The 144,179-nt window shown below is 32.7% G+C and overlaps 7 protein-coding genes and 1 pseudogene across 14 annotated transcripts in view; all 8 read left to right on the forward strand.

Moving 5' to 3' along the window:
• LOC109798022 (glycosyltransferase BC10) overlaps positions 1 to 3,434 on the forward strand; it is a 7,616-nt gene extending 4,182 nt beyond the window's left edge. Inside the window, exon 2 of the mRNA XM_020358211.3 lies at positions 2,455 to 3,434. Coding sequence (XP_020213800.1) covers positions 2,455 to 3,096 — 642 coding nt within the window. The 3' untranslated portion in view covers positions 3,097 to 3,434. The remainder of the gene's footprint in view (positions 1 to 2,454) is intronic.
• Positions 3,435 to 15,602: 12,168 nt separating this feature from the next.
• LOC109796253 (protein SAR DEFICIENT 1) lies at positions 15,603 to 21,418 on the forward strand. The gene is made up of 7 exons (XM_020355937.3): positions 15,603 to 15,783; positions 15,984 to 16,059; positions 16,368 to 16,923; positions 19,497 to 19,657; positions 19,762 to 19,959; positions 20,068 to 20,167; positions 20,527 to 21,418. Exons 1-7 carry the CDS (start codon positions 15,692 to 15,694, stop codon positions 20,808 to 20,810), a joined length of 1,467 nt encoding a protein of 488 aa, XP_020211526.1. The 5' UTR covers positions 15,603 to 15,691; the 3' UTR covers positions 20,811 to 21,418.
• A 10,447-nt stretch (positions 21,419 to 31,865) lies between these two features.
• On the forward strand, positions 31,866 to 36,090 carry LOC145956958 (uncharacterized). The gene is made up of 5 exons (XM_083073020.1): positions 31,866 to 34,467; positions 34,547 to 34,852; positions 34,938 to 35,025; positions 35,132 to 35,893; positions 35,978 to 36,090. The coding sequence occupies exons 1-4, from the start codon at positions 32,180 to 32,182 to the stop codon at positions 35,888 to 35,890; spliced, it is 3,441 nt and encodes a 1,146-aa protein (XP_082929146.1). The 5' UTR covers positions 31,866 to 32,179; the 3' UTR covers positions 35,891 to 35,893; positions 35,978 to 36,090.
• Positions 36,091 to 40,076: 3,986 nt separating this feature from the next.
• Positions 40,077 to 44,056, forward strand: LOC145956959 (uncharacterized). 2 transcript variants are annotated; one of them, XM_083073024.1, is made up of 5 exons: positions 40,077 to 40,178; positions 40,267 to 40,359; positions 40,478 to 40,582; positions 40,669 to 41,070; positions 42,813 to 44,056. In XM_083073024.1, the coding sequence occupies exons 2-5, from the start codon at positions 40,309 to 40,311 to the stop codon at positions 42,894 to 42,896; spliced, it is 642 nt and encodes a 213-aa protein (XP_082929150.1). In that variant the 5' UTR covers positions 40,077 to 40,178; positions 40,267 to 40,308; the 3' UTR covers positions 42,897 to 44,056. The 2 variants fall into 2 exon arrangements, with proteins under 2 accessions (XP_082929150.1, XP_082929153.1); XM_083073027.1 differs by lacking the exon at positions 40,077 to 40,178 and having other exon boundaries at positions 42,813 to 42,879; positions 43,249 to 44,056.
• A 1,955-nt stretch (positions 44,057 to 46,011) lies between these two features.
• Positions 46,012 to 67,855, forward strand: LOC109796647 (TMV resistance protein N). 5 transcript variants are annotated; one of them, XR_003803916.2, is made up of 7 exons: positions 46,017 to 46,601; positions 57,794 to 58,901; positions 59,018 to 59,308; positions 59,409 to 60,206; positions 60,550 to 61,216; positions 63,434 to 63,481; positions 67,717 to 67,855. XR_003803916.2 is itself a non-coding variant. In XM_029270846.2 (5 exons), coding segments are annotated over exons 1-5 (2,658 nt in total). In that variant the 5' UTR covers positions 46,012 to 46,098; the 3' UTR covers positions 60,552 to 60,686. The 5 variants fall into 5 exon arrangements, 2 of the variants coding, with proteins under 2 accessions (XP_029126679.1, XP_020211972.1); XR_002239665.3 differs by lacking the exon at positions 67,717 to 67,855 and adding an exon at positions 64,150 to 64,531; XR_002239666.3 differs by lacking the exons at positions 63,434 to 63,481; positions 67,717 to 67,855 and adding an exon at positions 62,022 to 62,498.
• LOC109796648 (LEAF RUST 10 DISEASE-RESISTANCE LOCUS RECEPTOR-LIKE PROTEIN KINASE-like 2.5) lies at positions 67,189 to 77,331 on the forward strand. Of its 2 annotated transcripts, none has more exons than XM_020356385.3 (3): positions 67,189 to 68,308; positions 71,736 to 71,771; positions 75,829 to 77,331. In XM_020356385.3, the coding sequence occupies exons 1-3, from the start codon at positions 67,621 to 67,623 to the stop codon at positions 76,926 to 76,928; spliced, it is 1,824 nt and encodes a 607-aa protein (XP_020211974.1). In that variant the 5' UTR covers positions 67,189 to 67,620; the 3' UTR covers positions 76,929 to 77,331. The 2 variants fall into 2 exon arrangements, with proteins under 2 accessions (XP_020211974.1, XP_020211973.1); XM_020356384.3 differs by having other exon boundaries at positions 67,198 to 68,308; positions 75,817 to 77,331.
• A 140-nt stretch (positions 77,332 to 77,471) lies between these two features.
• Positions 77,472 to 91,182, forward strand: LOC109792136 (PR5-like receptor kinase pseudogene; annotated as a pseudogene). Its single transcript, XR_014433402.1, has 3 exons — positions 77,472 to 80,389; positions 83,850 to 84,293; positions 89,103 to 91,182. The product of XR_014433402.1 is annotated as a PR5-like receptor kinase pseudogene (transcript).
• Positions 91,183 to 133,418: 42,236 nt separating this feature from the next.
• LOC145956969 (LEAF RUST 10 DISEASE-RESISTANCE LOCUS RECEPTOR-LIKE PROTEIN KINASE-like 2.4) lies at positions 133,419 to 138,930 on the forward strand. Its single transcript, XM_083073069.1, has 3 exons — positions 133,419 to 134,229; positions 137,139 to 137,165; positions 137,741 to 138,930. The coding sequence occupies exons 1-3, from the start codon at positions 133,560 to 133,562 to the stop codon at positions 138,838 to 138,840; spliced, it is 1,797 nt and encodes a 598-aa protein (XP_082929195.1). The 5' UTR covers positions 133,419 to 133,559; the 3' UTR covers positions 138,841 to 138,930.
• Positions 138,931 to 144,179: the final 5,249 nt, after the last annotated feature.

A 144,179-nucleotide genomic window follows, 5' to 3' on the forward strand; every position in this document is an offset into this window, starting at 1 on the left:
AAATTATAAAAGGAAAAAAATGTTATAGGACATTTGATTTTAAGACACTTCTTCTAACACTATTTTTAACATTGTTTTTATCGGTAGTTGAAATTTTTAAAAATCATAAATTTTAATGTATTCAGCTAATAATAGAAAAAATCTTAGTCAGAGTGTTCGAGAAAGTATAGCATTTATTTTTTTTCTTCTACCAATCCATCTACAAGGTGGAATAGAGAAACTGTTCATATTTTTACAGTTTTATTTTTTGGGTAAAACACAAAGAAGCTTATGATGTTAGAGACGATCGAGTGTCCCCTTAATGTGCCTTACTAATGGTTGTCATCACGATGATTTCCCTAGCGTTCATGTGTTATGACTTATGTCAATGCCGCTACTATAACGATTTTAATTTCACATTCTATTCTCAACTTTCTAGGTCTGAAGAAGAAATTCAGTATCGGTATTTCTTCACACATAGGATTATCTTGAAAATATTGTTGGTAGGCATCTATTAGTGTACTTAATCTATCAATCTAAGCACGTCCTGTTATAAAATATATTACTTCACAAGCACGTCCTGCTAACTGTGAAACACCGCTATCAGCATGAACCTGAACCACTAGTAGGCACTTTGTTATGTGGTTATGTGTAATTAAGTTTCTACCATTGAAAGTTGCACACATTGTTATGAATTTTCTTAACTGTGTAATTAAGGTCACTAGTAGCCTTAGTGACCTTATTGATCTGGGGTTATATATGTTCACATGTCAGCAAAAGAAGATTGCTTGTGAGAAGAGTTTAGACTAGAGAACAACAATTCAGACCCCAGCTAAAAGGCTGCAAAAGATTAACCCCAATACCTTTAATTAAGATCTTTTGATGTCATACCATATATATATATATATATTAGAATGAGACAGCTTATGCTTTTTTCATTTCAAATTAACTGCAATATGCCGATATTTTAGTTAATTATAGTAATATTTATTATTTAACAATTCCATGAGTTTCTTTCTGGTTAACTGCATGAGACAAAGAGGATTTGAATTCCTCCCTCTCCCGATTAGAGTTTCTATGCTTAATGTTTTTTCTTCTTCTTTTTCTTGCAGTGGATACATATAATCTATATCAATATTATACTGAATCTAATGAATGTCCATTTGTTTTGCTTTTTTTGGTTGCTTCCGGAAGCTGTCAATGCAAACTGGTCATACTTTTCTTAGATTCCACTCCTTTTGCACTACCAAGAAAATTCTATTCTTCATTTCTAAAACTCACTTTTTAAGCCATCAAACTTTTCATAATTCCTTTCTTCACGTACTTTGTCTCCCGCATGCAAAAACGAATCTGAAGACAAAATAATAAAATGTATCTTTTTACTATTTCAATTATGTTTATATACAGGAAACATATATTAACTTCAAAAACTTTAGAGCATATAGATACAATATATATTCAAATTATACACTATAATATGAGTATGCAGTTGTAAGACCAAGATTTTACTTTACGTATGAGCCGTGTTTAGTAATGTATAAGAGTGAGTCGGTGGCCCTCAAATTTCTAGATGTCGACTTACATATCTTTGTATTTATTTTCTTCTGATCTAATTATTTTACTCTCTTAAATATGAACTTATATATCCATATATTTTTTCCCTTTTAATTTGTGTTTGAGATTTCATTTCTACTAAGACGATCATAATAATATATAATTAGAGAATAATTTCTGGCTTACAAACTAATTTTATAAGGTTGAATTATATCCATAACTCTATGATGGTGTCAAAATCTATTGTAGTTATTAACTATATTGTTGAACTTCTTAAATTACCTACTATTGGACCATTATTATAGCATTTACAAATATTTAATTTTGCAAACTTCATATTTGATATGTTTAGTTCTCGATATAACATGAAGAAAATATGTTGGAGATTTAATATTAACTAGTGAAATTGTTAATTTATGAATTATCAAATAGTAAAAATTTATTTGATTGGTAGAAAGAATGGGGAGACAAAATTTATATTGATAGGCTTAGTTGAGAGGAAACTAGCTTAGAGAAATAATTGGAATAGATTTGAGTAGTGAAAATGACTTACTAGTTGCTTTAATACAAATGTTGAGTACATGACCTATTTATAGGCCTCAACACAACCATTCATGTATTATGTAAAAAATTCTAGATATATCTATTATAGAATTTTCTATCTATATATAATTGTCTACATAATTCTAGAATTTGTATGTAGTAGTTACTAACATATACTTATGTATTTTTCTAGAATAATCTAGCTTATTCTAGAAGTTTGTATCACATTTTAACAGAAATAATAAAAGTAGTTCATATAAGTAAGAAATAATTCTCACCTAACAAATAAGTTTTGTAAGATTGAGTTAGTTTCATAATTCATTTTCTTAATTATTTGTTTCTAGATTTCATAACATGATTTTATCTTATGACATGCAGGAGGTAAAGTGGGGTGAGAATAGCATGATAGAGGCAGAGAGACGCCTACTAGCCAATGCACTCCTTGATTACTCCAACCAACGTTTTGTGTTACTCTCAGAGTCATGCATCCCTTTGTTTAATTTCTCCACAATCTACACTTACCTAATGGACTCAACCGAAACCTTTGTGGAGGCCTATGATCTGCCAGGTGACGTGGGCCGTGGCAGGTATAGCCCCAAAATGAGGCCCCAAATTACACTCTCACAATGGAGAAAGGGCTCCCAATGGTTTCAAATAAACCGTTTTCTTGCCCTACAAATAGTCTCTGACGATCGTTATTTCCCAGTGTTCCAAAAGCACTGCAAACCTAGTTGCTATAGTGATGAACACTACTTGCCAACATTTGTGAGTATCAAATTTTGGAAGAAGAACTCTAACAGGACTTTGACATGGGTTGATTGGAAAAAGGGTGGAGCTCATCCTTCTAGGTATAACAGATATGATGTGACTTATGAATTTTTGAACAAGTTAAGGTATGGAAGCTCTTGTGAGTACAATGGACATGCCACCAATGTTTGTCATTTGTTTGCTAGGAAATTCACACCTCATGCTTTGGATAGACTCCTGAGATTTGCTCCAAAGCTCATGCAATTCAATTGATTTGTTTCTGCATGCTCTTTTTGATTGTTCATATTCATATCTGTTATTATTTATTTTTGGACTCCGCAACATCATATATTAATATTTATTATATGTAACTATTAGAGTTGACTTAGTAACAAAGGGTGTAGTTTTTGATAAAAGAAATTCATTTATATATAAAATAATAAATTCAGGGCTACATAGAATTTTGTTCTCTCTCCGTTCTTAAAAAAAAAAAACAAAGAGAATTCGGACCCCTCTTTTTTCCTATTGATTAGGTTATTTATATATTCAAAGTGAAAGTCTTGATTACCGATGGTTAAGCATAGTGTCAATTATTATTGATATGAACCAACATAAATATATGTTGTTTTTTTTTTCCCCCTTCTTTTCTTATCTTGTTTATATTATCATAAATAAAAAAGCTGAATATATAGAAAAATAATTTAGTTTTAAAAAAAATTTCTTTTTAATACACATGTCATCCATAAGATGTTGACTTGGTTCATCTTATCAGTGTGTTGAATTTTTGAATTATTTATACCTATATTTTAGTATTTGCATTTCATAAGTTAAATATTTATTATATATAATTATAATTTATAATAGGATTAAATATGTTTTTAGTCCCTCAAATTTAGGGTAATTCTGTTTTTGGTCCCTCAAATTTAAAATTGTTGTTTTTAGTCCTTGTAATTTCAAAAAATATTATTTTAGTCCTTATATTCAAATTTTGTTAAGAAATTTATCAAACATTATTGCATAAAATTTACTTATTAGTATCCTTATCAGTGAAAATATCACATTAAATCTGGTTGATATTGCATAACTGTATTAATTAGTCATTTTTAAATATGTTATTGGTGACCTAAAGGACTAAAATAAGATTTTTAAAAATTACAGGGACTAAAAACAACAGTTTTAAATTTGAGGGACCAAAAACAAATTTGTCTTAAATTTGAGGGACTAAAAACATATTTAAGCCTTTATAATATATATATATATATATATATATATATATTAAATATATAAATTATATTTAAAATTTAAAATAAATAATTTATATTATGGTACATAATTATTTTTATCTATTATTAATTTATTTTTAAAATATTAAAATTTAATTCATAAATAAATATGAAATTAAATTAGATAAAAAAAATTAAAATAATTCTTAAAAATTATCTCTTTGAAGAATAACCCTAAAAATACTTTCATACAGAATAATCATTTATAAGTTGATATAGTTGATGTAATTTGGAGTTGTACTTTCTAAAATGATATGTGAAAAGATTTTAAGTTAGACAACCATCAAGTACTCTTATTATATTTTTCTCTGTTTTTATTCTATAATTGTATTTTGAATTTTAATCTTGATCATAACTTTAAGAAAGAAAATCTAAAAATTTAAATAATAATGAATCAAGAAAAAATGAAAAAAAAATTGTAAATCTAACAATTTAATGTAAAGAAATAAAAAAAAAATTATAATACAGCATTTCTATACACACCCGATTACACCTGCACCCATCCACATCTGCATCCATTAAATATTAATATAGATATCAACATTTATTAAATATTCATTCATTTAGATATCAACATTAATATGAGTATAATTGTCCATCCTCTTAATTAAAATATCGAGTTGAAGTTTTTTTTTTCTTTCTATAAAAGTAGTAAGATTCTTTAACTAGATTATAACTATCAAAAAAATTAGTAAATATTTAGAACAATTATTCTTCCATTCGGACAAACATTATATAGCTTACAATAGTTTTAGAATTATATGTAGATTTTACTCATGATATATAAATCTCTTTATATCAATAATATACTTTTATTATTTTTTTTATAAATATCTTTAATATTTTTTTTTAATTTCTTGACTTTACAAATCTTCTTCTTTTTAATATTCAGTTTTTTTTTTAATATTTACCCTCCTTTCACATGCACCCTCTTTCATGCTCTCTTATTTTTAACATTCAATTTCAAAAATTAATTTTGTAAGTAAATATACACCTTATTTATTTATAAGTATGCTCCCTTTTTCTTTTTTCTCGTTTAAAAAAATTCCCAAAATATAATTTTAATTAATTTCCTGTTTAAATAACTTTTTTTAAAATTATCTTTTTCAGTCCTTCATCTTCCTTCTCCTATTCTTTAGTGTTTTGGAAGTATGTAAAAAAGAAAAAACTTCCAAAAAAATACTTTCCACAATTATAAAATTATTATGCCCCTTTCTTTTTCAAAACACTAAAAGTAATATTCAAAAGTAAGGTGACTTTAAAAGAAATGATATACGAGAATCTTAAAATTTTGTTTTTGAAGAAAAATTACCATTTTAAAATTTTAGTTCGTTTTGAAACTCTAAAAGATGGAAAAAGAGTTCACTTGAAAGAGGTGAGTATAAGGAAAAAAAATTAAACATTGACAACAAGGATCAAGGAGGGGGTTAAGTGTTTGAAAAAAAATTGAATATTGAAAATAATGAGGAGTTTGTAAATTCGATAAATTAAATTGAAAAATAAAAAATTAAGAGTATCTTTTTTTAAAAAAAATATAATAAAAGTGTATTATTGATATTGAGAAATGTATATATCATGAATTGTGTAACTTTTCTGCTGAAGTATGCGCATATTAAGATTAACACTTTAATCCGTTATATTAATTTATTCTGTTAATATTTTTATTTAATCAATTTAGTAAAATATTTTTTTGGTTATTTTCTTAACCATTTTCTATTTTTAAGCTAATAATTCTAGCTTTTGTATTTAAACAATAAAAATTATACATTGAGAGTGAGTTGATCAATAATAAGATGAAATTTTCTTCTTCATGATTTCTGTGAATTCAAAATGCTGATATATGCTGATATTGGAATTTTCCTCTTTTCTGCTGATATGCTGATAGGCCATGCTGTAGAGTAAAGTTCCCAACCAAAATCCAGAACCATCCACTAATCAAAATTGGAGTCTTTGTTTTTATGAAACTCCCTTTTTGAGTTATTAGTGTCATCTTAATGTATGAAACTGTACCAAATTCTAAAATAATGTTAAGAATTTTTTTTTAAATACAAGATATTATTAATTATTTTAAGATATTTAAAGAAGTTAAAATATAGAAAATTTGTCTCTGAGGAAAAAATAGAGATGTAACTTATCTTTCTTTTACTTATTTAATTTGGTAGTACGTTTTTACTCTTTACGATTCTAGATTATTTAGCTAGGATTTTTTTTAGAACGATTAATTATTATATTTTCACTATTAGAATCAAAATTTTATTTCAAACAATATTTTAAAGTCCAATAATATGCCATTTTGTTTCCACGGACTATAATTGGTCCAATCGCGATTGTATCTACCACCTACCTTCGCATTTTATTTGACCTCAATTAGTACCAGTTTAATAATCTTGTCTCATTTCTCAGTTCTAACATAAACTATTTTATTTGGTAAAAACACCTATTTTATTATAAAATTGACTTTCGCAGTACATGTTTAGATATATACACGTAAATGGATATATTTAAAATTTCTGACATACTTTTTAACTCAACTAATAAAATGCTTGTTACTACCTAATTATTATATAATTCATTATTGATGATTTTTACTTTTTATTTGAGAATATATCAACTTCTATATATTAAATATAGGTAGTTATATTATATGGGAATATTTTTAAAGACTTATTTTCTTTTATCAACAAAGAGATATTTTCTTAAAAAAATTTAACTTCTTATTTAATTTATTTAATTTATTATCATTATTTATGAATTAAATTTAATATTTTTAGAATAAATGATTTAATTAGTAAAAATAATATTGTCTTACACTACAAGTTATTTATCATAAATCTAAAATATAATTTATATGTTAAAAAATTTATTTATATAAATTATATACTTTCTCACTAATAAAAAATATAAATTATATGTCTAAACACAATATTTAATTATAAACTTTAATTTTATAATAAATATTTAGCATGTAGTGTATTATAGATGTTAGAATATGAATTATTTAATGTAGTTACCACTTTCAATATAAGCTTAATTTTCTGCAATAAGAGAAAAAATAATTATTACTTCCTTACAATAGACTTGGCCTCTTAGTATTTATAATTATGGTTTGACTTTGATTTTACCCCTTTAATATTCCTCCTTAAGTTCTAAAGAAAAACAACCCAGGTTATAGATTAAATTGAAGTTTTCAAATTTGAAGACTCTAGCAAATATATGTAACCTTGCGACAATTAAATTAAAGTATATAATGTGTCAACAAATTAATACAAAATTCATAAAATTATGGACTGAAAGTAAAGAACACACTAATGCTTGTCTAACTTTTATCAAGTATTTGAAGTAACGATTTATTTATTGTAAAATCAATCTATCAAATTTTCCAATCAAATTATTAAAACCTTGCTAAAAAAGATAATTTTCATGGCATACATATTAGACGCTTTTACTCCCTATAGTTTTTTAAAATTTCTCACTATTCACAACAAAAGAAATACCAATTTTAAAATTTTATTTTACTATAAACATATTCTACCAAAATCTTTTAAAATATAAATATATAGAAGTATAAAGTGCTTTTTTATTTATTAATAAAGTAGATATATTTTACTTTTGTTTTTATTTTTTCGAGACAATAATATCCTTAATTAACTGTAAGGATGTAATCACCTCCAAACTCCAAAGAAAATTTAACTACTTTTTTTTTTCTCTCTTTATTTCTTCACTTCTCAACTACAAAGTAAACTCCCTATAAAAATTAGTGTCTTTCACGATTTTTTCAGCACATAAGATGTTTTTATTTGACTCCTATTATTTTTATTTTTTAAAATAAATATGTAGACATGTGGATTGTCGGTTTCCTTCGAGTTCCTTATAATGTTAAATATTTGTTAACTTGGGTAGTAGTTAGTTTATAATCCATCACAAACGAAGAATTTGTACTCATATAATCATAAAAACTACGTTGTTTTGATCTCAAACGTAATCGATTTGACATATTGCTCAAAATTCTCAAATTAATTATTCCATTGGTTCACCGATCAAAATGACTAGTTTGACAATCACTATATGGTTGTATTAATAGTCAAACAAACTATATGGTTTTATAAATGGTCAAACACCCTCAAGAGAGTTATACTTAATGTACATTGAAATTCTTAATTAATTTTCAATTAGCAATTTGTACAACTAATTTATTATATTAATAAAGAGATTGTCTCACTTAATGTATAAAATTTTTAAACAATTTTATCTCAATAATATAATCACCCTTTAAATTATTCTTTCTTTCTCTCTCTCTCTCCATATTTTAAAAATATTATCCTTACAAATTTTTATTTTAAAAATGTAGCCGGCGAATAGCAATTTTTTACGCTAATATATTAGAAAATCAATTGGCAAGCGAGATGAGAGCAAATAGGATAAGAGAGAGAAAGAAGGGGTGGGAAACACTTTGGAGGTTCAAGACATGGCGAGGAAATCAGAACTTATTTCTTTTCCAAATTCCCAAAGACATTTAAAGAAATAGATTTATGGAAACCTTGATGAAGTGGGAGAGAGTGTGAGATTTGTTTGTTGCAAAAAGAAGGGACACCACAATGTAAATTTAAATTTAGCCCCCAAATTAAGTAAGGTTGATGATGTTAAATATTATCGCAAACAACTAGATCACATGACACAAAAATCTGTAATTTATTTTTAGTTTTAGAAAATTGTTTTTTATTTTATTATTTGAATATATACTAATGATGAATGATATTTTATAGATTAATTGGCAACCATACCCTGTTGTTGAGTTGATGCCATTGCATATAGAGAATGTCAATTTAGGGTGTCTTAGTTCTCTTAATTTCATTATCTATTTGTGAGTGGCATCAGCTTGATAGAGTTATGAGGTAGTTTAGGTTGTAACAACCAATTCCACATCCTTCGATGACTCTTGCTAGTATGCATGCATTGACAGTACATGGAAAGGGTAATGATAATTGAGCTATAATATTGAGTGTCCAACAATACAACATTGAGCCAATTAGTATGCATTGCACTTTGATCCTACCCCTCCACAAATTGGATTGTCAGGTTCGAATTCAGATTATATGACGAGGTGGTACTGTAAAAAGGGGAAGCCCTATGTTGATCTAATCTATAATAAATTAAAGATGTAATTGTGCTATACATGCATCATTAAATAAATGTTTTTCCACATTATTTTCTTTTATATTAAGTCATTAATTAACTATTTAATTTGTTGTATATGTAGGGAGATGTTACAGAGTGTCTGACTTACATGACATCTCTTGAGGAGAAAGATGACTTTTTAATCAATTCAATCATAGAGTAAACTAATTCGTTATTGTTCAATATTCCTCTACACTCTAGGAAGACTCAAGGTTTAGCATGACGAAGGAAAAGAGTTGAGGTTGAGGATCTTACATACTATGATTATCTAGAAAGACAAATAAAAGTGTACTATGTTCCTTCACAAGAGCGAACTTATCCTTCTCAATCACAGTAGTACATTTGTCGAGTCTTCAATTCCAATGACAATAGATACCATGTGTCAATTGCTTGGTTTATCACCATCATCATTGCTTCAACTTGAAGTTGAAGTTGAACCATTTTTGATACATCAATGATGGAAGAAATATTTGGTCAATCTCCATTGTTGTCTTTGCAACCAAGTGTGTCACAAGGTGGAATGCAAGAAACTCACTAAACACCATTTCATATGATCATGATTATGTCGTTGGTGCTTATATGCTTATTAAACAATTTATTTCTATTTTATTTGAATTACATGTGTTGATTTATTTATATTCCATATGATAATGATTTTAAAAAAATTATATGTATGCTATTATTTACACTGGTGTTGATTTGCGTCAACAATTTTCAGTGGAGGCTTCTAGTCGACCATAATAAGCACAACGGGTAGATGTCAAGAGAAGCCCTCAAAGGCAAGCAAGACAGTAACCATGAAGATGTATTCTGACACTTGTTTTTGTTGCACATCTTGATGAGGAGGAGGATGTTGATGAGGAAGATGAGAAGTAGGAAGACATTTAGATCTTTTTTTGAACTTGTATTTTTTTATTATATACTTTAGATTTAATTATGTATTTAATTTAGATTTAAATCTACTTTCATTTAATTAATCATATTTGCAACCAATGAGGTTTAACACAATTTTCTAATAATAACTTTCATAAACTCATAAATAAGTCATAGATAACTACTCTTTATATTTAAAGTATAATAAGATTTTACACACCAGAATTAATACAAATACAAAATATTTAATAAAGATGTAACATTTAATAATTGATTAAAAATGTGGTGAAAATGCAATTTTTGGTTATATATGATGCAAGGTTTGTTATGACCCATAGATACAACATTTTTTTTAAAAATCTATTCTAAATTTTTAAAATAAAAAAAAAAGGTGTAGTTGTGGCCCACAATGATACTTACAAAAAAAAGTGTAGCTACAGTCTACGACGACACTTACATAAAAAAAATGTAGTTGTAGCCGGCATTGACACTTACAAAAAAATTTATCATTATGGGCTACAACGACCCCTAATGAAGCCATCCTATGTTGTTGTAAGCTATAATGACTCATTTTTTGTTGTTATAGGTTACAACAACTCAATCTTAATGGTGTAAGAAAAAAAAATTGCCATGTGTCACTAATATCGCTGTAACCCACGACACTATTTAAAACAACTCCAAAGACATAGGATAATTTTGTAATAGAAACCCATTTATGTAAATAATTTGTAAAAAAACCCCATAATGGTCAAAAAAACCTAAAGTGGCGGTTGCTAGCTTTATAGGGAGCAAGAGCATAACACAATGGTAACTAGTGTAACACCCATTTATTTCTTCATTTATACTTATTATTAAAATAAAATAAAAATAAAAAATTATAAGAAATTATTCAAATTACAATTCATATTTACTAGCATTTTTACTAACTGCTTATAAAAGAAAGAAATGTTGTTTTTTTTTTATTATTAATTAATATTTACAAACCTCCTTCAAATTTCTTAGTTATTTTACAATTATAGATTATTACAAGAAAAATGAAAATTTTCGACAGGCATAATTCGTCGGTAAAAAGGAATATCCGTTGAAAATTTTCTATTTCCGACGGATGCAAATCCGTCAGAAAAAAATTTATCAAAAATAATTTAATCCGTCGGTAATTATCTATAAAAAATTTTTGACAGATACATCCGTCAGAAATTACCAACGGATACATCCGTAAAAAATTGTTTGAAAATCTTTATGTGATTCTATCTGTCGAAAATTTTTTGTTTAATTTTAATAAATTTATTAATATAACATCTCTCATATTTAGCCTCTTTAGGATTCTATTTCACAACACTTCACTTTTCAGTGTATTTTGTCTTTGCTTGCACAATTTTTGAAAAAGTTCCTAGAAGGTCACCCATTCCTATATTATTCCAAATTAAGCATGCTTAACTGCGAAATTCTAATGAGATAAGCTACTAAAATGTTTATTCATGTTGTTAGTATATGTAGTATGAATTAATTCATTTAAGTCATCATTAACTATACAATCTCATATTAATACTATCTCTAGATCCCTCTCATTCCGATGTGTCCAGACTGTTATAAAAATATAATAATATATAATAATTATATTACCAATAATAATAATTATATTATATTTAATTAATCTTTATTTATATATATATACTTACTTTTATATAATTAAAAATCTACTTATTTTTATTTAAAATTAATATTATGATACGATTTAAATTATTTATTATAAATTTGAAAGAATAAATAATAATTTAGATATTTTAAAATATAATTTTATAATTTATAAAATGAACAAGAATTTGAAGGTAATCAAAGTGTTCATATCACTTTATATGTGTATATCAAATTTTGTTAAAAATGAACAAGAACTTGAAGGTAATTAAAATGTTCATATTTTAGTATATTTTGAAATGTATATATTACGTTAATTTTGTTTTATAAGAATGAAGTATCAAATCATCTTGGATTAATATAAAATTTTGTATATATGATTTAAGAGTAAAGAACTTTCAATCTAACGATTGAATTTACAAAATTCACATTTAATATAAGGTTATTAAGCGGTGTAATACATAGTAAAAGTTATACCGGTGTTATTATAACCCTCCACTCTCTCTATCTCCCTCTATATATATATATATATATATATATATATATATATATATATATATATATATATGACGAGAGATCTGTTTACTCTAGGAGTAAGTCTACCTAGACCTATGTTGTTCAATAACTCATGTTCTACATCAAATTTCAACAATCTAATTATTGAATTTAAAGTTCTTAATGCATAGATCAAATATGCAATTTTTTTAAAAAATTTAAAATCATTTGATATTTCATTTCATTAATTCAAATTGACGGATAATCCTAAAATCATGTTGTACATCAAATTCTCACGATTTAATGGTTGAATTTAAAGTTCTTAATACATAGAGAAAGTCTGCAAATTTAAAAAAAAAATTAAAAAACATTTGATATTTCATTTAGTTAAAAAAATTGAGTTAATGAAACAAAGTATCAAATGATTTTTAATTTTTTTTTAAATTTGTAAATTTGATCTATACATTAAAAACTTTAAATTTAATGGTTAGATTGTTGAAATTTGAAGTAAAACATGTGTTATTTAAAATAAATATAAGTAAATTTACACTTAAAATAGACCACTCCTTATATATATATATATAATTGTATTACGCTACTTATAAAAAGAAGAAGAAAAACCAACTGAAAAATAAAGTCATTTCTTCAAATAACGACATTAGACGTTAGGAATTTTTTCTATAGACACCTTGAATATATAACTAATGCCGCGTTCCGCAGGTAGCTTTATTGCAACTTAGTCCAAAGTCAGAGACTAACAATAATATATTTGATCAATATTGTGTAGACCAAACTAGACAACAAAAAACAAGTTTTATAACGTTACAAAGAAAGTACTTGAAAGTTTCACTATTTGGTCTTTCAATTTCTTCAAATTCCTTTATAGCTATAATTTCTTCTCCATATCTTTTCTAAGAAACCTTCCACCAAAGGACATATAATCGACCCAAAGGTACCAAAACCTAACACAAGACGTGTTTGTCACCGCGTAAGTACAGTTGAGCCTAAAGTCTAAACTGTAGAATTTTGAAATGGAATTAATTGGATTTTTTTTCTAAGTCAAAATCAATGACAATTATAACTACATGATTTTGTTAATTAATGAGATTTATATGCTTTTGGACAAAGTGTAATGGCCGGCACCTGTCTTATTCCACATGTATTGGATTCGGGAGTACAAGCTCTAGAGTGTCACTGTTTACGAAAATATTATTAAATATTATATTTCTATTTTTCTAATTAATTATAGTACGATATATTTAACTTTGTTAACTTAAAAAAAAAACTAATAACACTTATTTATATGTTATATAAAAATTATATAGGTGTTAAATGATCTAAGCTTACTTGATAATCTTACAAAAACCCATCTATTTTATAAAAATTAATTTGTTAGTTCAATAGTTATTTTTTTTTTGATAAAGTGATTTTTTTTTATATAAAAGTAGATTGGATATTTTTACAGCTAAATATTTATTATATATAATTAAATCTTATAATAAATTGTTTATATAATTAAATATTATATTTAAATTTTATATAATAAATATTTTTCAACATAAAAATCATATTTTTATTTAAGATAATTAATTTATATTTTGACACAAAATATTGTTTTAATTATTGATAATTTATTTTAAAGTAATAAATTTTAATTCATAAATAAAGATAATAAATAAAAAGTTGTAAAAAAATTCCTTAAAATGTTCTCACACAAAATATGTATTCATATTTAATATATAAGAGTTGTTATATAATTTATTTATTTTTAAATCAAACTGATTATTTTATAAAATCCAATTTTGTCGACTAAATTGTTTTCTACAAAATGAATGGATTGATTTTTGTTTTCGTCTTTTCTTAAAACGGATTAATTTTATTCAGATTTTGTGCTCACACTTAATTATAAGCCTCGATCATGAGTCAAATTTCTTGCACGTTCTTTCCATTGCCTGCACGTTAGATTCAACTAGTGACCGTATATTTTTTTGGCAACAGTTATAGAGATAGTATGCGTATGTGACTTCATGTATGGATACAAAATCAACTAACCGAGAAATTAAGTATTAATTAAGTATAAAAATTTTAACGTAAAAAAGAAAAGAAAAGAAAACATGTTTTAATATCGGTGCACGTGCCTGGCTAGCAATTAGCAAACAAGAACGTTACATCGAATTAACTAATAGAGCACTTCTTAAACTCGAAAATATATAGGACTTAAGTCTATTAAAAAAAAAAGTTAAAATTTGTCTTTAATTTTTTTTAAATATATTTTGATGCACTTAAACTAGAAGTAATTACAAGTGAGTTTCTTGTTTTCGTATATGACTTTCCACGGAGAACGCGGTACACAAGCAACACGCTTTCCATCCTTGATCCTTCCAAGAAACACCTAGTTTGACCAAACTCCTAGTCTCCAAGTGTTCTAAAAAAAAAGACAAACATAACAAGAAACCATATTATACAATATACATAGAAAAACATATTGTAAGTACAAATTTTATTCTTAGAGCTGTCGTTGCATGCAGTGTTATAAGCAATGACCGATCCCAAAAATGTTATGTTGTGGGGAGAATATATATATATATATATATATATATATATACAAAATTTTGTAACTTTTGGTTAACAATATTTAAAAGAATTTGTTAAATAGTATGTTGTAAGTAGTTTCTCTTTCTTACTTTGAATACAATCAATATTTTCTTTCAATACCATTAAATTTATAGAGGATGTTTCATGACCATTTATTTAAGGAATATGAATGCTAACAACAAATTATCTAACATAAAAATATATTAAGTAGTTTAAGATTATCAAATATCCATGCTTCTAATACTTTTATATAAATTTTTTATTTAAATTGATAAAAAAATGTTTAAAAAATAATATTTAATTACGTACGTGTTGTATAAAAATAATTAGGTATTGTTATCTAATAATTTTTTTCCTAACACACTCATTCCAATACACTTTTTTTTTATCAGTTTAACATTAATACATATTCATTAAATAATGTTTTGTGATCACTAATAAACTTGAAATGGTTATAATTTAAGAATATTATGCTTGCTAACACTTTTCTTTTCCTCCTATAACTTTTGATACAAGTGATAGAGAGTGTTGACATTTTAGAATCTTGACTCTTGACGCCAAGTCGTTTCATCAAACGTATGCTGCAACCTTTTGTTCGGCCTAAGTGCTTGGCTATTTCCTCCAATATTCCAAGAAACTTCGGCATTGTCTTTTGTTTATTATAATAATTAACATGAAATTATGTTATGCGGCCCACAATATATATAAATAGCAATGTTCTTTTATGCATTTGCCTTCCCTCTGCTTAATTACTACAACCTCCCACACACCAAATCATATTCACTCTCAGCTCTCAAATTCTTCACCTAAAAATGACTGCAAAAAGGTTTTTCAATGATTCTAATCAAGACCCTGATCAGCCAAGCGACAAACGGATGAGAAATACTAGAACCTCTTTTGCTTCGTATGTACTATTTATTCACTTTGTATAATATCTAGCTAGGGTTTATTTGATTGGGCTTGAATATACTTGCTCTTCATCCTCAATCTTTTTTTCTCTAGCTAGCTAGTTTATTTTTTACATTTATAAAGCTTCAGCATCAACTTCTCCTTCAAACTAACTTCTCACTAATACTCTTCTCATTCATCTAATTTTCGTGACAGAGTCATAGGAGAAGTGGTCATGGTAAAAAACTTGGAGAACCTTTTCTCAGTGTTGGAACCTTTGCTCAAAAGAGTGGTAACTCATTCTAAGATTGATAATATGCTATACGATATATATATTGGATTAGTTTGATTTGGTCTCCTCATGCATGTTGCCAACTAACTAAGCCTTAATTTGTTACTATATGTTTTGGCTTTGAACAACTTGTTAACATTCATTAATTTGATGTAGTTTTCACATTGAAGTAAATTTGTACAATGACAAAACTTAGATATAGTGTTATAAGCATTGCTATTTAATGAAATTCTAAAGTGAAACTTTAATTCTGATCGGAGAATAAAACTATCAATACTCATGTTACTATCAATTCTTTTTGTTATCAGGTGAGTGAAGAAGTGGAACGAGTTGTGAGACAATGGTCACTCTCATTTACTAGGTCTCCCTCATTGATGCTCCAAAGAAATGAGCAACCGTCAAGCTTGCAACTATGGTTCAGCAAAAGGCTTTCCCTCCCAATTTTCACAGGAACAAGGATTCTTGACATTGAAGGGAACCCCATCAACATAGTTCTGATGGACAAGAGTGGGGGCCAAGTGGTCCCCACGAGTCTTCCACATGCCATCAAGCTAGAGATTGTGGTTCTTGATGGGGACTTTCCAGCTTGTGATGAGAATGAGGAATATTGGACGAGTGAGGAATTCAGCAGGCACGTGGTGAAGGAGAGAAGTGGGAAGAGACCCTTGCTTGCAGGAGAGCTGAACTTGACCATGAGGGATGGGATTGCACCAACAGTGGACATCGAGTTCACAGATAACTCAAGCTGGATTCGAAGCAGGAAGTTCAGAGTTGCAGTGAGGGTGGCACCAGGGAGCAATCAAGGTGTTTGGATTCGTGAAGGCATGACTGAAGCATTTATGGTTAAGGATCATCGTGGAGAATGTAAGTTACATCAACTTGGTATATTATATATATATATATATATATATATATATATATATATATATAGAGGAGGGATCCTTTTATTTCAGGAGTATGTCTACATAAACTTATTCCGTTCAATAACTCATGTTTTACATCAAATTTCAATGATCCAACCGTTCAATTTAAAATTTTTAATACATAAATCAAATCTGCAAATTTTTAAAAAGTTTGAAAATTATTTGATACTTCGTTTCATTAATTTGAATTAATGTATAAAATGAATAAATGATTTTATGATTATCCGTCAATTTGAATTAATGAAATGAAGTATAAAATGATTTTCAAGTTTTCTAAAAGTTTACAGATTTGATTTATGCATTAAGAACTTTAAATTGAACGGTTGGATCATTGAAATTTGATATAGAACATGAGTTATTGAACAGAGTAAGTCTAGGTAAACTTACTCCTAGAATAAAAGGATCCCTTATATATATATATATATATATATATATATAAACTTGTATTTCTTTATTATTGTGATTTAATACTATTCTGTAAAGAAAGAAACCAAAGTTATATATAAGTTAGATAAGGATAAAATAAAATATATAAATAGAAGATAATTCTTAATTACATGTCAATTTGTATAGATAAAATAAATTCAAACTTATTACATTTGAAAATAATAACTTGTGAGAATAAAATAAATTCAAATATATATTTAAAGATAGTATTAGAACTTATTTTAAATTCATTAAAAAGATCATTCGTCATTTATCTAAACCACCAAATTTAATAATATTAAGTATGGAGTTGTGTATTGGTAAAATTTTAAATTTTATATCGACTATAAATAAAATACATTTAGTAAAAAATAATTCTTATATTCTAAGTTTTTTTAAGATTAAATTCAAACTTATATTTATTATTTTTTTAATTTTTTATGAGTCAATTTTCTTTAATCGATGAAAGTACAAGGGTGCTTCAACTCACCTACAACCACTGTGAAGGATATGCAAACATAGCAAGTCATTTCACCATTTTCAAAATGAATAATATGCCCTAGTTTCGAACAATATTAGTATTACATTATAAGATTTTTTAAAGGTTAAATTAAAACTCATATATATATATATATATATATATGTATATATATATATATATATATATATATATATTAAATTTTTTATGAGTCAATTGTTTTAATCGGTGATAGTACAAGGGTGCTTCAACTCACCTACTGTGAAGGATTTACAAACATAGTAAGTCATTTCACCATTTTCAAAAAGAATAATATGTCCTAGTTTCGACAATATTAATTAGTATTACATTATAAGATTTTTTTTAAAGGTTAAATCAAATTATAACACTAATTATATTCAACCTACTAATGTGCTTGATAAGACAGTTGTTTCACTTTAATTTATTCGCATTTGCTAATTGTTAATAACTACTACCGCCAATTATAATAAATACTACTGCTAATTAGTTGGTGTTGTGTCAAATTATAATTGGTCAGCAAGTATTATAGGTTGTTGGTAACTACTTTTAAGAAAGAAAAGTCCATTTCTCTTGAAAAGTCTCTTGATTCAGTCACTTCCTGTCCTCATTAGAAGAACCATTTGATAACAAGATATTTTAGTTTTCTTAGATGTGCCCAAAAATAAATGACAAATATAACTGACTTTGACAGATACCATATTATCAAAACAAACAAAAACTTATCATATAGCCAAAAATAACATTACAAAATTTAATGATAACTTATTAATCTATGGAGTTAGGCTGTACATGGTTGCAAATCAAAACTGATCATCAAATCACTTTTTGTATATGGATCGCTACCCAATATAATATACATGTATTTTTTTTTATATACAAAAGATAAAGGAAATATAAAATTTGTAGCAACATATTCAAATATTAGTATATAAACTATTTTCTAACGTATAAAGAGTTCAAAATTAAGTTGATTGTGGTTCACATTTATTAATGTCACACTTTATAATAGTAACTAATTGAAACATTGGTTGTAATCGAAACATTTAAAGTTTAGATTATTACAACCGAATAGTGTCGTTGGTCAAACTCACAGCTAAGAGCCCTGTCCAACATGCAAAATAATAGTAGCCAGATATATGGTCTCACCAAGTCAACCATTGGTGTGAAATAAAGAAATTAAAACCCACTTGGCTAATCCCAGCATATTTAATGCCAAAATATATAATTGTGACGTATACAGGATTTAATTACTTTTATTTTCTATTATATATTATACCGATCTACATCGATATCAATTTCTACTCTTTTTTTTTTTTTGGCAATTTTCTAGTTGGGGATCAATCTCAAGTCAATGGTTTCAACTTTAAGAGAAACCAGGTCAAGCACGTGCCTAGTAATAAATATTTGGCAATTTGTTAGCTAGTGAGAATAATATGACATTAATAATTTAATGAAGAGTTCATTTTCACATATATAGTTTCATCCGACATTTTTGCCTGTACTGATAGGAATCTATCATTCATATTAATTATGTACTAAATATTTTTAGTATTTTATATCTTACTAATTTTGTTTTTATGCATTCGAAGTGTACAAAAAACACCACCCTCCAATGCTCCATGACGATGTGTGGCGTCTAGAGAAGATTGGTAAAGAGGGAGCTTTCCACAGAAAATTGTCAAAAGCGGGGATCAATACAGTCCAAGACTTTCTCAAACTAGCAGTTGTTAACACTCCTAAGCTAAGAAATGTATCCATCTTAACATCATATATTTTTTTATTAGTCACAAAATGTTTAAAATTTTATTTATACGAAGTTAATTATTTCTGTTGAATGTTTCCGCAACCAACCAGATATTAGGCATGGGGATGTCAGATAAAATGTGGGAAGTCACTATCAAGCATGCAATGACTTGTGACATGGGGAGCAAGATGTACATTTACCGTGGATCACAATTTACTATTTTTCTGGATCCAGTATGCAAATTACTTAGAGCAGATATCAATGGACAGACATTTTTCAATAGAGATCCAATGAGTCATATGAATAAGGTACAATGAATCTTCTATTACTCAATTTGTCTCTTAATTTATGGATATTACAGCCTTATCTTAGAACTTTTTCCTCTAATTAGTGGATGTTATTATTTACATTTGCAGACCTATATAGACAAATTGGTGAGAGAAGCATATGCTAGATGGCATAACTTGGAGGAAATTGATGGAGTTCTGAATGATAACATTGCTTTGCTAACCCAAGGTATATATATATCTTCCATTTTTTCAAGGAAAATATTATTTGATTGATTTAGAAAGTATATATCTATTCATTATGATTATGATAACCTTTATATAGACCAACTACTGATTATAAAAACTACATCTCTGATACCATTAGTCACGGTCTTTTGCGTGTCTATGCCAAATTATTTATGTTAATAGAAACAAGTTGATTTTAATAATAAACTAACTTCATATAGTTCCATTTTATTTAATATTGTCAAAACTTCAAATTCTGTATTTGATGACAGATAACTAATTCCATTCTAATAACACTAAAGTGATCATTATTTGGATTCAACCATAGTAACTGACGTTGATGTGAAAATAATTCGATAGGTGAGCAAACTGTGGAGCAATTTCCAAACAATCAACCTGCAGCATCTGTTGTCACATATGATCAAGATCAATATTACAGTGACAAATCTGGCAGCTATGTAGCAAACGATACTGCACAAATGGGATCCTGTGAGTGGTCAATGAATCAAGTCTATAGCACAGCACCATTGGCTATTGCTACTACCTTTCCCTTTATCAGTTTCTCAGGGTCACAATCAGATGGCGACATAACCGCTTCAGGTTCTGGATCAGTGGACGTTGATGGGGCCACACTGCAGAATTAAGTACTAAAAGTTCCTGCATATTGTACAGTATATATGTAGGCATGCTACTTGCAAATATGTATAAGATCGGTGAGTAGTTCATAAAAATTATATATACATGCATGCTTATAAGTGGTGTGCACCTAAATGATATATATGTTTCCATGCAAAATGGAAAAAAAAAAAAAAAAAGCTCTAAAGAGCATAAGTAGTAAAGTACGTACTTTGAGTAGCTGCTGTATATACACTATTTACATTAAGCATGTGTTAAGAAGTGAAGGAATCAAATTTGGCTTAGTATAGAGGTGACACACGTGCCAGGCTCATTTTAAGGATCATGTGAATGATGGGCATGGCATGGCACCTGCCTCCTTGCTTTGTTACCAAAGTGTTTAGCGATCACAAAACAGTATGATGTATTGTAAAATACTAAAATGACATCTATGATTAATTAATGTGATCCACTTATTTGCTGTTAGTTTCCACATTTTTGGTTTTGGTTTGGATGCCACGTTTTGGTTTTTGTTTCAGGCCTCGTTGGAAAAATTCGTTGGATAAAGGAAAATTTATCTGTACATGTTAAATCCTTTCTATAGTGTTAAATGGCTAATATATGTATACTTCGTCGAGATGTCAATAGACTTATAAAGTTATACTGTACACGAGTAAATTGAATAAAACAGCTAATACATTTTTAATATTTGCTAATATTATGTTTTTTCTTTTGAAAAGACTAAAGATTGCCAAAATCAGCAACAAGCACATACAGTGTTTGGTATACGTGAGTAAGCATAAAGAATAAGCTTATCTTTTAAGCACTTAATAGCAGACTCCCTTTCCATAAAACCATGATCATGTTTCACAACAGTGTAGCATATAGCAACAAAAGTAACCGTGGAAATCCAAATTTAACTCCTCCCTTCCTACATAACCATCACGCTACATATGTAATCCAACACAAGACATAATTGACTTATTAACTAAACAAAGATAATCTATATACCTAGTGTCACATGAGAAACTTTACACTGTCCACCAATTCAGTGACATTCTTTTTTTGCGTCATCGCTGGGGCTTGAAAATCATTTTTTTTTTCTTCTGTTTTTCCAAATAATTCACAGAGCAGCATATCATACACACTGCCAAATATATTTTTCTTTTCGGAGCAATTCACTAAACAAGTTACCTATTGAAAATTAATACAAAACAAATACCCCTCTTCAGTGCTGTATTAATTCCCTACCAGTCCCTACAAGAGTTACTTGGAGAATGGAGATTATAAAAGAACTTTTATTTGCATTTTTTTTTCATTTGGAAGTATTCTCAGAGAGAAGTAGAATTTTTTTTTAATATACCATTTTTTTTAATTATTTAAATAACCTAAACTGATTTATATTTACGTAAATATACCGTTTTGAATTTTAGGTGAGAAATCGGTTACTGGGTAACCAATTTTCCAAAGGAATTTTTGAAAATTTTTGAAAAATCCCTTTGAGAAATCGGTTATCCAATAACCGATTTCTCAATGGGCCCATTTTTTTTTTTTTTTTTCCATTTTTGTGTTTTTTGTTTTTTGTTTTTTTTTTATTTTTGAATTTTTTTCTCCAGATTTGTTATTTTTTTTTTCAGTTTATAATATTTAGATTTAAAAAAAATTTATAATGAAAATTTAAAAAATTTATTTAGTTTTTGTTTTTATTTTAGATTATAAAAATGTATTTAAAATAAATTTTAAAGAATAAAATTGAATAAAATTAATTTTAAATATAATTTTTAAAAATGAAAATATTATGATAAATCACAACTTTAGATAAAAACAACATTAATTGAGATGAACAACTTGAAATAAAAACAAAATACAACAATAAAATAGGAGATCGAATAAAAAAGAACAACTACAGAATTACAATCTAGTAAATTACAATCCAACTTTAATGATGTCTATGCCCACCCGTTCTACACCTCGGAGGTTGTCGGTTCCTTGTTGGGTTTCGACAACCAATGCGTGGTTGTTGTGGTTTAACTTGGTCCTCGTCATGTTCTATATTAACAGTATCGGTGACTGGATTTGACGAACCACTTCCACCGACCTCAGAGTGATAAGACAAAAATGAAGGGAAATTCATGCTTTGCATGTAATTATATGCACTTTGTGGCGTGTGTACGTCGAAGCCGAAAAGATTGCTCATGAAGTCCCCTGTTGGAGTTGTTGTTGATGGTGGTGTGTACATGAATTGTTCATGGTGCGTATGAAATGATGGATAAGACTGGGGATGTTATTCCACACTATAAGGTGGGTTATTATCTCCAGTCATTGGGAATGTTGTTGCAGTTGTTGTTGGGAGTTGCGTACTAGAAGTAGATGCATGAGATGAAGAATACTGGCTACAAAAAAATAATTTAGAATTAGCACGAAACCATAATAAATACTCCGGAGTGTGTTAGAGAGGCCCCTGAAGTGGTTCCCCAAAAATAACATGTTTGCGTCTGTCTTTCCAAATGGAAATCCAGTCTGCATGTTGTTCAGCCTAGTTGGTGTCGCTATGTCCTCTCATGTCTATTTCGTGCATTTTATCAAGATTATGAGCTTCATTGGGGATTGGTTGCCATAAGCCAAATTGCAATTGGACTCTATCAGTTTGATGCCAGACTACAATTACAAATGAAGTTAAAGCAGTACAAGCAGTCCATATTCTAGAATCCTTATAAGCACGTGTTGGCAGTGAGGATTGAAATTCCCTATATGGCATCCATAGAAGCTGAAAAAGAAAAAGGTTTAAGGTATGAATCAATTGAGTATAAGAGAGTATGTTTGAGAGAAGTTTACATTGTATTACCTCGTTATGGTTCATGTTGTCATATCTTAATCTATAGCCAAGTAAGTCTCCATGGGGCGTGCCTGAAAATCTTAGCCCTCTTCCTGACCACCTAAAACATTTGTACATTGATAAAATTTTAGGTAAAATATTTTAGTAGTTCGATGTATTAAAGTGGTATAAAAATTAATCCATACCTCGATGCTAGCAGAAATGTAATATCCCGTTGGAGTCTTGGTTGGATGAAGGACATGCGATACCAAGCCCAAGACTGTAGAAGCAAATAACATCCACCCATTTTCTTTGACGATTGATAGATTGCCCTACACATTTCTCTGTACAAATGTGCCAAACAAGCAGAACCCCAACTATATAGTCCTGCACGTTCCAAGTCAACCAATAGTGGTAAATACATTAAGTGAATTCTGTTACCTGACTTGTCTGGCATAATGACACCACCGATCAATCCTGAGATATATGCTCATCAATGTTGGAGCAATTGTTGTTCAGTGGGTTCATCTGGTAGTGCAATTGTATGGTCTCTTAACCATTTTAGTTTTATGCTTGAGCCAACTAGAGCTTCCCCTTTCGAAGGTACGAAACCTAACAACTCGTAACACAATTCATCCCAGTCAAACAAAGTCGGCCCTATGACTGGTTTTTCGTCGATCCTTAAACCCAATTGTAGTACCATATCTTCTAAAGTGATCGTGCACTCACCAACTGGGAGGTGAAAAGTATATGTCTCAAGTCTCCACCTCTCCACCAAAGACGTTATCAAACAATCATCAATTTTAAAATGTCTTATTTTCGCAACCTCGCCAAAGCCAACAATCTCCAACAAATGCTCAATTCTTGGGTCAGGTGTAGGCATGGAATTATAGTAAGATTGAATCACTTGATCAGTTGTTGTCTGCGAAAATGGTAGAATTGGAATGTTAGTAATGAATAATATTAGTTGTAAATATTATGCAATATATATTAACTTACCATAAGATGAGTTTCATTTGACCTATGGAGGTGTTGTTTCCACAACATAGTTGAAGATGAAGAAGACATTCTTGAAAAATAATAGCAACGAAATTCAATAGTGCAATAGCTGAAGAGAATTGATCTTTTGTTGTGTGTTTAGGGTTAGATCGTATGTAGTGTATATATAGTGGAAAAAATCAATGGTTTATGCAGTGTCATTAATTCCTTTGTACCAGAGCGTCAGAAAAATTAATGCTTTGTGCAGAGTCATCAATGCTTTGTCCCAGAGCGTCAGAAAAATTAATGACTTTGTGCAGAGTGTCATTGATGCAGTGTCATCAATGCTTTGGCCCAGAGTGACACATAAATCAATGCTTTGTGCAGAGTCATCAATGCTTTGTACCAGAGCGTTATAAAAATCAATGCTTTGTGCAGAGTCATCAATGCTTTGTCCTAGAGCGTCAGAAAAATTAATGCTTTGTACAGAGCATCAATGCTTTGTACTAGAGCTTCAGAAAAATCAATACTTTGTGCAGAGTCATCAATGCTTTGTCCTAGAGTGTCAGAAAAATCAATGACTTTGTGCAGAGTATCATTGATGCAGTGTCATCAATGCTTTGTCCCAGAGTGTCAGAAAAAATCAATGCTTTATGCAGAGTCATGAATGCTTTGTCCCAGAGCGTTAGAAAAATCAATGACTTTGTGCAGAGTGTCATTGATGCAGTGTGTTATTAATGACTATGTCATTGATGCAGTGTGTCATTGATGCAATGTTTAGGGTTGTTGAGTGTAATTGATTGACGCCTATCTCCACCTTCTATTTAAATGATACCAATGTTGGGTTCAAATGCAAAGTGCAATTGAGCTAAGTTTTCTTGTTTCTGTGTGTTAGTCTTTGTCTACAACAATGTCTTCCTCTTCTTTTCGTGTGTTACTCTTTTTCAATGGTGGAATCACTCAAACAAACCAAGGAGATACTTTTGTATCCTTGGACCCAATATTTTTATCAATTAGTTCACGTATCACACTTGATGCGTTGAAAGCTAAGATCCAAAGAAGACTAAGCTTACCACAACCACATTCAATTGATCAACTTTACTTTCGATATCCACAAGTGCTAGGCGAAGGAATGCTTCATTTCCGGGCTGTCAAGCTTACTGACGATGAAGACGTTCATGGTATGATTCAAATGGTTTGTTCCTTTAAACATCTTACTTCTGCTCAACTATATGCAGATCTCACACCAATTATTCCTGAAGAAGAAAACCAACCTTCTACCTATGAAAACCAACCTTCTATCTATCAAAACCAACCTCCTTCTTCCTATCACAACCAACCTTTTTCCTATGAAAACCAACCTTCTTTCTATGAAACCCAACCTTCTTCCTATCACAACCAACCTTCTTCTATCACAACGAACCTTCTTCCCATGAAAACCAACCTGTTTATCATGAAAACCAACCATCATTAGACGATTTTCATACACATGGATCCTTTACCAACCTCCTTACATCTAGAGTCCAACAAGAAGAACAATAGGAAGGAGTCCCTGAAGAACAAGTTGGTCCTTTCACTGAGGGGGAAGATGATGCAAGACTCCAACAAGACGATGAACAAGATGAACAAGATTGTCTTGTACAACAATCTCAGCATGTAAGCACATTCAGTTTTCCTTCACACATGAATAATGTTGATTTGCAAACAGATTTCACCGACCCAGAGTATAGACATGCACTTGACCATGTTGACGTCGAGTACTCTCCTGACAGCCTATTTCAAGGCATGAATTTCAACACAAAGGAGGAAGTCCAACATGTTCTAAATGCATACCATATAAAAAAAGGTTTGTATTACAGGGCGGAGAAATCGTCACCAACATTAATTATTGCACACTGTGTTAATAGTACATGTGATTGGAGGTGCAGAGCGACTTTTATTACTAAAAGCAAAAAATGGGAGCTTCGTAAGCTATCAGGTGAACATTCTTGTTCATCACCTATTATTACACAAGATCATGTTAACCTTGGCCATGTATATATTAGCAAAAGTATTCTTCCTTTGGTGGAGAGTGATCCATCCATTTCTATTCCAACAATAATAGCACACATCAAAAGGAAATTGAAGACTTACATGGTAACTGGGAACAATCTTACAATGATTTACCCAAGTTGCTTGGTGCCATGAGTGGATTTCTTAATGGATTTGTTGTTGAGAAGCAAACAAGGCCACTATACAACCAACAAGGCGAGATGATTCATCACACTACAAGAAAATAGGTTATTCGCAACAACTTTTTTACAACAAAAAATAAGTTGTTGGTAAAAACAATCATTTGGCAACGACATAAAAATTTTGTTACAATAGGATTTTATTTTTGTTAACAAAATTAATATTGTTGCGAAAACTATGTGTTGTTGGGAAATGTACTACTTTATGTCAACAATATCAGTAGTCGCTAAGAAAAGGTGTAATGTTATGTCAACATGTTTAAAGTTGTTGGGAAAAAAGATAACATAAAATATTTAAAACAAGATGAAAATTTATCTAAATGTTTAAAGTTGTTAGGAATGACACTTTTGAGAAAAATATAAAGATAAAATATTTTAAATAAGATAAAAAAGTCGTCAAAATGTAAAAAATGAGACTTGAATCCTTAATCTCTTAACTCCAATAATAATATTATAGCACTAAACTATTAAAGTTCATTGATATTATATGAAAGTAATAATATATATCTTTAACATGGACTAAAATTTTACACTTGTTTACTATTATTAAATAAACTTATAAAAATACATGTTTATTTGATTTAATTATAATTTTCAAAAATAATAATTTATAAATTATATTATAATTAAAACTCATATTTGTTACTATTAAATTAATTTTATAAAATATATGTTTATTTTATTTAATTATAACTTTAATAAGTAATTAATTTACTTATAAATTATATTACAATTAAAATTCATAATAAATAAATATTTTTAATTTTATAATAACTAATTTATATTATAACACAAATTTAATATTTACAACTAATAATTTTCTTAACAACTAATAATTTTCTATAAAGCATTGAAATCTAAAATCTAAATTAAAATTTAAAGTAAAATCGAAAGAGATGAGATATTAAGTAAATCTCCAAAAATTCTACAACTAAAGAAAATTAGTTAAAAATAATTTTGTTAAAAAATAACTTCCTAAAATCACTCATTTTCAAGATAGATATTCTAATTAGGAAAAAATAGTCACTTCATGTTTTTTTATAAAATAAAATTTACATAAAGAAAATAATAATAAAATAGTTATTTACAGTGAATTTTTTGCATGATTAAAATTGGATACAAGCCTATATATAGGAAAAACTTATGTCTTTTGTTATAATTATAGATTTATCTATATGCTACAAACTTGCTCATACAAATTATTATTTTTTTAAGGGTGTTCATACAAATTGTTAATGGTAGAATAATTAGAAGTAGATCATATTTTTATATTATGGTGTCAACAAATTCCAAATTATATATAAATATAAATAGCGGTACAAATTACAAAATTAATTTTAAGTTTTGGTTTAAATTATTTCTTTGAAGTTTTTTTATTTTTAAAATATGTTTTAGTTGTTGACATTTTAATTTTGTTACAATATGAATTCTTTTATCAACTAGATGAGTGAAAATTATATGTTGTTAGCAAAAGTAGTGTTTTATACTAACAATATTGACAGTCGTTGAGAAAAGATATTTTCATATTTTAATGTATTTATTATCGATAGATATACATTCTTTTTATATCAACGATATAACAACTGTTAACAAAGAAATTTAAGTTAACATATTTTACGTCGTTGGACAAAGTACAAACATAAAAAAAATGTCAAAAATAAGAAATTCATAACCCTTCACTCTAACTACAATACTAAACCACTAAGTCATCAAATTTTCTTAGCATATTTTTGAAAATAATATATATATATATATATATATATATATATATACTTTAAATACGAATCATAAATTAACATATATTTATTACTATAAAATATAAAGCATGTATTTTTCATTTTCAATTTTTTTTCGCCAAGACTATAACTTTCTTAGAACAAATGAATTTTAATAGTTTGTAATTTTAATGTATTAGATATTATAGATTAGAGAATTCAATACCAACACAACCATACTTTAAAAGAAATTAAAAAATGTGTTCGATGAAATTAAAGGGAAAGCACTATTCAATTAGAAAAAAACTTAATTGAACTATTTTTTTTATTTTTTAAATATCTTTTATCTATGAGGTTAGTTTTGATTATATAATTTTTTAAAAATAAATTTGGTGGATGCAATTAGTTTAGATTAGACAATATTGTTTTTAATTTTAAAATATTAAAAGAGATTATATTTTAAAAAATTCAAATTTTGAATCAAAATTAATTTTTTTTAGAAAACTTGAATTTTAAATGGATAAAAATATATTAGTTTAGATTAGATTGAATTTGATAATAGATAATTTTATAACAACAAGACCAATTTTAAATAAAAGATATTTTATTTTAATTGAGTCTATTTCAGTTATAATCAACAGATAAAGGAGATAAAAAAATGAAAGTAAAAAGAAAAAAGATAATAAAAAAAGATATATATTTAGTGTTATTGAGGTTAGTTATCAGAAAACAAAATATAGAGATAAAATTTAAAAAATAGGTTGATAAAACATATATAAAGGGATTAAGAGAGTAGAAAAAGTAATTGAGAATAAGTTGATGCGTGAAGAGTTTTAGAGAAGAAGTAATTGAGTACCATCTTGATTACAGTTGTTTGAATTGGAGAATAATTGAAAACCACATTCAAGGTAAGATTATTTTTATTTTAAATATTCACTTGTTATTTTCATGTGATTTGAAATATTTTATTTTATTTAACTTGTGAAGGAATCCATTAAATTTAACAAAAACAATAAAAAGAGAAAAAAAAATTACCATAAAATGTGTATGAGAGAGATGGAATCAATGTGACTTTCTGGAATTTGATGAAGAAGTACTTAGGTGAAATTAAATGAATATGTGAAGATTATTCATTATCAATGATAATTAAATCTAATATTAATTTTATTAAACACACTTTTTATGGACTACTGAATTCATTAACTTATTTCTTGTTTGATTACTTTTTTGTTTATTTCAGATTCGAGTGTAGATGGTATAATTCCTTTTTGGCTTATATCAGGTACATGCAAAATTTAATTTACATATGCTTAAATTATTTTGTAGGAGAAATTAATTTTATTCTTCTTTCACTATAAATTTTATGCCTGTTATAAAGTTTGTATAGTTTTTTCTCTATGTCATAATATATAATTAATTTAAATTTATTTTTTAAAATAATAAATAAAATAGAAAGTAAAAAATAAATTATATTATATACTTTTAATATAAATACGCCAATATATATAATGTGAATTAATATATATATATATATATATATATATATATATGAGATTTTATAATAGTCATATTTTATTAGTAATATATTTTTAATATAAATATATTTATTTAAAAATTATATATTATTGTCGGTAGAAATATATTTTTTTTATACTAACGATATACCAATTGCTAACAAAATAATTTAAATTAACATATTTTATATTGTGGGACAAAGTACACATATAAAACATTTGAAAGAATATAAGAAAATATAAAAAATAAGAAATTCATAACACTTCACTCTAACTACAATACTAAACCACTAAGTCATCAAATTTCCTTAACATATCTATAAATATAATATATATATATATATATACTTTAAATACGAATCATAATTTAACATATATTTATTACTATAAAATATAAAGATTATATTTTTCCATTTTCAATTTTTTTTATCCAAGATTATAACTTTCTTAGAACAATTAAATTTTAATAGTTTGTAATTTTAATATATTAGATACTATAGATTAGAAAATGTAGTACCAACACAACCATGTTTTAAAAGAAATTAAAAAATTTGTTCGCTGAAATTAAAGGGAAAGGATTGTTTAATTAAAAAAAATTAATTGATTTTTTTAATTATTTTAAAACATGTTTTATCTATGACGTTAGTTTTGATAATATAATTTTTATAAAATAAATTTTGCGGGTGCAGTTAGTTTATATTAGACAATATTGTTTTAAATTTTAAAATATTAAAAGAGATTATACTTTTTAAAATTCAAATTTTGAATCTAAATTATATTTGTTTAGAAAATTTGAATTTTAAATGGTTGAAAATATATTAGTTTAGATTAGATTGAATTTGATAATAGATAATTTTATAATAACATGACCAATTTTAAATAAAAGATATTTTTATAAATGAGCTGTTTCATTTATAATCAACTGATAAAGAAGAAAAAAAAATGAAAGTTAATAGAAAAAAGATAAAAAAAATATATTTAGAATTATTGAGGTTAGTTATTAAGAAAACAAATAGAGATAAAATAAAAAAAAAGTAGGTTAATAAAAAATATATAAAAGGATTAAGAGAGTAGAAAAAGTAATTGCGAATAGATTGATATGTGAAAAGTTTTAGAGAAGAAGTAATTTAGTATCTTAAAATCTTGATTACAATTGTTTCAATTAGAGAATAATTGAAAACAACATTCAAGGTAAGATTATTTTTATTTTAAATATTCACTTGCTATGTTCATGTGATTTAAAATATTTTATTTTATTTAAGTTGGGAAGGAATCCATTAAATTTAACAAAAACAATAAAAAGAAAAAAAATCATCATAAAATGTGTGTGAGAGAGACGAAATCAATATAACATTCTAGAATTTGATGAGAAAGTACTTATGTGAAATTAAATGAATATGTGAAGATTATTTATTATCGATAATAAATTTAGTATTAATTTTATTAAACACACTTTTTACGGACTACTAAATTCATTAAATAATTTCTTATTTGATTACTTTTTTTGTTTATTTCAGATTTGGGTGTAGATGGTATAATTCTTTTTTGCCTTATATCAGGTACATACAAAATTTAATTTACATATGCTTAAATTATTTTGTAGGAGAAATTAGTTTTATTCTTCTTTCACTATAAATTTTATGTCTGATATAAAATTTATATAATTTTTTCTCTATGTTATGATATTTAATTAATTTAAATTTATTTTTTAAAACAATTAAATAAAATAGAAAGTAAAAAATAAATTATATTTTATACTTTTATATATAAATACGCCAATATATATAATATAAATTATATATATATATATATATATATATATATATATATGTGTATGTATATGTGTGTGTGAAATTTTATAATAGTCATATTTTATTAGTAATATATTTTCAATATAAATATATTTATTTAAAAATTATATATCTAATATATATATATTTTAGCATTACATTATATTCAATATGATAACATATATTTAAATTTAAAAATTATAGTAATTTTAAAATAATAATTAAATATGTAAATTAAGAGATTTCTATAAAAATGTGAAATGTTGAAATTTTTTAAGTTAGGGAAGCTTTTATAAGAAAGTAGCATGGTGTAATATTTAAATATTTTAATTTGAAATTTTCAGGAATTGTGATAATGACTAAGCAAAAAAAGAAATGGATGAAACTTAAGGATAGAACTTTACCAGAATATATAAAAGGACTCGAAGATTTTTTAGAATTTGCTTTCTCTGGACCGAAGCCTAAAAATACAATTAGGTGTCCTTGTTACAAATGCAATAATGTTAGTTTTAAGACAAGAGATAATGTGATGAATGATTTATTAAGGTGGGGATTTGATTCAAGTTATAGGCATTGGGAGTATCATGGAGAAACCTCTGGTGATTCATCATCTGATACTGATAATAACTCCATAGATAATGATAATGACTTTGATGTTAATCTTGAAAGGAGTGACGATGTCCAAACCTACTCCATGCTTTACGACATGCATCAAGCATTAAATGCAAATACAGATAATGTGTTTGATCATCCTATGTCTAGTGATATCAATGAAGAGCCCAATAAAGAAGCTAAAAGGTTTTATGGTTTGTTGAAAGATGCTGAACAAGAATTATATCCTGGTTGTCGAAAATTCTCAAAATTATCCTTTGTTGTGCGTCTCTTCCAAATAAAATGTCTTTATGGGTGGAGCAATACTTCAGTTGATTCATTGTTAAAACTATTGATTGAGGCTTTACCTGAAGGTAATGTGCTTCCTGATTCAATGTATGAGGCTCGAAAGATAATTAAAGATCTTGGACTTGATTATGTCAAGATAGATGCTTGTGTGGATGATTGTATTTTGTATAGAGGAAAGTATGAAAAACTTGATGAATGTCCTATTTGTAAGAAAAGAAGATGGCAACCAAATAGGAACAAAAAAGTCTCAAATAAGATTGTTCGTTACTTTCCTATAAAACAAAGATTACAAAGATTATTCATGTCAAAACAAACTGCCGAAGACATGAAGTGGCATAAGAACAAAAGAGTTGATGATGGAGTTTTAAGGCACCCAGCTGACTCTTTGACTTGGAAAACATTTGATGATCAATATAGATCTTTCTCTTCAGATCCACGTAATGTGAGACTTGGTCTAGCTTCAGATGGTTTCACCCCTTTTGGTATGATGGGCAATGAATATAGTATGTGGCCTGTGATTTTAATTCCTTACAATTTACCCCCTTGGTTATGTATGAAACAATCTAATTTCATGTTATCACTTCTTATTTCTGGTCCAAAGAGTCCTGGGAATGATATTGACGTTTATCTTCAACCACTAATTGATGACTTAAAAGAGTTATGGGATGTGGGTATTGAAACTTATGATGCTTCATTAGGACAAAATTTTCAACTACATGCAGCCCTGTTATGGACCATCAATGATTTTCCAGCTTATGGAATGCTATCTGGCTGGAGTACTAAAGGATTATTAGCTTGTCCTTGTTGCAATATAGAAACTCACTCTTGCTACTTGAAAAATTGTCACAAACCATGCTTTATGGGCCACCGTAGATTTTTACCTATTGATCACCATTGGCGTAAAAACAAGAGCTCATTTGATAATACAATAGAGGTAAGGCATGCACCACAACCATTGACTGGAGATGATGTGTTAGCACAACTTGAAAGTCTACAACAAGTGATTTTTGGAAAATCTACAAAAGAGAAACAGAAAAAGAAAAGAAAACAAAGAGAAGAGGTAAATCATAACTGGAAGAAAAAGAGTATATTTTTTGAATTACCTTATTGGAGGAAAATATTATTAAGACATAATTTAGATGTGATGCACATAGAAAAAAATATTTGTGAAAGTATTGTTGGGACATTATTGAATATAGAACACAAAACAAAAGATACCTTAAAATCTCGATTAGATTTGCAACTTTTAGGACTTAAAAAACAACTTCATCCTATTAAGAATGGGGATAAGTATATAATTCCTCCTGCACGCTACACAATGTCAAGAGTAGAAAAGACTACATTTTGTCAAGTGTTGAAGGATGTAAGGTTTCCTGATGCTTATGCTTCAAATATAGCCCGTTGTGTAAATGTAAAGGAAATCAAGATTTCTGGGCTTAAAAGTCATGATTATCATGTTCTATTCGAAAGGATCATTCCCCTTGCCATAAAAGGATTACTTCCAAAAGATGCTTGTGATCCATTAATTGAATTATCTTTATTTTTTGGTGATTTATGTTCTAAAGAGTTAAAAATGGATGATTTAAATCGTTTAGAAAAGTCAATTGCAATGACTCTCTGTAAGTTAGAGCGTATATTTCTACCATCCTTTTTTGATGTTATGGTTCATCTACCAATTCATTTGGCAAACGAAGCAAGACTTGGAGGTCCAGTCCAATATCGATGGATGTATCCTGTTGAAAGGTTAGCTTAAAATTTTTATATCTGAAATCTAAATATTTTAATTCTTATTCACCATTTAGACTACATTTTTTATTGTTAGATTTTTGCGCACACTTAAAAGTTATGTGCGTAACAAAGCACGTCCAGAAGGTTCTATTGCAGAAGGATATGTAGTTGAAGAATGTATGACATTTTGTGCTAGATATTTGGTTGATATGGATTCTAGATTAAACAGACCAGATAGATATATAGATTGCGAAAGTGTTGATCGCAATACTTTGTCAGTGTTTAAAATCAATGGTCGACCTGTTGGAGGAGGTTCTTGGGAAAATATGAATTTATCTGAAATTCAACAAGCTCACTTTTACATATTACAAAATTGTGATGAAGTCCAACCTTGGATTGAGTAAGTATGATCAATCTATTTTTTTATTAAATAAAAATTATATTTGTTATGTTATTTTAATATTTATATCTTTTTTATTTTATAGGGAACATGTGACTAAGATAAGAAATGAAGATAATAAAAATGTGGAAAAGAAACACAAGGCTCAGTTTCAAAAATGGTTTGAAAATGAGGTAATGAGATTTATTCAAAACTAAAGTTTGTTGGAAGAGTTTAAAAAGTTTTACCTTGTAACATATTTCTATGTATTTTAATTATTTCATCAACATCAATATGTAGGTTATTCGATTAAAACAATTACGTGATGAAAGGATCAATGATCAACTAGTAGCATTATCAAGAGGGCCAGATTCTCGAGTACTCATTCACACTGGATATATTCTCAATGGTTTCAAATTTCGTACAAAGAGTGCTGAGAAACACTTAAAAACTCAAAATAGCGGTGTGATAGTGAAAGGAGATGAGTTGACTGGACATATTGATTATTATGGGGTTATTCAAAAAATCATTGAAATAAAGTATTTGGATAATAATTACGTTATCTTATTTAAATGTGATTGGTTTGAGGCTCCTTCTCAAGGAAGAAATCAAGGCAAAGGATATAAAAAAGATGAGTATGGATTTATTAGTGTCGATATTACAAAGCTATATTTCACAAATGACCCATTTATCTTGGGTACTCAAGCTGGGTTAGTTTATTATATACAACATAGTGACAAGGAAAATTGGTATACAGTAGTAAAAGTCAAACCAAGAAATACTTTTGATTTGCCACTTGATGAAGATGACTTAGAGCCATACCAACTCAATGAATTTAGCGATACACATGTAGAATTGGAAATACCATTAACAAACCAAAGAGAGATTTTAAATAGAGATGATGTGAGTGGAATATGCTTAGATGAGTATATTACTAACCAAGAAGAAAATTCTGAACATTCAGATGAAGCAAGTGATTTTGATAGTGATGATTATGAAGATGAAAATTCTTTAGGTGAAGATGAGCATTCAGAAAATGTGGATTCTGACTCCGAATAAAAGGTATGTTTTGATATTTTTTTTAAATATATTTTAGACAATTTTTTTTATTTTTTATTTGTCCAATCCAACATGCTTATGATATAGGTTGGCATAACATTTGGCTTGAATGTAATTCAACACTAGTTCTAGCTACACTAGAGGATGATAACATGGTCCCTTCAGTCTTCTGTAACAAATGGAGGAATTGTTTGAAACTATGTCGGACGATGACTTTCAATTCATCTCATATTTTTAGGGAGGATGATTAATCTTATGCTGACAAGATGGTACATTATGGGTTAATGCATAGGTTGTCTTTTGTATGGTGGATATTCTTCCCTTTTGTTACGACTGTTTTTTTTTTCCACAATCGTTGTTGATTGCCTTTGTTTCATTTATGTTAATGTTGCATAGGTTTTGGTCTAGTCTCCTCATGTTCTCTTTGTATTAATTTTTCTTATTTTTAATTCTATTTTGGATATATTGCAAATGATTGGTAATGTTGTTAAGATGTCTTAGTTTTATAATGATGCTTAGCACTCCTAGTATTTAGTTTACTTTAAATAATTAATTTATGGCTTTGTAAATTTGTATTATCCTGAAAATCAATTAAAAAAATTAATGTAAAATGATAATTCAAAATAATTTTAAATAAAAATCAAAATTTATTTTCATCGTTATTCATAATATTCAAACGTTGCTTTTATCATAATTTTTTATTTTTTTTAAATAATAGTTTTTTCATTTTAGTTTTAAGCTTTATTTTGAAAATATTTTCAGAGAAAGCATTTTCTAAAAGCAAATCAAATATCTTTTCATCATAAATTTTTATTTTCATTGAAAATAAAATATCAAATAGAACTGAAATTATATATTTAAAAATTGAGAGATTACAAATTATAATTTTGATATTAAAAAAAGATAAAAAAATAGATAATTTAACTTTGTTAATATATATCACGTATATAAATCAAGTAAATAAAAAAAATATATATTTAGATTATAAAAATAACATATTTCTTATATTTAAAATTTTAATATATTTTAGTATTTTAAAATATTTAAAATGTGTATATTTAATGTCCTTTAACCTGTATACCAAATGCATAGTATATATTAGATAAAAAAAAATTAAAAAAATTTATCTATAACAAGTAAAAAATGTTTGATTCTTTTTATAGCTAAAGTTAAAAAAATCATTTTATGATTTTTCATGTTGAACGATAATTTAACATATTCATTCCAAAATAACTAATAATTATACATTTTTATTAATTAAATTATAATTATTAATGCACTTTAACTTAAACAATTTATGTTTATTTATAAATAAATTATTATTATTTATTATAAGTATATTTTTATCTCATATTTCATTAGATTATTATAATATATTTAATAAAGGTTAGAAAAAATACTGTTCTGCTGTAGGCACTTTAATCGGGCCCTGTTATTATAATAAATAATTATCACAATACCAGTTCTATTCTCTTTCAACATATATACTAGTTTATAATAATATGCGTAACGTAATATATTTGAAGCAGTTTAATCCAATTGCTATATTCACGGAAAGTTTTTCGTGCAGCTAACGTTTTCGTGCGGCTAACGTCTTCGAAAATTAATAACCGTTTCAATTCTAATTTAATTTATGATAAAATTGTTTTAAATATTAATTTATTTATAAAAAATTTATGTTGGCGCTAAATAAATTTTAGCGGTAAAATTTGATTTGTTTATAAAGAAACTGTTGCCTCATTCCTTAAAAATCTCCATTACTCATGCTAGTTATCTATTACTCTGAAACCTCCTCTGACACAACAAACTTAGAAAAAGCTGAAAATAGGTAAATGGAATTGCAGTAAAAAATTATTTGGACCTCCTTTGACACAACGTACGGGGTTGCAGTTGCTTAACTACTTTCTTTGGGTGCATTGAAGAATATAATCGGTAAAGTATCATTTCTTTCTTCTTTTCTTTTCTGAGGTACGTTCTACGATCGACATATGAAGTAAATGGTTGATGAATGAACCACTCATTAAAACATTGAGAAAAGATTTGCACTTTCAGATATACGTATAAAAAAAATGGAAAGGTGCATATTGATATTAGTTGTAAAAGTGAAATTTTATATTATTTTTTGTCTCTATTTTCTCCCTAAAACATGAAAGCTGCAAGTCGAAGCGAAGCACCATTCCCCTCTTAAATTAGAAATATTGTGTCAAACCCGTTTTATTAATTATATTAAGTGATTCAATGTGCCTTTGAGCTTTCATTATTTTGAAAATCATGGTTTTATATACATGTGGAGGTGTATCATCATGTGAGTTTGGGTTGCTTTAGCTATTACAGTGGTTGTGATCATTATTGGAAGTCTTGTTCCAGTTTAATTTTTGGAAATATAACTACAACAGAAAACCCCTACATCTCATATTTGTAAATTGTTTCCAAAAAATGTGTTAATCTGAAACAGTTCTTAAAAAAAAATCTTGTCTAGATTAAATATAACTACAACAGAAAACCCCTACAACATGATTTCGTTTATGATCTTGTCTAGATTAAATTGTTGATCCCTAAACCTGCACTTGTTCCTTCTTGATCACAAAAAGGACACTTCATATTATCTTCAGATATGGGAATGTTCCTTCTAAGCAAATTATCACATGAAAGGAGTCCATTGTAATATAAGTGCCAACAGAATATCGCCACTTTAGGAGGTAATTTGATTCCCCACACATCTCTGAGAAATTCTATTTCTTGGCTATCAGTTTGCAAATTTTGGATAAGATTATATGATGATGATACTGAGTACTTCCCATTTGAATCATGGGCCCACCACCATGTATCCGTTGTGTCCTTGATTGGATTTTTTATTGCAATTGTAGTTGTAATTCTTCCAATTGTATTCTCTCCCACTCAAACAATCTCCTTCTCCATATCAACCCCCATTTCCATTCGTTGTCTTCCCACCACCCAACTTCTTTGACGAACTTCTGTTTTTGTACGGAGATTTGGAACAAGCGAGGATACACACGAAGCAGCCTTTGATCACCTAGCCATGTGTCATACCGAAATCTTGTTTTGTTTCCTTCTCCTAATCTCCATTGAAAACGTGATGATTGTGGTTTTGGGACTTGCTTTTTTGGCAGAGGCAACGTCGCTATGGTGTTGAAGCTAGGGTCGAGGTTTGTGGTCATGCCAAACAGTGCACTCATTTACCCAAATGTCAGAAAGATTCATATGTCATTTCATAATTTATAAATAAAAAGACTACTTATATATTTTTTTAATTAAAATAAAATATTATTATTTTTGCATAGTCTACGGGTGAACCATTTGCTTCATATGTCCACCGAGGAAAGTACCCTCTTCTAAGTACCTCATTGTTTAAACTGAAAATTCTGAACAATTTCTTCTAATAAGGCAATAGCAAGAAAGTGAAAAGAATCGGTAAGTACTCATGGTTCTTTCTTTTTCTCTTACACAATAAAGTGTCTTTAATATTGTATAATTTATATTTCTTGTATTTATAGGTATGGCACCGTCAAATAATGATTTAAATTCAAGGGATCAAAATTCTTCAAATGCAAATCAAGAGGAAGGTATTCGTAAATTCATATCTTTTTTTTATTTTAAGTTTTCTTTTTATGTTAGTATTTATTTTTTAAAAAATCTATAAATAAAAATATGTATTTCTGTTTTAAAATTTCATGTTATACTCACCATGGTTTTTTTTCAATATAAGATCTGATAGAATGTATAAATACAAAAAAAACTGGAAGAGGAAGAACCATGGGTTTAAGTGTTGCAAAAAAGAAAAAGAAGAGCTCTACCGGTAAATTGCATGTTGTTATTCCAGTAGATAAGATGGTAGCTGTTGGATCAGGAGCTGCAGATTTTGTCACTGAAATCTCTATTATTGTACAAAAGAATGCTCCTTTCAATGTCACTAAGTGGAAGGAAATTCCAAACTCAACAATTGATAAAATAGTATCAAAAGTTTTGGTAATTTTTTTGGCTCATATTGTTTAAATTTTTATGCTCATAGAATATTTGTATAAACTATTTAATGACTTTTACTATAATTTGATAATTGCAGGATAGTTTTGATGTTGAAATCACAGAACATAATAGAGAAGTTATTATTTGTACTGCAAAACGATTATACAGAAGTCATAGAAAAAGACTCCATGATCAGTTTTTAAAATATGAAACAAATGAGGAAGCTTTGGAGAATAAACCCGAAGAAGTAAGTGAAGAAGAATGGGAATACTTGGTAAATTATTTTTCAAGCCCCAATTTTAAGGTATGTTTCAGTTAAATTTATAAAAATCTCAATAAGTTTGTTCAAAATATTAAAATTTACAACTATATTTCTATTTGTATCATTTCAGGACATTAGTGCAAGAAATAAAATAAATAAAGCAAAACAAGTCATGAATCATAGAAGTGGAAGAAAGTCATTTCAAGCTGTTAGTTATGATGCGGTAAAATAATATATATATATATATATATATATATATATATATATATATAATTAAGAATTACTTATATGTTACTAATTTGTGTATATGTTGATTTGTGATTATGAAAAATTATTTTCAGAGAGATCCTGAAACTAAAAAGGAGCCTAATTTTCTAGAGTTGTGGCGAATGACTCATATGAGCAATAATGGAGAATGGATAAATGAGGCTTCCAGGGAAGTTGATGTAATAAATTATTTTATCTTATAATAATTATATTTCATTTGATATTTTTAATTATGAATTTTATCTTATTTCACTTTTTTTAATAGATGAAAGTTCAAGAAGTGTCCATGAAGATGTTGCAAGAAACAAATGAAGAGACTGATAAAGATCTCATAGTTAATACAGCATTCCAATCAGTTGTTGGAGAGCGATCTGGATATTGTCGTGGTCTTGGATCTGGTATTAGACCAACAAAGGGAAAAAGTACTGATGGATTACATCAAGAATTGGTTAAAGAACGTGAAAAGAGACAAGACATGGAAATGAAATTGAAAGATGTTGAGTCTCAACTTCAAGATGAACGTCAAATGAGGGAAGATATGGCTAGACATTTTCAAGAAAGTCAAAAGGAACTTGAAGCCAAAATGGAAAAGCAATTTGAAGAAAAACTAGAAAAGCAAGTTGAAGAAAAATTGACAGCTATGTTTTTTCGAGTACAAACTTTTTCGGTAAGTAGTTAAATACAGAAAAAAATATTTAAATACTTTCAACTTTGGATGAAGCATGCTTACAATTATATAATTATGTAATTACTATGACTATTAATATTAGAATTAAAGAAAAATAAAATGTTGATTTATGCACTTGGATGAATAATGTATGGAACTTTAATTAGAAAAGAATACACAAAGTTAAATGTTTTTGAGATATGTATTTAAGAAAAAAAAAATGCAGAAACAAATAAAAATAATTATACATGCTTTTGACTTTTAAATGTTCAAAAACTATGTGATTGGACAAGTTAATAAAGCATGCACATACACATGCATCATTGATCTTCCTTGTCATCATGCTACTTTTTGTTGTGTTGCGTTATTCTAATTGTTTCTTTTTTATATTGTTGATTTGATTATGAAACTTGTGAGTGGATATGAAAATAAGAACAATTAAAAAAATTACATTATCGGCACGAAAATGAGGGAACCTTTAATTAAATAAAAGTTGATAATTTTTTTTTAAAGTTTGGAATGGAACATCAAATTATATATTTCAAGACCAAAATAAATAAATAAAAATATTTTCACTTTGATCTTATGAATTCTTCAAAGTTCCATCCATAATATGCATTGCATTTTAATTTATTAAGTTAGAGATTAATCTCATTATATTATCTTATCTTTTTTGGCAGTTGATACTTTATTATGTCATATTGATAATTAACTTTATTTTAATGAATAGTGAAGTTATTAGATTAAGCTTATTTGGTGAATTGAAACACTCTCATTGTACATATTTAAATATAAGTTTGAATAAATGTTAAATTTAAGTTTAGAAAGAGTAAGGTGGTGAATGTGTCACTTTAATTAGAAAGATAATGGGGTGTATTTATGTTGAAACCAATAATTCATTATTTGATAAAAAAAGTCATGTAATTTATATATTTGAATATCTTTGCTCATATTATATTTGATTATTATCTTATTTGTTATCATAGTTGATACTTTTATTATATTATATTGATTATTATCTTTTTTTTTTTAATGAAATAGTATAAATAGGTATATGTAATGCATAATTGCTCAAAAAATAATTTTACAAGTTATTAGATGGAGTTTATTTGGCTTCCACGATTTGGAACCATGTAAAGGGTACAGGAAAGAAAAAGAATTTACACATCACTTGAAATTGGACAAAATGCATGGAAAAGTTAGCTTTCAAAATTAAATGACATAAACATTAATGATTTGTGTTGTTTTATTATTTTACACCATTCATTTAATATAATATGATAGCTTGTATAAAACATTGATGTGATTGCAACTTACTAGGATAATATTTTGGCGACTGTGACAATATATTTAAATTATTTATATTCGTTTCTTTTTTTTCTGGCACCGGATTGAGTTGAGATGGCAAGACCTTCATTCTAAGGTCATTCTTAATTATGAAGTAACACTTAAATTAATAGGAGCACTCTCCTTTACATATTTAAATATAATTTTGAGTAAATATTGAATTTAATTTTGGAAAAAGTAGAGTGGAGAATGTGTCACTTTATAAAGATAATGGGGGTGTATATATGATGAAATTAAGAATCTATTATTTAATAATCAAGTCATGTTTATTATAATTTATATATTTAAATATCTTTACTCATATTTATTAGTGTTATGCATAATACTCCAAAATGATTGATAATATGAAATAATTAATTTATAATTTTATATTAATATTGTTGACATTTATACAGAGTGGACTGAAAAGCACCATGGACATGAGTATGAATAATCATAGAGATGGATCTTCGAATGACAAAAGTAAGTTTAATATTTAATTTTAATTTTCAATATTTATCTTAACTTTTTTCATTTATAATTTTGATGTTGATTTATCAATTTTAAATTCTAAAACTTTATTGATTTAATACTTTACATTTATTTTAATTAGTTTATGTTTATATTACATAATAACTTTATGTTGGGATTTGGATTATATTTTTTTTAATTAATTTATACATATTAATTTTATATTTTTCAACATTTATAAATGTTCAATAATTGACTAATCCAATGTACTATGATACACAATAAATTTTAATATTTTTAATTTTGTTAATTTTATGTTATTGTTGTTTATGTATATTTTTATACAATAATGTGACATTTTTATATGTTTAATTTGTGCAGGTTGAATGATATTATACTCATCGAGCTTTTGGAAGATATTGGCAATTTAATCAGAGAATGAAGTTATTATTATAATTTCATTTTTTATGTAAATAATTAGTTAGGAATTCAAGACAATATTGTGTAATGGTAGTTTTTTTTTAAGGAGTGAAATGGTAGTTATGTTTTGTTAATATTTTCATATCAAGAACATAATTAATATATTATAAATTTCTTTTTATATTAATTGATTTATGATTTAATTTTTAACATTAAGAATATAGTTATTGTATTGATTTCTTTTTTATATTAATTGATTTATGGTTTAATTTTGTGTATTATAAATTAACTTATATAATTAAATTTATGCTTCTACGAAAAAAATAAATTAAAAATAATATAATATTTTAATTTTAACCAAAAAAGTTTACATTAAATACTTTATAATATTAATAATTATTAAAAAATAAAAATTTATATTTATTATTTTTCTTATGAAAAAGGGAAATGGTCACAACAAAAATTGTTGCCAAAAAAGTATTTTATTGCAAAGACTTTTTTTTCGTTGGGATATATCATATATGGTAACAACTAAAATTGTTGAAAAAAAATAGTTTTGACAACAAAACAAATGACAAAATAGCAACAATAATTATTGTTGTCAAAACATTACCATTAGCAACGGCATTTAAAGTTGTTGAAAAACTTTTCGCAACAACGCTTATCGTCACAACATGCAACGACATTTTTTTTGTTGAGAAATGTATTTTTTACAACGACTATAATTTTTTTACAACAATAAATGTCGTTACGAAAAATATTTAATCTTGTAGTGTCATTATGTTCAATTCCATAGAGTATTTTGGACATTTAAATCTTGCATCGATGGGTTCAAATACTGCAAGCCCATTGTTTAAGTTGATGACACATTCTTGTATGACAAATACAAAGGAACTCTCCTTGTGGTCGTGACTTAAGAAGGTAACAGCAAAATCTTTCCAAATACCTTTGCAATTGTTGAGGGTGAAATTGCAAAAGCATGGTTTTTCTTTCTACATTATCTCAAAAGACATGTTTTCCCTCAAGATGGCCTTTGCTTAATTTCAGATAGGCACGAGTCTATAAAAAATGCCTACGCTAGACAGGGCAGTGGTTGGACACTCGAGAATTCAGTGCATGTGTTCTGTATTTGCCATATAGCTCAAAACTTCATGAGGCATTTCAAGAATACAGAACGAAAAAAATTAATCATCAATATGGGTATGTACTTAGCATCATTAATTACTTTAATTTGTTTCACCATATTTCAACATTACTAAATTGTTCATTTTTTTCCTAATCTGATTTCACAGCTTATGGGATGACTGAGCCAAGATTCAATTACTACTACATCACGCTAAGGAGCGAACCAAAAATCAAAGGTGTAATTGAATGGCTCAACACCATACCAAAAGAACAATGGACTCTTGCATGGGACGGTGGCCGATAATAGGGACACATGACTACCAACTTGGCTGAGGCAATTAACTCCATTCTTCAAAAAACAAGAAATTTGCCAATTTCTGCAATCATCATGTCGACTTATAAGAGATGTAATGCCTTATTCATCCAAAGGAGGAAGTAAGTCGATGCTAAACTTAGGGCTGGCCAAGTTTATATGGAAATAATGAATAGGGCCATGAGAGATGCAAAATCAAAGGCTAATAGTCATCATGTCCTCGAATTTGATCGTCACAGTACACGTTTTCTAGTGCAAGAGACCATTAACCCAAGGGAAACACGACCTAATGGAATTTTCACGGTTAGACTACATGATAACTGGTGTGACTGTGGAAAATTCCAAAAGCTACACATGCCATGCTCCCATGTTGTTGCTGCATGTAAGCATGTTCACCACGATTATAAATCTCATTACAATATGTTTCAAATGTGTATAACGAATTATTTGGTGAACTGCCCAATGAATCTTATTGGCCGGATTGTGAAGAACCACAAATCATACCAAATCCGGAAAAGATTAGAAATAAAAAAGGTCGTCCAAAGTCATCTAGAATACGCACTGAAATGGATATGGTTGAACCAGGACAACCAAGAAGATGTTCTCTCTACAAAAATGTAGGCCACTCAAAGAAGAAATGTCCTTATCGTCAAGGGAATTCAAGTCACCAAGCTTAAAATATAATCAAACCTTCCAAATCTTGTATTTTGTTTACTAGTATTTTAAATAAATATTTTGTCCTTTTTTTAAAATTTTTAATTAATATTTATTTCATTATTTATTTAGTTAATAATTATTTCATTATTTATTCTTATTCTAAAAACTTAACTTAATTATTTTATTTAAAATTACTAAAAAATTTTAAAAAAATAAAAATTTAAAATTAAAATATGAAAAAAAGAAAATTAGAAATCTAGAGAAAAAAATTCAAAAAAAAAAACACACAAAACGAAAAAAAATAAAAAATGGGCCCATTGAGAAATCGGTTACTGGGTAACCGATTTCTAAAAGAGATTTTTCAAAATTCTTTAAAAATTCCTTTGAAAAATCGGTTACCCAGTAATCGATTTCTCACCTAAAATTCAAAACGGTATATTTACGTAAATATAAATCAGTTTAAGTTATTTAAATAATTAAAAAAATGGTATATTAAAAAAAAAAAAGTCAAGAGAAGTATACCCCACTATCGTAAGTTCTTTTGCACATTGTCTTTATTATTTTACTCGTTTGTTGACTTAATGAGAACCACATATCCGTCTTCTAGCACTGTTATCAATTCCTTCTACATTTAGATATTCGTCCACAAAATTATCATGACATCATACTATTACTAACAATTAACAAACTCCTTTGTTCACTTATTCTGAGTTCTGATGGCTGTGGCATCATCTTCCTTGATCTATGATTATGAATATGATGTGTTCCTGAGCTTCAGAGGAGAAGATACCCGTTACGGTTTCACCGGAAATCTCTACAACGCCCTCCGTGACAACGGAATTCACACATTCATCGACGACGACCAACTCCAAAAAGGGGACGAGATCACATCAGCACTTGAGAAGGCCATCGAACACTCGAGAATTTTCATCATCGTCCTCTCTCTCAACTACGCTTCTTCCTCTTTTTGCTTAAACGAGCTCACTTACATCCTTCACTGCACTAAGAGAAAATCTTTGTTGGTTTTGCCTCTCTTTTATAACATCGATCCTTCTGACCTTCGTCACCACAGAGGTAGCTTCGGAGAAGCGTTGACCAATCATGAAAACAATTTCAAAGCTAAGAAGGAGGGGTTGGAGCATAACATGGACAAGCTCCACAAATGGAAGATGGCTCTTCATCAAGCAGCCAGCTTGTCTGGCTATCATTTCAAACAAGGGTACCCTCTTCAATCTTTTCACTTTTTTTTTTTTTTTTAATCGGTTGAATAAGTAATTGCAACAATTCAGCCACACTGCTTAACTAACTTAACTAGAACCGATAATATATTTTGCTTCCATTCCATTAATTAATTCCCACTTGTTTAATTATATGTTAAAATTTAAAAAGATCAGAATATTTATTAACCTTTGTTTTGTATCGGGATTATCACACACATACAAATATTTTCATATGATAAGATATTACCTGTTTTGGGTCTAAGTCTTTATGATTTAAGTCTTTCAATCAATAGAAATAATTGTATGTATATAAATTCATGTTGCATCCCAACAATCTTTAAAATTGTGTGAAATTGTTGCATCCCAACAATCTTTAAAAACTTACATATGAAGACATGGATATGTGGGGGTATAGTTTGACAATTCCCACAAATTTGGGTTTTATTGCGAAAAAGAATACATGGGAAGGAAATGGTCTATGCAACCATTTGTTCTTTTCATAGAGCTCTTTTAAATTTAGTGATTAATTACTGACTCTGTCTTCATAATTTCCTTTATGTTCTATCCTTAAAGATGAAGATTTTATTTGTTTCATTGATCAGTTACATGGTCAGTTGTGTTGGTCTGCATAATAGTATGCATACACAAAAAATTTATAGACTTCTTGGAGGCAAATGGTTGCATACTGGTGTGCCTATTTTTTGGTATATGAAAAATAAATGATTGTTGTTGCATTTAAAGGAAATGGTTGGTCTCTTATAGTGTGAGCTTCTTGTCAGTAAATTTTATAATTTCATGTAAGTTTATAGTGTTTATTTTTCAAGAAAATTACAGTTTTAAGAATTTTAGATAACACATTTTTTACTATTATTATACTTTATAATTTTTATGAAATATTTAGAAAATATATCCGATCCACAATTTAATTAAAAAATTAATAAGTTATTATTCTTTTTCTTATTTCCTTTAATTGGTTTTTGTAAAGGTGTTGAAACCTGTTTATTTGATTTTTGACAATTATTTAAGTTCTCGTGATTTTCTTATGAAAAAAATCAAGTTTTTTCTTCTTGCTTAAAAAACAATAAAAAACCCTTGAGAATGAGAGAGAAGGAAAGAGATCACTCTTTGCTTAAATAACCAACTTAACTTTTGTAACCTCCTTTTTCAAATTATTTTTTTAATATAATGTCAAAATTACCCTTAATGAAGTGATGAGAAGAGAGAGAATTAATTTTAATAACTTAAAAATGATTTTCAATGACTCTTAATATATGTTAAGTCTAACAATTATCACATTTGCTATCTTTTCATTAAAAATCATTCCTTAATTGCATGAAATAATCTAATATTCTTTCACTTAACTCATTTGATGACTTTAAGATTCAACATTAAAACTGTAAGAATGCATCATACATTAAAATTATAAGCCACCATCCTTAATTAAATTAAAATGATTGAATCATGGTAGTTGCAAGTTATATTAACTTGGTTTCTTTCATGTATTACAAAGTGTAGAGAAGAGAGAGAATTAATTTTAATAACTTAAGAATAATTCCCAATGACTCTTAATATATGTTAAGTCTAACAATCATCACATTAGACATCTTTTCATTAAAAATCATTCCTTAATTGCATGAAATAATCTAATATTCTTCCACTTAACTCATTTGATGACTTTAAGATTCAACATTAAAACTATAAGAATACATTATACTGTTAAAATTATTAGCCACCATCCTTAATTAAATTAAAATGATTGAATCATGGTAGTTGCAAGTTATATTAACTTGGTTTCTTTCATGTATCAAATCATTTAATTCAATTCAACCTTAATTAATAGTGTAACATGTGTATTTATCGTCCTTTCTAAGACACATTTTATCATCTCACTTAAACAATAATGTATATATATCATATAATTTGAATGACATGATAAATAGAAATAACTATAATTGAATTCACAAGTGTCATACAATATGAGTATTATAAATATAATGTATCTATATACACATCACACTACATTGTTAATAAGGACTTATCCATAACAACCATGTTTTCAACATGGCCAGTGAATGTCTTGAGTGGTAAATCCTTAATCAATAGATCCATTATCATTAATTTTGTATCAATATGTTTAATAAACACTTTATGTTTCTGCACTTATTCTGTAACTAACAAAAACTTTAAATCAACATGTTTTTACTCCTTCAAAGTATTTTTCATTTTAAGAGAAGAAGACAATTGTAGAGTTATCACGATAAATCCTCAACAGTCTGGCTATATTACTAATAATACCAAATCCTGAAGTAAAATTCTACAACCATAATGCTTGAATTATGGCCTCAAAGCATGCCACAAACTTAGCCTCTATGGTAGAAGTGGCAGTCATGGATTGTTTTGCACTTTTCCATGACACCGTTCCTCTAGCTAAAAGAAAGATGTACCTAGATATAGACTTCCTTGAGTCCACACATTCAACATTGTTTAAATTTGAATAGTCAATCACTTCAAGATGATTTGACCTCATATATGTGAGCATGTGATCCTTTATGTCTTGTTAATACCTAAGAACTTTCTTTATTCCAAGACTACTTTGATATTGTCCCAACCTTCTAATGACAAAGCTAATATCCGATTGAGTACATGTTTGGCATACATCAAGCTCCCAACAATTGATGCATAAGGAATAATTCTTTCGTTCCTAGTCATTTCTAGGTCATTACATTTGGCTAAACTTATCTCTTTTCTAAATTGGAACAATTCCTACATAACACTTTTCCATTCTAAATCTCTTTAACACCTTATTGATTTATTCTTTTTGAGACAATCCCAACACTCTTTGTGATCTATCACAAAATATTTCTATTTTTATCACATAAGATGTCTCACCCATATCTTTGATTTCGAATATTAGAGAGATATTTCTTTGCATCATGTAACATAACAACATATCAACATATAAGACTAACATTACAAACTTGCTCCCACTGACCTTCATATAGATACACGGATGAACAGTTTTCTTTACAAACCCATACAATGTAATGGTATTATTAAATTTAAGATATCACTGTCTAGAAGCATATTTTAGTTCATATATTGACTTATTTAATTTACACACCATATTTTCCTTTCCTATAAAAACATACCCTTCAGGTTGGTTCATATTGTAACGACCCGCCTGACTGTTATACTGCAGAACATCACCACACATGAGTAGAATATACATACATAAAAGAATATGCATATATATATATATATATATATATATATATATACATACATATATCCAGTTTGAGGCTCACAAGTCAAAGTATATCTAATATTGACAAAATGCCACACCAAGGTAGCCTACACAAAAATCATCTCCAATCATCACCTGTGATACTACTGCTACTCTCCAGCTTATCCCTACTCTACTCTCATACATAGTATGATCACCGCAATCCAAACCACATGGAAATATACAAGGGTAAGCTAGTGAAATAATCAATATATAGGTATAAAATAACTTACAACTTCAACAAGAGGAACAACATTTTCAACGGTTCAACGTTCAACATATAACAACACCCAACTTAATCACAGCTTCACCACATCACAACAGATATGCAAATAAATTAACACAAAATCAACACATCAACAACTTATGCGTCGTCACGCATTTCAACTCGGAGATCTCCTACGACAAGGGTGAGCAGTCTAAGTAGCTAGGCCCTACCGAATTGACAACAAAAATTCTTTTTGGGCTTGCTAGGTAAACAACAAATTTGGATATCAATCCACAACACGATAACAGTTTCTTAGACTTTGCTACTTTAACAAGGAAATATAGTACTATGTTAGGATAGAATAGCTAGGTTTAGGCCTACCACGTCATTAGTTAGCTCAACTAAGCCACCTATGGGATTAGCCTACCGACTATCCTCCAAATACTACAACCCTCCGATACTCGATTAGGAACTAAGTTCTCGACTTCGTACTTTACTCAAATTTGGCCACTTGTAATATGTATAGCTTGACCTGGCTCCTACACCGTGGTCACTTTGTACATGTGTGCCCCGACCTTGCCAACATACGGGATCAACTAAGTCCTAGAGGAGAACAACAAAACGTCCACTCCAAGGGACAACTTCCTAAGGAGGGTTTTCAACAAATTGGGCTCTCAGAGCACCATAACTATCTCAATCCATACAATGGGATGAGCAACTTCAAAAACATCTCCTCTAGTCCTAGTGATCAACAAATCATTATCACAGTTTAGTCATCTTTCAACTCAACGGCACAGTTCAGCTCAACAACTAAACAACACACATTTTTCAACTTATCTTCTCAATCAATTTTCAACTTAAAACAATATGGTCAACTCATAATTTTAACAACACAACTCAACAACACAACTTCTTAGCAGTGTTTAACAACATGTCTTAGCAACAAAGCAACTCATTCAAATCATACATACTACATTTCTACATAATACACAACTATATCTTCTCATCATATCATAATATTCAACATTTTCTTAGTCATAGGACCAAACACCTTCACACCAGACGCAAGTAATTCGTGCCCAAGTTGAACCCAACCCAAGAGCTCTAAAGCTCTCTCACACCCGATGTAGCATTGTTGAGATTTCCGTTGAAACACTTTTGTTAATATTTGTAAATTCGTTTAATTCTATCAACGGTCTCAAACACGGCAAGTATACCGGCCGTTCAAGTAGTAAAAATATCGTATCCACAGGGATTAGAAGGTAATATAAGCATTTATTGACTATTCGTGACTAAAGAATAATTCCAATTTCATAGTTTGTGCAGTGAATTCAAAGTTGTGACTATTGGAATGAAAGCTGTAAATAAATATTGTTTTGTGAGTGGAAAAGGTAAGGAATGGTATTGTGGTATTGTGAGGTTGTGGGGGTCAGATTTCACCAAACGTAATACTAATGTATCATTAATCTCTTGTTGAATTCATTGCTTAGTCAACCCGTAAGTTTACTCAAACCTAATCCCTTAGAGAAAGAGCCTAGGTGCGGATATTGAATATCAATCCCTTGAGTACTCAATATCTACACCCGCATTACGGGCTAGGGTTTAAGACTACTAATGGGTCAAGCTCTATCCCTAGATACAATCACCACTAGGCATATGTTTCAGAACTAGTTTCAAAGGTTATTTTCCAATACCCATGGAACCTTAAATCATGCAAAGGGTGATCAATCCAAAGCAAGCATTAAGAATAGAAACAAACACAACAAAGAATAAAACAACATGTATATATATCATTAAAACCGTAAAGATTACAATAGAGTACGTTGGTTACATCTAACCCCACAAAATGGGTGAAACCACTCAACAAAGAGGGCAAATACAAAATAGAGATGGAAGAGGAAGTGAAGAACCGAAGGAAAGATCCGCACACGGACGATCCCAAGCCCTGGGAATCCCTTCCGCAGCTCCTGGAGGCGCCCAATGTGAGAATCCAGAGAAAGATCCCCGAAAATGGCTTCAAATACGAGCCTGGGAGATCAGATTAGGGTTCCGCGCTTGGCGCACAATTCTTCGCGCCCGGCGCAAGTTCTTCCAGAGAAGTCAAGCACTCTCTGTCTCAACACAAGCCCGGCGCAATTCTTTTTGCGCCCGGCTTAATTCCTTTTGCGCCCGGCGCAATATAACTGGCAGAGATGAAATACTCTGTTTTTGTCACGCCCAGCGCAGGTTATATTGAGCCCGGCGCAGAACCTCTTCTCTGCTCCTTAGCTTCTTAGGTTTCCAATCCTAAGAGTCTTCAACTTTCCACTCTTCCTCAATACCTGCACAAAAAATGAGGTGGATTAAGGTATTGTTAGATGAATTTGGGTTAGTTATATCTGCACATAAAATGAACCAAAAAGAGAACAATTATATTGCAATGGTTCAAAGGATGAGTGGAATTTGTTCAATAAGTCTCATCCAAAAAGAGGTAAAATTGAGACTTAACAACTCATCACGCCCGACGTGTTGGTAGGTAGAGACTTCAAGGAGTCTCCCAAACCTGGCGTGCCCAACTCGCCCTCAACGTGAAATTAGGTAGAGACCTTACAAGGGTCTTTTGCCCGGCGCACTTCTCTATGCCCAGCATCACCCTAGAAAGAGACTTCCAAGGAGTCTCTACGCCCGACATGCGCAAAGCACGCCTAACGCTGTATAAGTAACCAAAATCATAAGGCAAACATCTAATATCGCGCTCGACATGGTTCTCCCCACGCCCGGTGTGATTCATCTAGAGGCTTTCATTCCTAATCTTGCCCGGCACGACCAACCTCGTGCTCGACGTGATTGGACAATGGAGTTCCTTGATGAACATATGCCCGACGCCAAGAATTGTGCCTGACGTGAACTCAAACAGCAACCATTACAACTTTGAAAATTTTAACCAAAAACCTGAAAATCGACCAACTCAAACACATGCAATCCATGAAATGAAATACATTTACTTCATACAACTAAAAAACATGCTTTATTTCAACATGCAACCATCGAACGCATCAAAATCACCAAATTCCCAATTTTTCCCGAAACCCAAAAATTTGAAATTTCTCAAATCCAACCATGAATTCTTAGAATTCATACATCAATTTGAGTTTCTAAACTCACATACAATGAATCAATCTATAATCTAGCTTCCCTTACCTTAGAGAAGAAGAATCCAAACTCCAAGTAAGAGAAAGAAAAGAAGAAGGAGGTTCGTGCTTCTAACTAACAACCCACACTTCTACTCAGCATCTTCAACAACAACAACACCACAAGGAAGCTCAGAAAGTTTGAAATAAAAGAATAGGAAATGAGGAGAAAATGAGAGTGTGGATGGGAAGAAGGAAGAATAACTGCAGGTCCTACACATATAAATCTTTTCCTTTAATTAAGTCACCATTTAGAAAGGCAGTCTTTACATCTTTCTAGTCAAGCTCTAAATCATAATGAGCCACCAAAGCCAACACAATTCTTAAATATTCCTTCTTAGAAACTGGAAAGAAGGTCCCTTTATAGTCAACGCCATCCTTTTGAGTGAAATGTTTGGCAATGAATCTAACTTTATATTTTTCAATATTACCTTTCGAGTCATGTTTGGTCTTAAAGACCCATGTACAACCAACTCGTTTTGAACCTTCTGGCAATTCAACTAGATCCCACACTTCATTGTCATCCTTTCACATTCATGTTCAAGTGAATACACAACATAATCACTTGAAATAAGTAGCCTCTTTATCCTTTCAGATCTCTTTGGTGCTATTTCTGGTGCCTCTTCTATATCTTGTTTATTTGTGACTTGCACATTGTCTACTGGTTTATTACCAATATGTTCATTTTGCGAGTTTTGAATATGATCATGTTATCTCTAGGTGTTGTTTAACTATAATACAATTAAAGGAACAACATCTTGAGGATGGACTATAAGTGAAAAAGATTCACCAAGAGTCTTTACAATATCCACCATTTTGTGATTTCTCACTTCCACTAAACTTTCCATTCTCAATGAACCTAGCATTACCAAACTCAATTATCCTTATATTATGGTTAGGACAATAGAATTGTAACCTATGGACGTTTTATGATATCCAATGAAGAAACCACTAATGGTTCTTGCATCAAGCTTATTTTCATATGGATTATACACCTTTACTTCTGTTGGACAACCCCAAACATGGAGATGGATGTCTTAAACTGGGTATCCTTCTTGTCCATAATTCATAAGGGGTTTTAGGAACTATCTTAATAGGAAACCGTTGAGTAGATATGCAACAATCTTTAATGTGAGCACTCACAAAGATAAAGGTATAATACTATAATTTAGCATAGAACTAACCATGTCCATTAGGGTGCGCTAGCTTTTTCCTTTCAACCACACCATTCTGTTATAGTGTGCTAGGCATAGTATATTATGGACATATGCCTCTACTTTCAAGAAACTTAGTAAATAGACCTAGACATTGTTGACTTTCATTAAATTTTTTTTATAAAGTTCAACATCTCTATCAAACCTTATAACTTTCACTTTTTTTTATCTAATTTTCTTTCTACCTTATTAATGAACACCTTTAAGACATCCACTGATTCATACTTTTCATGTAGTAGATATAAATAACGGTAACGTACAAAGTCATTAATAAGTTTAATAAAATACTTTTCAACATCCCAAGATGGAACATCAAAAGGTCCACAAATATCAATGTGTATCAATCCTAGAATTTCATTACTTCTTGTAGCAGAATTGTTGTATATTTGTTTATTTTGCTTTCTTTTAATACAATCTAAACATATGTACCAATCACTAAAATCTAATTGAGGCAAAATTTCAATTTTCATTAACCTCATTATCCTTTCTTTAGAAATGTGATCTAATCTTTGATGCCACAAATAACAGAACTATCATCGTGAATATTATACTCGTTAATAATAACAAATTCAACATTAAACAAGGATTCCTTAAACTTTACATCAAGATTGAAACAATACAAACTATCTATTGAAGTATTAGATCCATAATAGTACATATCCTTAAACATAAAAATACATTATTTTCAATCTTGAAACTAAAACCTAATTGATCCAACTTTGCATCAAAAACTAAATTCCTAGCACATCCAGGTACATAGAGACATCCCTCCAAATCTACATGACACCCCATCGTGTAAAAGATTAATCTATATGTCCCAATGTCCTTTATTCTTGCCTTCATTCTATTTCCCATATAGAGAAACTTTTCAATTCCTCTCATGGTTTGGATTGAAAGGAATTCTTGCACAATATGTGACACATGAATAGTTGCTCCATAATCAAGCCACCAAGTATTATTAGGTACCCCAACAAGGTTTGATTCAAAATTTATAGATATATAAAATATACCTTTCTTTCAAACCTTTTCTTTCTTTTTGGCTAGTCCTTCTTAAAGTGACCATTTTTTTTACAAGAATGACACTTCTTTTCCTTATGGATTCCTCCATCTTTAACCTTTAATTAGACTTTGCCCTTATTCTCCTTATCCGGCTTATTTTTGCTAGTACTGGCTCCATCATAAGTCATGAAATGAATTGAGTTGTCCTTCATTTTCTTTAACCTCCTTCCCTCATGAATTAACATGACCTTAATTTCTTGAGAATTCCATTTTTCCTTAATAGTGTTATAGTTGAAATTGGTCAAATTCAATAGAAAGAGTTCAAAATAAATTGCACTAGAAATGACTCTTTCACTTTCATTCCCATGGAATTTAACTTTGTTGCCATATTAGTCATTTTTGTCACATGATCATGAATTGGTTGGGACCAATTAAACTTTTTGTTTGTTAGTTCACTTGATAGATTCCCCACAATTGACGGTTAGTAATGTCAAATTGTGAGTAAGCCTTAACAAATTCCATAAACTCCCTTGCATTATCTATTTTGAGCATAGATGGCTTCACATTTGCAATCATAGTCAATCTCATCAAGTTTAGTGCCAATCTATTTGACCATTCCCAAGCCTCATAGAGAGACTTGTTAACATCAGTACTAATCTCTATAATGATTGAAGAATTTTCATCCATTAATTACCAATGCTAAGTCTAACTCTATTATATTGAGTTGAAATTGGATCATTTCAAACCAATCAACATAGTTCATCCCATTAAACTTAATCATTAAATTACCCAAAGCAAACATATTGGTCATAGCTACATACATTTAAACAAACTCACATATTAATGTTGAGTAAAACTAATAAATTCAAACTACATCAACTTTAATCATGCATCTAATTTCACCTTTAGGTGATAAATAAATACATATTTACATGAATAATAATGTCAAATAAATATAGCTTAATGGACAATAAGTCATACTATTTTTGGCATACATGTTGTCTTTGAATATATAAACACTACAAGTATGAAAAAAAAAATCTTTAATATCATTATTATAAGTAATGAATCATCTTTGAATAATCTATGTATGCCTTATAATTAATAATTTTATACAATTCAAACATATTAATTACATAACATAATTATTTTAATCAATCATGTAACTTGAAATTATATATAAACCCATAAATTAAATCACTTTAATGATATTAACAAAACTAACTTTAATATATAATTCCAAAAACACTCCTTCATTAAAATATAATTTTACAATTATGTTTCAAATATTACACTGATGGCAAGAACCATATTCATACAAAAAAGTAAATACCATAACTTTTATTTGTTTTTTAAAGAGCAAACTCAATCTCCCAATTTCTATCGCGTTAGACAAAGAATTATGTGCATAGTAGGAGAATACAATTCTATCAACTCTAAGAATATATCAACGCAACTCAAGTACAGTAAAGCCAATTTTATGTGCACGTAATTAGGAACTATGCAATAAATTCGCTTTACTATACGCACAGTGGCAGATTTCATATTAAAACAATATCATTCAAGTCTATAGCAAATAAAGACATATAACTATCATAGAGTAAAAGAAGATATTTAATAAAGAAATATATTATCCCTATTCTTACTATGATGCCAATTGGTAATACATTTTATGGTCACATATAATTTTATTGCATTCATCTTTCAAGAAAATTATATTCTAAAAATCTTAGATAATTCTTGAGAGAGAAAAATAAAGAGGCTACTCTTTTCATAAATAATCAACTTAACTTCCCTAACCCTTTTTTTTTAAATTATTTTTTTAATATCTAAATTATCCTTAATTAAATGAAAAGAGAGATAATTAATTTTAATAACTTAAAAATAATTTTCAATGATTTTTAATATATTTTAAATCTAACAACTATCAAATTTTTTTTAATCTTTTTATTAAAAGCCATTTTTTAATTACATGAGTTGGAATAAATAATCTTATACATGAAAACCAAATATTAATTGTGCTAAAGAGACCAACTTGCTAAAGTACCATATTTGTTTTTTCCATAAAGCTTTTTAAATTTTGGTCAAGCTGAGTTTGTGTCCAAAATGGTGTTACGAGTCAGTTATGTCTTTAAACAGAAATAACGTTTATTGTCACTCAAAAAATTTCAAGGATTTTTCACTATTTCGTTTAGTTTATTTCTCCGTCGGTTTCTCCGTATTAGTTGATCGTAAATAAATTTGTCAAAAACCTGTGCAGTGCACGTTATAAATTCTAGTAGTTTGACAATTCACACAAATTTGTCTTATTGAACAGGGATGGATATGAATACGAGTTTATTAAAAAGATAGTTAAATTGGTATCTAGCAAGATTAACCGTGCTCCTTTGCATGTTGCGGATTACACGGTTGGACTTGAGTCTCGAGTGCTGGAAGTAAAGTTGCTTCTAAATGTTGGGTCTGATGACTGTGTCCACATGGTTGGAATCCATGGTATTGGTGGAATTGGTAAAACCACACTTGCTGTTGAAGTTTATAATTCCATTGCTGACCATTTTGAAGGTTTATGCTTTCTTGAAAACGTCAGAGAAAATTCAAATAAACATGGTTTACAACATCTCCAGAGCATCCTTCTATCTGAAATGGTTGGAGAAAAGAATATCAACTTAGCAAGTGTTAGACAAGGAATTTCAATGATACAACATAGGTTACGGCAAAAGAAGGTTCTTTTGATTGTAGATGATGTTGATAAGCACGAGCAGTTACAGGCTATTGTTGGAGAACCTAATTGGTTTGGTCCCGGCAGCAGAGTCATCATCACTACTCGAGACAAACAACTGCTGGCATGTCACCAGGTTAAAACAAACTATGAAGTTGAAAAGTTGAATAAGAGCGATGCTCTACAACTGCTCAGTTGGAAAGCTTTTAAAACTGACAAAGTTGATACAAGTTATGTAAATGTCATGAATCGTGTAGTAACTTATGCTTCTGGCCTTCCATTGGCTTTGGAAGTAATAGGTTCCAACTTATTCGGAAAAACTGTAGGAGAATGGGAATCTGCTATAAATCAATATGAAAAAATTCCTAATAATCAAATCTTTAAGATACTTAAAAAAAGTTTTGATGCTTTAGAAGAACAAGAGAAGAGCGTTTTTCTTGACATTGCTTGTTGCTTCAAAGGATTTCGATTGAAAGAGGTCGAAGATATACTTTGTGCTCACTATGGGGATTGCATGAAATATCATATTAGGGTGTTGGTTGAAAAATCTCTCATAAAACAGAACTGGTATGGTGCAGTTACATTGCATGACTTGATAGAAGACATGGGTAAAGAAATTGTCCGACAGAAATCACCAAAAGAGCCAGGGAAGCGCAGTAGATTATGGTCTCCGGATGATATAATTCAAGTTTTGGAAGATGACTCGGTAAGACTCATGAATGGTTTGTTTCATTTATAATATTTAAATTTAACTAAATATATGTATTGAAAAGTCTAACATGTTTTTGCATTATGGTTAATTTGTGCCTTTTGTGTTTACAGGGTACTGGTAAAATTGAAATCATATGTTTGGATTTCTCCCTACTTGACAAAGAAGAAATAGTAGAATGGAATCGAAAGGCTTTCAAGAAGATGAAAAATCTCAAAACACTTATTATTAAAAATGGTCATTTTTCCAAAGGTCCCAAACATCTTCCGAATAGTTTAAGAGTACTGGAATGGTTGAAATATCCTTCAAAAGGGTTACCAACTGATTTTTGTTCAAAGAAACTCTCCATATGCAAGTTACCTAAAAGCTGTTTTGGGTCACTGGAGTTGGCTGACTTATCAAAGGCAAGTGAGAACAGTTCAGTTTCCAAACTTAGGATATTAATAAACTCCCTTTCACATTATTAATTTTTGTTTCCTTGTTTCTCCTTTTTCTTTGCTGCAGAAGTTCACGAATATGACTGTTTTGAATTTTGAGGAATGCCAAGGATTAACACAAATACCAGATGTATCTGGGCTGCCAAATTTAGAAAATATTTCATTCCGAAATAGTGACAATTTAGCTACAATCCATGACTCCATTGGGTTCCTTGGTAAGCTTAAAATTTTGAATGCTTTTGGTTGCAAGAAACTTAGGAGTTTTCCACCGCTCAAGTTGGAATCTCTTGAAAAACTTGAACTTTCATATTGTTCCAGTCTAGAGAGTTTCCCAGAAATATTAGGAAAAATGGAAAACATAACAGAACTTGTGTTGGAGGCTTCTGCCATAAAGAATTTTCCAGTTTCATTTCAAAATCTCACTGGGCTTCAAGAATTACTGTTGCGTCACTGTGGAGTGTTAACGTTACCAAGTAGCATTGTCATGATGCCAAAATTGGTTCAGATCATTGCTTGGGAATGGAAAGGGTGGCTATTCCCAAAACAGGTTGAGGGTGAAGAAAAAGTTCGTTCAATGATGTCTTCAAACGTAAATTGTCTTCGTCTCTCAGGCTGTAACCTGTCCGATGATTTTTTTTCAATAGGTCTTTCATGGTTTGCTAATGTAAAAGAATTAGACCTATCAAGAAATAATTTCAAAGTTCTTCCTGAATGCATCAGTGATTGTCAATTCCTACTGGAGCTTAACTTAGATTATTGTTATTGTCTTCAAGAAATTAGAGGGATTCCGCCAAGCATAGAACTTTTCTCTGCAAGAGAATGTAAATCCTTGACCTCTTCTGGTAGAAGCACATTAGTGAATCAGGTTTTGTCTTGTTCTCTTTATGTTATGCATTTGATTTGATAATTGATAGCGTACTCATGCCTCAATAAATTCTTAATAAGTACTTCTAAGAGAAGAAAAAAGAAAAGAAATGAAAATTTTCATAATTAAATTAAAATTAGATTATACAAAAGTTGAAAAAAGTGTTTGAAAAACGTTACGTACGGATGAACTTTTACAAATTAATTTATAAATAAATAAAATTTTAATTTATATAGAAATTTATTTTATTTATTTTCTTAATTTTCTTTTAAAATTATTTATGAAGAAGTTTATTCAACCATACCATTGATGTCGCTAAACTCATTAATTATTTGACTAGCAGAAGCTGCATGAGGTTGGAAACACCTTGTTTAGGTTTTCAGGAGCAAGGTTTCCAGAGTGGTTCGACCACCAAAGCCGGGGATCATCTAATTCTTTTTGGTTTCGCCACAAGTTCCCTGCCATTTGTCTTTGTATTGCTATTGGACCAACTCATTACGAATATTTTAAAATTGTTGGACCTACCTTGACCATCAATGGCATTGAATGTTTACCTGACGATGAGGATTTTGACTATTTTTGGATGGAGCCTGATCACACACATCTTTTCGATCTGCAAAAGATGCATCTCAGAGATAATCTAGACAAATATGTTGTAGAAAATGAATGGAACCATGTGGAGATTACTTACCATCCGACAATCGGGGAAAGACAGAAGGTTGTGGAGATCCCAGTCTTTACTGAAACTGGTATCTATGTGTACAAACAGAGGAGTAGCATGGTGGATATTCAATTTACTGATCCTTATAAAAGGAGAAGATTGGATGATGACTCAGGATCATAAAACCAACAGATTGTGGAAAGAGCATAGATTCATAGAGATGCAAATTCCTAGGACATTCTTTTCTTCTGGCTCAAGCAATATGCAGTCATTGGATAATAATATGAATTATGATTCAAGTAAACTGTATCGACATGGATAAAGGGCACCAGCACAATTAGTGTCAAAGGTAAATTCTCTTCTAGTTTGTTGTCACCATAACATTTTTTAGTGGCCCAATTTATTTTGTTAACAACATAAATGAAAGAAGAAAAAACTGGAGTTCCAGGACTAGAGTGCTCTATTGATATGCATGATTAAATTTTTGTCTTGAAGAACATACACAAGTGTTCAATTTGTTGTTTCAGTGGTTAAAAAAAGACAAATTTGCTCGTGTTAGAGAAATAAGTGCTAGTAGATTGTGAAATTATAAGAAAATCCAATTGTGAATTCGGATTTATGTAGTATCATGTGTATATAAGTTATCTTGAATTTGTAATTTAAATCAGCATATTCGTCGAAATAGTAATCTTAATAGGCTGAAATATAGTTTCAAGAAAGGGGAAGTGGGTATTTGTAATGTTGGATAATGTTGACAGTGATTTTTTTGTCAGGCATACAAACCTGTTAGGGGCTAATAGTTTTCATTCCCATTTCACGGGAAACCCTTTTTCCTCTACTTTTTAGCCCTGCCTCGTAGTGGGAAATTTTCAGGAAGTGTTTTTCGCAAAAAAGATTTAAGAATGATAAGCTTAAGTTATGATACACTAGGGATGAAGCTAAACAATCTTGTATCATTTTTTTATGAGTAAACTAACTATCAATGTAGTTCCCATTTCCCAAGACTAGAAAACATTGTCACATTAGTTTCTTATATATAAACTATTTCTAAATCTAAACCTTTTTTTAACAAAAATAATCACTTATGATACTAATTAGAGTGCAATATTATTGTTAACTAACAATGGCATTGAGATTTAAATTTATTAATGCAGGAACTCAGTCACAAAAGTAAGAAAATCCACTCTAGAAAAAACTATTGACAAAAGTCTGTTGAACCGATAGACAGAAAAATGACAAATAAAAGTCAGTCATCCACTGTGAAAGGAATGAACTCGGAAGCATACCAAAAATACAATTATTTAGAGAAGGAAAAGAATATCAAGAGAGACTTCTAAGAAAGAGAGGAAGCCACATTTGCCACCTATTATTGTTCCATAGCTATAAATATTAGACTTGTGTGAAATTCCACCATACCCTATATTTCCTCTTTGATTTTACATGGAAATAATGCTCTCAGTCCTAGGCTAAAGCTCTGCAAGCCCAAAATCCAATATCTTTGAACAAAAATTGGCATCCAAAAGAATGCTACATGATTTTATGTCAAAATGTAAAATTCGAATATTGATTCTCTTGTGCAAGTACTCTAGTTTTCGAACTATCCCTTTGGTTATTTGCCACAATTATCCCAACTCAACGGTACAATATTTTTGAATCCTTATTGTAGATAAATTTGTCAAGGGAACCATTAGCCATAAATTCATAGATGAGAGTTTTCTTGCGACCTTCTCGACAGAATAAAAAAGAAGTGACAATGTCACTAGTAGAAAATAAGCATATTACGTCACCCCTTTTACGTCGGAAATACGAAAATCCGACGTAAAAAAAATACGGTGGCATTTTTGTAATTTTTGCGAACTTTTTTATGGAAAGTCCAATCTTTTTTTTTTTTGAACAGCAAAAAAATTTATTAATCTGGTACAAGGGGTACCATAAACCCGTTTACAACAGGAGAAAACATGGAAAACATAAATTGAACACGTAATTTTATTTGGCATCTCCACCTTCATACCCTAGGACAAATGCAAAGACCAGGGTTGGTACACCATTGTGAGAATGTGAATCAAAAATTCTTCTTAAAAGTTGACAACCACGACCAAGAGGTAAAGAGAATGTCCTTGATAATTTTGTCTAGATCAAAGCCTCCATGTTCAAAGACACATAGATTTCTATGCCTCCACAGGGTCCACATAGTCGTGCTCCATATTATGTGCCAGGTTTCCACTTCTGACTTGGACAATAATGGACCCGGAATGAAGCCAAAATGTTGTTCTAATGACTGTGGTAGGGGAGAGGGGCAATTTAGCCAACTGAGCCATTGTGTCCATACCTTATGTACTAGAGGACATGTGCAGAAAAAGTCCAATCTACGTCGCACCTGGGAAGGTCTGACGTAAAAAGTCCAATTTACGTCGCACCCTACCAGGTCCGACGTAAAAAAGACGCAAATTTGAATAAGAGAGCGCGAGGCACACCGCGCGCATTCACTTTTCATCACTTTTTATTTTTTTCTCTGTAAACCCTCTCCCTCTTCTTTGTTACTGAATCGTATTCTTGTTTTTTGCAGAGGGATGAACTCTTTGTTACTCATTTGCACATTGTTGCTACTTCTCAGGTATGAAACAAGGTTTCGTTAGCACTTTTCTACTTAGCATTGCTACTCTGGTTATCTATTTTATTCGATTTTTTGGTTATTTTATTTGTGTAGGTAGTGGACGTTTTTTTTTTGTTATTCTACGAAGCAGAACGGGCCGTTCTGCCTGCGTTCTTAAGTTTTTTTTTTGTTTTTTTACGACTTTTTTACGTCGAGTTTCGTAATTTTCGACGTAAATTTACGTCGGATTTGAAGTCCCGACGTAAAATTTACGTCTCCCGCTTCTACGTCGGTACGTTTTCTGACGTAAAAAGCCTAAAATATTCGACGTAGTACACCTCTTTTGTACTAGTGTGTTAACATGAGAACTTCGATCGATTCTAACTAGCTACCTCATTGTTAAAGTCTTTACCAATTTCTTTAGATGCATTCAATATGTTCAGAGCCACAAGGTAACACTAAGTAGCTCTCGCTATTTATATAGTTCATACATTTGTAACTAACCTTCTAACTAACTGTTACAATTTATTCTTACTAGTCTTCACCATCCAAATCATTTATAACAGCTGATACATGGCTCATTTGAAAAACATGGTTCTATGACATGTCCTACTCATGGAAACTAAGCTTTTAGAATTTAATAGGCAATTGTAATTTCCTTGAGATTATTGATTTGCTTCACACTGCAGTGGAATTTGCCATGTGGAGATCAATTCTAGGGACAGTACTACTCTGGCCAACTACCAGTAATCCGAATTGTTGAGGCTTCCCAATTGAGTGAAGCATTCTTCAATTTTGAGCCTGCTAGGAACAATAGATCAACCTCCTGATGTCTGAGATGGAACCCAGATCTGCAACCTTGAAGAAGTAGGATATGGAAGCTATTTGTTCAAGAATTATGGAGGATAATTTTGTCTTTTTAGTTTATTATCCATGGGACAAAAATTTGTTCCATGACTTAGTGAGTAATAATTTTTTATATATATTTTTTCTTTATCAATCCTTGTTTTGTCATATAACTATTTTAAAAATAAAAAAATATTTTTATATTGTGTTATCCTTCATTTTTTTTATCCATCTTTCCTATCTCATAATTTTTGAGTATTCAAAAATATTTTTAAATTATTAAATATTATTAATATTAATTTTTAAAATTATTCAATATTTAAAAATTAATTAATATTTATTTTTTTTTATAAAATTTAATCTTAAAATTTTGATATATATAATCAATTTTATTCCTGATAAAAATCAATTTATTATGTCTAAATTAAAAATAAAAAATTTTAAAATTTTAAATTAATTTATTCAAATAAAATATTTAAAAAATGATAATAATTAAAATTAAAATAATTCAAATTCGAAACAACAATCAATTAGACAATCCTGAAAGTGCACACATGTAGATTATTGATAACAAGATGGTGGGTATATAAATAAAATTATTAAAATTTATATATTATTAAAAAATATTATTCTAATGTTATAAATAAATATATGAAAATTATTTTATACATTGTAAAAGGTATAGTTATTTTAATTTTAATTGTGTGTAATTTTGATCTTTATATTTTTTCAACCCAAATTAAGAAAAAAAAATATGTTTTTTTTTTCTTTTCCATAAATCAAAGAGATTAAAGCATTTTAAACCTTTTACTCAAAAGTTACTGATCAAAATATCTAATTTCTTCTAAAATCAAAATTTTCCTTCTCAATTTTAATGCCACATCCTATAAAATTCTATCGAAAGATAAGGATTCTGTTTTTCAAAAATAATTATAAATAAAATAATGGGTACTATTTTATTTTAATTGGCTTAAAATTAGTTTATTTAGTTAAGTTTGATTAAAATAAATATAAGGTAGTTTTAAAGAAATTAAAATAAAAATTAAGGTGAGTTGGATTTAATTTAAGTGACAAACTTGGACTTTATAGAAGCTCATCTCTAACACTTAATTTGTCAGATCCTAAGAAGACAGATCATAAAGATTAGAGCGTGAGTTTTCTTTCTTTTCCTGACTCTTGAGAAAGTGTGCAAAGGAGTTGCCTCAAGAGTGAAAGGAGACAAAGTTTGGATTAGTGAGCCACACCCTTACACGAAGGAGAATCACATTTTCAAGGTAAGGAGAGTGAAAAAATTATCTTACTTGTGTAAGTATAGGACAAGGACTGTGCTCAAGCTGAGCATGGCTGTGCTAAGCCAAACACAATCGTGCTAAGAGTAGTTCAAATTGTGCTCTTTTTCTGATGCGAAAAAGTGAGTTTAAAAACATGACTGTGCTTAGAAAGTGAACAGAGATGTGTAAAACTAAGTATACAATCGTGCTATTGGGAGGTAGCATGTCCATTCTTGACCACATTTTGGCCTAGTATATGCTTAAATATAACCAGTTATGCTATTTAGTAATTAGGATGTTGAAGTTTTCCTTTAAGATATTGTTTTCCTTAGAATTGAAAGGAGTGAATATGGAAAGGATGAGTTGGTTATGAATAGTTAATTCGAGAATTAGAGAACAATTTTAAGAGATTAAATAATGTTTTAAGAGCTTCAGAATGTGAGAACAATATGTGTGTATGATGTGTATTCTTATATGTCTAAGTTGTTGCTAAGTCATGTTGAGTCTAAGCCTATGACTTAGCTACTTGTTAAGTTTAAGTGAAAACACTTAATTATTCATTATGTCCAAGGACGGAGCCAAGGGGGGACCTACGGGTGCCACGGCCCCCCCAACAATTTTAATTTTTTTTATATACATATATATTACTATATGGCACCCCAGTATATATACATATATATTTTAATTTTCATTTATTATAAATTATATATTATTTATTCTCGGCCCCCCAGTATTGAAATCCTGGCTCCGTCCCTGATTATGTCTAACTGTCTAAGTATATAGGTCTTCCCATATTTAATTATTTCATAAATTTAAATTCAAGATATATGGTATGGATATATCTATTTTATGTAAAAAAATATGTTTTTTTCTAGTCTCTAATTTAATTAATATTCTATTTTTCTATATTAATTATATTCTATTTCGATTAATATAAAATATAAAATATAATTTTTGAAATATTTTATTTTAAAATTTGAAATATCAACAATGTTTCTTATAATAACTCATTAATTAATATATAATAATATAGAATATAAAATAATATAATATATATATATATATATAATAAAAAATATAAATTTCTATATTATATTTTTTAATTTTTATAAAGTCCCTGTTTGTGAAAATATTATACCTAACAATTTGATAAGTAAGTTTATTTGTCAAATGCCAAAACGAGTAGTACATATATAGCTTTGAGTCACCTACGTCAATTAATTCTCAACATGAGTGATTAACAGCTGACAGCTATTCTAATACACAAAAAGGGTTCAAGAAGAAATATTAGGCAAGTCCGTGACAAAGGCTTACGCTTCTCTCTTACAAAAGTCTATTTTCTTTCTTCGTGTGAATATAATATAATTTCTCTCTTTAGACCTTTTAAACGATCTAAGGAGTAAGCCTACCAAACTTATCCACCAAAGCGATCAGATGACTCACAAAAACAAACATTCAACGATTTATCTTATTTGGAGCTCCCTCAGTTGCTCACTTAACATTAAAAATATTTTTTTAATGTTAAGAACTCAATTGTTATATAAGAAACTGATCGTACAGTTGACAATAATGTCAACAAATTTCAATGATATTATAAGACATAAAACTGATAAAAGTGATTTTATTAATTAGAAGAATGAGAGTTATAGACGACTTCAAGCCTGGGTTTACTTGCACTTGCAGTACGCCAATGTTAGTCAACAGGAGCTCAACCGTAAACTAATTAACTGTTGACCTCAAATATATTTTAGGCTGTTAAATCTTCCACGTCACTCTTATACATCTCACTCACAGTGATCAATTTCAATTTGAATTGGGAATTGGAAACCCCCTCGTCTCTTCCAACCTTTGAATTCTATTTTGTTTTCTTCCGGGAGTGACAACAAGTCTTTCGGAGAAAGTGAGGCGTAGTTTCAACGATGGACCCGCGAAAACACAGACATTAATTGATAGTACGTACAAAGCAAACATGTGGGCATGATCATTATTTGCTAAGAACTTAGAATAGAATGGCTTGTAAGCTGTAAAACTCCAGGAGCTAGCATGATGTTTGAGTTTGAGATGAGGGGAATGCGTGTGTTCCATATTCTTACGTCCGTTCTCACCATTTGTTGCTTCTTCTTAATCACTTTGCCACAGTCCCGCTGTCAAACCCATGATGCCGTTTGTAATGAGCAGCCATACAAGTGCGGAACTTTGTCCAACATCTCTTATCCTTTCTGGGGACAGAACCGATCGCGTCAATGTGGCTTCAGTGACCAATTCGAGCTCACATGCCACGATGATGATACTACAACATCAATTCGAATTGGGTCACAGAATTTCACAGTGAAGGAACTCAACACCAGCGCTGAAACCATGAGATTGGTGCGAAAGGACCTTGCCGATGATGTTTGTTCTCCGCAATTTGGGGACACATATGATGTGAACTCCTCCACTGTGTTCAGGTATTCCTCTTCAGTGTACAACATGACCATATTCTACAACTGCTCCTCCTCCGTAGATACCCCTACAGGTTTTGGAAACTTGACGTGCGGAGACGAAAAGGGTCTCTTTTCTAACGGTGCACAAGACGAGGTTTTGAAAAGATTCGCATGGCTTGAGAGGTGCGGGAGACATGTCCGTGTGCCGATAGACGCTCCTTATGATGATAAGGGTGGACGTCAATTTCTCCAGCAAGCGTTCGGTAGTGGCTTTCCGGTCAACTATACACTCCATACTTCTTTAACAAGTATGTTCTCTGCCTTCTCCAACTATCATTCTTATACATGCATCTTCATGTTCTCTACTATTTACATCCATTGCCGCATTATGGAGTGCAAAACCAAAAAAAAGTATGAGTGTTGATGGATATTCAAATAATCCATATTTACCTACTAAAAAAAAAACACGAACTTAATCTATATTTAAAATTAAATTAAAAAGGTGCTTACTTCTATTCTATTAAAAATAATAAGTTTTTTAAAATATTTTAAAAAATAATTAGAATAGAGTTCGTCTAATAATAAAAGTTGAAATAATATAATATATAAGATTTAATAAATAATCAAAAAGAAAACTTTATTTGAGCAGAATTTTAACCATGACAACTTTCTTTGCTAACATGTCATAAATATATAAAAAAAAATGTTTGATAATCATGTGATTAAGATTTGAATATATATATATATATATATATATATATATATATTATTTAAATAAAATTATATTTTAATAAATTACACTGACAGAATTTGTGTCCAATTTCATGATATTTTAACAATTACATGAACCTTTCTCTTATAATAATGCTTTTCAAATTATTAAGGAGTCTGTCTCAAAATCTAATTTACTCTTAATTTTTTAAAGTAAATTTTGATGTATAAAAAAATTTGATCTTTATGAGTTCTAAGTGATTGCTTTTTATTTTGTTTATAATTTTGTTATTTGAAATATAAAATTTGTCTTATTGAATTTATTTATATAAAAATGATTGAATCTCATTGATATTCAAAAAAAGAATATGCATAAACATAATGAATAGAGATGTTCATTGGTTGGGACAATCAGTTAAAATTGATGTTTCGAACTAAACTAATTAAGTTATTTCAATTTTATTTTTTTATTGAATTAATTCCGATCCAACCCAATTATATTTTATCTTAATTGGTTTGGATTATATATTTGCATTATACAAATTTGATGATCCATCAACCAAATCAATTAAAAATATTATTATTATTATTATTGTTATTGTTATTATACTTTATTATAATAATTATTATCTTAATATTATTTTATAATATTGTGATTTTATTAGTAAAACAAATGATTTTATTAGAATGCATGAGACTACTTAAATAATAGTTGCAACTTAGACAATTTAATTATGTTTGAGGGATTACCTTATTTTAAATGTTAGAATATTTTAATTTCAAATGTTACACAATGTTTGACTACTCTATTTTCATATTTCTTATATTAATTTTTTATTCACGCTTGGATTATATTTACACTATTTTAATATCTTTTCTTTTAAATTATGGTATAAAATAATATATTTTTGTTTTAAAAAAATAAATATCTCTTATTTTTCTCTTCAAAAAAGTCAATTAATTTGAACCAAACAAATCCATTGTTGATTGATTTGGTTTGGATTACAATGTTTTTATGATAAATCTGATTCAAATCAAACTAAACAAAATTGACTGATTAAGACTTTATTTCACTCTGAACCAAACCAAGTCCAACAAATAATCACAAAATTAATAAAAAAAATATAATATCAATTCTCTTCTAATCACTCATGTGACATAATTTTTACTATATTTATAATATTTTTTTGTTCAAACATTAATTAGATATAATAATTTTCATATAAATAAATATAATGAGATAATTTTCACATCATATGTTAGTAAAAAAATGATTATAATTAGTTTTCAAAATAAAAAATAATTCATGTTTTTGAAAGATATAAATTGTGTCAAATTTAGAAGATAAAAAACTAAAATAAAATTTAAAATTAAAATAAAAGACCAACATGAGTCCATATATTATTATATTATTTACAATTATTAATAGAAGAAACAAAACATAATATCTTTATTGATAAATTTTGTTATAGATCTCAAACCATCTATGGATAAGGCCAACATCAATTTTACATGGATGAGTCCATATTATATATATATATATATATATATATATATATATATATATATATATATATAAAAGTAGGAATCTTTATCTTATGAAAGTGAGTTTGGAGACTATACTTAATTTTATAGAATTGGTTTGTAAAGTAAAAATTGTTCTTCATTTATATATATTATTAAATTTATTTTACTAGTCGATATAGGTACAATTTTTAAAATTGGCTCAAATTAAGCCGGTCCAAGTCTTGAGTTTGATCGATTATGCATTTGACCCATTTTAAACCGAAATGAACTAGTTAATTTTTGGTTTGACTAGTGAACTGGTGGGTCAAATCGCTTCAACCACCAAAAAAATTTGAAGGAACCACAAACTACAAAAATAACAATAGGAATTAAATCCTACTCATGAAAAAAACAAAGAACCTTATCAAACATAATAATGACCACTTATTCCTAAGGTATTTGTTTGTGATATGTGCAGTTTTAATAACTTTTATATTATATTATTAATTTTAAATTATATATTTAATAATATAATATATATGTATATATTACATATATTATTTTTTGATATCAATTGCAAATATATTATATATGTACATATTACTTATATTTTTAATTTGTATAAATATACAGTTTAATATGTAATTTTTTTTATATTTTTTTATACAAAATAAAAATAAAGATAATCTTAAATAATATAGAAATGAAAATTTAAAATAAAATATGAATTTATTAAAATTTATAAGTGTAAAATATATTTAACATGAATTTTTTTTATAAAAAATTAATAAAAATTAAATCATAAGATTTAATTAATAACCTACTAATTTAATTTTTAACCCAATATCCCTTAATCAATTTAATAATCGGTCTAGTTTTTAAAACTATAAATATAGGATCTCCAACTTACAAAATTATATTGGAATCTAATTCAATTTTATAAAAAGTAGACATATTTATAAAGTAAAAATCGCTCCGATTTATATACTATATCCTCACTATTCTATAAAATGATATGAAATCATCGATACACTCACTCATATCAAAGAAATATTATAGCAAGTCACAAAATACTATAATTAATACATTAGACTGTCAAAGACAACTTAACAAAATCCATATCGAAAGTTCCGGATTAATCTTTTGAGATACTATCCTGTTAAAAAGCAGAATACGTTGACACTATACATAAGTAATGAAACTTAATTATAGCTAATCTCAGCCATTAAATTGAGATGATTTAATGGCACTAAATTTCTCAATTAAAATGAAAAGGAAAAAGAACATATCACGTGACATGAAAACGCCACATTTAGCTTCTGTAATTCAACTCTATTTTTGGGCAATTACGTGAGCGATTGCAAGTTTAATTCAAGAAATTCAATTAGGTATATGAACAGGATTGATATTGAAGAAATTCAACGCAATAGTAGCTTCAATTCAATTGAAAACAGCTGGTACCACTTTTGTGAATTTACAATTGGAAAATTTTCGTTCACTTTCAGCTTATTGTTGCAGGTGCTGGAGTGCCTCCGTCGCAAATAATCTTGTTAGGTAATACATCAAACTTCCTTTTGTGTTTCCTGTTCCATAATGTTTGGTGTATACATATATATGGAAAATCTTTTATTTATCCGTAAATGAATTTATATATTTGATTTTTCTCTTTAGTTTAAATGAGCAGCTCATTTTAGAAAATAAATAAATAACTAGTATTTTAATCTATGTAATACATATATTAAATATTTATTATGAATAATTAAAATTTAAAATAAATTATGTATATAAATAATAAATATTATGTTTGAATATATAAATTATATTTAAAATTTGCATAAATAAATTATTTTAAATAAACTTAAATATACTTTTATTCCATCAAATATAAAAATTTTTTTAAATCCCTCAAATTCAAATATAATCTTTTTAGTTTTATAATTTCAAAAATTTTGTTTTAGTCATATAATTTTCAAAAATCTTGTTTTAGTTCTTATACTCAAATTTTGTTAGGAAAACCGTAAAATATTGTTGCATAAAATCGACATATTAATGTCTCTATTAGTAAAAATATCACATTAAATCAAGTGTATGATACATAACTGTTTCAATTTGTCACTTATAGATAGGTTGTTGGTGACTTTAGAGACTAAAATAAGATATTTGAAAATTACATAATTAAAAAAATAGTTTTAAATTTGAGAAACTAAAAACAAATTTACCTTAAATATAATATACTAAAATCATATTTAAAACTTTTAAATATATAAATCATATTTTATATTTATGATAAATAATTTATATTGTATAACAAGATTATTTTTATTAATTCACAATTTATTTTAAAATATCAAACTTTAATTCATAAATAATTATATAATAAATATAAATTAAATTAAATATGAGTTTTCAAAAGAATTTTTAAAAATCCTCTCGTCAAAGAGAAATTCTCTTAAAATATTATTGCATAAATATTCTGTGTGTTGCTGAAAAAAAAAATCATTACATGAATAACAAATTATGAATTTATTAGAATTTTTATTGTTTGTTTTCTAATAAACGGCCATGATTCTTTACTTTATTCTAGTTTATTTTTGAAATATCAAATCCATTTGATGTATAATAACAATAATAAAATTAAAATTTAGAATGACATGCAAATTACACAAGTTAGTGTTTTCAAATTTAGAAGTGTCCCCAAACAAAATTTTAAGAGTAAATTAGGTTATCCTTCTTTAAGGGATAAAAATATTACATTGTCTCTTCCTCGTATGTTTAAATATATAACTTAGTTCATTTAACTTAATTTCTTTAATGTAAATTATATTTTTCTCTTATAAGAGATGTAAGTATTACATTATCCACTTTCAATATGTTAAAATATCAAAGAAATTATACTTTTATCTTTTAGAGATATTTTTTTTGATAATATATTGCTAAAAGGCAAAAGACGAAAGAAGAGAACAAAAGAAACTAAACTCTCCTAAACAGAACACCTGAATTATCTGCTTGAAGCTGACACTGCAACCCAAAACATCTTAAAATATGTTTTAAGTACTATATTATTACTTTTTTATTATATTATTTTAAAATACGTTATTTAACAGTTAAAAAATAATTATTATGATTTTAAAATATATTTTTTAATTTAATTATTCATAAAAAATGTTCTTTTAATTTAGTTATTCATAATTGTACCCTCCAGATCTCCAATTAGTCGAACTGGCTGATCAATGGCTCTTCACGTCATTAACACGTGAACCAAGAGGGATGTATACCCTCTAAATCTCCAATTGGCCAAATTAGCTTATCAATGGCTCTTTGCGTCCTTAATGCTCGAGGCAGGAGGGCTATGTACCCTCTAGATCTCAAAGCCAAACTGGCAAATCAATGACTCTTAGCGTCATTAACACTCGAGCCAATAGGGGTTGTGTACCTTCCAAATTTTCAATTGGCCAAACTAGTCGATCAATGACTCTTAGCGTCGTTAATACTTGAGTTAGGAGGGTTGTGTACCCTTCAGATCTCCAATTGGCCAAATTGGCCAATCAATGGCTCTTCGCATCATTAACGCTTAAACCATAAGGGTTGTGTACCCTCCAGATCTCCAATTGCCTGAACTAGATGATCAATGGCTCTTGGTGTCACCAACACTTGAGCCAAGAGGGCTGTGTACCCTCCTGACCCCTAGTCGGCTGAGCAAACCGAACAACATATACTTTCTTGATCCCCATCCGATCAAGCAACCCAAACTATGACTAGTGATTGACGTATTAACGAGTGATCTCCAATAAAATTAGTCAAGGTTGTGATTCACGTGATTCTTGCACAAGCTTGATTATAATTATAAATACAATTCATAGGCTCATTATAAAAGGGGATCCAAGTGCAGTTTAGGAGATCAGGATCAAAGATTCGTATCATGAATATGAGACCCATATAAATAAGGAAAAAGGAGACCGAGAAAAGGAAGGTTTTTCACCCTTGAATGTTCTAGGCTAGGACGAAGACTAGGTTCTCTTCTCTTAGGATTCACATCACTAAGGATTCTCCAACTACTATTCTCTTACTGGAACAACAATAAAATATCTTTAGCTAAAATATATTTTAAAATATTTTAATTTTGTTGCATAATTAACTTAAATTAATTTATTAAAACAATAAAACAATAGAAAATAAAAAATATATATCTAAACTTATGTATATACACATCAAAATATATATATATATATATATATATATATATATATACATAAATTAGCACATATATATAAGTATTGAATAATGTAATAATTATATTATATTTAATAAAATTTTTAATATAAATATATTTATTTAAAAAAATTATATTTAATATATAAATTTTAGCATTATATTAATTAAATATAATAAATAATACTTTATAAAAAATACTATTTTATTTCGATATTATAAAAATATTTTAGTAATAACATCAATTAAAACCTTAATACTTATATATATATATATATATATATATATATATAATAAAATTAAATGCAAGTATTATAATAGTATTTAATCAACGCAATATTTTTTAAATAAAATATATTTTTATATTATATAGTATTAATTATATATATTAAATGTAATGTATATATATATATATATATATATATTATTTTTATTTTGATATATAACTTTACAAATAATTTGTGAACATAAATTTTTTTTAAAAAAATATATGATTAATTTTAGAAAAATTCATAATACTTTTAAAAAATAACAATTAAATATGTAGGTTAAAAGATAAATTGTTAAAGTATAACACATTGAAATTTGTTAATGGAGGAAAATATTTTTCTTTTTAACACAAGAAGAGAAAGTGATGTAATATTTACATTTATAAGAGGATATTAGTATAAAGGATTTTTTGGTAATATGTTTTTTTAATAAAACTTTAATAGAAAATTTTAAAAAATTGGTAAAATATCATCCGTTGAGGGAGAATATCGTAATTTTTAATAAAAGAGGAAAGTCAATCATATATTTACTTTTCTCAAGGTCAAATTTTAATAATTTTTTAAGGAAAGCTTTTAAAAATAAAAAAAAAATTATTCATCAAACAACATTAGAAGTGAACTTAAAATCTACATATATTACTCTAACTCCCATCATTAATTAAGCCAAACTTTATATATGAAAATAGAAATGCATTTGGTAATAGTTACCAAACATATTATCCTATTATAAATTAAGGCTAATTTTACAACACTTAGTTCTGAAACAACGTTTCGTTCGCATTGCTTCTAGAACATTTGTGCGGAAATAATCTCCTTCCTGTTGAAAAGATAAAAAGTCATTAAAATCAACACAAGTAACTGCCGTGTTCTTATTCTAACATATCAATAGTTGAATTGTAATTTTCTCTAGGCTACTTTTTCCAAGCATTGGTGATTAAGCATTAGGTAGAGTTTGAAAACGGACTTTATCATTAATGAGCCTAAAATTAACTTTCGTAGGAAATTAAGCTGAAATAAGGCTCTATTTATTTAGGTTTTGTTTTTGTATACATTTTAAACTAATAAATATTAACTTCTAGAATCGAAAGGAATTCAAATGTTTCTGATACACGTGTTAACAGTTTTTGGTGCAGTATTGGGAGGATTGATGACATGCATCGTAATTTACTGTTGTAGTTGTAAATGTATGTCATCTACACTAAAATTTTGGTCGAGCAGAAAGAATGACCGAGAAATTGAAGCATTCTTAAAAAATTATGGAGCTCTAGCACATCAGAGATATAAATTTTCAGAAATCAAGAAAATGACCAACTCCTTTAAAGATAAACTAGGCGAAGGAGGTTTTGGTGCTGTTTACAAAGGAGAGTTACTTAGTGGTTGTCCTGTGGCTGTAAAGATATTGAATGCATCCAAAGGAAATGGTGAAGACTTTATCAACGAGGTGGCTAGCATTAGTAGAACTTCACATATTAATGTTGTCACTCTTCTTGGATTCTGTTGCGAAGGACACAAGAAAGCTCTCATTTATGAATTTATGCATAATGGTTCACTTGAGAAGTTTATTTACAATAAGGGACTCGAAGCCACTCCATCATTGAGTTGGGATAATTTGTGGGAAATTGCCTTAGGGATAGCTCGAGGATTAGAGTATTTGCATAGGGGATGCAACACTCGAATTTTACATTTTGACATAAAACCACACAACATTCTTTTGGACGAGGATTTTTGTCCCAAAATATCTGATTTTGGGCTTGCAAAGCTTTGTTCAAGGAAAGAGAGCATTGTTTCCATGCCAGATGCTAGAGGAACAATAGGCTATGTAGCTCCAGAAGTATGGAATAGAAATTTTGGTGGAGTTTCACACAAATCTGATGTTTACAGCTATGGGATGATGCTGTTAGAAATGGTGGGCGGAAGAAAGAATATTAATGCGGAAGCCAATCACACAAGTGAGATATATTTTCCACATTGGGTATATAGCAGACTAGAACAGGGTGGAGATTTAAGGCCTGATAAAGTGATAGCCACAGAAGAAAATGAGATAGCAAGAAGAATGACTATAGTAGGTTTATGGTGCGTTCAAACGTTTCCAAGAGATAGACCTACTATAAGTAGAGTAATAGATATGCTAGAAGACAACATGAATTCCCTTGAAATGCCCCCAAAACCTGTTCTTTCTTCACCCACTAGATCGGTGCCAGAATCTACCACCAGTTCTTTGCAATTTGAGTAGATCTTGCAAGTTATATTGTATAACAGATCACACGACAAGTCCGCATAAACATAATCATCCTGTACTTCAAATTGATTATGAAACAAAGTGGATTCATAGGTGTGCCAACAGATTGAATGCAAATGCTATTGACCAAAGTGTGCAATGCTATTTGTATTGCTCAGTAAGAGTCAGGGTCAAATATAATTGTTGCTATAGATGAGATCAAAGTGGTTGACTCTGATGAAATCAGTTATAAAGGATGGACAAATGGCAAATATGTCTCCTTCTCTCTTATTAAAGTTCTTTTCTTTCTCTTATAATAAATGTATTTTTGGTTGGTTTTTGAGTTCATTTCTTTCACGATGGATGCTTGACTTTTATTTGTCTTTATCCTATCTATCGGTTCAACACTTCTGGTCAATAGTATTTTCTAATCTGAACTTTTCTCCTTTTGTGACCGAGACTTACTGCATTAATCCATTTAAATCTCAATACCAATATGCATTCTAATGGCTATATCATAATAAGTGTTAGATTTTGTTAAAAGGTTTAGATATAGGAATAGTTTATATCTCGGGACTTCTGATTTCAAATGTATATACAAGAAAGCAGGGGAGAGATCAAATAAATCTTATTGTGAAAGGTGCTAGGCTCATTTGAAGGATGTGATAGTGATGAGTCTGGCTCCTCCTTTCTGGAAAACCAACACGCCTTTACTGGGGGCATATGTTTGATCTATTAATATAGTTTTAGCAACCACAAAATAAACATGTGTTTTAACATCTGTATTCTGACGTGATTCACTTATCTGGTTTTGATTTTCCCATTTTCGATTGTGGTATGGATGTTAAAGTCATTCTGATTAAGTTTTAAACCTTCCTAAACTGAAAGAAAAGAAAAGAAAAAAAAGTTTCTAAATGTTGCCTGGCTAATATTCCATTCGTTAAGACAACAATAAGGCATAAATTGTAACAGTCCAAGAACCCGCATGTAGATATTGTCCGCTTTGGCCGCAGCCCTCACGGATTTGTTTCTGGCAATGGCACGCATGCCACCCCAAAACGCGTCTACACAAGGAAGGTATCCACACCCATATATATGGCATGCTTCGTTCTCCTTCCTAACCGATGTGGGACTTCACAATCCACCCCCCCTCAAGGGAGTCCAGCGCCCTCGCTGGCACACCGGCCCGGGAACCGGCTCTGATACCAATGTAACAGCCCAAGAACCCGCATGTAGATATTGTCCGCTTTGGCCGCAGCCCTCACGGATTTGTTTCTGGCAATGGCACGTATGCCACCCCAAAACGCGTCTACACAAGGAAGGTATCCACACCCATATATATGGCATGCTTCGTTCTCCTTCCTAACCGATGTGGAATACCTTACCCATAACCTTACCCATAACCTTGTTAGCGACTTTGTCATTTATACTAAGATTTGGAGACACTAACTATATGATTCTATGGTTGAGGTATTTAGTGATCATAAGAACCTTAAATATCTTTTGACCAAAGGGGTTGAATACGAGATAAAAGAAATAGTTGAAATTTCTTAAGGAGTAAAATTTTGATCTTATTATTTGGCTAAAGCCATTGTGGTGATTGATGTTTTGAGGAAATCTTTATCTTTCATTATGATTAGAGAGATGAATCTTTTTGGCTCAAATTAGAAATTTAAGTTTGGATTATAAGGTTACTTCTAGTATTGTGAGATTAAGTATGAATAACGAATGGATTGTTGAAGAAAATTATAGGAGCATAATTAGTTGATTTATTTTGGTAACAAGTTATAAGGCTATAGGTTAAGGTGATGGATATGATTATGACTTGGGTGAAGATGAAATGGTGAAACTAGAGAACTGATATGGATACCGAGTGTACATTATGCTTAGGTACCTGATCTTTAGAATTGATCATAGAAGAGTTTGAATTGGTTGTAGATAGAGTAGTAAAATTAGTGATCTGATATGTGTATCTAATGCTTAGGTGTTGATGTTGTGGCAAATATCTGGATTACAATGATAACCAAATTATTATTTTGATGATTTAAGGATTGAATTTGATTGCAGAATTTAGAAACTTATGCTTGATGTGTAAGATTACCCTAGTAGCATTGAATTATTTATGTTGGAAGTAACTATCAGATTAATAGATGAGATTAGAGGAACTAGGAGTTAGATCCTTTATTAGTGACCCAAATAAGCAAGAGATTAGAAAGGACACAGTTGGATGTTTAGTTATAAAACTTGAAAGGACATAAGAGTACTCTTAACATTTATTTAGGAGTTACTAAAATGTATCAGAGTGGCGCAAGGGAAGCGTGATGGTCTAATATGGAAAGAGAAGTAGAGAACTTGAATCAAGATATGGAGAGTGAGTTTAAATTTGGAGTGGATGGAGTTTTGAGATTTAAGGATAAGTTGTGCATTCCTAGTGTGCTAGAATTTAATAAAGCAATCCTAGAAGAAGGTCATAAGAGTATCTTTAGTATCCATTCAGAAACTACTAAGATGTACCAAAATCTTAAGAAGATATTTTGTGATCTAAGTTGAAGAGAAGAGTAAAGCAATTGTATATTTATGGTTAGCATACTAGAAGTTTTTAAGAATCTTGTAGCACTTAGATGCTCCATTTTGGAAGTAAGATGGTGAATAGATAGACCCTAGTGGAAGATTTGTCTAAGACGCTTAAGAAATTGATTTTGTTTGTGTTTAAGTGGATAAATTCGTCAAGATCTTTCCCTAAGCAAATCCTTTGAGGAAATTGATAAAAGTTGTACATCAACAAGGTAGTGATGTTGCATAAGAATTAGAAGTAAGAATGCAAAGAGTTTACCATTGCAAAAATTTCGGGGACGAAATTTCTAAAAGGAGGGGAGAATTGTAACATCCCAAATTTTATTTAATGAAAAGAAATATTTTTTTATGTATTTATTATGTGAATAAGTATTTTATTTATGTATTTTACTATTTACGTATACGTATTTTACTATTTATGTATACATATTTTTACTATTTATGTATACGTATTTTACTATTTACGAATACGTATGTATGAATAGTATTTCACTATGCAATTGCACAGTGAAGGGCGGCTGCACGAGGGACGCGGGTTCAAATTTTATAATAAATTTGAATATAATAATGAATAGTGCATAGTAATTTATAATATTATTTTAATGAATAGTGCATAGTGCATAGTATTTTATAATATTATTTTAATGAATAGTGCATAGTGCATAGTAACTTCAAAAATTCTATAAATAGGGACTTAAGGTTTTGAAAATTTAGAATTCTAGAGAGAAGGAAATTCTGGAGAAATAGAGAGAGAAAGTAAGAGAGAGAGAAGGAGAAAGAAAAGGAGGTTCTGCTCTAGTGTCTTGTTTAAGGAGAAAGAGGAAGAGATTCTGCCCTAATTCCGATTCCTTTTAAGGAAAGATAGAGAGGAGGAGATTCTGCCCAAATTTCTGTAAACCCAGGTAAGGGGGGAGTGGGAAACCTCGCTTGGGGGTGTGGGAATAATTGTTAAATAGTTTGTTTGTTGGATTGGCTCCCGATCCCTTGCCTGTTGTTTATTTCTTTGAATATGTATTATTGATGTGTTTTGTTTTATATCTTATTTATTTACATATTAGAATCTGTTATTTGAATGGAAGGCTAAGCCTCCTAAGTATTTATAAATTTGTAATCTATTATTTAAATGGAAGGCTGAGCCTCCTTATTATCTTATATTACCTTTTAAGCTTCCTACTTTACTTAAAAGATCTTAATATATTATTATTGAAAAATATGATACCTAAGCAACCTCTGGACTGTTGGATTGTTGGACTGTTGGATTGTTGGACTGTTGGACTGTTGGACTGTTTGGACTGTTGGACTGTTTGGACTGTTGGACTATTGGACTATTAAATTGGATTATTGAAATAATTCTTAATTATGAAATATGAATATGATATGTGTAACATGCTAAAGGTTGAGTCTGTGAATGTATGACATGCATCATATGCACATACTACTCCAGGTGTGCCGCTGAGGCCGCATACCAGTGATGCTAACAAGGTGTATGATCACCAGTGATAGGTGTGCCTTCGGGACACCAGTGATGTAACATGCTAACGAGGTGTATGAACACCAGTGATAGGTGTACCTTTGGGTCACCAGTGATAAATTCTGAAACTTCCGTATGGCGCCACATGCATACAATAGTGAGTCAAGTCAAGAAAATCATTATACATAAGCATATATGTGAGATTGATTATATATGTGAATTATATTGCGTGTGTGTGTGCTATTTAACTTTTATTTCTATATCTGCAACTGAGTGAGAAGTTTCTCACTCCCTTGTCATTTTTGTGTATATTTAAATTATGATGCAGATAATTAGCATGAGGCTGAGGATGTTGGTGGTGAAGCTTAGGCTTCTGTTTGGGTTTCGCTCTGATAGGATGTGACATCGGGATTAGCTAGACTTATTGTTAAATTATTATTATTTTTCTTTTGTAATTTTTATGTTATTTATGTTGAAAGTGTGTATTTTTGTCATATTATAATTTTACTAAAAGATTATAAGTTAATTCCTAACTAGGAGGCTCTGCCACCTTTACTGGGATTAATTTATAATCTTTGTTTTATAATAACTTCTTGAGTTTAATATTTATGTGTATGAATTATGAATGTGCATCTTCTACCTTATGATACTTATTGTTTTATATCATTCTATGAAAATCTTTTATAAATATAGTTTATGTTTATTAATGATGTTGGGGTAGAGGGTGTCACATTTAGTGGTCCCACATCGGTTAGGAAGGAGAACGAAGCATGCCATATATATGGGTGTGGACACCTTCCTTGTGTAGACGCGTTTTGGGGTGGCATGCGTGCCATTGCCAGAAACAAATCCGTGAGGGCTGCGGCCAAAGCGGACAATATCTACATGCGGGTTCTTGGGCTGTTACATTGGTATCAGAGCCGGTTCCCGGGCCGGTGTGCCAGCGAGGGCGCTGGACTCCCTTGAGGGGGGTGGATATAGTCTCACATCGGTTAGGAAGGAGAACGAAGCATGCCATATATATGGGTGTGGACACCTTCCTTGTGTAGACGCGTTTTGGGGTGGCATGCGTGCCATTGCCAGAAACAAATCCGTGAGGGCTGCGGCCAAAGCGGACAATATCTACATGCGGGTTCTTGGGCTGTTACATAAATAATTAAGAATAAGATCTATCATGCTTCCAAATAATTGACATGGCTATCATTGTGAGTGGTTAAATTTTTTTTATAAGTTTTTTACATATTCAATCTCTGTTTAAATCAGACCCATTATAAGGTTAAGAAATTGATGGATTACAATGTACTTGAACCGGCGTTAGTGTTATTGTTGTGTCTGAGCTTATACCTCTCCACGTACACTAGGCTTCTACTTTTAGACCAAACTTTATCTAAAATGGAGACAAAACAGAGGCTTTCATCAAGTTGTACGTTTATTTTCATTAATCATCAAATTACGTGGTGGAAGGCCGATACTGACATTTTATGAATTAGGGATCAAACAATAAATATAAATCTTTATATATAAATAATTTTAAATATAAACATTTATATTATAAAAATAGATACATAATTTAATTAATGTTTAATATATCATCTGCAAAATTTTAATTAGGTCTTAAACTAAAAAAGTTTTAAAATTTGGTTTTTTTTTATAATATAACTTCTATGATTAGAGATTTATTTATAATTTGTAATATTTAATTTTATATAATATTTTTTGTGGAGAAAAGACACACATTAAAATGGGAATTGAATAGTTTATATCAAAAACTCGCACGTTTGAGTAGCAAAGAGAAAAGAACTTAATAGACGAAGTCCTGAAAAAGAGTTAGATGAAATACGAGAATTTTTATACTGTTTCATCTCAACTATTGAGACTACGTGTAAATCTCAAACTAGATTGAATTTCACTATTTTTTAAACAAGATATATAAATATTCTTCCAACAAGTTACTTATGATTCAATTCTAAGTAGTTTTTGACTTGCCTCTTCAAGTAACTACCCAAGTATTCTTTGAATAACAAGTCACTTCAGGCTTAATACAAAGTATTCTTTCTTAAACAAGTCTCTTCGGACTCAACACCAAATATTCTTTCTTAAACAAGCTTATTTATGCCCAACACTAAGTATTCTTTCTTAAACAAATCTTTCTAGACTCAACCCATTTAACAAAGGTTACAAAAGATTATGAGGTTGTTTCCTCTCTTCTAGACATGTTGCAACCAACAATTAAAGTACAAACAATCTATAAAGAAGTATAAACAGAATTCACAGTGAGTATTTTTTGTATGATTCTTTGTTCTACTCCTTTCTTGAGAACTTGATCTTTATATAATAGTTTCAGAGAAGATGATCGTTGTGACAATACTTTCAGTTGAACTCACAAATTGTTTTATCTGTCTTTACTGTTGATCCTAGAGGAAAGAGATTATTGTTGCTTGATTTAATGCGCCCATTAAATGTATTTCTGCAAAATATGTATCTCTTATTTGTTGTAAGAGGCTGGATAGTAGAAATAATGTCAACATAGAACAGTTTTTGCATTGTCTTTTTTTTGCTTTACTCAGATATCGAGGATTTTGTTTTTGGTTCTAATGGATAATTTAAATTTCCATTCTTTAACATATTTTAATAGTTCTAAGACATCTTTCTTGTTTGATTTGTTAAGGAATAAAACATTTAATGAAATTTATTATTAGTTTCACTTAAAATTATATGTTTAATGCATAATGAGACAGATTATATACTTCGTCCGATTGTCTTTATCTTACAGATGGTATACATTTTACACATCGTCTGATATAGAATATTTTGCAGTTAATTCATTTTGTTTAAAAGTAAGATGGGAGGCTTGATCATCTCTTTCAAATTTTCAATTCCATTTTGTTTAGGTCACGAGGAGATGTCATAAACCATGCAAAGAAAGAGAGCGGTAATTTCGTGGGTGTCAACTTGCTTCACTCATAAATGGAGGTGAGAATGGTGTCTTGCGTATTCTTAATCACCTTGCCACACTCCCACTCTCAACCATCCACCGGCAATAACACTTACTATTCAGTTTGTAAAGAAGAGTCATGCAAGTCATGCACGTGCCGAGGACGCTCCTCGCGATGATTATGAATCTATGATGGCGCTGGAGTTGATGCTTTGAGAAACGGTCTCAACAAAGGGTTTGAGGTAAAGTATAATTAATGTTTCTGGAAATTGCACCAGGTGCCTGGGAAGTGAAGGACGTTGCTGGAGCGATGATCTTCATATTGACGTACATGTATCTTTTTCATGCTATTATTGCTCAGATGGATCTCCTCGCTCAGAATGTTCTTATGCTCCAACCGGTACGTCTTCTCTCCCACCGTCTCTCATCTTTCACTTCCTTCAATTACTCATCCCTTAGCTACGGATGCCAACAGGTTTCTTCGGTCGGATAGTACGATACTCATTCATGTCTTCTCAAGTAAAAATTTGTTCCATACCTAGTACTTGATATTTGTTAAATGGAGACTCATGAATTTAATGTTCATAAATATTTGTAAATTTTTTTTTAAAATATTATAAATAAATTTAATTATATTTAATATTAATTTTATTAAAATATTAAAGATAAATAATTGAAGTTAATTTTTAATATTAAATTTATTAAAATATAAAAATGTAAGATAAATATATAAATATTTAAATAATTTTACTTATCATATATTTGTCTTGCGTTATCGATAAATAAGTAGAAAAATATTAACACAAATATTTATTTAAATTAATCATTTATTCACTTGACAGATTTATCTGCATATATATACGGTTTTTTTTTTGTCATCTTTACCCATGGGTTGCCTCACAAAAAAAATGTTTTTAAGAAGTTTTGGTTGAATCAACTTACTTACGAGTATGTTCTAAGAGTAGCTTGGGAGTGCAGATGACTAGATCGAGTCCATAATTGGGAGGAATCAATTTTTTTCAATCTCTCATATTTCATAAAAAAAAAAAATCACTTGGAGCGCAGTTGACTAGAGTCCTTAATTGGGAGGGATTAATTTTTTTTTAATCTCTCATATATCAAGAAAAAAAATTATAAAAAAGACCACTTGTACTTTCCGACACATGTTAACACCTTGACTTCAATTTATATTTTTTAAATGTTTTTAAAAATTAAGATTGCATGCTTTTGCTTTATTTATCATTCAATTTTCTTTTCTATTTGAGATAAATTATATTTTCAATTTTTTATTATTTATTTTTAAGATTTAATTTGATCATATTATTTTTAAATAGTTCAATTTGGTTCTATATATATTTTTTTAAAATGTTCAATGTTATCCTTCAGTTTAAATTGATATTAACAATCTTAATAAAATAAGATGAAAGAGAAATATTGAACATCGTTTAAAAATTAGAGGTTAAATCGAATCATTTAAAATTAGTAAAACTAAATTGAATATTTCATAAATAGAGAGACTAAATTGAACAAAAATTTATTTAGTATTTTTTTATCTAGACAAATTTGAGTTTTCTTTTACCTATTTAATCATCTCTTTCGTTTTGTGATTATTTTTTAATTTCAAATATTTAAATTGTTGTCATTTATGATCTACTTAAGGTAAAAAAAAAATGAAAATTTAAATTTATCTAAACAAAAAAATATAAAATAAATTTTTATTAAATTTTCTCTTACTATTTTTAAAATATTTAATTTGGTCCACTATTTTTAAAATATTCAATTTAGCCCTCTAATTTTTTTTTTAAAAAAATTCAAAGTTATCCTTTCACATAATCTCATTAACATCAATAGTATTAATTCGGATGGAATGACTAAATTGAATCCTCTCAAAGGATCAAATTGAATTTTTTAAAAAATGCTAAGATTAAATTGAATCCTAAAAATAAATAAAGGAACTAAAAATATAATTTTTTATTTATGAAAAAGAATTAACATTTAATATCACATTAAACATATATATATATATATATATATATATATAAAGTTGCACTCAATAACATAATACAACCTCTCAAAGTTTGATTCACCTAAAACAATAAAAATTGTACTTAATAAAAGTTGTATTTGATACTTAAATAAATTGTTTTAAAAATAAAAAAAAATTGCACTACATGTGACACTTTTTACCTCGCATATGTAAATAATTTAAAATTTCATAACAATGATATAAAAATTCTCTAAATTAATGCATAAATAGTTAAAATGAAACTTCCAACATAGGGTAAAGAGTTTCACATAACAAACTTTAAAATAAACTTTTTACTAATATGAAAATATGAAACTAAAAATAAATCTTGTCCTAAAAATTAATAAAGAAAAACATCTTTAATCTAAGTTCTGGTGTCATATTCTATTAGAGCACTCTCAGTATAAGGATTAAGTTTTGTCATCGACATCCCAAGATCTTGAGAAGCATTACTTACAATAACATACATATGACCAACACATGGAATTAAGGAGAGTGAGAAAACTTTTCACTATAACTCATGACATGAAATAAAAGATAAGTAGTCAAACACAATATATCCAAATATTATTTATACAAAAAGTATGATATTAACAAATAATTATCATTATTAAATACAATAAATCATTTGTCATTATCAACACAATCACTTGTTAACAATTTGTCAATCATAAGTAATTTTGTCACATGCGAATATGAAATGCAATTGATATAGATTCTCGATTTGTATGCATTTGGTACCAATCTTAAGATATGTGCAATACATAAAAAACAATTTATTGATTTGCATGCAATCATACATGTCACACAAACTCTATCATATCATGAATCACTATATATATATATACATACATATACATATATATGGGGAATGCTAATATACTCTCACCTATTTTTTAGTGAGAGTATGTTAGCAACCTACACCAAAATTTTAGGACAAAAAAATCACTCATTTCTTTTGATTTGGTTAATTTGTATAAAGAATATTATAGTAATTTAATTTAATTTTAAATAAAAATAAAATATTTTGTCTCTCTTATTAATTTCATTCTCTAAGTCATTTCTCTCTCCTATTAAATTCTTTCTCCAATTTATTTCTCTTTCCTATTAAATTATTTTATTTATATTAATTGATAGAAAAAATAAATGAATTGGAGAATGAAATTAATAAGAAAGAGAAAATATTTTATTTTTATTGAAAATTAAATTAAATTACTATAATATCTTTTGTACGAATTAACCAAATCAAAAGAAATGAGTGATTTTTTTTATCATAAAATTTTGGTGTAGATTGCTAACATACTCCCACTAAAAAATAAATTTGGATCCTCTCCTACAATATTCTCTTTCCAGCCTTTCTCCTGCAACATTAATAACCATTGAATATATCTAATGACTCAAATTTAATCTTATAAAAATTATTTAAGAAGTTACATTAATTATAAGATTAAATTTAAATTATTAGATATATCCAATAGTTATTAATATTGCAGGAGAGAGGTTGGAGAGAGAATATTACAAGAGAGGATCCAAATTTCTAAAAAATAGGTGGGAGTATATATATTAGCATTCCCCTATATATATATATATAACACACACACACATTCAACAATTTGTCACCCAAACGATTTGTCATACATGTATGATTTGTCATGTTTACAATTGTTATTTACGATACATACACCTTATCATATATATACACAATTTTCCATGCAAGAGTCATGTATCTCATTCGAGTAATACTTTATGAAACATACATATTTATTTCACACGCATCAATATTCAAATTACTCAACAAAACTTTTCAGCTCTAGTAAAGAAACAATTTTCATGCACAAATAATGCCTATAGGAAGTCCATCCATGCCCAACGCAACTCGTTTAGAGAGTACTCTTAACTTTCGGGATGAATCACGTCTAGCATGACCCATGTTATTCTTGGAGAGATGGCAATAGAAACATCCCTGAAGCCCCTATGTCTGACGAGCCCCAACCCACATTTGTCTTGAGTGTCATAGAGACTTGTGGCCTCGATATGGCTCGTTGATACATATCCCACACCAAACAAAATAAGGAGTGAACTTTTCTCTCAAGCACCACAACGCCTAGCGAGACGTAAGTGGCACCTGATGCCATATCAAAAACCCAAAACCTACAAAATTGAAATTTACGAATAACGAACCCAAACATGCATTCATTATTTCAAGTGGTAAAACACTTTAACTTACTCATAAAATACATCCATAAAACGCAAATTTCATGCAATTACATATTTCTATAAATTACTCATACAATAACCATTCACTCACATATTCTTAAGGTTCCCACAAAAATTCATAGGCCGCACAATGCATACCAAACAGACTTAATGTATAAAATTAATCATATATTTATAGTATTTCAGGAGTAATAGAATTATTATATTTATCCTCTCTTAAACTATATAAATTCAAAGTTATGTGGTTTGATACGTCTTTGTTATTACTTTTCAATTTGATATGTTGTTTACATTCTTGATAATAATTGTATTTGTTGTATGATATGTTGTGTGTTATTGCTTTCTAGCCTTATCTCACACTAAGAGCCAAATGGACTCCCATTGCTCTACTTATTGTTCTTATGCATGTTTTGCAAGGGAATTATCAAGATGATGATGATGTTGATGTTGAACTTTAGACCTTAGTATGTTTATGGGTGAAGCTTTAATATGATGTGACATCAAAATTCATAGTTTAGGATTTGTTATTCTATTTACTTGGTTTATTTCATCTTATTTGAGAATGATGTTAGTCCTTAGATTCATATATTATTTTTGAAGGCTACTATGGTCTAGTAATTATTTTTTAAACATTTATATTTTAAACCAAATATAAATCCTCTAACTTTAGAGGTGTTTTATAAACTATTATTTATTTAAAATAAGGTTTTATTCAAACGAAATTCTTTTGTTTTATTAATAATTATGAGTATACATAATAGAGGGTGTTAGATTAATTCCTCTTTCAAAGCTAAGTCATGAACTTAAGAGGTAGAATGTTTTCTTTCTATCTAAATACCATTTCACCAAAATTTTCACAAATAATCTTAAGTGTTAATATCTGATATGGTCATTTTCTATCTGATTGAAATATGATAATGTTTTCGTATTGACTAGTCTTTTTGCTCTCATTATGTGCTTTTGCAGGCAATATATGGAACGAAACGAGGAAATTCGTTATTACAGGTAATAAATCTAATTTCCTTTTATATTTTCCTATCCATCAGTTCCTCTAATATTTGCGAAACATCTTTAATAAATTTGATCTTCTATCATTGACTTTCATTATATAGGAAAGCTTAAATATGGGAATACTCATGACTACCGCTCTTTAACACAAATTTTAATTTCCCTTTACATACCAAAATTCTAATAAAACATTTTATTAGTTTAAATTTATCGGAAATCACAACAATCTAGTTTCATTCCTTATTTTATAGATTTCAATAAATTTTAGCTAATAACTAAAAAAAAAGAAAATATTGCAAAGAGATCGAGAGTGAGTTGTCAACTTCCTTTAAAGTATTTCACATGTTCACCGTTGCTCAAATACTATATACAGGGGTTACTGGTGCAGAAATTGCAGGAGTATTGATATGCATTACAATTCTCTACTTAAGATACAAATCATCAACCTGGCTAGGACATTTTGGGCTGACTAGAAAGAATAACCAAAATATTGAAGAATTCCTTAAAAATCATGGTGCTCTAACATTAAAAAGATATAAATTATCAGATGTCAAGAAAATGACCAACAACTTCAAAGTTAAGTTAGGGCAAGGTGGTTTTGGTGCAGTCTACAAAGGAAAGCTATCCAATGATAGTCTCGTGGCTGTAAAGATGTTGACTGCATCCAAAAAAAATGGTGAAGAATTTATGAACGAGGTTGCTAGCATAACTAGAACTTCTCATATTAACATTGTCACTACTTGGGTTCTGTTCGGAAGGCCGCAAGAGAACTCCTCTATGAATTTATGTCCAATGGTTCCCTTGACAAGTTCATTTATAAAAAGGAACCCAAAACAGTTACACCCTTGAGTTGGGACATTATATATCAAATCACAATAGGCATACCCGAGGATTAGACTACTTGCATAGGGGATGCAACACTAGAATTTTACATTTTGACATAAAATCGCACAATTTTCTTTTGGATGAGAAGTTCTGTCCCAAAATTGCTGACTTTGGGTTAGCAAAACTATGTCCCACGAATGAAAGCATTATTTCCATATCAGATGCTAGAGGAACAATGGGGTATGTAGCTCCAGAAATGTGGAATAGACATCTTGGAGGAGTTTCACCAAAATCTGATGTTTATAGCCATGGAATGATGCTGCTAGAAATGCTGCTAGAAACTGAAGCTAGTAACACAAGTGAGATATATATACTTCCCACACTGGGCATACAACAAGCTTCAATTGGAAAATGATTTGAGACCAGATATGATGATGACCACAGAAGAAAACCAGATTGCAAAGAGGTTGGCCATAGTGGGTCTATGGTGCACTCAAACGTTTCCTAATGATAGACCAATAATGAGTAAAGAGATTGAAATGTTGGAAGGCAGCAGCATGAATTCCCTAGAAATCCCACCAAAACCTTTGCTTTCTTCTCCTACTAAATCAGTAGGGGAATCTTCTTCCATTCCTTGAAATTAATTCCTCTGCATTTCCAAGTTATAATGTAAAATGGATTGCTAAAAATAATTGTTTACTTCTTTCAATCATTTGCTGTGTGATTGTTACCACAGAATGCAAAAGCCGCCGATTGATCAAGTATACTCTATGCCATGTGTACCATATTAACCACTAAGTAAACATCAGAAGTTAGATAAATCTTTTGTTGCGGTCCAAATCAAAATGGCTAGCTCTGATCAAACAATTTCAAACACAATGACAAATGGCATATATAATCGATTCAAATCCTATTGTCATGTGAAGTATTTCTTTCTTCTTTTTTTTTCCTCTTACACATTAAGTTGTTACAGGATAGGTATATATTTAAGAATAATTTGTCTTTTGAACATGTATTTTGATCTTCTGATATAATGTATATTCGGGTAAGCAGTTGAGGAGTCAAATTAGGCTTAGTGAAGAATTTAAACTCATTTTAAGGATCTGTTGAATGTGATGAATTAAGGACCCGACTTCTTCCTCTGGGAAAATCAATCTGTCTTTACTTGCGTAGTGTTGCTCTCTTGCCTTGATTTTCAACAATTACAATAGAACATGCTATACAAATATAATTTCATAAGAAATAGTAATAATATACTCCATAATACAATTTTCTAACATACTTTATTATTGGGTAATATTTATCTGATTTTCACCAAGTATATGAATTTCATTTTTTTATATTTAATATAATATCCTCAAATTAGTAAAATTCACATTACTTTTAACAAATAAAGCATTGTGTATTATATTACTATAGATTATACGTACCATTCAACTAATTATTTTGTTTGTGGTCGATATTAATATTTAATCCTTTTCCTCATCATCGACGTTTCTTCATTTTTGTATCTGCGTCAATTTTCCTTCGTGTGAAAAATCAAATTAGATGTGGCATGGCAGTAGATTTTTTTTTTGACGGTATATAAAATAATTTTGAATATCATGTTTTTAAGAAGATTGCTATTTTTTTCATATATATATATATATATATATATATATATATATATATATATATATATATTGTTTACGGCGGGATTTGCTTTATGGATTCTTTGTAATTAGACTAGCACAATTAATGTTTCAATTTATGTGTTTTATGGTTCTTATGAATTTATGAAATACAATACAAGAAATAGAGAAGAAGTAGAAGGTTTTAATGACAGCTTGTTTCCAAATATTCGTTAACTATTATCAGGTAATAATGCTCATGTATATAAATACTTAAGCGTACCGAATGAACCATACATATATCAGCAATACGAATCATGATTCTCTTCACATGTTGATCAAATTACATTCGCATTAAAGCACATTGATCGAAAACATATAACTACCCTACGTTTTACACAAACAATAAACTATGCTAATCTTACTCCTAGAAAGCAAAAGAAAAAGTGGTCCAGAAGCAATCATACCCAAAGATGATTCTTCGCGCAGAAGCCATGTGTGTAGGCAGAGAATGCTTGAAGTTTTCAATTTGAAGTATGAGTTTTCCGACCTCGTACAAGACTGAAACTGGCGTATTTATAGAGCTCTTCGAGGGCAGTTTTTCCTTACGTGCACGCATCGTGAGTGGGTAACCGTTTCTCATATTAAACACGTGCTTGCAACTTCCACCACCAACTCCTGATAACTGCTGTTCCCACGTGTTTTATTCTTAAATTTTAATAACCGCTCCTAGCGCGCCCTCTTCGAGTACTTTAACTGTTTCTCAAGAAATCACTTTATCCGGCATCCTGCAGCAATACCATCTATTCGAGTACTTTTGGATTCGACTTGGTTCCTTGATTCGACTATACCTCGAGTACAGATGACTTAAGTATATGATATTTACCTTGATCCTCATGAATGTGTCCCACTTCGAGTTGTTTGCCAATTTTCTTTTCTCGAGTCGTTCCAGATCTTCGAGTAAGCCCAACAAATGCCTCCCTAGGAATTCAATCTTGATATTCATTTTTAGCAAGATTTGAATTCCTATCCAGACTTTCTTCGACTAATAAGTCTCCCATTGGAGTACTCCCTTCTCGATGAAACCCTATTCTGACTGGTCCTCCAATTTGCATTTAATGCACATGACCGTTGAGGCGACATTGATGGCATATACGGCGCGTGTTTCTGTTTCTTTACTGTTACCAAAATATTTTGGCGGCTGTTACAATCTTTTAAGTTAAATTTTGAATTTAGTAGGCCCATTTCACTTCGAGCCCATTAACTCGTTAACTCTCTTCTCTCTTTTTACCCTAGAGTTAAAACCACTTTTTCACTGTTTACTCCCTTCGCGCTCAAGTCTCCTTGCTTTCTCTTCTCCGGTGATCTTCCAGCCTTCCTTTTGCTCTCCTTTGTTCTCCTTTGCTACCTTTGCTATCATGGCCTCCTTTGCTGCTTCAACCTCTGCCGCTGTAGCTTCAACGGTGTCTCCTACTACTGGTGCTGCATCATCTCCAGTCTTGTCCACAACTATGGCTACTGCTGCTATGACCACCATGGCTACTGCAACTTCTACTCAGGCCGGACCTTTCTTGATGGCTAACGCACAAGTACACACTATCCCGGAGGGTAGTGAGACCTTTGTGCCCATTCCCGGCATGGAAGAAGCCAGCCTCAAGATTTTTAATTCTCAGGTACTCCTTCCCTTCTCTCTTGAGAATGGTAGTATGCATGCTTTCCTAGGGCCGTTCATGGGACAAAACAAGAAAAAATTTGGTAACACTTTACTTCCTGAGGATTCTTCTACTTTGCCTTTCATCCATTCACCTTCAATAGATCTTTCTTTGTTTAAAGATACAACTAAGATTTTTAGAGCCTTTCCCCCCACCAAAGATAGACACCTCCAATGGTTATTGCGCGTGGAAAATGCCATGAGTTCTTCTTGGGTCGAAACGGGTATTTCGGAATTTATCCAGCTTGCGAAATTCGACTTACATCTTTTCGACCCCCAGATGCTCCTTTCTGCGATTTTCTTCTGGAACAGAGAGACAAGGGCTTTCGAGTTTCCCTGTGGGTTTGTTTGCCACACTCTATTGGATATCGCTGCTATAACTGATTTGTCACCGTTAGGAGATAGATTTTATCCTGACGTTTTTGAAGATGAAATTTCGATCAAAGATCTTTCTATTTCCTGGGACAAGAAAACCTATCTAGCTTTTATAAACGCCCACGTAGGACAACCTGGGACCTCTGTTTCACCTTCTAAACACATTGCCTTTTTACTGTATTGGTTATCTGCCTGTGTCTTTTGCACCCCCTCTCTTCAAGTGCCAAAGTATTATTATGTTCTTGCTCAGGCTTTACATCTGAAGAAAAAGGTTTGTGATAGACTATGGCCAAGGCCAAGGAATCCAAGAGGTGATATACTGAAAGAACCAAGAGGAATGGGATGATCTTAAAGACCTTTTTCATATATTTTGTAAATAGTCTCTTGTATAGGTTATTTTGCCTTTGTATTTGTGAGGCACTTTACTTGCTTTTTCCTAGTGTTTGTATATTGTTTTTAAGGTAGGCTACTTGGAGAGTTTAGTTCTATTTAACCTCCCTAGTTGATACTTTTATTTTGTATTTTTTCAGTAGGGAAAAGGGGGTGACATTTAGCAATGCTTGAGGGTGTGCTTAGAAATTGGGCCTGAGTTGGGCCTAGGCAAAATATTGCATATTGGACTCATTTTGCTCCTAATTTTTCATAGATTTGATTTAGCTAGGTTTCATCATCAAATGATGAACCTAACTAAACCAAATCAAAGATTTTCAAAATTAATTCACGGAGCATTTGAACCAAGGGCCGCCTAGCTTATTCCTTCTCCTTTGGCCGAATTTCTCAAGCATTCCTTCTTGAGTTTGAAGTTTGTCTTACAAGCTTCTAAACTCAAGCAAGGTTAGCTTACCTTACCATGGTTCTTAAGTGAACCATGGTCAAGGATTAGCTTCTCCTACAAGCTAGCTAAACCGTGGGAGTTTAAGTTAACCTACCATGGTTTTTAGTGAACCATGGTTAAGGATAACTTTTCCTACAAGCTACCCTCCCCTATATATTTGATTTTCCTACACTTGTACTTACTTTTGAACATTTGGAGAAATAAAATTCTGATTTCTCTCTTAAGAGTCACTCATAGAAACCGTAGAGAATTTCTACTCTAAGGATTCTCCAAGGTTCTTCAAACCTTAACCTAGGTTCATCAAGCTTCTACATCCAATGAGAAGTAACCGAACCTCCTTCTAAGGCTTCACCTCCATTGAAGGCTTCTTCAAGGAGATTTCAAGTTTCAACCAAAGGTCTACCTCAAGAGTTACGGTCCTAAGCATGGAGCAAAGTGGAGGAACATCAATCTCTTCAACACAACTCCATCATTTTTGGTATCTAGAGCCTAGTGTTCTTGAGGTTTTTTGTTCTAACTTTTTCTAATAGAATCCGTGTTGTATCTTCCTCCTATTACATGTCTTCTTATGTTTGCTGTATGGATCTAATTTTGTTCATATATTGATGGATCCTAATTGTCACATGAGAAATAATTGATTCATATTGTTGTTTGTCCCTTATTCTTGAATCAATTTGTGTGGTGCGCCTAGGTGTTCTTGTGCTTGTGCATTTTAATTTTTGATTGAGTCTCTCCATTCTATAACATGTGTCCATGATTGGACAACATTCATATTGCATAGATTTTGTTTTTGAATCACTTGTTTTGTCTTAGAATGTCATGTGTAGTCCTTTTTACATGTTGAAAATTCCTAGACTAGCTTGTTTGATCTAATTTTTGTTTTGTGTTGTTTGTGTCCAAAATTCTTTGTGTCTTTGCTTATTAAATCTGTACCTTACTATATGTGCTTTTATTTTACATGTTTGAGTTCTTAATTTGCTATTAGTTCTAGCAAATTTCCTAGAGTTAGGTTTCTATTATGTCATATTAAAAGTTTTGTCAAGAAAAGTTCATAAACACTTTCCTATTAGGTTTTTTTTTCCTTGAGTCTTGTGTTGGCTGAAACCTAATACATTTTATAAGCATTAAAAACAGAGACAAAATAGAGGTGTGAGTGTCCTAATTGCATGAGAAAAACAAAGGAAAAGGTGCTTAAAAATTTGACCTAAAAATACTACAAAATTGTGAAGCACTAGTGAAAACATGCTTGTAAACATCTCTTGTTTTGTGTAAAATTCTTGCTGCAGTATTTTCACATTAAATCCGAGTCTCCTAAGTGTTTAAAAGGCATTGATACTCCTGAACATCAAAAGAAAAATAAGAGAAAAATATTTTGCAAAAGAAAAGAGAAAGAAAAAGCCAAATAGGAGTGAAAATTTGGTGAAGTGTTGCTCTCGGATTTGGTGAAATTTTGTTACATCTTTGCATTGGTCCAGCCACATCTTTGTGTCTTGTTTTGGTTTATAATCTTAGCTTTTGATTTGGTAATCCATTCTAGTGCCTTTCCTAGGTTACTCTTTGTGTGCTATCTTTCTAAATTTGCCTTAATTTTTTGCTTGTCAATTTGTGGAATTCTTTCTAGTTTTGTCCCATTTTCTTCTACCATTTGGTGTAGCCATTCTAAATTGTTCATTTTCAGTTTTAGCACTAATATTCCAGTCTTGAAGGTGGTTGAGTGCTTCTTAAAAGGTGTAGGAGGCCAAGGTAAAGGACATCCACTTGAAGACTTTGGTGGTTGCTTAGGGAGTTTTGTCTCTCTTGGTGGCTAGGCTCTTGAAAACACCTAGAAGTGACTAACATCAAGGTTGCTTCTAAAAAGAGGAGTGAAACACCTTGTGAGGCTGCAGTTGGTGGCTGAATTGGAGCAAGAAGGATTAAGGCTAATTGTGAAAATTTTTGTGAAAATTTAGAACGAAATTTAGTGACGGAAATTTTGGTTTCTAAAACTAGTTTTTCCTTACAAAATCCGTCTCTAAATTTGTTCTAAATTAGTGGCTAATTTGTTTTCCTTGAAAATTAAGTGCAGCCACTAATTTCATTTGAAAGTAAATTTACATTTCATTTGGAGTGTGAATTTACATTTCATTTGAAACAAATTTGAATTTCATTTGACTTGTAATTTTACTTTCTAAATTTTTGTACAAGGCCTTTATTAAGGAGTGTCTTGGAGTGCCTTTGGTGTATCTCCATCTCTCCTTAAGAACTCTTATAGCTAATCACGTGTAGTACTTGTGAGAGTGGTCCTTGAAGGTCTTTGGTGCCTTTCAAGCTCTCACTTAGGTTTAATTGCTTTCAACGTCTAGTTTATGTTTTCTTGTCTTTAAGTTTTCAAGCAATTTATGTTTTAAGCAATTTATGTTTTCAGTCATTTAAGTTTTCAAGCAATTTATATTTTCATGCTCTTTATGTTTTCAAGCAACTTATAAACTGTACACATAGGCACTTGTTTGTTATTTTTCTTTAGAAAAGTCTTGTGAAAATTGTTTTGTGCAAGACAAAAGTACAAGGGGGTTTAGAGATTTTTACTTGAAGAGGCTTGGTTATTAAGTGGCTCTTTAGTAGCTCACCTCCCTCCAAAGTTCAATTTGTACTCTTAGACCTCTAAGTGTCAAGTCTAAAGCACTCCAAAACCTTATTTTCATAAAAACTATTTTTGTGTGAAAAATATCTCTTGAATTAAAATGTCTCAAAATTTCTCCAATAGTGAAAGTAATGGCTCTCCCAAAAGTCTTTCTTATATCACTAAAGAGCTCAAATCACTTAAACTATGGAAAAAGAAAGAGTCCATTGAAAGAGAGAAAGAAAGAATTGAAAGAGAATGACATCTTGCTTATCTTGAGGAAGAGTCGAGAATTTTAAGGCAAGAGGAAGAAAAATTGAAAGAAGATATGAAGAAACATAGAAAAAGAAGTAAGAGCTCACATTCCCAATACACATCCCCTAATGAAAGTTTGAATCAAGGGTATCACTACCATCACACCCCTAGAAGGACCACAAGACCTAGGGAAGTCAAAGTTGACCTTCCACATTTCTTTGATAAAAATGATGTGGAAGTATACTTAGATTGGGAGATGAAGGTTGAGCAACTCTTTGCTTGCCACAGGGTAAGTGAAGAGAGAAAAGTCCCTCTGGCTACCCTTAGCTTCCAAGGGCATGCCATGTATTGGTGGACAGCTCTAGAGAGAGAAAGACGCCTCCACAATGATCCTCCAATTCAATATTGGAATGATCTTAAAAGTTCTATGAGGAGGAGGCACATTCCCACCTATTATGGAAGGGAGCTTATGAATAAGCTCCAAAGGCTCCAACAAAAGGATATGTCTGTAGAGCAATACAGACAACAAATGGAGCTTTACATGATGAGGGCTTATATTAGAGAAGAGGAAGCCACTACAGTAGCCAGATTCATGAGTGGTCTTAACTTAGAGATTAGAGACCAAGTGGAGCTACTACCCTACAGGGACCTAAATGACTTGGTCCAACTTTGTGTAAGGGTAGAACAACAAATGTTGAGAAAATCTTCTAAAAGAGAAAGCTCCCACTCTAGATCTCTTAGAAAAAGACTACTTGGAGGAGGAAAAACTTTTTGAAAAGAAAATTATTTCAGAACCCTCCAAAGAATTGGCTAAGAGGAAGGAGAGAAATAAAGATAAGGATAAAGATCTCATCACTCCACACACTAGCACAAAGACTAGTGATATTAAATGTTTCAAGTGTCTAGGGAGAGGCCACATTGTTTCTCAATGCCCTACAAAGAAAGTCATGATCTTAAGGGGGCCTGACACTTATAGTAGTCAAGAAGAGACTACTACCTCCTCTTCTAGTGAGAGTGAGGTTGAAACAAAGCTTAAAAGATCCAAAGTGGAGCCAATTTATCCTTATGAAGGAGAGCTCCTAATGCTTAGGAGAATCCTTCATAATCAACCTAGTGGTACCCTATCACAAAGAGAGAACATCTTTCATACAAGATGTAATGTTTTAAATAGTGCTTGTTCTCTCATTATTGATAGTGGTTCATGGTGCAACTGTTGTAGCACTAGGTTGGTTAAAAAGTTGAGTTTAATTACTATGTCACATCCTCAACCTTTTCCATTGGGACCATGCTTTATGTGATATAGTACCAATGGAAGCTTGTCATATTTTGTTAGGAAGGCCATGGCAATTTGAAAAGAAAACTGTACATGATGGTCTTACTAATGAAATTACATTCACTCACAAGGAAAAGAAATTTGTATTTTATCCTCTCTCACCTCAACAAGTGGCTGAGGATCAAGCACAAATGAAAAACAAAAGAAAAAGAGAAAAGGTAGGGAAGAGTAAAGAGGAAGAAATATCCTCTAAGGGAATTATGTCTAAAGAGAATTGCTTTATCACTAAAGAATCTATGAAAACTATTCTCTTTATTCATAAAGACCTTAACTCTTACCCTCACGCTGCCACTAGTCTTGAAGAATAGATTCACAAATCCATTATTTTTAAAGAAAAAGAATCTCAACTTCAAGATTTTGTGAAGGAGAAGTGAACTTCATTTAGTTCTACTTCTCATGCTACTTCCTTGGTGGTGCCCAAGGTAGATAGCTTTCCTTTTTGTAGGACTTGTCCTACCTTAGTTCCATTTAACCTCCCTAGTTGATATTTTCATTTTGTATTTTTTCAGTAGGGAAAAGGGGGTGACATTTAGCAATGCTTGAGGGTGTGCTTAGAAATTGGGCCTGAGTTGGGCCTAGGCAAAATTTTGCATATTAGACTCATTTTGCTCCTAATTTTTCATAGATTTGATTTAGCTAGGTTTCATCATCAAATGATGAACCTAACTAAACCAAATCAAAGATTTTCAAAATTAATTCATGGAGCATTTGAACCAAGGGCCGCCTAGCTTATTCCTTCTCCTTTGGCCGAATTTCTCAAGCATTCCTTCTTGAGTTTGAAGTTTGTCTTACAAGCTTCTAAACTCAAGCAAGGTTAGCTTACCTTACCATGGTTCTTAAGTGAACCATGGTCAAGGATTAGCTTCTCCTACAAGCTAGCTAAATCGTGGGAGTTTAAGTTAACCTACCATGGTTCGTAGTGAACCATGGTTAAGGATAACTTCTCCTACAAGCTACCCTCCCCTATATATTTGATTTTCCTACACTTGTACTTACTTTTGAACATTTGGAGAAATAAAATTCTGATTTCTCTCTCAAGAGTCACTCATAGAAACCGTAGAGAATTTCTACTCTAAGGATTCTCCAAGGTTCTTCAAACCTTAACCTAGGTTCATCAAGCTTTTACATCCAATGAGAAGTAACCGAACCTCCTTCTAAGGCTTCACCTCCATTGAAGGCTTCTTCAAGGAGATTTCAAGTTTCAACCAAAGGTCTACCTCAAGAGTTACGGTCCTAAGCATGGAGCAAAGTGGAGGAACATCAATCTCTTCAACACAACTCCATCAGTTTGTCTGAGTAAATTACTATTAGCCTCCTTGTACTCCTGCCTCGATGAAGCTTCAGAAAGCCTATTTTGTGAATCGGGTCCTCGAAATCTCTCTGGTCCACTATGGTTGCTTCAGTTATGGCTCAATGCTATCTTTGAAAGAAAGCTTTCCCTTTCTTCGATCTTTAATTCTCCTTGTGAACTCGAAGGCGCTCGACTGACAACCTTGACCCCTCAAAAACGCTCTGTAGATAATTTTGGAATTTACGTAAACGGCATTCTTAGCTTCAAAGAATTCAGTGAAGATTTGGCTCCTTTTATTCGACCTACTCTAATAGGTCCCTCCTGGCTTCGGCAGAACAACCAAGTTGGGAATATTGCCTCAGATATGATAGACACTTGGTTTGGATTTTTGTCATGGGACTTGATTTTTTCTGGTATGAGACAAAAGGATGTTTGAGTTTACCCTTACCACCCTCAACTATTTGCTCGACAATTCGAGCTATGCCAAATGAAACCTCTCCCTCTTCGTCGAAAAGAAGGCATCGATGCTGATATTTGCGTCGTAACCGGGAACTATGAAGAAATTTTAAAGTTTATTTTGCATCCTGACAAAGAACTCACGCTCACCCCATGTAGTTTCTCACCCTCCTTAGTTTCTTGATGCTACCTTCGATGGTGGTGTTAGTACTGCGCTGGTAAACTTATCTCTTTCGATGTGTTTTTGAAGAAGCTGATCAATTCTCCTCTTTCTACTTCGTAGGGGCCCAAGCAATCAGGTACTTTCAAGAATCAACTTATAATTTATCAATTCGAACAATTTTTTAAGGTTTGTTATCGACCTGACAATGTGCACCGAACCATCTTTGACGCTTCGGTATCCTTATCGAAAATGGTACAACGGAATATCCGCGCGAAAAAGGTAATAAACCCTCAAGGTAAAATTGATTTCGAAAAATTTTGTCCAAAGCACATACCTCCTCTTCCAAATGCTCTTTTTGGTCTAGTTAAACATTTATCTCACCCTCCTTGGGTGAAAACACTTGATCCGTTTTACCTTGAGCGCAAAGAGGTTCCTGTAAAGAATCGAGTTACTTACGCGAGATGTTCCGTGTATGATTTTCCTCGAAGCAAATGGTGGCCATTATGTTGGGTCAATAATGTTAACCCTCCTCCTGGTAAATGTCTTTTCTTTTCACATGTCTCTTCTTCGAGTTTATCTTAACTGGTCTCATCTCTTTTCTCAAATTTTGCAGCTGCCATACCTCAGCGTGTTCCACAACATGCTGAGCAAACTCCTGATTGGGCAAGTGAGGATGATGAAGACATGGAGTCTTCAAAGAAAGATCGGAAGAGAAAAACTGCTGCTGAAAAGGTCTCACTTCGCTCTAAGGTACATCTCTTTTCGACTTTTCTTTTTTTAAACTCGAAATATTTATCTTATGCTCTTTTATTCCTGATTTCTTTCCTCGCAGAGCATTGAGACCTCGAAAAAGCAGAGAGTAGGGTCAGACAGCACTAAAACTGTAAGTGAATTATCAAAATATCGAAGTTATTTTCTTTTCCACAATTTATAACCAATCCATTATCTTCATTGTCAGGTCTTGACTACGAAAAAGCAAGACAAAGGGAAATGAAAGATGGTCATTTCCCTTTCCAAGAAACCTCCCAAACCTTCTGGTGAGAAACTACTCAAGGATGCCATGAAGTCCGCCCCCAAGGTACGTCGAACTTTTCTTTAATCTAGTATTTCCCTTATGCTTTCTTCTAACACTGTCTTCATAGAGTGTCGAGGTCATCCAATTAGACTCCTCCAGAGAGATGTCTCGAGAATTGCAACAAGACACTCCTCTTATTATCGAGGCAACCCGACAGGTGTATCATCTTACAACATTTTTTCGATTTATTCACTCAGATTCTTTCTTAATACCTAACTTTGCTTCCTTTCTTTTTTTCATTTTCATCAGTTGTCTACCCCTCAAGTAGACGCTGTGGTGCTTGCCTCAGTCATGGCTGTCGCCACCGGCCCGAAACGAGCTTTCGGCATTCGCGAAGGATGGTTGGACTCTTTTATTGTTTTGAAAAGTATGGATTGCTAGAATGACTTATTCTCAAACTGAGACCTCGTCAAACGAGCAATTTTATTAAAAGGCTCACCAATCCATGTTAATCCCAAGCGGGACCCTCCATGGATTAGCGGTTTTCATAAAAAGGAAGGGTTCGTGGAGTCGCCACCAATGTTTTACTCAAAACATTGGAAAAAGAGATTTAAGGCAATCGATTCAAAAATCGACTTCGGCCATTACAACCAGAGTCGGGTAAGGGAGTCGGTTACGCGTGGGGAAGGTGTTAGCACCCCACAGCGCCCCTTTCGGGTTCCCTATGACAGATTATTTCTAAAAATAATAGTGCGAAATTACTAAATTACCCCTATTTATTCTAGGCAATTATAAATTAACTATCTACATGATGACAGTTTAATATGCACACAGAAAGCAGTAAAAGAAGGGATTTTTAGAAAAGAAACCTCTTGAAGCGTGCTTTTTATATATCAAGTAAAACTGGGAAGCTTTTTGGCATTCCCTCGCTCTACAAGCCCGCTCACTCCTTCCTAAAAAATAATTTTTGACTTGGAAATCCGATGGATTTCCCTTCGACTTAGTTCGAGACTCAAGCAAAATGCTCAGAACTCAAAAACTTCGTCGGATCAACTCTCCGAGTGATTTCTAGGCAGAGCACTGCTCAAAAAAAACCCAGAATACTCAAGAAGAGGGTTAAAACTGTGTGTGAAAGTGTCCAATGACGTCAAAATGACGCCATATTTATAGGGAACAGGCGCAATACGGGCTATGGAATCAATACGGTCGTATTGAAATTTTTGAACTTCAATACGGTCGTATTGAGTTCAATACGGCCGTATTGAAATTCAGAAATTTCAATACGCCCGTATTGAGTTCACTGCGGCTGTATTGAAGCTTCAATACGGCCGTATTGATTTCAGTACGGCCGTATTGAAGTTTCAGAAACTTCAATCCGCCATATTGAGTTCACTGCGGCCGTATTGAAGCTTCAATACGGCCGTATTAAGTTTAGTACGGCCGTATTGGGCTTCATTCCCTCCACTTCCTTATTTTAAGCTACTCTAAGACCTCTAAACCTACAGATAGCCATCCTATGGTCTTCTAGGAGTCCTTCTGGCTGACTTTCCTTCGATCTTTGAGGGTCTTCGAGTTTTATTTCCGACCCGGACAATTTTAGGGGTCTACAGCTGCCCCCCCTTTACTTAGTCAAACGGCCTTTTGGTGTACCGATTGACAAGTAAAGGAGTTGACCCAATTGTCCGGGTAATATGCCAACCTTCTGACTTGTAGCGTCTTCCGGTGGAAAATTGTTGAGTAGCCTCTCCAGGTTGGTGCATACCTCCGCGCTTCTAGTCACTTTGGTAGCGTGAGTCTTGCCCTCTCCAGGGTGAGTTTGCCCTCTCCAGGGTGGCTGAGTTTGCCCTCTCCAGGGTGAGTTTGCCCTCTCCAGGGTGGCTGAGTTTGCCCTCTCCAGGGTGAGTTTGCCCTCTCCAGGGTGGCTGAGTTTGCCCTCTCCAGGGTGAGTTTGCCCTCTCCAGGGTGGCTGAGTTTGCCCTCTCCAGGGTGAGTTTACCCTCTCCAGGGTGGCTGAGTTTGCCCTCTCCAGGGTGGCCGAGTTTGCCCTCTCCAGGGTGAGTTTGCCCTCTCCAGGGTGGCTGAGTTTGCCCTCTCCAGGGTGAGTTTGCCCTCTCCAGGGTGGCCGAGTTTGCCCTCTCCAGGGTGAGTTTGCCCTCTCCGGGGTGGCTGAGTTTGCCCTCTCCAGGGTGAGTTTGCCCTCTCCAGGGTCTGCGGTTTGCCCTCCCCAGGGTCTGCGTACCTCCGTGCATCTGATCACTTTGGTAGCGTGAGTTTGCCCTCTCCAGGGTCTGCGGTTTGCCCTCCCAGGGTCTGCGTACCTCCGTGCTTCTAGTCACTTTGGTAGCGTGAGTCTTGCCCTCTCCAGGGTCTGCGGTTTGCCCTCCCCAGGGTCTGCCTCCGTGTTCTTGACGACATTGGCAATGTGAGTTTGCCCTCTCCAGGGATCTGAGATGGTTTTTTGTCTCCACAGTCCACTATGCTGCTTTGACGTTTTTTTGATTTTTGTGCCACTGAGGGCTGGATAACGCAGGGATCCGTCTAGGGGATGTGCAGTCATTCATAGGTTCTTGTGCCCCAACTTGCATTTGCATAGTTGGTACCCATGGGGAATTTCTGACTCCTTGGGGTGTAGACACAGATGCTCTTCTTGAATTGAGCGATGCCTTATGTTTGGCTGACGTCCTTTGACGTTGGTGGAGTATCCCGATTATCTTTATTCGGGTGTCTCTCTTTTATTTTCTGATTTTGTAGCCTCTATGTAGGCTATTATCCACTGGGGGTTCTGGATGTTGATTTTGATTTTGTCTCCACAGTCCACGATGCTGCTTTGACGATTGTTTTTGATTTTTGTGCCACTGAGGGCTGGATAACGCAGGGATCCGTCTAGGGGATGTGCAGTTACTCATAGGTTCTTGTGTCCCAACTTTCCTTTGCATAGTTGGTGCCCATTGAGGAATTTCTGTTTCCCTGGGGTGTAGACACGAAGATGCTCTTTCTGAGATGAGCGGTGCCTTATGATTGGCTGACGTCCTTTCGACGATGGTGGAGTATCCCGGTTATCCTTATTCGGGTGACTCTTTTTGTTTTTCTGGTTTTGTCGCCTCTGTGTAGGCTGTTATCCGCTGGGGGATTTTGTCGTTGATTGTGATTAGCCTCTTCTGTTAGGCAGATCATCTTGACGCTTGATGTTTGGCCAAGAGCCGGATTCCACTTGGGGAATGATTATTGATCTTTTGATTTTTTTCCTTTTTGTAGGAATGCCTCTTGAGTAGGCGACTGGGGATTTGGGGATCTTATGTATCCCAGAGTATTATTTAGAAAGCCTCTTCAGGCTTAGCTTCACTCTTCGTTTGAGTTGGAAAGCTATCTTCCACTGAGGAAGTCTAAGTCCTTTGACTTGGATATTTTGTTTGGATCATGCTTCCGTTGGGGAATTTTGCTGATCTCGCTTTGATAGCTTTCACTGGGGAATTTGGCCCGTGAGTGGAAGCTGAGATATCTCTGGGGAGTATTATTTCGGCGAGCCTCTCCAGGCTCAATTATTCTGAGAGAGTATTATTTCGGCAAGCCTCTCCAGGCTCAGTTATTCTGAAGGAGTATTATTTCGGCAAGCCTCTCCAGGCTCAGTTATTCTGAAGGAGTATTATTTCGGCAAGCCTCTCCAGGCTCAGTTATTCTGTACAAACTGATGAGTATTGTTTCGGCAAGCCTCTCCAGGCTCAGTTTATTCTGAGAGAGTATTATTTCGGCAAGCCTCTCCAGGCTCAGTTATTCTGAAGGAGTATTATTTCGGCAAGCCTCTCCAGGCTCAGTTATTCTGTACAAACTGATGAGTATTGTTTCGGCAAGCCTCTCCAGACTCAGTTTATTCTGAGAGAGTATTATTTCGGCAAGCCTCTCCAGGCTCAATTATTTTGTGGGAGTATTTTTTCAGCAAGCCTCTCCAGGCTCAATTATTCCGTGGGAGTATTATTTCGGCAAGCCTCTCCAGGCTCAGTTATTCTGTGGGAGTATTGTTTCGGCAAGCCTCTCCAGGCTCAGTTATTCTGCACGAGGCGATCGATTTTCTAAATCTTTTGCCTTTTTGTCATTTTTGGCTTTTTCTGTATTTTTTGCCTTTTTTGCTTTTTCTGTATTTTTGCCTTTTCTGTTGATTTGCGGCTTTTTCTGTTGACCGCTGTCATACACAAGCAATTTTCTATTTTTTCTATTTTTATGCAATTGCCTCATGATGAGGTCTTTGAATGTGCAATTAATGTGCGCGATGCACAAAATGCAAGTTTAATTATTTTATTAATTTGTTGTTTTTTAGAAAAAATGAATGGCTCCCCCTATCCTCTTCTTCTTGGAGGAATTTTGTCATCGACGTGAGGGAGGATTTCTGTTATTGCCAATACGGCCGTTATTCATTTCAGTATGCCCGTATTGTATTGAAAATTTGTTCATAACCCTAATTTTGGTACGGGCGTACTGAACATGATACGGGCGTATTGTTTTTCTGAAGTTTATATTTTTTGTTTTTTTTCAATAAACAGAGAATAAGTGATCTTCCATTACACCTATCATCTGTATGCATGTATGCAGGATGATGCACCTAATTCTATTTGATTCACTTTTCAAAAGAATTAACCGATGCGTTTCTGTGTTTGGATTTTTGCCATTCCTCTAGACGGGCTGTGTGCTGCCGATTTCTGTAACCGAGGAATGATGCATGTTATATTGAGATTTGGTGTCATCAACCAAATGATTTTCCTTTCCTTTAGAAGATGTGTCAACCCTCCTATTGACTACTATATCTCCATGTTTCCACTAGATTATTCAAAAATCGTTTGGGACAAGAGAGAAAAGAAGGAAAGGATATATTTTTTTTCGAAAGTTTGTGTTTTAGAGGGGATTATTTATTTTTTGAAAAATGGATTTTGTAAGAATGGCTTGGCCAATGGTAGGCTTAAGTGTTTAGGCTTGTTTGATTAAACACTTATGAAGTTAAGCAAATCTTGTTATTGACGTTGTGATTTGACAACTTAGATAACTTCCCTTGAACCTTTCTTTTTGAATTTGGTTCATGGTACCATCATGGATTTCTTTCGTTTTTTGATTGTCCTTATTTTTGCCTAAAACACCCTTTTGTGGCGTTTTAGCGGACCTTTGTTTTTATTCATTTTCGTAACCCTAACTTTTGCCTAGGTCACCCTTTTCGTGGGATTCCTAGCGGGTCTTTTGCTCTTATTTTTGCGCAGCCCCCTTTTTGGGTTTCCTGCCGAGCTTCTTTTATTTTAAAAGATTTCTTTTTACCCATGATGGCACTTGTCGAGGCCAAGGAAAGGTGCTCCAAGTTGTCGTGCACACTTCCACACAAAATGATGTGGGTTTATTGATTATTAAGACGATTTTAACCTCACTTATGTTCATTCAAACAGGGTTAAATAATGTGGTTTAGAATTTTATTGCAAGCAAGAAAAGAAGCAATAAGAAATAATGAAGAATGATTTTATTATAATCATAGTGGAAACATGTGCCCTATCGAGGCTCGGGGGTCGGGCTGTCCCCGAGGAGTAATCTCTAATAGTCATCGAGTTTATACATCCCTATCGGAAGAAGAAAAACACTTGATGACGACAGCCGGCCTTGATATTTGTGAACCGGCCTTCCTAAAGATCTGGCTTAAAGAACGTCGAGAAGGATCTTGATTCCTCTTCGTTCTTTGATCTTTAACGGGGTTGTATCCTAACCCTTGTTTCCCCGGATTATCCTTGATAATGGGTAGCTCCGGGATTCCTTGGGAGTCCTTGCCTAATCCTTGTCCTGGCAAGTATCCGTTCTTAGTGAGCATATGGGCTACCTTCTTCATTTCTCGGGGAAACGTCTCAACATTGGCAATTTCCAATGCTTGGAAGGCGGTTTCCAAAGCTTCCTCTGCTGCATCCACATAAGGTATGTTGGATGGCTTGCTGATGAGTATGTCATCTTCAGCTTGTACAGTCACCAGTTTGTCATCCACTATGAACTTGACTTTCTGGTGGAGCGTAGAAGGAATAGCTTTCGCATCATGAATCCAAGGTCGGCCGAGGAGACAGCTGTATGCGGGAGTAATGTCCATCACTTGGAATTCGACATTAAAGATAGTGGGTCCAATTTGGATTGGAAGATTGATCTCTCCCACCACTTCTCTTTTAGAGCCGTCGAAAGCTCGAACGATCATGTTGCTCGGGCGCATTTGGACTCCCTTGATTGCCACTTGATCAAGCGTTCTTTTGGGCATCACATTCAAGGAAGATCCGTTGTCTACCAAGACTTTTGCGATGTGATACTCCTTGCACTTTACAGAGATGTGCAAGGGCTTGTTGTGATTTGATCCCTCGGCGGGGATCTCTTCATCGGTGAAAGTGAGGTGATCATTAGCCGTGATGTGACTAACAATCCCCTCAAACTTGTCTTGGGAGATGGTATGCGACACATATGCCTCGTTCAAGACTTTCAACAGAGCTTGTCGATGCGGTTCGGAGCATAGGATCAACGACAACAGAGTAATCTTTGCTGGTGTCTTATGAAGTTGATCCATGATGGAATACTCGCTTTGTCGGATAAACTTTAACAGCTCATCAGTCTCCTCCTCGGATTCTTTTTCCTCGGTTTTCTCCTTTTCTTTTCCTTTATTCTTGGGAGCTTTATCGTGAAGATCTTCGGGAGTGTAGATCCTGCCACTCCTAGTCATGCCCCCAAGTCCAGCGATGTTGGAAATATCGCTGTCGGCAGAAGAATGGATGTCGTATATCCACGGCACAGCCTTATTTGATTCGTAGGGAAAAGGCCTTGGAGCAATGATCCTTAATGGTGTTGGACCTTCCCCTTTATTCGTCTTGATTGCCAACAACGGAGTTGGTGTGCGCTCGCTTGGCGCGGTTGTTGGCTTACACTTAATAACAAATGGCGTGCGATCCATCTTGAACATACGCATCGATTATTTCTTTCTTTTTATTAATGTTTATTAATGATTTATTGGGAGGGATGTATGAAATGCAAACCTAGATGCCTCCATGATCTTTGATAAGAATGCATGATATGAGATGATGACGATGAATATGCATGCATTGTGTTTATTCAACTAAGCATTATCATGTTTTTAGGATGTCCCTAAGATGATGCATGATATTGCTTGGTTTGGATAAATAACCCTTTTTTCCTCTTTTTTTGGGTATTTTATTTTTTTGTATTTTTTTGGGTGAAAAGGGAAACTACCTACATGAATGTGATGAAGGTAGATGTTAACACCATGCAATGGAAGATTCTTATTCCTATTTATTTTTATTTTAAAAGAATAGGAATGTTGTATGTTTAAAGAAATGCAATGTATGCTCAAACAATTTCACATAAACAATGCACAAACAATTCACTCATCCACGAACAGTCACGAGCGAATCACGAGGTAGGGGTATCCTGCAGAAAAGTGCATATTCAAGGTGGTTCTAACTGTTCTCACCGGTCTGAGGCCCCCAAGGTGCCCCCATTATAGGGACCCAATTCCTCTCGTCGTAGGTCGATGGAAAGCTCCAACGCACCGTCGGACTCAAGTTCATGGTTATCACCTTGAGTGATGTTTTCCGACAACGGTCTACGGGCACCTATAGACCCATTCGACAACCGGCCGTACTAACATCCACTCCCTATGGTTAATCACTCATGCCCCCGGGTATAGAGGGAACTGTTGTGTGCAAAGGTTTGTGTGCAGTTTTTATTTCAAACAATTGCGTAAATTTAAAAATACAACAGTTATTAAAGCCAAATAGATAAACATGTTATCATACAAGTGAGGGGTAATAAAGTAATTTTAACTATTATTTGTTTAAAATAATCTGTCACTAAATGGGACTGACTCTCGAGGCTTCCCCAGCGGAGTCGCCATCTGTCGCCATCGGCCCGAAACGGGCTTTCGGCATTCGCGAAGGATGGTTGGACTCTTTTATTGTTTTGAAAAGTATGGATTGCTAGAATGACTTATTCTCAAACTGAGACCTCGTCAAACGAGCAATTTTATTAAAAGGCTCACCAATCCATGTTAATCCCAAGCGGGACCCTCCATGGATTAGCGGTTTTCATAAAAAGGAAGGGTTCGTGGAGTCGCCACCAATGTTTTACTCAAAACATTGGAAAAAGAGATTTAAGGCAATCGATTCAAAAATCGACTTCGGCCATTACAACCAGAGTCGGGTAAGGGAGTCGGTTACGCGTGGGGAAGGTGTTAGCACCCCACAGCGCCCCTTTCGGGTTCCCTATGACAGATTATTTCTAAAAATAATAGTGCGAAATTACTAAATTACCCCTATTTATTCTAAGCAATTATAAATTAACTATCTACATGATGACAGTTTAATATGCACACAGAAAGCAGTAAAAGAAGGGATTTTTAGAAAAGAAACCTCTTGAAGCGTGCTTTTTATATATCAAGTAAAACTGGGAAGCTTTTTGGCGTTCCCTCGCTCTACAAGCCCGCTCACTCCTTCCTAAAAAATAATTTTTGACTTGGAAATCCGATGGATTTCCCTTCGACTTAGTTCGAGACTCAAGCAAAATGCTCAGAACTCAAAAACTTCGTCGGATCAACTCTCCGAGTGATTTCTAGGCAGAGCACTGCTCAAAAAAAACCCAGAATACTCAAGAAGAGGGTTAAAACTGTGTGTGAAAGTGTCCAATGACGTCAAAATGACGCCATATTTATAGGGAACAGGCGCAATACGGGCTATGGAATCAATACGGCCGTATTGAAATTTTTGAACTTCAATACGGTCGTATTGAGTTCAATACGTCCGTATTGAAATTCAGAAATTTCAATACGCCCGTATTGAGTTCACTGCGGCTGTATTGAAGCTTCAATACGGCCGTATTGATTTCAGTACGGCCGTATTGAAGTTTCAGAAACTTCAATCCGCCATATTGAGTTCACTACGACCGTATTGAAGCTTCAATACGGCCGTATTAAGTTTAGTACGGCCGTATTAAGTTTAGTACGGCCGTATTGGGCTTCATTCCCTCCACTTCCTTATTTTAAGCTACTCTAAGACCTCTAAACCTACAGATAGCCATCCTATGGTCTTCTAGGAGTCCTTCTGGCTGACTTTCCTTCGATCTTTGAGGGTCTTCGAGTTTTATTTCTGACCCGGACAATTTTAGGGGTCTACAATGGCTTCGATCGAAATTCCTCCGCAGGTCGAAGGGCCTTTGGTCAACACGGAGGCGCAACGAGATTCTGCTCAAGGTGAACCTTCTTTTGAGCTACAACCTCCCTTGAGTCCAAACAAGGGTATATTTCTTTTATCTTCACGCTTTGTGATAAATTTTTTAAGGAGATTTTCTCATCTATTTTCTCTTGTGTAGGTTCAACTGAGTCTCCAAAACCATTCACTACCTCTCCTTCGACCCAAGGGGGTGCTACTTCTTCAGTCCAAGGTCTTTCATCAATCCCCTCTCCAGACCTGGATTTGGTGAGCTTTTTTAATGACGAGGATGAAGATCTTTCCAGTATCTTCGAGGTTCTGGATAACTGGATCAGTGGCCCTTCTGGGTCGGAGCTGGACAAGGACAAAGTTATCGAGCCAATACCCGAGGCCTCGTCCTATCAGCCCTTGCTCGAGAATTTTCGGTCGAAGGCATATGTTGATGATCTTGCAGGCTTTCATTGAGCCTTTCAGTCTTGCATGGGATCTTCGAGCTCAATGGTCTACAGCTTTCCAAGAAGTAGCCCAAATTGAGATCGAGAACGAGGATGACCGCACCAAGCTCGAAAAGCTCTGTCAAGACTTGCGCTCAATTAAGAAATCGAATGATGAGATGATTTCTACCCTGCAAGCACTACAAAAGGAGGAGGCAGACATCGAAAAGACCATCGCTACCATGCAACATGAATTAAACAAGGCTCGCTCCAAGAAAGATGCCATAAAAGCTGAGAGCCAAGAGATCAAACAGCGGCAAACAGGTCTTAAGGAGGAGGGCAAGGTCCTTTCTTCAAAACTTGCCAAGGCTCTAGAACGCAAGAAACACCTGGAGGTTCAGTGTTCTACTCGAAGGCACAAGCTGGATAAGGCTTACCAGGCTTATAAAGATTTCAAGTCTAAATTTTGTAATCCTTGAATTTTTGTTTTTTGCGTTCTCTTATTTTCTCTTTGTGTAATTCTCGAACATCCATTTACTCTCTTTGATGATAATGCTTGAAGTATTTGCCATTTATCACTTTGCTTGTATTTGAATTCAATTCTTTGATTATATACGCATTTCTCGTATATACCTGTTCGACTATAAGGGGGTCTTCCCAATTATAAGACCACTTTCCCAAGTATCGAGATTTCTGATCCATGGGAAGAATCACCTTTAATACTAAGTCCCCTACTCGAAAGCGTTGTGTTTTAACTTTCTTGTTATACGATTTTTTGATTTTCTCTTTTTATCGAACAAGATTTTGCAATGCAATTAACCTTTCTTCCTCTAAAGAAATCAACTCGTCATACATTAAATTCCAATAATCCTCAGAAGGTAATTCATTTTGTCTTTGTATGTGAATCGATCATAAATTAATATCAATAGGAAGAATGGCCTCATGTCCATACACTAGCTTATATGGAGTAGTTTTCGTGGCATCTCGAGGCGAATTCCTGTAAGCCCACAGTATTTGAACGAGCGTTTCGTGCCAGCTTCGAGGTTTGTTTGATATATGTTTTTTGATTAAACCAATCAACACTTATTAGCAGCCTAGACTTGACCATTGGCTTGTGCATAATATGGTGTTGAAGTTATAAACTTAATCCCTCTCGACTCTGCATATCGAGCAACTTTTCGACTTGTAAAGACTGTACCTTGATCAGTAGTAATCGTTTGAGGAATCCCAAACCTTGTAATAATGTGATCTTCAACGAAATCAATTATGTCTTTCTGCTCGACTTCTTTTAAAGGAATAGCTTCAACCCATTTTGTGAAGTAGTCTATGGCAACCAATATGTATTTATGATTTTTCGAGGAAGGTGAGTGTATTTGTCCAATTAAATCTATTGCCCATCCTCGAAACGGCCAAGGTTTGTTGATCGAATGCAACTCACTTGCTGGTACTTTTTGTATTGGTCTGTGTTTCTGACACTCTTCACAACTTTTTGCGAATTCAATACAATCTTTAATCATGGTTGGCCAATACAAACTTTTTCTCGACAAATTCCATTTCATTTTCTTTCCAGCCTGATGTGCTCCTCAAATGCCTTCATGTATCTCTACCATCGCCAGATAACTCTCATTACTCCCAAGACATCTGAACAAGACTCCATCGAAACCTCTTTTATACAACTCATTATCCAATAATACGTAGTTGAGGGCTTGAAGTTTGATCCTTTTTTCGACCTTTGCACTAGGATTTTGTATATATTGGATCAACTCACTTCTCCAACCCTGTTGTCTCGAGGAACCAATATTCAGAATTTATGGATGACCTACCCACTCGATTTCTATATGTGATAACTGCTCCAGACACTTTTTACTCATTTTATACCCTGAGGCCGTTTGGGCCAACTTGTTGGCAATGACATTTGAACTTCGAGGAATGTGTTGTAGTTCAACCTCATCGAAAGTGTTGAGCAATTGTACGACTCGAGTTTTAAGTTCAATTAACTTATCATTTAAACACTTGTATTCTTGTGTTAATTGTTTGATCACTGTCGCAACTCGAAAATTTCCGATCTTGCAACCTATGGTTTAGACATCCTTTTAAAGATCTCATCAATTAAGGAATGCCCAAACACCAGACTAATCCTTAATTAATGGTTTTGAAAATAGGTTCATGGAGTCGCCACCAATATTTTACTCAAAACATTGGAAAAAGAAAAGGTTTTTAAAAGTCCAATAATGGCCTTGATAACCAGAATTGGGTTCGGGGGTCGGTTACGTGTAGGGAAGGTATTAAGCACCCTTACAACGCCCTTAATCGGTACCCTATGACGAAGTTTAACATTATAAATAATAATAATATAAATATTAAATCCCCTTTTATTGATGACTATTTACATGCTTGAAATTTAAATTAAACAATTGACTCTAAAATATCTACATGATTATTTTTATTATAACAATGTAAAATAAAAGAAGAGAAAGATAAAACAAGAGATTGATGAGTAATACCTCGTAACAAGCTTTATTGGATCTTCAACTATGGGGATTTTAGGTGCTTTGTGGCAACCTTTCACACTACAATAAGCCTCACAAAATTCAAGAAGTACAATAGGAGAGAGAAAGAGAAAAAAGGGAGAAATTTCGAGCTCTATGGAGCTTTGGACGAAATTTTGAAGGTCACCTTAACTGCTGGCCGAGATTCTCTATTTATAGGCATCAGATGTGGGCCGGAACGGCCCGTTCTGGATTCAGAACGGCCCGTTCCGGATCCGAACGTTATGCAGTACATTTGCACCCTAGAACGACCTGTTCTGAAACCAGAACGGCCCGTTCCGGGGAACCAGAACGACCTATTCTGATTTCAGAATGGCCGTTCTGGGGTACAGATTTTAAGCTCCCTTGATTGGTTCGGAACGGCCCGTTCTGGTCTAGAACGGCCCGTTCCAACCTATATTTTTTTTAGGGTTTTTAGAAGCCCAGAACGGCCCGTTCTGATTGAGAACGGCCCGTTCCGGACTTGGGAACGACCCGTTCCGATTTTGGAATGGCCCGTTCCGGGCCACTAAAAAATTGGTTTGGACCTCTGGGCCCTCTGATGTCCTATCTTGTTAATTGTATGCCCCCCGGACGAAATTGGGTGTCTACAGCTGCCCCTCTTTACTTGTCCTTTGGAATAGCTGTGTTGCTTTTCCAAAGGCAAGTAAAGACGTAGACATTTCGTCCGGGTCTTCTTCCCGTCTCTGTGTTGGTGCTTCTGCGTTGCTTCCCTTGGACAGGTGTATTTGCTCGTATCCTCACCCTTTAGAGCAGTTGAGCATTGATTGCGTACTCAAGGTTGATAAACTGTACACCTGATCTTCAGTCTTCGAGTAGAAGCTCCATTGTTTCTCTTGTGATAATGTGTGCCTTTATTTGTTGCTTCTTGAAGAGGGAGTATATTATGAGCTCAGCCTCTCCAGGCTGGACTGATATTTAGGGCTTCAGCCGGCCCACAGGTGGGAGCTCGATGGCAATCCCGATTTTGACTTTGAAGAACTCGGCGGTACCCTCATTGTCATTCACTGATTTGAGAGGCTCGACGGTGGCTCTCGATCAAGTTGTGCTGATTTTTAAGGCTTCAACGGACCTATGGTGGGAGCTCGACGACAGTCCCGATTTTGACTTTGAGGAACTCGGCGGTACCCTCGTTGTCGTAGTATTTTCGTAGCCTCTGCAGGCCGTAGTATTTTCGTAGCATCTCCAGGCCGTAGTATTTTCGTAGCCTCTCCAGGCCGTAGTATTTTCGTAGCCTCTCCAGGCCGTAGTATTTTCGTAGCCTCTACAGGCCGTAGTATTTTCGTAGCCTCTACAGGCTGTAGTATTTTTGTAGCCTCTTCAGGCCGTAGTATTTTCGTAGCCTCTTCAGGCCGTAGTATTTTCGTAGCCTCTTCAGGCCGTAGTATTTTCGTAGCCTCTTCAGGCCGTAGTATTTTCATAGCCTCTCCAGGCCGTCTGCTGGTGTTGATGATGTGATTGCCCCTTGACGAGGATTGTTGATAAGTGGTGCCCTTGTGTTGGTGGGCAAAGGAGTAGATGGTTGACAGAGATTCTGGTGTTGCCCCTGCCATGTGAGTATTGTGATGCCTCTCCAGGCGAAATGCTGAGTCCTTTTGATTCATTGATTGTTGTGGAATGGAAGACTGCCCCTAAGTGGATGGGCAGGAGATGTTTGTTGTGCCCCTGTGTTGGTGGGCAGGGAAGTGGATGGCTGGCGGGGATTCCAGTGTTGCCCCTACCACGTGAGTATTGTGATGCCTCTCCAGGCGCTGCTTGTGATAGATTTTTTTTGAAGTTCATTTTTGTTTAGCTTCGGCTCTTTCATGTTTGAAGCTTTCCTTTTTCTGCTATTTTTATAAATGCTTCGACTTTTTCAACATGTATGAAGCTTGCCTTTTTCTGTTTTTTTTTTTATCTTTTGTTATCATCATTGGTGGAGGGATCACATGATGATGTTATTTGTTGAATTTGATGAGTGTTATTTTGGAAGCCACTCCTGGCTTTGGTTAGGAAGTCATTCCTGGTCTTGGCATTCTCTTAGATCATCCTTCATTCGGTTGAGGAGTAGGGCGCGATGGCCTCTTCATGCTTATAGGCTTTCTTGTTTAATTGTTGAGCTTTTATGAATGCTTCGGCCTCTTGATTCCTCCAGCAAGTGATGGATAGACACACACAAAGAATGCAAGAATGCAAAAAAAACATGCAAAGCAGAAGTGGATTGGATTTTTTTCAAATTTCTTTTTTTTTTAAGTGAACTTATACCCTTTTGTGCACGCTTGTTAAGTCTCAATTTTACCTCTTTTTGGATGAGACTTATTGAACAAATTCCACTCATCCTTTGAACCATTGCAATGTAATTGTTCTCTTTTTGGTTCATTTTGTGTGCAGATATAACTAACCCAAATTTAGCTAACAATACCTTAATACACCTCATTTTTTTGTGCAGGTATTGAGCTAGGGACTTGAGGATTGAAGATCCATGGAATTGGAAACTAAAAGGAGCTAAGGAGCAGAGAAGAGGTTATGCGCCGGGCTCAAGGTGATCCGTGCCGGGCGAGCAAAACAGAGCATCTCACCTCTGGAAGCTATTGAGCCGGGCGCAATATGAATTGCGCCGGGCGTGTCCTGAAGACAGAGGGCATTTGGAAGGCCATGCGCCGGGCGCGAAGACTTATGCGCCGGGCGCATGAACCCTAATCTGTCTCCCCAAGCTCGTATTTGAAGCCATTTTCGGGGGAGAAACCTCCATTCTCACATTGGGCGTCTCCAGGAGCTGCGGAAGGGATTCCCAGGGCTTGGGATCGTCCGTGTGCGGATCTTTCCTTCGGTTCTTCATCCTCCTTTCATCTCTATTTTGTATTTGCCCTCTTTGTTGAGTGGTTTCACCCATTTTGTGGGGTTAGATGTAACCAACGTACTCTATTGTAATCTTTACGGTTTTAATGATATATATATATATATGTTGTTTTATTCTTTGTTGTGTTTGTTTCTATTCTTAATGCTTGCTTTGGATTGATCACCCTTTGCATGATTTAAGGTTCCATGGGTATTGGAAAATAACCTTTGAAACTAGTTCTGAAACATATGCCTAGTGGTGATTGTATCTAGGGATAGAGCTTGACCCATTAGTAGTCTTAAACCCTAGCCCGTAATGCGGGTGTAGATATTGGGTACTCAAGGGATTGATATTCAATATCCGCACCTAGGCTCTTTCTCTAAGGGATTAGGTTTGAGTAAACTTATGGGTTGACTAAGCAATGAATTCAACAAGAGATTAAGGATACATTAGTGTTACGTTTGGTGAAATTTGACCCCCACAACCTCACAATACCACAATACCATTCCTGACCTTTTCCACTCACAAAACAATATTTATTTACAGCTTTCATTCCAATAGTCACAACTTTGCATTCACTGCACAAACTATGAAATTGGAATTATTCTTTAGTCACGAATAGTCAATAAATGCTTATATTACCTTCTAATCCCTGTGGATACGATATTTTTACTACTTGAATGGCCGGTATACTTGCCGTGTTTGAGACCGTTGATAGAATTAAACGAATTTATAAATATTAACAAAAGTGTTTCAACGGAAATCTCAACAAGTTTTTGGCGCCGTTGCAGGGGATTAGAATGGAAATTTAGTATTTATAGCTATTTGTGATTTAATCCTTTACTGTTTTTGTTATTCTTTGTTAGTAATGAATTGTTGGAGCTAACCTGTGTACTCTAGTCTTCAGCTTTCTCTTGTATGCAAGGTACTGCTCAAATTGGATTCACCAATCCTTCTGAGTCATTGTTGAGCAATCATGAGGTTGCACACGGGGCAAAAAGGAACAAGAGCAACAAGAGGAGAAGGAGAATCAGAGCACTTCAAGTTGGTCACCGTCAGGCTCGGGACAGTAAACAAGCGCTTCCTGGGAGGCAACCCAGAGATCTGACTTTGTTTATGTGTTTGTCCTTTCATTCTTTTGTAGATTTTAGTGTTAATGTTTGTTATGCATGATTGTTTTGTGTACATGTTGTTTGTGTTATATGTTGGTTTGTGGTATGTATTGTTTTGTGTTAGATGTTGATTGTTAGAATCATGCTTGAGTGGGTAAATATAGGGTACATCTTGTTGGGAGTGTGAGGAAGAGGTAACTCTGTATCTAGGTGGAAATCAGGCCTTATCTCAAAGTAAATTTAGGCAAAACTGACCATATCAGGGTTATGCGCTCAGCGCGCTTCACCTCGCGCCCAGCGCAAGACTCGAATTGTGGTCTCTGGAACCCACCACGCCGGGCACGTTTAACGCATGCCCGGCGCGATATCAGATTTTGGACCTCGTTGAGTTTTACTGATATGAAGCCCGGCGCATCTGTTTTGCGCCCGGCGCAAAAGCATTCCTGATACCTTGTATTTAACTATTTTTCATTCATGTTTCTTTGTATTCTGTTTGTGTTGCATTGTCTTAGTCCATTTCTATGTACATGCATTTTGTGCTTAATTTTGGTCTAAGGATATTCTCCATTGTGTTATAGTCGCTTGGTCATCACTATGTATACATTTTTGTGCTCACCATTCTTTTTCATGCTTATACTCCGCGACCACTCTTGGTTTCTAGGACTTTCAGGCATATACTGGTTGGCCTGGGGACCAGGCTCCTAAGTTTGGGGGAGTGGAGCTGCTGATGCAGACGGAGCCGTTGATGGTGGAGCAGCCCCTAAAGATGATGATGACCAGACCCCATAGATGGAAGCAGATGGAGCTCACCTTAGTTTGCCTTTGTTTCTTGCAATTTATTTTTCTGTCTTTTATTTTCAGTATTTTAACTATTTTTATATCTATCTCTTTTGGTGATTACACTGTTGGTTTTTTTTTGTGAATATTCTGCTTTAGCACAGGTTTTAATCTTGTTGATACTTGCGTTGCTTGTGGTCAATTCTGGATTGTAGTTTGCTTGACGTTATGGTGCATGTACCCTAGACATTTTCAAGTCACATTAGATCTTTAGTTCATGACTAGTTGCATACGGGTTTCAATGTTGATCATAGAACTGAGCTGAGCTTGATAGTTTGTGGATGCATAGCCGGGTGAGGTTTGAGCCTAAACACTGATGAGTGAACTACGCTTAGGTTGCATGATAGACTTTGCTTGAGTTTCCCTGGTGGTTTGCTTATGTTATGCACTTATATGATCAAGGCATTCACATTTCCATATTTTGTTAACCATCTAAGCCAAAAAGCCATATCCACTTTCCATTTGACCCATACCTTCCTAAGCCTAAACACCATACCTTCCACTTGTCCAAAACCAAGAAAAATTAACCATAACCTTTGTCTTGGTTAAGAGAGCAAAAATGATGACATCAAATAAGTTTGGGGGAGTTGAAGAATGAGGAAATTTGGGAAGAAGAAAGTATGTGGTCAGCCATTACTAAATAAAAAAAATAAAAAAAATAAAAAAAAAAGAGAAAAACAAAAAGCAAAACAAAAACAAAAAGGCTAATGGCTGGATCCGGTAAAGGGCATGTGCCAAAAATGTGTAATGGGGTATGGAGAGGGACATCACTGTAAAATATTATTTGCTCTCTTAAGCTATAGCACCTTCAATCCTTGAAAAACCATAAAACTGCTAATGCTTGACCTTGCTTGACCTAGAATTGCCCTAATAAAGACCTTGTGATAAGTGCCTGCATTTGTTTTACCACTGGTTTCATTTGGAAACGAAGAGCAAAGTTGAATCATGTGGCGTGAGTAGTAGACTAGAGAGAAACACTCACCCTGATACACTAGTGTGCATAGAGAGAAACACCTTCCTAGTGAGGATGTATACACAGATAGTCATTACTCTTCTCAGCTCTTTGATCTCTTTTGAAACCTTTGTTTGCACCTTGTCATGTTCTTTTGCAATAATTGTGACTCGAGATCCATCTTAGGTTCATGCTTGCGAAAAGAAAATACAAGTGAACTGGGATGTAGAATTTGACACACTTGCACTGCTTGTTATCTGCTAGACTATTGACCTTTTGCTTGAGGACAAGCAAGGTTCTAAGTTTGGGGGAGTTGTTAAGTCTCAATTTTACCTCTTTTTGGATGAGACTTATTGAACAAATTCCACTCATCCTTTGAACCATTGCAATGTAATTGTTCTCTTTTTGGTTCATTTTGTGTGCAGATATAACTAACCCAAATTTAGCTAACAATACCTTAATACACCTCATTTTTTGTGCAGGTATTGAGCTAGGGACTTGAGGATTGAAGATCCATGGAATTGGAAACTAAAAGGAGCTAAGGAGCAGAGAAGAGGTTATGCGCCGGGCTCAAGGTGATCCGCACCGGGCGAGCAAAACAGAGCATCTCACCTCTGGAAGCTATTGAGTCGGGCGCAATATGAATTGCGCCGGGCGTGTCCTGAAGACAGAGGGCATTTGGAAGGCCATGCGCCGGGCGCGAAGACTTATGCGCCGGGCGCATGAACCCTAATCTGTCTCCCCAAGCTCGTATTTGAAGCCATTTTCGGGGGAGAAACCTCCATTCTCACATTGGGCGTCTCCAGGAGCTGCGGAAGGGATTCCCAGGGCTTGGGATCGTCCGTGTGCGGATCTTTCCTTCGGTTCTTCATCCTCCTTTCATCTCTATTTTGTATTTGCCCTCTTTGTTGAGTGGTTTCACCCATTTTGTGGGGTTAGATGTAACCAACGTACTCTATTGTAATCTTTACGGTTTTAATGATATATATATATGTTGTTTTATTCTTTGTTGTGTTTGTTTCTATTCTTAATGCTTGCTTTGGATTGATCACCCTTTGCATGATTTAAGGTTCCATGGGTATTGGAAAATAACCTTTGAAACTAGTTCTGAAACATATGCCTAGTGGTGATTGTATCTAGGGATAGAGCTTGACCCATTAGTAGTCTTAAACCCTAGCCCGTAATGCGGGTGTAGATATTGGGTACTCAAGGGATTGATATTCAATATCCGCACCTAGGCTCTTTCTCTAAGGGATTAGGTTTGAGTAAACTTATGGGTTGACTAAGCAATGAATTCAACAAGAGATTAAGGATACATTAGTGTTACGTTTGGTGAAATCTGACCCCCACAACCTCACAATACCACAATACCATTCCTGACCTTTTCCACTCACAAAACAATATTTATTTACAGCTTTCATTCCAATAGTCACAACTTTGCATTCACTGCACAAACTATGAAATTGGAATTATTCTTTAGTCATGAATAGTCAATAAATGCTTATATTACCTTCTAATCCCTGTGGATACGATATTTTTACTACTTGAACGGCCGGTATACTTGCCGTGTTTGAGACCGTTGATAGAATTAAACGAATTTATAAATATTAACAAAAGTGTTTCAACGGAAATCTCAACAACGCTTGTACCATATGCATGTTATGCAGTGATGCTTCTATGCTAATGCTTAAAATGCAAATTTATTTTTACTTTCAAGAAATTAATTTATGCGCATTGATCAATGACATGGACTGTTAGCCTTTAGCCCTGTCGAATTCAGTGTTGCTTCTTGAACCTGAGGTTTGTGTAGTTCTGCCCTCTTGCTTGTACCGAATATGATATGTTAGCTCTTAGATTAGGTGTACCTAGACTCTGTTCTAGGACACCTCCATCTTCTCCTTGTGAGTTTTCACTGTGCATACTCCGTGTATCTCTCAAATTTATCTTAATGCCATATAGGTCAAGAGGAAAGAGAGGAAGAGGATATATATATATTTTTTGTAAAAGTTTTGGTAGAAAGGATTTTTTTCAAAAATGGTTTATAGAAGAATGGTTGGCCGAGGTAGGCTAGTGGTTTAGGCTGATGAACAAGCACATTCAAAGTGAGGAAATCATTTTCTGCGTTAGCTTATTATTTCCTTCAAAGTTAAGCGATGACTTGGGATTGCATATTGATTAAATGATCTTCTCGAGCCGCCTTTCATTTTTCAGCTCGAGATGCTACTTTGTCCTAACTTTTGCCTAGGTTACCCTTTTTGTTTGTGAGTCTCCTAGCGGACCTTGCCCTAATTTTCGCGCAGCCCCCTTAGTGGGTTTCCTGCCAGGCTTTTGTCTTTGCAGCATTTGTGATCATCTTTCATTCATTCATTAAAGGGGGATGCCCCTTGCACTGATTTCATTTGGACTTTTATCCACAAGTCATGCCCAATTCGATTGATCTTTATGTGTTTTTTTTATTGCGTATTAAGCCATTGTTTATGACGACGTCCTTATTTCAAATGTACTTGTTCATTTAAGGTTTGATGACGAGGCTTAGAGTAGATAAAAGGGAGAAAAGAAATGAAGTAGAAAAGTGTATGGCATTAAAATATAATTGTCAATTTACACGTGCCCATTTAATGTAGCTTGAGGGCCCGGGCATGCCCTAAGTTCGTGATTCGTACACAAAGGAAAAGAAGGAGGTTGCCCCTTAGAGAGGCTTAGGTCATCTAACTGTAGAGCTAGTCCTTCACTTGCTTGGATGTGGCGCTTCAGAAGATTTTGTGTAGAGGGAGGGCCTTTGGCTTCTTCTCTCATGAAGGTTTTCTCAACCCATATCTTTCCTGAGATGTAGGAAGAGGTAGAAGCGATGATAGAGCTTTCTATGAAATCTTGAGAGGAACGTTCAAGCTGTCTCTCAATTTTCAGCTCGAACAGACAGTGTTTTTTTTGTTTTTTTATTTTTTTATTTTTATTTTTTTGCCTAGAACGCCCTTTGCGGGTTTTCATTCTAGCAGCTTCTTAACAAGCAATGCTTCTCTCTTGTTGAAATCACCTTTCGAGAAAGCTCTAATCGTTTTGCCTCAGTGTTTGAGAGATTCGTCATCCTCAGGTTCTTACAACTCGTTAGGAGTGTGGGTTCGTCCATCCCTATTCCGCCTAGATTTCACGGTTGCACGACACGGCTTTGTCCTCTTAGGGCATCTTGATGATTTACCCTAAACTCTTTATGCACGGTTTGCTTCCATTACTTCTGACTAACGCACATAGGTTAATTTCCCTTTTTATTCTCATTTATTCTTTTTCAAGGAGGGATATGCTCTAAATGAATGTAATGCAGAATGTATAAAAAGTTGAGAATAATAAATATCAGTCTCATTGATTTATTTATATGTGAATGCTCAAATAGATTTTGACAGTATTAAGTGAGAGTCTATATTAGACTCTAAGAAGGCTTACTTTAAAAAACATATCAAAGCAAGTGCCCCACTATAGTATTTTTTAAAATCGATTTGGGCTTTTCTTTAGAGCACAGGTACTGTCGTATATTAGAGCATTCACTTCTCTTAACTTTCTATACATACTGCAACCTAATCCTCCTTAGCTAATAAAATAAAATGAATGAAATTAATGAGTTAATCTAGAATGCATGTCATCTTTTTTTTTTGCCTAATCTTTATCATGTTTCTATTATCTAAAAGGGAATGATGCATGGTAAATAAGAGACTTCTTTTATTGATTTTTTTTTACAAAAAGGAAACTATCTATATGATGTTAATGGAATGCTGACCTAAGAATGTACGAAGGGGTATAAAATTTTTATTATTATTTTTATTATTTTATTATTATCTATTTGCTCATTTTAAAATTCCAATCCACTCTTATTAGAAGAAATAGTACAAACAAATGCACACACACATGCTCAATCAATGTACACCCACGAACGATTGTGTTCAAATCCTTGGTCTGTGGTCCCTGTCAAGAAAAGTGTGTGGTATAGGACGGTTCTAATCTCACTGGTCTTTAAGGCCCCCAAGGTGCCCCCATTACAGGGACCCAGTATCTCTGTCGCCGTCACCTGGCAAACTCTAAGGTCTGTCACAGTATTTCAGGCTAGAGTAACCGGTTATCACCTTGAGTGTGATTTCCGACAAGGCTCGCAGGCTCTAAGGCCAAACTTGGGCCGGTCGTACGTCAACCACTCCCTATGGTTAATACCCTCATGCCCCCGGGTGTAGGGGGAACTGTTGTGTGCAAAGATTTGTGTACAATTTTATTTCAAATAGGTGCGGAATTTAAATAAGCAAACAGATATCAAAGCCAAACAAAGAAAACAAACAAGGTAAAGGGGAAAAATATTTAAATTATTATTTTTTTTATTTTATTAACTTCATCAATTAAATGGGCCTGACCCTCTTTAAACTTCCCCAGTGGAGTCGCCATCTGTCGCAACCCGAAAATTTCCGATCTTGCAACCTATGGTTTAGACATCCTTTTAAAGATCTCATCAATTAAGGAATGCCCAAACACCAGACTAATCCTTAATTAATGGTTTTGAAAATAGGTTCATGGAGTCGCCACCAATATTTTACTCAAAACATTGGAAAAAGAAAAGGTTTTTAAAAGTCCAATAATGGCCTTGATAACCAGAATTGGGTTCGGGGGTCGGTTACGTGTAGGGAATGTATTAAGCACCCCTACAACGCCCTTAATCGGTACCCTATGACGAAGTTTAACATTATAAATAATAATAATATAAATATTAAATCCCCTTTTATTGATGACTATTTACATGCTTGAAATTTAAATTAAACAATTGACTCTAAAATATCTACATGATTATTTTTATTATAACAATGTAAAATAAAAGAAGAGAAAGATAAAACAAGAGATTGATGAGTAATACCTCGTAACAAGCTTTATTGGATCTTCAACTATGGGGATTTTAGGTGCTTTGTGGCAACCTTTCACACTACAATAAGCCTCACAAAATTCAAGAAGTACAATAGGAGAGAGAAAGAGAAAAAAGGGAGAAATTTCGAGCTCTATGGAGCTTTGGACGAAATTTTGAAGGTCACCTTAACTGCTGGCCGAGATTCTCTATTTATAGGCATCAGATGTGGGCCGGAACGGCCCGTTCTGGATTCGGAACGGCCCGTTCCAGATCCGAACGTTATGCAGTACATTTGCACCCTAGAACGACCTGTTCTGAAACCAGAACGGCCCGTTCCGGGGAACCAGAACGGCCGTTCTGGGGTACAGATTTTAAGCCCCCTTGATTGGTTCGGAACGGCCCGTTCTGGTCTAGAACGGCCCGTTCCAACCTATATTTTTTTTAGGGTTTTTAGAAGCCCAGAACGGCCCGTTCTGATTGAGAACGGCCCGTTCCGGACTTGGGAACGGCCCGTTCCGATTTTGGAACGGCCCGTTCCGGGCCACTAAAAAATTGGTTTGGACCTCTGGGCCCTCTGATGTCCTATCTTGTTAATTGTATGCCCCCCGGACGAAATTGGGTGTCTACAATCACCAATTGCGAATCACCTCGAATCATTATATTTCGAGCACCTAACTCTACTAGCATCCCTAGTCCAGTGATTAGTGCTTGATATTAAGTTTCATTGTTCGAGTAACTTTTACTTATTTCGAGTGATACTTTAGTTAGCAATCCCTCTGGAGATATGATTAAAAGACCTATTTTAGCGCCTGACTCGTGTTTCAATCCATCAAAATATAATTGCCAAGGTTTTGTGGTTAAGTATACAATATCCTTGGTTTCCTTCGAGTGATCAGCGAGAAAATCTGCGAGTATTTGACCTTTAATTGCTTTTAATGGTTCGAAAGTGAGCGAATATTCAGTTAACGCAAGTGCCTATTTACCAACTCGAGAATGTAAAACAGGTTTACACAACATATATTTAATCACATTACTTCGACAAAATATTACAACATCACGAGTCCTAATATAGTACGTACTTCAACTTTGTACAAGCAACATATTAACTTAAACATAATTTCTCTAAGGGAGAATATCTAATTTCTGCTCCTACTAACATTCGACTTAGATAATAGATGACTCTTTCGATGCCATTATCATCATCTTGCGCCAGCATGCCCGCAATAGTCGAATCGCTAGCTGAGATATACAACTTGAGTTGCTTCCCTTTAGAGAGTGGTGCAAGTACTGGAGGATGAGCCAAGTATGCTTTAATTCCTCGAATGCTCTCTGGTGCTCTTCATTCCATCGAAATTCCTGCTCCTTTTTTAAACGTAACAGAGGAGAGAACACTTTAGTTTTACCAGATAAATTCGAAATAAATCTCCCTAAAAAATTTACTTTACCTAAGAGAGATTGAAGCTCTTTTTTGTTCGAGGGAGGCTTTGTCTCCATGATGGCTTTAGTTTTGTTCCTGTCCACCTCGATTCCCTTCTGGTGTATAATAAATCCTAGGAACTCTCCTGCTGTAACACCAAAAACACATTTCAGTGGATTCATTTTCAAACCATGTTTTCTCATTCTCTCGAAAGATAGCTTCAAATGGTATAAATGATCTTTCTTTTCTTTCGATCCAACAATTATATCATCAATATAAACTTGCACGAACTTACCAATTAAATCATGAAAGATTAGGTTCATTGCTCTTTGATAAGTGACACCAGCGTTCTTTAGTCCGAATGGCATCATCACCCACTCGTATACGCCCAATGCGCCTGGACATCGAAAAACAGTTTTTGACACATCATTAGTTGCAATATAAATTTGGTTATATCCAGAATAACCATCAAGTAAACTCATAATTTCGTTACCTGCTGCAGCGTCAATCATAGTTTCAGCAATGGGCATAGGATATTCATCCTTAGGCATTGCTGTATTAAGATCTCGAAAATCAATGCAAACCCTGAGTTTTCCATTCTTTTTTATCACAGGCACTACGTTCGAGACCCACTCAGGATATCTCGAAGTTCTGATGAACTTCGCTTTAAGCAACCTCTCGATTTCCCCTTTGATTTTCTCGATCACTTCAGGAGCGAATCTTCGAGGATTCTGCTTTACGGGCTTCTTTCCAGGAATTGTAGGTAAACGATGCTCCACTAAGTCTCGATCCAATCCTGGCATTTCATCATAGTCCCATGCGAAGCAGTCCTTATACTCACACAACACTCGAATTAATTGCTCCTTGAAGTCTCCTTGCAAGAACTTACTGACATACGTTATCCTCCTCTTCTCAACCGTTCCCAAGTTGATTTCTTCGAGAGGATCTTGGGATTCCAATTTGTATTCCTCTTGGATCGACCTTTCAAATCCTAACGGTGAGTCGTCGAAGATGCAATCTAACTTTAATTCAAGTTCTTGCCCATCATACTCTTTTGTTGTTCTGACCTCTTGGTCCTTTTCTATTTTTTGATTTTCTTTTTTGCTCGAGACTCGTTGGTCTCTTTGATTTTCGATTTTTTGTTTTTCTTTTTCATTGGGAACTCCTTGGCTTCCTTGATTTTCTATTTTTTGTTTTTCACCGGCCCATGTGGCCGTACTATTTTTGTCACCTTCCATAAATTCTCTTTCACTTTGAACTTCCTCGACCATATTGGCCGTTCGATCGGCTACATAAGCCGATATTCGAGCTAAAAAGCTCGAGTAAGGATTTTCGTCCTTCATTCTTCAAGTGGAGCCGAATCCTTTTCGGCTCAAACCACGAAACCTTTCCTTACGTCCCAGCAAAATGTCTTCTTAATCCCTTCTTCTTCATCCATCATTCCAGAACTGTAAGCATCAAAAGGCTTAGTCTTTGCGAATGCTGTTAACTGTTGGTTAGCAAAATACATCCCAACTTCATAAGTTTTCTGATCAGCCTCGAGGACCTTTAACCCTTCATCATCGTTCTAGAAGAAAATCTTTTGATGCACTGTCGAAGGAACAGCTCCTACCCCATGGATCCACTCTCGACCTAACAGAACATTGAAGTTTGCCTTGGAAGGCGTCACTATAAACATAGTGGTCCTCTTCACACTCCCAATCTGCACATCAAGCAAAATCATACCTTCAGGGTTTGAAGACTTGCCTGCATAATCAGAAATCATTATATTGTGGGGCTTCAAATCAGCCAAAGATTTCCCAAACCTTTTCAACATCGTTTTGGGCAAGATATTCACAGTTGCACCCCCATCAACTAATACCTTATTCACTTCCTGCCCTTCGATCATCAATGTCAACAACAGGGGCTTAAGGTGTCCTTTCATTTCTTCCATGGGAGAATCGAACACAGCGGAGTTGAACTTAGGGATAACCCTCGAGACTTGATTTACCCATATGACCTTGGACTCATAATTAGGGTCCTCGAAAAAATCCTCTCGATGAATGTCCTCTTGTTCATTCACGGCCTCCATGGCCCCAGCATATTCGGATGGCAAAATCGAGACTATCCCGCAACTATCTTCTAGAGAATCCTCGAATCCACTCTCGAAACAGTCTGTGATCATGTCTTCAACATCCTCTAGGAACTTTTGAGACGACTCTCCTTTCTGGGGTACAGGAATCGAGAAGCGGTTTCCCTTAACACCTTCAAAAGTCGCCTTTCTCATCCTTTGCTGTCTCCTCCACTGAGTTTTAGTCAGGTTGTTGAAAGGCTGTCGAAAGCCACGCCCATACCCTCCAGTAGTCATTCGATTAGGCCCTGTTATCGAATTCGGCATCCTCCCAGGCACTCCTTGCATCGGGTGTGCAGCATGACTCATGACCTATTTTCCTCGACCCATGCCTCCCATTATTGGCCTAGGTGGAGCGTTCCATTTTCCCACAGGCACATTCGCATTCGGCACATAAGTATTGCCAAATCTCGAGGAGTTATACATCTCCATCTTCCCTACTGGAGCATTGTATTGAGGCATGTGAACTTGCCTCATGGTCAATCCTGCTTTCGACCCATCATACAGTCTCGCCTTTTCACGCAGCTTTTCAGCTTTGTAGCTTTTCATCATTTCTGACTCCTCGAAAGCTTTAGCCGCAACCCTGTCAAAGACGGCACTGCATCGGGGACACAACATAACCTCTTTATCAGCCTCTTTCTTCTTCGATAAGAACTCGACTAAGCTATCCCCTTCCTTTGGGTAGATAGGTTCCTGTTCCTTAGCGAAATCCTCCATTAATTCTTCGAGCTTCTCATCAGAGATAGGTTCGATGTTTTCATCCTCTTCCACAGCAACATCCACCATGTTGACCCCCATAGACACTGGTTCGATATATCCAGTATGAGCAGCAAATGGGTCTGTGTCAACTTTCATGTCTTTTTCCTCGAAAGCAAGGCGACCATCAGTAATCGCCTTTTCGATCAAATCCCTAAAACGCACACAATTGTTAGTCCAGTGGCCATACATATTATGATATTTACAGAACTTCTTTCCTTTCCTTTGCTCGAATGGCAGAATTTTATGATTATCTGGAAGTACGATCTGTTTATCTTTTAATAAGATATCAAATATTTTTTCTGCTTTAGTTACGTCAAAACTGTATTTCTTAGTCGAACTTCCTTCTACATTACCCCCTGGTTTTAACATTTGACACTGATACGTGGGTCCAGGACGTAGTTCCGCTAAGTTGATCTCAAAATCCTCACTTGAAACCTCACAGTTAGAATCTTCGCTAAGATCTGAATTTTCCAAATACGCTACCTTCTCTTTTCGAACAAATTTGTCAAATTTTCTTAATCTTTCTTTTTCTAGCTTAATTTGTTCGATTCTCCTTACCTTTTCGGCTAACTGGGCCATATCCCTCAACTGTTCATTTACTAATTTCTTACGTATCGAGAAATCTAACCCTGTCGCTGCAATCCTAACCAATTCATGCTCAAGTATATTAGTGTAACATCAAGATTTCAATTGCCTGAACCTATTTAAATAGTCATCCAAAGTTTCATTATTTTGTCTCTTGATGTTCATTAGATCGACTATACTAACTTTCGTTTCTTCTCTAAAGAAATGTTCGTGGAAACTACCCTCTAACTGTACCCAGGTGTGTATCGAATTAGGAGGTAAGGTGGTAAACCATGTAAAAGCATGCTTAGTCAAAGAACTAGGAAAATATTTCATTTTCAAATATTCGTTATTTGCCAAATCCCCGCATTCGACCCCATACCTAGCTATGTGTTCGACTGCTGACTCAGTCAATTCTCTTGCAAATTTCGAGAACTTTGGTACTTTTAATCCTCGGGGTAATTCTACCTGAGTTATATAGTCTGGGAAGGCTGACACAAAATACGGGCGTTCATTTCGACCTACATCGAATTCTTGCCTATTCAATATTCTTTCTACCATTTGATCTAAATTATCATGGGGATTCCTATTAGGTCGAACTATGTTCTGTCGAAAATTTTCATGCCCCCCAGGGTTTTCTGTCTCATTCAAGTTTGCACTCATAGCTCTCGAAGGTGGTCAATCACCTAATTTATCCCCTATTTTATTTATCAATTCATATAAAGGAGTCATAATGTTATGCATTTGAGTTGACAATTAACCATGTCATGATTGCTATGGTCCATTTGTTGTCGAAGAGCCATCATGGCTTGATTACTAATACTCGTAGGCACATAACTACCTTGTCGAATTAGGGAACCCTCTTGACTTGTTCCTATATGTTGATAGGGGTCTTGCATAACAAACCCCAAGCCATTTGGTCCTGGATTATACCCCTGTGGGGATACATGCATCTGTGGGTTGGGTCCTAAGAAAGGCACTGGCATGTCTACATGTACTGGTTGAGTATTTCGCCAATTCTGTGGCATGCCTGTAGACCCCTAAAATTGTCCGGGTCGGAAATAAAGCTTGAAGACTCTCGAAGACTGAAGGAAGATCAGCCAGAAGGACTCCTGGAAGGCCCTAGGAGGGTTCTCTGTAGGTCTAGAGGTCTTAGAATAACTCAAAATAAGGAAGTGGAGGGAATGAAGCCCAATACGGCCGTACTGAACTTAATACGGCCGTATTGAAGCTTCAATACGGCCGCAGTGAACTCAATACGGCGTATTAAAGTTTCTGAAACTTCAATACGGCCGTACTGAAATCAATACGGCCGTATTGAAGCTTCAATACAGCCGCAGTGAACTCAATACGGCCGTCCTAAAATTGTCCGGGTCGGAAATAAAGCTTGAAGACTCTCGAAGACTGAAGGAAGATCAGCCAGAAGGACTCCTGGAAGGCCCTAGGAGGGTTCTCTGTAGGTCTAGAGGTCTTAGAATAACTCAAAATAAGGAAGTGGAGGGAATGAAGCCCAATACGGCCGTACTGAACTTAATATGGCCGTATTGAAGCTTCAATACGGCCGCAGTGAACTCAATACGGCGTATTGAAGTTTCTGAAACTTCAATACGGCCGTACTGAAATCAATACGGCCGTATTGAAGCTTCAATACAGCCGCAGTGAACTCAATACGGCCGTATTGAAATTTCTGAATTTCAATACGGCCGTATTGAACTCAATACGGCCGTATTGAAGTTCAAAAATTTCAATACGGCCGTATTGATTCTGTAGCCCGTATTGCGCCTATTCCCTATAAATATGACGTCAATTGGACGTCATTCCACACTTTTACACACAGTTTTAACCCTCTTCTTGAGTATTCTGGGTTTTTTTGAGCAGTGCTCTGCCTAGAAATCACTCGGAGAGTTGATCCGACGAAGTTTTTGAGTTCTGAGCATTTTGCTTGAGTCTCGAACTAAGTCGAAGGGAAATCCATAGGATTTCCAAGTCAAAAATTATTTTATAGGAGGGAGCGAGCGGGCTTGTAGAGCGAGGGAACGCCAAAAAGCTTCCCAGTTTTACGAAATATATAAAAGCACGCTTCAAAGGTTTCTTCTTCAAAATCCTTCCTTTTACTGCTTTCTGATTGTTGCATAGCATATCTAATTTATTCGCCATGTAGATATCTTGTTCATAATCGTTTAGAATAAATAGGGGTAATTTAGTAATTTTGTACTATTATTTTTAGAAATAATCTGTCATAGGGAACCTGAAAGGGGCGTTGTGGGGTGCTAACACCTTCCCCACGCGTAACCGACTCCCTTACCCAACTCTGGTTGTAATGGCCGAAGTTGATTTATAAAATCAATTGCCTTATCCCTTTTTCCAATGTTTTGAGTAAAACATTGGTGGCGACTCCATGAACCCTTTTACTACGAAAACCACTAATCCATGGAGGGTCCCGCTTGGGATTAACATGGATTGGTGAGACATTTAATAAATAAATTGGATAAGATCGACAAGGTCTCAGTTTGAGAACAAGTCGTTCTAATAATCCAATACATTTTCAAAACTAAAATAAAAGCGAGCTCGACCGTCTTCGCGACCGCCGAGGCCCGTTTGGGCCGGTGGCGACAATGCCCCAGGGGTATTCCCTAGTGACATTTACTAGTTCTTGAGTTATGCTATTTTGCCTAGCTACATTCTCTAGCAACATAGGGGAAGAAGTCGTTGCCCCCTGGTCATATTGTTAGTCACATTATCGGGATTAACAGTGTCTTGCTCTACATCTACGTGATTATTATTGTTCGGCCTCGTCTCTCTATGGTTATTCGATGTAGACATTGTTCTTCCACTCCTAAGTCTCATGCAACATGTACACCTAAAACTAGTCCACTTGTGTTTAACTCAACTTCAAACAGATGTCCCACCGGGCGTGCCAATTTGTTTACGGCGGGATTCGCTTTATGGATTCTTTGTATTTAGACTAGCACAATTAATGTTTCAATTTAGGTATTTTATGGTTCTTATGAATTTATGAAATACAATACAAGAAATAGAGAAGAAGTAGAAGGTTTTAATGACAGCTTGTTTCCAAATATTCGTTAACTATTATCACGTAATAATGCTCATGTATATAAATACTTAAGCGTACCGAATGAACCATACATATATCAGCAATACGAATCGTGATTCTCTTCACATGTTGATCAAATTACATTCGCATTAAAGCACATTGATCGAAAACATATAACTACCCTACGTTTTACACAAACAAGAAACTATGCTAATCTTACTCCTAGAAAGCAAAAGAAAAAGTGGTCCAGAAGCAATCATATCCAAAGATGATTCTTCGCGCAGAAGCCATGTGTGTAGGCAGAGAATGCTTGAAGTTTTCAATTTGAAGTATGAGTTTTCCGACCTCGTACAAGACTGAAACTGGTGTATTTATAGAGCTCTTCGAGGGCAGTTTTTCCTTACGTGCACGCATCGTGGGTGGGTAACCGTTTCTCATATTAAACACGTGCTTGCAACTTCCACCACCAACTCCTGATAATTGTTGTTCCCACGTGTTTTATTCTTAAATTTTAATAACCGCTCCTAGCGCGCCCTCTTCGAGTACTTTAACTGTTTTTTAAGAAATCACTTTATCCGGCATCCTGCAGCAATACCATCTATTCGAGTACTTTTGGATTCGACTTGGTTCCTTGATTCGACTATACCTCGAGTACGGATGACTTAAGTATATGATATTTACCTTGATCCTCATGAATGTGCCCCACTTCGAGTTGTTTGCCAATTTTCTTTTCTCGAGTCGTTCCAGATCTTCGAGTAAGCCCAACATATATATATATATATATATATATATATATATAAATTTGTTTTCTACTTTCATTTATGCCCATTGAAATCGCTATCGTCTTACGCGTTGTGGTAGGGGTGCCTGAGCATAGAAAATAGAAAATACTAATATATGAAAATAATGAATTAATGGTGCGTTATCTAAAAATAGTAATATATAAATGTGATCTATAGACACTGTAGCTGTTGTTAAATTTCAACGGGGGAGAATCCTAACCCACAGTGGCACACCATGTTGGACTATTGGTGAGTGGTGACAGTGAAATAAATGATTTGACGTGTGTGAGAAATAATGTAAAGGAAAGTTATTTTCCATTTTGCTTTTCATTGTGGGGTTGAATAGTCTAAGTAATTGCGTCTATGATTTTCCATTTCCTTGAACATCATCGTTAAGACATGCCAATAAAACCAACGTATAAACTGAAAATCTTTCCATTTATATATATCCTGTTTTATAATGTTACTGATAGATGTGGGATCTTGAACACATGGATATCCCCATGCATCCAAGGTTCATATTCTCAATCTTGGTGTTATTGCTAACCACTCTGCCACAATCTCACTGTGAAGAACCGGATTACTGTAAGGAGGAGTCATACAACTGTGGATCACTGTCCAACATCTCTTACCCTTTCTGGGGTCTCAACCGATCCCGTTCTTGTGGCGGGGGTGACCCATTCGAGCTCAAATGCCACGACAATGATCACACAACTTCAATTCTAATTGGGTCACAAAGCTTCACGGTGAAGGAGATCAACATGACAGCACAAAGCATGAGATTGGTGCGAAAGAACATTGCCGATGATGTCTGTTCTTCACAAGTTAGTGATACTTATTTGGACCCCACTTTGTTCCAGTATGGTCCATCCGTGTACAACGTCACCATATTCTATAATTGTTCCTTCGCTGTTGATACCTCTTTTGAGTACTTCAAATGCGGAGATGAAGGGAATGCTATCTTTCAATACGGTGTAATAGACGAATTGTTGAAAATATTTCCATCGCTTGAGAGATGCGAGAGACACGTCCAAGTGCCCCTAGACGTTCCGTATGATAAGAATGGTGGACGTGATTTTCTCACACAAGCTTTCGTTGACGGCTTTCTGCTCAATTATACTGTTCCCAACAACACTCACACAAGTATGTGCTCTATATCCTCTCTAATCTTATTTTCGTTCAATTTCACTTTGGATTTCAACACTCGCACACCTGATATTCTATACTTTCTCTATCATTAAAAAAAAATCTATTTAGATTGTGGAGAGATCGATCAGATGAAAAATTTTAAGATGAACTATCCTTTAGTTTTTACTTGTTTCATATGGCATTGACCTGGTCAAAACTCAACTCTTTTCTTGATAATTATTAATTGCACAGCCAATTAGATGATAGTGAGAGCCACAACGTGTATTAATTAATTAAATTAAAATTTTAATTTGATTCCTGAAAAATGATAGAGATGTTTGATAAATTCCTATAAAGGATTTTTTTTTAACATTTGAGTTTTTAAATTTTAATTATCATGCAAATTAACATTTCTATTATATTCATTTATTAACTTTATTAGTTTTGTGGTTATTCAACAAGTAATTGTCATATTAACACTTATTCTCTCTCCTAATTGATCATTATTTTCTCTTCTAATCACCTAATATGAATCATAATACAAGACTTTAGTATTTTCTAATCAACAACTAATACTTCATTATGTTTAAATATTTTAGTCACGAGTCTTCTGTTTAAAATGAATGAAAGATTGTTGTTGGGTTTTATAAGATTTTTTGTAGTTAAAATTTTTTGTCTCAGTCATCCTTAATTTCTTTATTTATTTTAACTATATATAAGTTTAAGATTGTAAACCCTAAACTATTAAATTAGGAGTTTACTAAAATGAGTGGTCATTCTTAAAGGTCTTTCAAATTGAACACTCATTTTCATAAATTCCAAATTTAATTTTATGATTTGCAATCTTAAACTTGTAGTCATAATAGACGAAAAAATTAAGGATTACTTGAGACGAAAAAATTCAACTACTAAAAATCCAATAACTACCTTCTACTTCAAATAGAACACTCATGACCAGAATATTTAATCATGAAGTGTTCGTTGCTAATTAGAAAACATCAAAACTTTGCATTATGGTCCATTTTAAGTTATTTGAAGAGAGAACAACTAATTGTGATAGAAAAGAGGAGTTAGCTTGACAATTAATTGTTGATTAGTCTTGAGACTAACAAAGTTAGTAATCAAGTATAACGAAATCACTAATTTACATAAAGAGTTAAAATTTAGGGACTCATGTATCACAAAATATCTTTCAGAAATCTATCAACAATCTCTACTATCTTTTGGAGATCAAATTATTAAATATTTACTCTAATTAAATATATGACTAGATTATACTTTTCTTTTTATATTATTTTAGTCAAATAAATTTGAGTCAGTTATTTTGAATCAATGATACAATTCTGAATCTTTTTTTACGTTAAAGAAGTGAAATTTATCTCATTAAATTTATTTAAATAAAAGTAATTAAATTTAATTGATGTACAAACAAAAAGAAAGTAACATGATAAAGATGGCATGAAAATAAGTCTTATAAATAATCAGAAATTCAGAAAAAAATATAATTAATTTTTTTTTCTAGTTATTCAATAGATTTATTTATTTTTTCTAGTTATTCAATAGATTTATTTTTCACGTGATGTTTATAGTTCTTTTTTTATTCAAACATCATTGTATTTTATAATTTTTACACAAGCGAAAATTAATGAGATAAATTTCACATGTTAAATATCAATTAAAAAATATTCAATAAGTTGTTGCAAAATTGTAAACTGCTGGTCCATGATTTAGAAGAATTAAATTGACTTAAATCAAAAAATAAAAAATAAAAATGAATTCTTTGTATAATAAAAATTAAAATAAGTCTTGAAAAAATAAGTTAGACGAACAAATATATAATTTCACTTAAATACATTTATGTACTGAAAAGAAAAATAGGTTTTTCTTTTAAAAAATAAAATCGAATCCAAAATGATCTCATTGCAAAATTTGATTGATTGAGACTAAACTATAAACTGTTTGGTTCAGTGTATCCGACTGTTGAGACCAATATGGTGCTGCCAATATATTTTTTTACGGGGAAAAATTTATTAAATCGGGACCACTATCGCATTAGAAATGCCAAATAAGAAAGATAAAGATGCAAAATACCCTAAGATATCCTTTCACTATGGCATCCCACAACTGTACCCACCTAAAACTTCAGAATGAATATTACTCCAACTTCTGATCAAATCCTTCCAATATTTCACACAATGACACAAATCAAACCCTCTACCTCCAGCTTGATAATAAATGAGAAAAGAGCTCCCTTAAAAAAAATTGCCTTATATTCACAGAATCACAGTTTAAGACGTGGTTTGATTTTTCTGTAAAAAAAATATACTTGATTTGATCGAATGATTTCCATTGATTTAGTTTAGTTAGATCAGAAATTTTAGAATCTAAGTTTTTGAAGGGTGGTGGTCTAAAAAAAATGTCACAATAAAAATAATATATATAAATTTATTTAACATATATTTATACATAATTTTAGTATTAATTTTGAATGAGATTCAATAATACATATTTGTATTAATATAATCTATGTATATACTTTTTAATAATTATAAGAATATAAATATAAAAAAAGAAATTTTTAATGACAAATTTGTATCATAGTTGAGTATAACGTGTTTTTATTTTAAAATCCAATATATAAGTTGCAAATTATACTATAACAATGAGCAAATTAAACACTAACGTTGAAATTTCTTTTGGAAAATCAGGAAAGACAACTGCTTCCTCTGTCATAAATTTTACTACTGTACTGTTGAAATAATGCAGAAAAATATATGGCGACCAAAATATGATCATGTCATGCCATACATATAGCTGTAATTCCCCTTTCAAAAGTTAATTGATTGTAAAAAGTAATGTACTAAGATTCCAAAATGAAAGATTTTCATCAATACTCTAACACCCCCTTTGCTTTCACTTTGCAGGCAACAAGAAGAAGAAACTCATTATAGGTAATAATTATGTAATTTCATTTTATATTTTCCCGTCCACCGGGCATTTTTTTTTCTCCATTAAAGACAATCCAGTTTAGAAGAAAAATGTTATCGACAGACACATTAATTTTTTTCTAGCATACCCTCTCCTATTAATTAGTCTAAATTCATTGAAAATCTAAAATAAGAATGAGTTAATGAATCTCATATTAAGATAGTAAACAATCCTATAATTTTATAATTTTTAATAAATTTTAACTGGTTAATGTGTTATACTGTTACTAAGAGTCTAGGACTGCTTTCTGTATATCTACTACTTTGAAATAAAAGCTTAACCTTAAGAAATGCATGATTCACATTTTTAATCAAGACATCAATGTTTATATTTTAACTACTTTTCTCTATTCAAATTTTGCTGGTTCCATAACTTTGTGCAGACTAAAAGAGGATTCTATTATAGTATATATATCATTAACCAACCTAACATTGTCACTTTCACCGGAAGTACCGTAATTATTTTTCTAGCATATAGTATTTTATGGAAATAAAATATATAAAATATTCACTAACATTCCTACTGTATCTGCTAACAGGTTTGACAAGTTCAACATTTGCAGGATTGTTGATATGTTTCGTAGTTCTCTATTTAAGATACAAGTCATCAAGCTGCCAAGGAGATTTTGGGTCGACTAGAAAGAATAACAAAAATATTGAAGCATTCTTGAAAAATCAAGGTGCTCTAACTCTAAAAAGATATACATTATCGGATGTGAAGAAAATGACCAACAACTTCAAAGTTAAGTTGGGACAAGGTGGTTTTGGAGTGGTGTACAAAGGAAAACTATCCAATAATAGTCTTGTGGCAGTAAAGATATTGAATGCATCTAAAAAGAATGGTGAAGAGTTCATGAATGAGGTTGCTAGCATCAGTAAGACCTCTCATATTAACGTTGTTACTCTTCTTGGATTCTCTTTAGATGGCCGCAAGAGAGCTCTCATCTATGAATTTATGTCCAATGGCTCCCTTGACAAGCTCATTTATAGAAAAGGACCTGAAACCATTTCACCCTTGAGTTGGGATATTATATGTCAAATTGCAAAAGGTATAGCTCGAGGCTTAGAATACTTGCATATAGGATGCAACACTCGAATTTTACATTTTGACATAAAACCACACAACATTCTGTTGGATGATAAGTTTTGTCCCAAAATATCTGATTTTGGGCTAGCGAAACTCACCCCTAGAAATGAAAGCATTATTTCCATGTCTGATGCTAGAGGAACAATGGGTTATGTAGCTCCAGAAATGTGGAGTAGACATCTTGGAGGAGTTTCTCATAAATCTGATGTTTATAGCTATGGAATGATGTTGTTAGAAATGGTGGGAGGGAGAAAGAACATTAATATTGAAGCCAATCACACAAGTGAGATATACTTTCCGCATTGGGTATATAAGAGGCTTGAGTTGGACAGTGATTTGAAACTAGAAGAAGACATGACCTCGAAAGAAAATGAGATTGCAAAAAGATTGACAATAGTGGGTCTATGGTGCATTCAAACCTTTCCTAATGATAGACCTACAATGAGTAGAGTGATAGATATGTTGGAAGCCAATATGAATTCCCTAGAAATCCCGCCAAAGCCTTTGCTTTCTTCCCCTATTACATCACAACCAGAATCTTTCATTTCTTGAAATTAATTCCACTGAAGTTTTTTTTTGTAAACCTTCCATGTTATACACTGAAATTGATCGCTCAACATAATTGTTTGCACTTTCCAATTATTTGGGAAATCAAGTAGATATGTGACTTTAGACAGAATGCAAAAAATACCAATTAATGAAGGAAACTCAATGAAATGAGTACCATTGACCACTGAATAGTTAAAAATTTGAGTTAGATAAATTAATTAATGGCCAACTCTGTTCAAACAATTTCCAACATTGAGTAGTTTTAGTTTTTGTTTAAAAGAGCCTTATTATTCGAATTTTCATTTTTGGTTTGGATAGAACCTTGTTACAATTTAGTTTCACTTTTTATTGAACAAACTTTTATTGGTATGTGGCCAATTAATAAATTCCATGTGATTGTACATGAATACGCTAGTAAATCATGATCCCGACCTGATTTAAAACGTACTGTTTTCAAAATTACTCTTTTTAAAAAAATTCTATTTTTATGTTTAAAAGCAGAAAATTATTTTGAAAAAAAAAAAAGAAAATGCTCTTACATATTTTGTTTCTTCTCAATTACAAAAAAAATGTGTGATTTGTGGCGATTATTTTAGCAATTTCTGGCGGTTAAAAATCGTCACAAATTGCATTACCGCTACAAAATTCATTTAAATGTTACCTGTTTTACCGTTTCTGGCGGTTGAGAACCGCCATAAAATTTATCTAAATTTTGGTTTATTTATCATTTCTGTTCGTTTTAAACCGCCAGAAAATTACTTTTTTTTCTTCTTATTTACACTTTCTGACAGTTTTAAATCGTCAAATCTCACATTTTCTGATCGTTTTGAACCATTAACTAATGCACTTCATTCTATATTATATCAATGCATTTTTATTATTTTAAAAAATAGATTTAAAATTATTTTAAAAGCACATTCATATTATAAATTGAGAAATAATAATCCATATACAAGTAAACCTTTTAGCTGTGGAAAATTCAACATTAGCTTCCCATTCTGGAATTCGAACCAACCACATTAGCTATACTACACACGAGTACCGTGTACACGTATTCTTAGAAGACTTTTATCTGAATATAGTTATATCTAACTAACTGCTAACAATAGTATTAATAGAAATCAGCTATATATGTAAGTAGGGATGTACTCACAAAAATCCATAGATAAAAGCTGCTACAGTAGAAACTAAAAATTGTAAATGGTTACCACAAGTAATGGGTACAATATTTTTTATATATCCATATGTTAATAGGACAGGTACGAGTATCACAGTATCCCATACTCATAAGTATCAACTAATATTCAATTACATAATTTTTTTAAAAAAAATTATAAAAATAAAATATTTTAATAATTTAATTTAATTTTTAAATCAAAGAATTTTAATTAGTAAAAGTATATTTGAATAATTTTAATTTTAATTTTTAAACTATCATTTCTAAAAAAAAATATTAAAATAAATATAAATTGTTATTAAAATATTTTTGAAAAGAATATTTATATTTTAAAAATAAATATCCATATACATCTTCACTTAAGAGATACTCATAAATATGAAGATATTTCTTGGGCGGGAAAGGTAGCAGAAACTACTAGTTGTGCCTGCTCCAATGGATTGAGATGCCTTGATGTAGGAGTAGGACGTAGGAGACTGGGTCGTGCTTAATTTCCCAATTTTGAATTCTATTTTGTTTTGGTCTTGATATGTGACAAGGCATGGAGAGAAAGAGGAAAAAGAGTAGTAGTTTTGCTGTGGTCGTGAGAATCGTGGCCATCATTGTCCAATAACCTCTTCTAAAACTTGCATCATGTATACCTTACTGACTAATTAATTTTGAGGGTGTTGCAGGGTAACACTAAGAATGGATGACCGTAATCATATCCATCTATATGCACATATAGGGTTTAGAATTTTGAGGGTGTTGCTGGTAAGGGTTTAAGATTTAGGACCGTAATCATTTAAACAGATTATTACTCAATAAAATTTAGGTTAAATTATATATATATATTGTACCTGTAAAGAGGATACACCAATGATCTTCTTGTATGTTGAGGGCCGAACGTTTTGCTCCGATCCGATGTGAGTAAGGGTTGGTACCTGCAAAAGGCACTCCAACGCTCAAGTCAGGACAAGCACAAATATCGAGAGTAATTAATGAACAGTGACGTTACCTTTTGACCTGAGCTATTTATACTGACATTTATGGGCCTTGAGTCTTATGGGCCCTATGGCGTATTTACCGTTTTAGGTAATATGCCTTAATCAAGTAATTATCCCCTAAGCCTAGATTAAGTGTTAAGTAATGATGGGCTGAATCAGGTGGCCGATTGGCGTTCGGCTACCTGGTTCTTCCATCCGGTGGCCGACGTGGGGATGGCCGAACGTCCCTACCGGTACACTGCCCCCCAGCCTTAGGGGAAGGTGAGGCTTCCCCTGAGGGTAACGAAGAGACGATTGTTAGGGGAATGTCAACGGGTGCATCACTGTAACCGTTGGATCTGGAGGATCAAACGGTTATATATATAAGTTGAAAATTCGAATTTTCCCGCTTCTTTGAGTTTATAAATAGGTGGTGTGGTAGGGCCATTCACACGCATTGCTCTCATCCGAACTGTGATAGCTAAAGATCTCGCAAGTCGATCAAACAAACGATTGTGGTCTTTCGGATAACTGGTAAGTTTTTTGTTGCCATGGCTACTACTTCTGTAACTTCTTCGGCCAGCAGCTCGCGGTCGTCGTCATCCGGGGGGTCTTCGTCCAGTGACTCGAGTCGTCCCACAGCATCTTCGTCTCCTGTGAGTGCCGAAAGGTCAGAGCGGGGCGATTCCGCTTCGAAAGAGGCGTCTACTAGTGGGAATGAAGAGGTTGAGAAGAAGCCAAAGCGGGCGTCAAATCGTCAACGATACGGTCCATCCGAGCTGCCTGGATACGAATGGGTAAACGGGGAGGTAACTTCCTACTACTCTCGGTACCGAGACACAGACATGATCACGAGACTATTGGATTACACCAATTGTCTTAACTTCGATGCTACCGAGAATCCCTACCCAATTGGGGTTCGGTCATGCCGAAACAACGCGTCTCCAGATCCCGACCTGGTCTGCCTGGATCGAAGTGGTGCTAGAATGGAGTCATTTTATATGTATGACTGCCTTCTTCGGGATCTTAAAGTGAAACTGCCGTTTGATGTGTTTACCATGGGAGTACTAAAGATTTTGAACGTTGCGCCGACGCAACTGCATCCGAACAGCTGGGTACAGTTACAAGGGTTCAAACATTTGTGCAGGTGTCTTAATATTAAGCTTTCTCCCTTCCTTTTCTTGTATTTCTACTCGTCTCGGCCTACCATATTGGCGAAATGGCACTCCTTAAGCCGAGTGAGTGACCGACTATTATTGGATAGCTTCACTTCTTCTTACAAAAATTTCAAGGCAGGATTTTTTCGAGTGACTATCCGGCCGAATGGGAGACGGTTCTTCTTTGATAAGGACGAAAGGCCTTTATTTCCATTGTACTGGACGCGCACCCCTCGGCCTTATGACGTCGTACCAAAAAAGATGCTGACATCCGAAGAGCGAACAGATCTCAAGTTACTGCTTCGTCTTCCTCGGCGTTTGCCGATCAGGTCTTTAATCAACGTGGTTGAATCCCCTCGTTGGTGGAATGACTTGACAGGTATGTTATTTGTCCGAACTAACCTGTAAACTTAATTCCTATTGATATTTTACATAATCCTTTTTGCAGGAATCATGGTTACCAGTGGTGCTAACGAGCTGGATATTCGTCATTTGCGTGCTGCTCGGGTGAAGCAAGTTCGGCAATCCGGAGGGGTGGGGACTTCTACCATTGCACGCTCCCCTCGACCGGCCAATGATGACCGATTGCCTCCTCAACCCGAACGCAAGAAGAAGAAAGAAAAGAAAGGGAAAGATTCCGGTCGGGAGCATGTAAAAAGGAAGAACGTCGAGGAATGTCAAGAGCAAGCTAAAAAGGCCAAATCTACGTCTATAGCTTCGCCTAACCGAACCGTGATTGTGGTGCCGCCACCGCTGATGTCTCGGGCCTTTCTGAGTGATGACGCTCCGGCCGAGACAGTGATTCGGCCTGATATGGTGTCTCCATTCGGGCAGGAATTTTTGGCCACTTTGGACACGAAGGCCAAGTGGAGGCTTTTTTGCGAGGTACAAACTCGTTCATTGGCCTTAGCCCACCATCTAGCCATGGAGCCTGTCGGCGAGGTGGAGCATTTGAAGCGAAGTGTGGAGGAAGCCGAGAAGATTGCGGCCGAGGCGATGGCGGCTAATGAACAAATATTAGCTAAAAACCGGGAGCTGGCAGCTGAGCTGGATGCTGCTCGGCGAGACAATGATACTCTTCGTCTGGACCTCCAGAAAGCAGCTAACGAGGAGCGTCGCCGAATGGAGGAAGCTCAAGCTGCATATGACAATCTTAAAGAGCAAGCAAAAGAGAAGATTGTTGCTCAACATGAGGCTGGGTTTAAGCACGCCGTTCGGCAGGCCAAGCACTTCGGCCAGTTTCCTGAGGATTTTGAGTTCGACATGACTCAAGATTTTTACCAAGGATCTCTCGTGTCATTTGCTGATATGCCCGAAGGGGTGAATCCGGACGACGAGGAGCCGTTTGATGCCCCCCAAGCCACAGATGTTCATACTTCATCTGATGAGGAAGATGAAGAAGTTGTCAATCCCCGTCCCGAGGAGGAAACGGAGGCCCCAGCTTAGGATGACCCAGTGAGCAACCCCGATGAGTAGTGTTAGGACTTTATAATCATGTAGCTAGGGGGCCGATAGAGCCTCCATTTAACTTTTGAATGAAGTAATATTTTCACTTTTGAAACGTGTCATCTTGAATTGCTACCAATCTGCATGAATGTTTAATGTTCTGAGCCGATAAATATATTTGTTACCAACAGATTGAACCGATTAAATTGTAAAACTTGACTTGATCAAAACTAAGAGAACACTTGTGTGGAATTACTTGCTTTTTGAGCAATGCCGAAGAGATTCATTCGGAATTGCTTGCTTTCTGAGTAATTCCGAATGGGTCCATTCGGAATTGCATGCTTTTTTGAGTAATTCCGAACGGGTCCATTCGGAATTACTTGCTTTTTGAGCAATGCCGAATGGGTTCATTCGGAATTGCTCGCTTTTTGAGCGATGTCGATTGGGTTCATTCGGAATTGCTCGATTTTTGAGCAATGCCGATTGGGTGCATTCGGAATTGCTTGCTTTTTGAGCAATTCCGAACGGGTCCATTCGGAATTACTTGCTTCTTGAGCAATTCCAAACGGGTTCATTCAGAAATGCTTGCTTCCTGAG

This window comes from Cajanus cajan, chromosome 1 (assembly GCF_000230855.2).
Source record: "Cajanus cajan strain Asha chromosome 1, NIPB_CcT2T_4, whole genome shotgun sequence".
NCBI lineage: Eukaryota > Viridiplantae > Streptophyta > Magnoliopsida > Fabales > Fabaceae > Cajanus > Cajanus cajan.

What these genes read in the sequence shown, in the direction of transcription:
- LOC109796253 (XM_020355937.3), top strand. Translation starts at nt 15,692, where the DNA reads ATGACTGCAAAAAGGTTTTTCAATGATTCTAATCAAGACCCTGATCAG. An exon ending in ACACTCCTAAGCTAAGAAAT is followed by an intron (nt 19,658 to 19,761) that starts GTATCCATCTTA and finishes GCAACCAACCAG; the next exon opens with ATATTAGGCATGGGGATGTC. An exon ending in CAATGAGTCATATGAATAAG is followed by an intron (nt 19,960 to 20,067) that starts GTACAATGAATC and finishes TTACATTTGCAG; the next exon opens with ACCTATATAGACAAATTGGT.
- LOC145956959 (XM_083073024.1), top strand. Translation starts at nt 40,309, where the DNA reads ATGAATCATAGAAGTGGAAGAAAGTCATTTCAAGCTGTTAGTTATGAT. An exon ending in AGGCTTCCAGGGAAGTTGAT is followed by an intron (nt 40,583 to 40,668) that starts GTAATAAATTAT and finishes TTTTTTTAATAG; the next exon opens with ATGAAAGTTCAAGAAGTGTC. An exon ending in TTCGAGTACAAACTTTTTCG is followed by an intron (nt 41,071 to 42,812) that starts GTAAGTAGTTAA and finishes ACATTTATACAG; the next exon opens with AGTGGACTGAAAAGCACCAT.
- LOC109796648 (XM_020356384.3), top strand. Translation starts at nt 67,621, where the DNA reads ATGATGTTTGAGTTTGAGATGAGGGGAATGCGTGTGTTCCATATTCTT. An exon ending in ACTCCATACTTCTTTAACAA is followed by an intron (nt 68,309 to 71,735) that starts GTATGTTCTCTG and finishes TTATTGTTGCAG; the next exon opens with GTGCTGGAGTGCCTCCGTCG. An exon ending in GTCGCAAATAATCTTGTTAG is followed by an intron (nt 71,772 to 75,816) that starts GTAATACATCAA and finishes ACGTGTTAACAG; the next exon opens with TTTTTGGTGCAGTATTGGGA.
- LOC145956958 (XM_083073020.1), top strand. Translation starts at nt 32,180, where the DNA reads ATGACTAAGCAAAAAAAGAAATGGATGAAACTTAAGGATAGAACTTTA. An exon ending in TGGATGTATCCTGTTGAAAG is followed by an intron (nt 34,468 to 34,546) that starts GTTAGCTTAAAA and finishes TTTTATTGTTAG; the next exon opens with ATTTTTGCGCACACTTAAAA. An exon ending in GAAGTCCAACCTTGGATTGA is followed by an intron (nt 34,853 to 34,937) that starts GTAAGTATGATC and finishes TTTATTTTATAG; the next exon opens with GGAACATGTGACTAAGATAA.
- LOC145956969 (XM_083073069.1), top strand. Translation starts at nt 133,560, where the DNA reads ATGTGGGATCTTGAACACATGGATATCCCCATGCATCCAAGGTTCATA. An exon ending in TCCCAACAACACTCACACAA is followed by an intron (nt 134,230 to 137,138) that starts GTATGTGCTCTA and finishes TTCACTTTGCAG; the next exon opens with GCAACAAGAAGAAGAAACTC. An exon ending in GAAGAAGAAACTCATTATAG is followed by an intron (nt 137,166 to 137,740) that starts GTAATAATTATG and finishes ATCTGCTAACAG; the next exon opens with GTTTGACAAGTTCAACATTT.
- LOC109796647 (XM_020356383.3), top strand. Translation starts at nt 46,099, where the DNA reads ATGGCTGTGGCATCATCTTCCTTGATCTATGATTATGAATATGATGTG. An exon ending in AAGTTTTGGAAGATGACTCG is followed by an intron (nt 58,902 to 59,017) that starts GTAAGACTCATG and finishes TTGTGTTTACAG; the next exon opens with GGTACTGGTAAAATTGAAAT. An exon ending in GAAGCACATTAGTGAATCAG is followed by an intron (nt 60,207 to 60,549) that starts GTTTTGTCTTGT and finishes TTTGACTAGCAG; the next exon opens with AAGCTGCATGAGGTTGGAAA.